General features: G+C 49.8%; 4 protein-coding genes and 1 pseudogene across 17 annotated transcripts in view; 2 read left to right on the forward strand and 3 right to left on the reverse strand.

The window, feature by feature from the left end:
• Positions 1 to 714: 714 nt before the first annotated feature.
• Fbxw4 (F-box and WD repeat domain containing 4) lies at positions 715 to 87,397 on the forward strand. 3 transcript variants are annotated; one of them, XM_052184811.1, is made up of 9 exons: positions 722 to 1,466; positions 20,137 to 20,232; positions 24,172 to 24,357; positions 24,829 to 24,961; positions 30,653 to 30,747; positions 75,379 to 75,444; positions 85,914 to 86,054; positions 86,382 to 86,523; positions 86,738 to 87,397. In XM_052184811.1, the coding sequence occupies exons 1-9, from the start codon at positions 784 to 786 to the stop codon at positions 86,855 to 86,857; spliced, it is 1,662 nt and encodes a 553-aa protein (XP_052040771.1). In that variant the 5' UTR covers positions 722 to 783; the 3' UTR covers positions 86,858 to 87,397. The 3 variants fall into 3 exon arrangements, with proteins under 3 accessions (XP_052040777.1, XP_052040771.1, XP_052040782.1); XM_052184822.1 differs by lacking the exon at positions 722 to 1,466 and adding an exon at positions 9,430 to 9,557; XM_052184817.1 differs by lacking the exons at positions 75,379 to 75,444; positions 85,914 to 86,054; positions 86,382 to 86,523; positions 86,738 to 87,397 and adding an exon at positions 37,203 to 37,483 and having other exon boundaries at positions 715 to 1,466.
• Positions 28,019 to 28,544, reverse strand: LOC127686816 (40S ribosomal protein S12-like; annotated as a pseudogene).
• Positions 87,398 to 88,124: 727 nt separating the features above from the next.
• On the reverse strand, positions 88,125 to 106,209 carry Dpcd (deleted in primary ciliary dyskinesia homolog (mouse)). Of its 4 annotated transcripts, XM_052184833.1 has the most exons (6): positions 106,099 to 106,209; positions 101,269 to 101,349; positions 94,306 to 94,430; positions 93,755 to 93,888; positions 88,807 to 88,909; positions 88,125 to 88,411 (listed from the first exon to the last, which is right to left on the reverse strand). In XM_052184833.1, the coding sequence occupies exons 1-6, from the start codon at positions 106,160 to 106,162 to the stop codon at positions 88,307 to 88,309; spliced, it is 612 nt and encodes a 203-aa protein (XP_052040793.1). In that variant the 5' UTR covers positions 106,163 to 106,209; the 3' UTR covers positions 88,125 to 88,306. The 4 variants fall into 4 exon arrangements, with proteins under 4 accessions (XP_052040793.1, XP_052040803.1, XP_052040811.1 ...); XM_052184843.1 differs by lacking the exon at positions 101,269 to 101,349; XM_052184851.1 differs by lacking the exon at positions 101,269 to 101,349 and having other exon boundaries at positions 94,317 to 94,430; positions 106,099 to 106,193.
• A 39-nt stretch (positions 106,210 to 106,248) lies between these two features.
• On the forward strand, positions 106,249 to 114,339 carry Poll (DNA polymerase lambda). The gene is made up of 9 exons (XM_052184852.1): positions 106,249 to 106,316; positions 107,087 to 107,223; positions 108,107 to 108,401; positions 108,604 to 108,763; positions 109,053 to 109,370; positions 110,551 to 110,724; positions 111,536 to 111,664; positions 112,934 to 113,102; positions 113,472 to 114,339. Exons 2-9 carry the CDS (start codon positions 107,106 to 107,108, stop codon positions 113,834 to 113,836), a joined length of 1,728 nt encoding a protein of 575 aa, XP_052040812.1. The 5' UTR covers positions 106,249 to 106,316; positions 107,087 to 107,105; the 3' UTR covers positions 113,837 to 114,339.
• A 25,030-nt stretch (positions 114,340 to 139,369) lies between these two features.
• Positions 139,370 to 140,028, reverse strand: part of Btrc (beta-transducin repeat containing E3 ubiquitin protein ligase) — a 169,099-nt gene continuing 168,440 nt past the window's right edge. For all 9 annotated transcript variants that reach the window (XM_052184860.1, XM_052184857.1, XM_052184854.1 and 6 more), the window contains one exon: positions 139,370 to 139,694. The gene's annotated coding sequence lies outside the window, so the exon portion shown is untranslated. The remainder of the gene's footprint in view (positions 139,695 to 140,028) is intronic.

Below are 140,028 nucleotides of genomic sequence, written 5' to 3' on the forward strand. Positions count from 1 at the left end.
GGTGAACCAGTGGGTGGGGTGGGAAATGGATCCCTAGTAATCTTGGAGAATCAGCTTACCCTATGTAACGACTACTAAAACCCCTGATTGCCCATGTGCTACTTGGTTTGGGATATGGATTGGATCTAGAAGGTTGTTTTTACGTCCCTAAATATTGTCTAATCACACCGGGACACCTACAGGATCTTGGGCTGACATCCTTCGTGAGACCCAGGGCAATGGAACTTTGTAACTTCTGGCTTGCAGTTTTTTAAGGATCTGGGATGTGGCTTGTGGAAAGAAGGGATCACCTGGGGGAAGAGGAAGCCTCCTGGGACCAAAAGGCCTCCTGAGGGCAGAGGTTCAACCTTGACCGTTCCTGAAGCCACAGGCTCCTCTTGTGACCGTGGTGGGAGTTTTCTGTGAACCTTTCAACAATCTGTCTGTCTCTGCCTTTTTAATTTGGACAGTCTCTTTTTGTGTAGGCCTGCCCGGTCGGCCTTGAACTCATGGCCATCCACCTGCCGTAGCCTCAAGCTGGGGTCACAGATGTGAACCATCCAGCTGGCTTCCTCCATACAGTCTTGAAGACACAGGCTTCAACTAGATGTTTCTGGTGCTCGAGGAGATGAGGATGTCAGTGTCCAGGTTGGGGTTCGCACCCCGAAATACAGGCGTGAGGGGCGGGTCTCGGCTGGGCCCGCGCCGCCCCATGTGACCGGGTCCGACGTGGTGTCGCCTCCTCTCGAGGAGGCGGTGGCGTCTTCGGCTCCGCTGCGCGTCGAGCCGGCCCCGCGGCCGCTCATGAGCAGCCAGGGCCGCTCGGGTCCCCCCGGGAACCGCGGGCCCAGGGAAGGCGAGGGCGGGGAGGCGAGGAAACTGCAGGAGGCGAGGGTCACGCGGGGAAAGCAAGGGAAAGGGAAGGGGAAAGGGAAGGGGAAGGGGAGAGCGGGCATCGGGTGCGGCGGAAGAGGAAGCGGGGCGGAAGGGAAGCCGGGCCTGCAGCCGGCGAGGCTGACAGCGGGGCGGGCGGCTGGGGCAGGCCCGGGACAGGAAGGCGAGGGAGGCGAGGAGGAAGAGCCGAGAAGCTCCGGGAAGCGGGATGAGGGCAGCGCAGAGCGGGGGACGGAGGAACGGAGGATCGGGGCCGGGCGGGGGGAGGACGACAGCCTGGAGGAGAGAGGACAGGAGCGGGGGTGTCAGGCGTGCGGCGGCGGCATCCCGGGCACCCGGACGGCCATGGCGGCGGCGGCAGCCGAGGACGCGGCGGCGGTGGAGCCGGTCACCCGTCCGGCCGCGGGGCCCGCGCTCTGGCGCCTGCCAGAGGAGCTGCTGCTGCTCATCTGCTCCTACCTCGACATGCGGGCCCTCGGCCGCCTGGCCCAAGTGTGCCGCTGGCTGCGGCGCTTCACCAGCTGCGACCTGCTCTGGCGCCCGATAGCCCGGGCCTCGCTCAACACCGGCTTCACGCGGCTCGGCACCGACCTGTAAGCGCCCGCTCGCCCGCCCGCTCCCCGCCCCGGGCCGGCCTGCGTCCTGGGAAAGGGCGGGGCGCCGAGGCCTGGTCGGCTCGGGGCCATGTGGCACCGGGAATACCGAAGCCCAGACTCGCCCCCCCCCCACCAGCCCTCCTCCCCTCCTCCTCCGCACACCGTCCCCTCCCCCTCCCCCACCCCCGCACCCTCGAGGAATACTGGTGTCACCCCTCTTCAAGATTCCCCTACCCGAGGACACTTCCGGAGAGCATTCCTCAGTGAGCGCCCTCCCCCGTGGGCGGCTACTCACAGTTAGCCATCCCAAAACACTCCTCAACCTCCAGTGCCCCTAAGGTTTGACTCCCTGGGTCCCTTGTCGTGCGTCAGCCCAGAAGGATGACTCCTGCTGCTGCTTCTAGCACCCAGGCCCACTAGGAGGTCTTCCATCGTGTGTCTGTGGCCTTTCTTCCTGCCCCACCCCCTCAAAGGCTGTTAGGCTTTAGGGCTCAGATCAAGTTAAATGTACCGAAAAGGGCTCAGAACCTTAAAAAAATCTTTTAGTCCCATTGTCAACATACTTTAGGACCCACAAAAGATGTCTGTGTGAGGCAATGATTTGGATTTGGGATAGGCTATATCCAAGATAGGCAGTTTGACCTAGTAGTATCTGAGACCTGTGCATGCAAAACGTTCCTAAAACACTTGGGCCGATAAACAGGAAGGGGAGACCACGTATGCCAAGCACAGAACTGGATAAACGCTTTAAGACTGCACCCTGCTCAGGCTTAGTTGTAACATATGAGAATAATAAAGTTTTAAAAAAGACGTAAGAAATCATTTAATGCACAACCATTTCCATCTTAAAAGTTTTTCAGTTGCACACCCCTAAGGCCCCCCTCCCCCACTTACCCATCCTAATAGAATGAGTGCTTAATGAATGATATAGTGGATATTGGGGTATGTCACACGCCATGACATAATTTGTCTTGAATTAGCTCCTTAGAATAAAAATTTCAAGGTAGCCACTATTGGATCAAAGGTTTTGATGTACAAAGGTATTGGACCAAGCCACAGAATACCAGCAAAGAATGAGTGCGCCAATTTGATGTGAGATTTAAACCCAAAACCTTTGCTGCTTTCGTGGGCGAGTGATAGTAGCCAAAGCTGTGTTATTTTCTGTCGCACCTCCCTAGGCAGGATAAATATTTTGCCATGTGTCTGTTCACCTGTGAGATTGTTTCTTCTTACTCCTTGTCACCGGGGTCCTGGTGTTTTTGTTATAAATTTGGAATTTTTCTGGGTCATAAATGTTTGACTCTCGTCTGTCATCTTTGATGGAGGTACCTTTTCTGGTCAATTCTTAGTTTTATTGTTATTAGAATTTTTATATTTCATTAGAGTCTGCTTCTTCCCCTTAACCTGAGAAATTTATAATTTTTCCACAAGCCTGACAAATTTGATTGCCAACTAATTTTTTTTTTGCAACTTTTTTTTTTAATGGCATTTTCATCAGTAACACTTGTTTTGGTGCAGGGAGTGAAATTCTCTTATCTTTTTCTCTAAATGGTTGTTCAGTTATTGCTACATCTTTGGCTAAGCAATTCTTTTCTCCCCATTTTGTTTTAGAAAGCTTACATTGCTGTATGTTAAATACACACACATACATTTGTATATTCATTTTATATCTGAACTCTCACTTTTTTCCTCCTGGTTTAATCTTCTTATTTCCATAGCATTCTAAGCATGCTATACATATTTAAACATGTAGAGTGTGATATGCTATACATATTTATGTATAGCATATGTATACATGTATACATATATTTACGTATAGCATGTAGAGTGTGATATGCTCTACATATTTAATCATGTAGAGTGTGATAACATGCTATACATATTTAAACATGTAGAATGTGATATCTGCTAGGGTTAGATTATACCTGCTTCGTTAACATGTCAGCATCACAGCTCAGTTCTCAGACCATCACTAAAACATTCTGTTCCTTTTTAAGGATTGTTGTGGTTAGAACTATAAAGTTCTAACATATCATTTTTGGTTTATTACTGATTTGTTCCTGTGTTTTATTATATTTATTAGAAATGCACTTTCTCTGCATGCTTTCTAATGTGTCATACTTTAGCAGGTTTTAAACTTGATTGTCTTGTTTAACGTATTCTATTCTGGTATAAATTGTTGATGATTCTTTCAGATTTTATGTGTATGCCGTCCTATCACCTGTAAATATGAGTATAACCCCCCTTTTTTATCTGAATAACTGTTTTAACCCAAAGGGAAAAGAATCAGAATTATGTATGTTTGTACTTCTAGCAGTCTGTAGTAAAGCTTACCCGTAAACATTTTATGTGCTTTTCTTCTCTTTTTGTTCTTGTTGGCATATATCCATTGTATATAGTTCTGGGTTTCAGAAAGACTTTTTTCTTTTAGATAGATCATGTGCTCTGACAGAGTAACTCACTGAAGGAGTATTGAACTATAATAGAAGTTGTCTAAAATGACTGGAATTCAAGCCAGCCAGAGCAAAGTTTGGCTTTCTGTCACTCCTTACAGCAGAGAATGAAAGAGTCGATGTTTATTTTTGTTTTCCTTTCTGATATTCTAAAAGAGAGAAACTGAGACGGATAAAATGAAGATGAATTTATAGTATAAGGTGCTTAGAGTCTGCCAAACGGTGTTTGTTATGCGTCACTGTTATCAGATACGTGTGTCCTAGCGCGAAGCATTGTCCCTCACTGCTGTGGCAGTTGATGAAGAGCAGAGGTCACTGCTCTGTTTTCTGGGTTGAGGGGAGAAATTATGCCTGTTACAGCAGGTGGAGAGCATTTACCAGTGTGGCCTGCTTTTGGACAGCTGCAGAGACTTCATAAACCCCAAGAGAGGCAGTTGTCATCCCTGAAGAGATAAGGCGCGCACCTCCGTTCGATCAGGGCATCAGGGGGCCTACACCCTGGTGCAGAGCATGGCTGCCTGCATAAGGCGGCGATCGTGCTTTGGATTGACTGCAGAACAGAGACACAAGTAATTAGCAGTACAAAACTTGGCTCTGAGTTTTATCTTCTTAAAGACCAGGAACACTACGGTTCAGTCAAGTGAGGCCTGACCAGCTTTGACTGTGTTCACTGCTAGAAGGCCTTCCTTGAGGCCTTTTCATTATTTGACTTCCCCTTTATTCTGCCTGTGTCAGAAGCAGGCATGGTTTGATTTGGAAGTGCTGCCTAATGACAGGAGGGACACATACACACAGACACGCATGTGACATCTTGAATGTTTTCACAAACATAACAGAAGAGCCTGTGGGCTTAGGGACTGCACTTACTGCTTTAAGGGCCTTCTGATTTTTAGAAACACTACCTGCTAAGGTTTACTGACCTTCCGGCCCAGGGCAAGCCCTGTTCAGTTTAGCTGTTCCTAACTGATGTAGCTTCGTTGAGTAAGATGAACTGCTTTGGTCCCTCGTGATTGGTTAATGGTCTTACACTTGTGCTTGCAGGCATTTGAGCCACTTAAAAACCACAAACAAATAATTTGCTTCCCTTTAGACCCCTTGCCAAACAGTGAACACTAAGAAGGATCCTAAGTGGGGTTTTTCTTCTCCACACCCCACCCCCCTTTTGAAGGAAACAAAAGGTAGTTTGAATCAGTCATCTGATTTCAAATTAGTTTTGTTTGAAAGCTTTATGAAGCCTAGGGGAATAGAAATATCTTGGTTATAATAATAAAAATCAAGGCAGTGTTTCATACAGCAATCTTCTGAGTGAAGAATGGGACAGGCACTAATTCAGTGTGCAGGAACAAAGCAGTGGACTTGGCTCAGTCCATACATGATGCAGGCCATATGCAGGAAGCACACTGATGGGTGCAGGGACAAGAGGTTCTGTCTGTAAATTCTGATACTGATAATTAGAGAAAAGAAAGGGAGAAATCTACATGGAAACCCAGTTAAAGAATATGTGCAATTTCTGTTAAAGGTAGCTTGTGTTACCTTTCTTTGTGTTAGTGTTACATATTCTCAAGGGGGTGGCCTTTTAAATGACAGTTACCTGGGTGCAGTTTTACATTAGCCTGTGATAGATGTGCCTAGAATTAACAATAGGGACTTCGGGGGTGGAGCTCTGAGGTGTTTGCCCTGGCATGCGGCTCATTCCTTTGGCCTGGGAGCTCTTTGAGGCTGGAGGATGAGGGTATCTATTTCAGCGATGATTAACATCCAGAGTGGTGAGATAGACACAGATAAGCAGAGCGTGTTTGTTTGTTTTAAAATGGTCGCACCTAAGAGTCCCCCCCCACCCCGGTGGGGGGAAAAGCCTGAAGTTTCCTTCCCTGAGTGGTGAGCATTGCCAGTCGGGTCTTTAAGGCCTGACTGTGGTTTTAGAAACGATTAGCAACTCAAAAGTAGCCTAGGCTTTTTTTTTTTTTTAATACACTTTCTGCCTTACCTGGGAGGGGTCACCCTCTCCTCAGTCCCCCAAGGGTTGCCTGTAGGGATATGTTGTCTTGGTTGTTTTAGAAAGGTCTTATTGTCCTTTCTTTTTAATATTTATTTTTATTTATTTATTTATTTATTATTTATTTATTTATTATATTTATTTATTAATTATGGAGCATGTGGGCCTGTGTATATGAATGTAGATGCTGGGGAGGGCAGAGGCATTGGATCCCTGGTGCCAGATGAGGGTGCTGAGAAAGAGCTCAAGTCCGCTCACGGAGCAGCTCTCCAGCCCCAGGCCTTTTTTAAATTTTTTTTTTTTTAATGGTTTCTGAGTTAATAAAAAGGAAGGTTCAGTTTACATGCTCACAGTACATACACCTGCAGAAGCAGGAAGTGGTCTGGTGCAGGCCCTACCTTCAGAAGCACTCTAGAAGGAAGGAGGCCTCTGAGGCTGCAGGGATGAAATAGTCCCTGCCTTCCCTAGTCAGCTGGCCTTTGAACCACAGGGGTGACTTCTCCAACTTACAGGGCAGGATCATAGAGAAACACAGACTCCATAGTCTGCTTTGCAAATTCATTTAGAAATCTAGATCCTTCAGCAGAAGTAAAATTTGGGTTGATCTTCTAAAAGCCAGGTGTGGTATACGGTTATTGAGAAAGCATACGGATTTTTAAGTCATTATTATAGAGTACTGTGACAACTTAGCCTTAACTCTGGGCTGACCTTGGTATTGGATCTCTGTCTGGTCCTGACTCTTAACCATGCAGTAGGAAGAAATTAAAGTTGACTTTCCTTGAGGCCAAATTTTGGTAAATTTTGAAAATTAAGGTGAGCCGGGCAGTGGTGTCCACATCTTTAATCCCAGCACTTGAGAGGCAGAGGCAGAGGCAGGCGGATTTTTGAGTTCAAGGCCAGCCTGGTCTACAGAGTGAGTTCCAGTACAGCCAGGACTACACAGAGAAACCCTGTCTCAAAAAAAAAAAAAAAAGAAAGAAGGAAAGAAAAAAAAAGAAAATTAAAGTGAGAAGGAATAAAGGGGAAAATGGATTATGGGTTTTAGAGAGAAAATAGATTCCCCTTTTCCTATTTACAGAAACTGAGTTTTCAGAACATTTCTCTGATGTATCAGCCATCAGATAAGGCTGAGGAAGAAGAGGCTGAGTTCACGTTTGAGGCGCTCTTTGCTCTTCTGCAGTCTTGCTTGGGTAAGCGGGCTGTAGGCAGAACTCACTCCACAGAAGCAAGGCAACCCGTCTTGCTAGTTAAGACTATCCATATGTGTCTTGGCTCCTGAGAACCCTCACCTAAAACAGAAAGGCTATCTGGAAAAAGAATTGAGCCCTTGTCGGAGGGTTGGCTGCCCTGTCTCATCCTTGGGCCAGGTTTTCATTTTCTTCAGCCCGTCCACATCGCCCTCCCTGGGAGAAAGGGCCACCCAATGGGCTCTCTGCCGGCCCCTCTTTAGCCTACAATTAATTGCCTGCACATTCTTTCTCTTTCTCTTTCTCTTTCGGTATTTGACATGAGCTCAAATTGCTGAGAAAGGTGACAACTGTGAAATGGAGACAGGGCTTGGAGACACCTTAAACATCCCATGTAAAGGCCTTTAAATGACGGGAGCAGACGACCAGGCCCTTTCAAAACACGGCCATGGCTGCTGGCTTTCCATTCCGTGTTCACAGCACAAAATCGGAGGTCAAAGAATCATAGGAGCTAGAGATGGAAAAGACATTTGGGGTCAGCCAGTTCATCCACCGCCTTCTCCTCCCCTTATTCCAGTCATCCCTTACGTTATATCTCCCCTCCCCTCTCGTACAGCTTTCACGGTCTTCACTCAGCTCGAGCCATTCCCTCTGGGGAATGATGTCGGAGGGTCTGTCCAATCTCTCCTTGGCGAGGAGAGATATTGCCTCTGCCCCCCGTTGACATTCACGAACTTCTTTGTTGGTGGTCTCAGCTGAAGTACTGAATGCTTACTGGATGTCTCTTTGTTGCTTGGTAATGGGGCTTTTCCTGATAGTGTGTGGTAACATCAGGAAGAAGGAGACACTGCTGAATTAAGTCCTAGATTTTTGCTTCTTAAATCTCTTAGCCTGAAAGGAATCAGCTGTATAGACCAGGGACAGATGGCCAGTAATTATGAAAGTATATTACATTGGAGTTTGATAAGAAATGCAACCTAGAAACTGGTGGATTTGCCAGGCACAGTGGCACGCACACGCACACGCACACGCACACGCGCACACACCTTTAATCCCAGAACTTGGGAGACGGAGGCAGGTGGATCTTTGTGAGTTCAAGGCCAGTCTGGTTTACATAGTGAGTTCCAGAATAGCCAGGGCTACACAGAGAAACCCTGTCTCAAAAAACCAATAAATAAATAAATAAAGGAAGGAAGGAAGGAAGGAAGGAAGGAAGAAAGGAAGAAAGGAAGAAAGGAAGAAAGGAAGAAAGGAAGAAAGGAAGAAAGAAAAAGACCAGTGAGATGGTTCAATGGATAAAGGTGTTTGCTGCTGCTGAGCCTGAGGACCTGAGTTCAGTTCCTTCCCACACGGTGGAAGGAGCACCAGCTCGCACAAGCTGCTCTCTGGCTTCTGCACACACATTAAATTTAATTTTAAAAATTTTTGTAGATTAAATAAACACACAAAAAATACTAGTAGTAGGACACTGATTCCAGAAATGCAAGTTAGGAAAGACAGAATCGTCTTTCTGAGGTGAAGCTTCAATCTCAAGGCAAACAGGGAACAGATGTGTTGAAGATAGACATCTCGGGCAGGAGACACTACTGCTTTTGTGGTGTCTTTACTGGAGCAGGTTTTAGCATTTACTTATCTGTGTATGTGGGTGTGTGCATGCACGCGCGCATGTGTGTGTGTGTGTGTGTGTGTGTGTGTGTGTGTGTGTGTGTGCGCGCGCGCTGAGATGACAGCCTATGGGGATCGGTTTTCTCCCTCTGCTGTGTTCTGAGTGTTGTAAGGATTGAACTCGGTGTCAGGCAAGTGTCCTTACCAGCTGAGCCAGCCCTTCCTTTTGCTTTAAGGGATCAGAAAAAGAAGTCACGCTCATTGGCTCTGTGATTTGGAAAGGGAAGAGTCATTTTTAGAGGCAGCTTTTGAGGGCTATCCCTAACTCCCCCTTCTTGTTCCAGCAGCTGTTGGGAGCAGTCCGAAGGGGGTATTATATTTCTTCTGGTAACGTTGCCAAGAATGAGAGGAAATCCACAATCTGTGGAGTTTGGGGGTGGGGTGGGGATGGGTGGCAGCTGATGGGACAGGGAAATTAAATTGTTTTATAGTAAATATGTGGAGATGCTTTTCCTGGGGAGCTATTTTACTGAAAGGAACAGTATATTTCCCCTGTTCACGAACTTAATGAGTTCCTTTCTTTAGAAGAAAGGTAATAACTTTTAGTACTTTTTCTTTCTTGTAGTTCTAGTTTTGACCTCCCATGTTTTTGGATTTCCTTTAGAAAGTCTCTACTGAAAAGATGCATCAAGATTGAAGTGTGATGGTGTGTGCTCAGGGTGGGCTCCTGCAGCAGTGTGTGTGGAGAGCCTTCCACTCGTCCCTGTCTCGCCTGCACTTTGCCTAGACTAAAGATGTGGAAGCGGCTGGTGGTGCACCCTCCAGTTCTCTCCATCCCTTTGGCCAGGTAGTGGGCCCCTCGGGAGTTTAAGGTCTGGCTACTTCGGGTGATTAATATGGAACACAGTTTTAAGATTAAAAACAATAAAAAGTGACCCTGGGAAGCAGAGTGGTGTGATTATTCCTCACATTTCAGATGGGGAGCCCAGGGAGAAGAAGGGAAGAGAGCAAGTCAGCCTGCACCTGACCCACGCCTCCGAGGGGAGGCCTGGCCGTCCGCACGCACACAGACAGTGCTTTCTCTTTTACTGTCGCTCATTCTCAGAAAGCGCTAGATCAGCTTTTCTGAAAGTTGTAGGAGTCTCAGAAAACTGATTCTGTAATCGAATGAATGTCAGAAATGCTGTGTCTACATGCTGTTGGGGATCGCGATGCCTGTTGGTAAATTGAAGGCTCTAGACGTCCTATGATAGAGGACCCTGTTTAATTCTGTTTTATCCATCATTGTCCAAAATATTTTGAACATAAAAATTGTCTCATGCTACTATCTGTTAACATTTTGCTGAGCACATATACTGGGCAAGTGCCTTCCTTACACATTATAAAGGAGAGGTAGATGTGAGCATGTCCCAAATGCTAAGCTCACACACTTAAGGAACAAAGGTTATGCCAAGTGTTTCTGAAACTGCTTTGGATGGCTTTGATTTTTTGGCATAGAATTTGGATACTTATGTTGAATTCTTAAAGATGTGCTATACTACACATGTATTGCTAGGAAGAGTTTTACATTTTTTTAGATTTTTTTTTTTATGTGTAAGGGTGTTTTGTCTGCATATATGCATATGTGCATGCCTGGTGCCTGCTGAGAGCAGAGGGTGTCAGACTCCTTGGAACTGGAGTTATACAGTGTTGGGAACTGACCCTGTGTCCTGCAAGAACAAGTGGACTTTTGTTGTTGTTATTGTTGTTTGTTTGTTTCTTTGAGACAGGGTTTCTATGTGTAACCCTGGCTGTCCTGGAACTCCCTCTGTAGATCCGGCTGGCCTTGAACTCAGAGAGATATGTCTGCCTCCTGAGAGCTGGGACTAAAGGCGGAGCCACTGCCACTGGACAGAACAAGTGGTCTTAACTGCTGCTGTCTCCTCAGCCTGAGGAAGAGCTTTTAAACCTGCAGGTGTTGTCGCAAGTGCAGTTTGCAAAAGGGAGAAACATACTTTTGAGATCTCTTTAAATTAAAAAAAAACTTCCTTCCTTCCTTCCTTCCAGTTATGAGATAGGATCTTGCTATGTCACTTTGGCTGGGGAGGAAGAGACAGGAGATCTCTGGGTTCAGCCAGACAAATCTCCTCAGTGAGCCCCAGGTCTGTGAGAGCTGAGAAGGCAAGGTGGCTGGATATGGTGGCACAAAGTTTTCATCTTAGCACTTGAGTGGGTAAGGAGGGGCAGGTGGGTCTCCGTGAGTTCAAGGCCAGCCTGGGTTACTTTCCCAGCCTGGTGGGGTGGTAGTGGTGATTTGACTAGTCTCTTGCAGAGAAGCAAGCATTGTCAAGGACAGAGGCAGACTTACTACTGGGCTCCCACTATAGGTAGGTGGGCTTCTTAAGTTTTTTTTCTACTTGTGATCGCTTTTTGCCTGATAAATTTTTATAAAACCTGGGTGTAAACGTATATAAAATAGGTATACAAATAAAACGCTCAAACAATTGTTTATATATATATATAACTTTACTGTTTGTTGAAGGTAAAATATATACTAATAAGTGGGGTTTCACCGAAAGACTTAGGTAGTGGCTGACTATTTGATGCTGTGGTGTGAAGGGCATCTTGGGGGTTTTCCCAGATGGCTGGGGCTTTGGGATGTGCGTGTTACACTGAGACCCTGTTTTGTATCAGCTTCTAATTGGCTTAGGGCCACTTTAGACATTATGGAAATTCTACCATAATCTCAAGGTAAAATTCATTTAATGTTTGTTGTGTGTTTGTGTGGATGTATATTCATGTGTGCGAGTGTATTTTTGTGTGTATGTGGATATGTATGTGTGGATGTACTTGTGTGTGTGTGCATGTGGAGGCCAGAGATTAACACTGGGTGTCCTATCCCCTCTTCCTCTTCCTCCTTCTCTTCTTTTTTCTTATTCTCTTTCTCCTTCTTTCCCCTTCCTCTTCCTTTTTACTTTCTTCCTTATTCTTTTTTTTTTTTTTTTTTTTTTGAGATAGGGTCTTGCACTGAACTTGGGATTTGAGCTAGACTGGTGTCCTGAAGCCCCTGAAATCCACCTGTTTCTGCCCAACCAGGACCAGGATTTTATCTGAGTTCTTAGAACCTGAACGGCATGGCAAACAGTTTACTTGCCATACACGCTCTCTCCCTGTGCTGGCGCTGTGGACATCATGACCATACCTGGCTTTTGTCTGGGTCTGGAGTTCTGAACTCAGGTCCTCATGAGTAAGTGTCAAGAATTTTGCCAACCAGGCCGGGCAGTGGTGCACACCTTTAATCCCAGTACTTGGGAGGCAGAGGCAAGCGGATTTCTGAGTTCGAGGCTGTGAGATGGATAAAGTGGGTTGACCTCAGAAGTCCTGTGAAGGGAGGCGCAGGCAGTCTCCTCAGCTCTATGCTGTCCCAGGCGGGGTCTTTGCTCACAGTGATGTTTCCTGCCATTTTACTTCATCCTAGACTTTGGGGTAATTTAACATGGTTTCATAATATTTCTATTCCTCATTGGGTGGCTTGAACTTTTAGGATGATTAGGACTGGTGGGCTCAGCTCAGGCAATATGGGGAAGATCTATGTTCTGGAAAGGAGGAAATCAAGGAAAAGCCATGTGGTGCTAAGGGAAAAGCAAGTCCCAAGCTTCCTTACTCAGTGCCCATGGGGTCTTTCTTCCATACCTGATCTTCCCAAATTCCACAGTAGCAGTCTTGCCTGTTACTTGAGTGGGAAGTGTTGTTATTAAGGGGAGTTGCTTCAAGAAATGACAGGGAGGGAGCCAGACGGTGGTGGCACAAGCCTTTAATCCCAGCACTTGGGAGGCAGAGGCAGGCAGATTTCTAAGTTCAAGGCCAGCCTGGTCTACAGAGTGAGTTCCAGGACAGCTGGGGCTATACAGAGAAACCTTGACTGGAAAAACCAAAAAAAAAAAAAAAAAAAAAAAAAAAAAAAACCGAGGAAGTGATGGGAGGAAAGGGGTTGAGGAGTTTTCTGATCCTGAAAATTCCATAGACTTAGGATCTTAACACACACACACACACACACACACACACGTAACTGTGCAATGTGCACATGTACAAAGAGACATACATGTATACACATATATGTTTACATGCACATGCAAATGCACATACAGACACATAGACATACATGTGTACACATACAGATATACACACATGTGCACACGCTCCCCACATGGACATACACATGCACACACAGAGCCATTATTCTTTAGATTAGATTTCTTTATTTGCTTTTGGCTCACACACACACACACACACACACACCCCATGGACAAAGGGACACACTCATGCACACACACACAGAGCCATTATTCTTTAGATCAGATTTCTTTATTTGCTTTTGGGTTTGGGGTGTGAGATTGGAGAGGGAAGTGAAGGATCATTCTGGTAACCCCCTGGATTATTTCTGCCCCTCCTGGACTCACGTGCTAAGATATTAAGGAGGCAGGTAGCTTACGGTGGGTGCATGTCATATTGTTTTGTTTAAAATAGTCCGTGCACCCAGGAATGCAGTCAGACTCTGATGGTAACTAAGAACCCGAAAGCCGAGATGGAGGAGTGAGTGAAGAAACTCGCCTGAGGCGAGGAAGGAGGCTGGGAAAATGGCAGGTCAGCCAGGCCCATGGGCCAAGTTAGAGATTTTTCCTTGCATTAACAACCACAGGGAGATTTATTTACAGGGCACTAATCACTTTCTCTGAGGGGAGCACCCACACTTTATATCAGTAATTGGGAGAAATGGTTAGCCAGAGGCCGTTTTGAGGGTGAGAGCGAGACCTTTGTTGATTTCTGAGGTGCACCAGCCTCTGTCCTCTCAAGTCCTTTTCTCCTTAGTCCTTCCCTCTCTCTTTGAACGGATGGTGACAGGTCTCAGAGAGAGCAGATTGTTGGGGGTGGGGCAGCTTCATTTTTCATGTATGGAAGCCAATAAAAATTAAGATAGAGTTTAGCAACCAGCTAGGGAGACCTGGTGAAGGGGGTTGGAAAAGCTGTGAAGTCACCTTTAACAAAGTGGCGCTTTTCCAAGTCAAAGCCATGTGGAATGCTCCTGTAGAAGCTGGAGCTGATTTGAGGGAACACGACTAATTGATTATAGCGGTCACTAAGGTGACTCTTAAGAGAGAAGACACCTGTATCTGCCACTTGGTTGTAGGTTTTTGTTTGTTGTTTTTGTTTGTTTTGATTTTTTGGATTTGGTTTTTTTGAGACAGGGTTTCTCTTTATAGGCTTGGCTGTTCCGGAACTCACTCTGTAGACCAGGCTGGCCTCGAACTCAGAAATCTGCCTGCCTCTGCCTCCCAGAGTGCTGGGATTACAGGGGTGCACCACCAGCGCCTGGCTGGTAGTAGTTTTTAAAGCTCAACTTTGAATGTTTCTTGGTGTGGAGACTCTTCAGGAGAGTGCCATGATCCTCAGTAAAGAGTCCCCAAGTTACTGTTAAGTTACCAGGCAGATAAACATCTTTATCCTAACGTAGGAAGTGTGCTGTTTCATCATTTGGACCTTACCCGTGCCTGTTAATTTAGACCTAACATAGGAGCGGAGTAACTGCCAGCTCTCCTCTCTGTGGCGTGGGGAGGGGCGTTTGCAGAGAAGTGTTGGCAGAACAGTGTGTGCTTTTGTAGTTCCGGGTCAGCTCTTTTCCTGTCCTTAGTTCTCTCCACCTGTGGTACAGGTTGCTCTCTAGTAATATGAAACCGTGGACCACATGCACCCGATAGGAGAGTTCAGTAAAATAGTTTAGTGTTAACATATCCGTGTCCATCCTGTTAACCTTCAGCCTAAAAGATAAATTGTATGATAGTAGAAGAGCCATTGATTAGAAGAAAACAAATAATTACTAGTTTAGCTTTAGTGGTGACATCACTGATATTGGCTATTAGTTAGTAGATATATTTGTGTTTACAAGACAATAATGTCTCTGTGGTGGCATATAATCACTTTATAAATTATAAATTTGCTTTATGTGTCATCTTTGGAGTATCACACTTGTGTGAATTATGTTCAATATCTTGTTATTCAGTTGAATATGTGCGTTATGCATGTGAGTACTGAAGCAGTAGAGGAGGTCAGAGAACAGATTTGGGAGTTGGTGCTTTCCTCCACTGTGGGTTCTGGGGCTCAAACCCGGGTCAGCAGGCTCGTGTGGCAAGCTCTTTTCCTTGAGCCATCTCTGGCCCTGTGTGAAATATCCACATTTCATAGGTGTAGAAATAGACAGGAAGTGACCTGCAGTTGCATAATGCGCACTGGAGGCGACTCCAGTTTCCTGAGTCTGCTTTCAGTGCTTCTCTGAGCTCTATCTGATCTGTCGAGTTAAGAGTAAACAGAAATATTATAATTTCATGTATATTAAAGAAACTTGCCCGTGTCCTAAAGCACCATTAATATACATCTTCTGATCTATTATCTATAGAAACAGAATTTTATTTGGTATTTTTACTTAGCCTTACAGTTATTATTGTTTAGTGTACAATAGTTGTTTCTGTGTTTTGATTCCTCACATTTGTTGTTCCTAGAGGTTGCACATGGTCTATTCCAAAGGGTTTGTGTGCTGTTCTCCCGCAGGCAGGCATTCGGCTGCTTCCAGCCCATACACTGGCTACTGTGTCTCCCATTTGGGTTACTTGTTTGTGATACAGTGCTCACAGTGGAAATCTAAGATCAGAAGAGCAGTGCCAGCAATGTGTAACCAAACCCAAATGCTTATGAAGTCAAAACTTGTCAGGCTTTCCTACTTAATAGAGGTGAGGCAGTGTTTAATACTTGTTTGAAGGTACGTTTCTGTAAACTAGTATTCCGCAATGTTTTTCTCAGTGTTTCATGAATGAACCTCACACGACTGTTCTCAGGGTCTTAGACATGGATGACTGGATACGAGAGACAGAGTGTTGTTTTGATAGATTTTTATCAGCTCCCTAAAAGTTTTAGAGATGAAACTTGTGTTTGTAATGTTAGGTTCTCTGTTATTTACCTTTCAATCTCTTTTTCCCACCTCTGTTAGCATTTAAGACTTAATAGAATCAAGCTTACACACTTTATAATCTGTATGTTTGTTTCTATTTTTGTTGGAGAGTGTGTGTGTGTGTGCGCGTGTGTATGTATTTCATTTTCTTATACCTAAACTATCTTTTTTGTTTGTTTGTTTGTTTTGGGTTTTTTTGGGTTTTTGGATTTGGTGTTTTCAAGACAGGGTTTCTCTGTATAGCCCTGGCTGTCCTGGAACTCACTCTGTAGACCAGGCTGGCCTCGAACTCAGAAATCCTCCCTCTGCCTCCCAGAGTGCTGGGATTACAGGCGTGCGCGCCACCACCGCCCGGCTTACCTAAACTATCTTAAATTGACTTTTTTTTTGCTTTTTTTTTAAATGAGACAAAATCTTGCATATAGAGAGGGTAAATTGGAATTCAGTATAAGTAAGACTCAGACTAGTTTTGAGCTCACAATAAATTCTCCTGTCTCAGCCTTTTGAGTGTTAAGATCTTAGGCTTGTGCTATCAGGTCTAACTAAGCTTCCTTTTTTCTTTTTCTTTTTTTTAAATTTGTCATACTGTAGTATGAGATGGCCATCTAAATCAGTTTTTTTTTTTTGCTTTGTTTTTTTTTTTTGCTTTATTAGTACTTGTTCTGTTTTGTCAACACCATCAATTTTTTTAATTAATGTATGCTAAAAATTGGATCCAGAGTCTTACAAATGCATATACATTCTACTCCACCCCATGCCATACTGCCTCACACCATACACCTCCAAGCATCTATATTTTATGGGATGACATTTTCCCCCTTATTAAATATTACATTGTAGAAGAATTGGGAAATATATAAAAGCATAAATGCCTCATGCTTAAATAAGATTTTACAATTGGAGGAGCCGAGTAACGGGCAGAGGGAGGAGATCTTGATTAGGATTAGAAGGGCTTGTTTTTTTCCAGAGACAGGAGACAGGGTTTTTCTGTGTAGCCCTGGCTGTCCTGGGACTCGCTCTGTAAACGAGGCTGGCCTTGAACTCAGAGATCCACCTGCCTCTATCACCCAAGTGCTGGGATTAAAGGTGTGTGCCACTGCAGCCCAGTTAGAATGGCTCATTTTTATACTGTTAATCTTCTAAGATATGTACCTGTGTCTTTAAAGTTCTCAGTCCTCTACATGCACTACTTTACAAATTAAAAGAATTATTCTGGTCAAATAAATGAATTGGATAACTTCTGCCTGCCCCAGCCATCTTTTCAAGTGTGAAAGAGTCATTAGACTCTTGAAAGTGAGATTTTCAGGCTAGAGAGATGACTCAGCAGTTAAAAGCACATCGACTGCTCTTCCAGAGGTCCTGAGTTCAATTCCCAGCAACCACATGGTGGCTCACAACCATCTGTAATGGGATCTGATGACCTCTTCTGGTGAGTCTGAAGACAGCTACAGTGTACTCATATAAATAAAAGCAAATGATATTTTTTTTTTAGAAAAGTGAGACTTTTTCTCCTTGGCTTTTGGTGTTGGGCGGTACACGTGAAGGTATAAGTAGAGACAGAGAAATGTATGCATGTATGTATGTATGTATGTATGTCTCTTCATTGTCAGTGAATTTCTAGGTAGATACAGTGGTCATCACTGAGTGTCCAAGCAGTGAACCTTGTACAGTCATGCATATGAAGCCATGGAGACACAGGTACATAGGCACCTAAAATGGGAATTTAGACTCTTGCCCATGATTTTCTATCAGGTATTCTCAAAAGGCCTTTGAGCTTCCTGCTGCCTCTACACCCCAAACTCTGCCATTTCCTGACTGCTGTGCCCTCCTGCCTCTTTCATCCCTTTCTTCTGGATACCCATTGCTCAGCAAACATTTTTGTAATGAAAAGTTTAAAACATATAGAAAAGAATTATACAATGAATACTCACATACCTACTGTCTAGAACTCATAATTATTTGGCCATATTTGAACATACATTATATTAGTTTTTGGGTTTTCCTAAAAATGTGTACACAGTGGATTTGGATTATTATATTTGAGTAAAGTGCTCAAATTTAAACTTGATCCTTTGAAGTTTGTTGATTTATGTATGTGTGTATCACATGTAGAGATCAGAGATAAATTGTGAGAGTCAGTTCTCTCCTCTTGCCCTGTGGACAGGACTCAGGTGCAGGGTCGGTGGCCGGAGCCTGTCTCTGAGCCAGCTGGATGGCACCGCTGTTGTTTCCTGAGACCGTGTCTCTGTGTGGCTCAGGCTGCTCTACTGTGTAGACAGCCCAGGTGCCCTTGGACTCAGGAGTCCCTGCTTCAGCATCCTGAGTCTAGGCCTGGGGCACCACATCTGGGCCAGTTGACGCCTGTTTGGTAGATGTTCCCAAAGCCCTTCAAGATCTAGATCCAGAACATCAGACCTCAGAGGGTTTCCACGCGCTCCTTTCCAGACACTCCCCCCCTGCCTCGTCAGCCATTCATCCTTATGACAGTTTGGTTTTTTCATGTTTGGCTAATTGGCCCTTTCATACATTCATGTGGATGGGACACAGCGTGTGTACTGTTGCCTGCATTCCTTATAATTGTGTTTTTTTTTCTAAAGTCGGGGCAGGCAGAGAGATGGTGCCACTGTTAAGAGCACGTGCAGAGGACCTGGGTTTGGTTCCCAGCAACCACATGGTGGCTTACAACATCTAGAGCCGAGTTCTAGGGGATCTCATGTCCTCTTGGGCCTCGTCAGGCACCAGATATAAACATGGTACACGTGCATGATGTAGGCGGAAGTACTCACACCCATCACAACCTAAAATAACCCTGTGGGCTCAGCAAATGGCTGTGCCATCTTGTTCTATCATCAGATAGGAAATGTTATTGGTCTTTTAAAAATGTGTGAATACAGAGTGTGAGTGTGGTGGAGCATGCCTGTAACCCTAGCACTTGGGAGGCTGAGGCAGAATGAGTCCAGGCCAGCCTAGATGTATTGAGAGATGTCTGAGTCCACGTTTGTTTTATATTTATATGACATTTTAATATATTCACATATATAATATTTCCTCCCAAACTCTGGCTTGGTACAGTCATTATTCGGGATAATTCTTAATTTTGATAAAATCTAATTCATTAGCTTTTTTCTTTTCTGTTTTTGCTTTCTATATCCCAAGAACTTTGCCTATCCCCTGATAGACACATGCCTTTTTTGTTGTTTTTGTTGTTTTAGTCCAGCTAGATGGATTTATATATATAGTTTTTATTTATTTATTTATTTTATTTAATGTATGTGAGTACACTGTCACTGTCCTCAGACACACCTGAAGAGGTCATCGGATCCCATTACAGATGGTTGTGAGCCATGATGTTGTTGCTGGGAATTGGACTCAGGGCCTCTGGAAGAGCAGTCAGTGCTCTTAACCGCTGAGCCGTCTCTCTAGCCCATGCAGTTTATTCTAATAGCCTTATATTGTAGATTTTCTGTGCTTGTTTCTCATATGTAAACTTCCCGTGCTTGGTATGAGGTAGGATATCCAAGCGTTTTACAAGATGGATGTCTAGGAGCTTCAGTACCAGAAAATTAAAAGAAATGATTTATGATTATTTCACCATGTCAGGAGGCAGTGCATCAGTCTCATGTCATATTATCACCGTGTATGCTCACAATGTACATGTGGACAGGCACATGCATGACACACGCGTGGAGGTCAGAGGACAGCCTTTGGCAGTCGGTTCTCTCTTTCTGCGAAGACTTTAGTGTGTTTCCCATTGTCTTAGTCAGGGTTTCTATTCCTGCACAAGCATCATGACCAAGAAGCAAGTTGGAGAGGAAAGGGTTTATTCAACTTACACTTCTGCATTGCTGTTCATCACAAAAGGAAGTCAGGACTGGAACTCAAGCAGGGTTGGAAGCAGGAGCTGATGCAGAGGCCATGGAGAGATGTTCCTTACTGGCTTGCTTCCCCTGGCTTGCTCAGCTTGCTCTCTTATAGAACCCAAGAGCACCAGCCCAAAGGTGGTACCACGCGCAAGGGGCCCTCCCCACTTGATCACTAATTGAGAAAATTCCCCACAGCTGGATCTCATGGAGGCACTTCCCCAACTGAAGTTCCTTTCTCTGTGATAACTCCAGCCTGTGTCAAGTTGACACACAAAACTAGCCAGTACACCCATGGAGCTGTCTCAGTGGCCCTAGCACTTTCTTGTCGTGCTTTTCACGAGACTGTTTTGACATCACATAGACACTTGTAATAGTTTAAAGGGTAGACTTCTGCCTGGATTTCTTGATTAGCCATGTGGGGAGATAGGAGTTGTTGGTTCCTGATCTCATAAGCTTTTTAGCTTATATTTGACTCTATTCTGCATGTTTCCAAGCCCTGACTCAGTAAGTCCTTAGAATCCTCTCTTACTACTAATGAGTTGTAGTAACTGAGTTCTTTGTTTCTTTGTTCTGTTTGCACCTAGGATGACCAGCATTCCAGTAAAGGAACGGGTGAAGCTGTCTCAGAACTGGCGGCTTGGGCGCTGCCGAGATAGGATTCTACTGAAGTGGAGATATAGGTAAGTGGCTTCTTGATTGTTTTACAATGTTTATTTGTTTTTATTTTATATGTATTTTTGTTGTTGTTTTGAAATGGAGTCCCACTATGTGGCTCTGGCTATTCCCAACTTACTGTATAGACCAGGCTGTTCTTAACAAGCAGAGATCTAACAGAGATCTGCTTGCCTCTGCCTCCCAAGTTCTGGAATTAAAAATGCTCACCACTAAGCCTGGCTTGTAAGTATTTTGTTTCTGTGTATCTCTATTCATGCCCAGTACTTGAGGAAGTTCCAAAAGGGCATCAGAATCCCAGGAATTGGAGTTACAGGCAATTGTGAGCCATCACATGGGTGCTGGGAATTGAACCCAGATCCTTTGAAAGAGCAACAAGGCTGTTAACCTTTAAGCCATCTTTTAGCCTTACTTCTTGATCCTTTTAAGAATTTCCAAGACCAAAGAGCATAGTAGAAAATATGAAATTAGATCATAGGGGCTATCTCTGGTGGGGTAACTATTAGTGGTTCTTTAGATACCACAAAGAGCCCAGCAGAAGGATGACTTGCTAACAAAGTTCAAAAAAGATTATTTAAAAAATGCACTCTGGGGGCTGGACAGTATGAGGCAGGAGGATCTCAATTTCAAAGCTTGTCTGGGCTAAAGAGCCAGCCTGAGTAACTTAGGAGGATCCTATCTCATTTTTTTCTTTTTCTTTTTCTTTTTTTTCTTTCTCTTTTTCTTCTCTCTCTCTGTGTTTTTGTTTTGTTTTTTGAAACAGGGATTCTCTGTATATCCCTAGAGCATTCTGTAGACCAGGCTGGCCTTAGCAATCCTCTGCCTCTGCCTCCCAAGTGCTGGGATTGCAGGCATGTGCCACTGTTACTACCTAGCTATGATTGTTATTTTTTAAAATATTATCTCTAGGAAGTTAATTCTCCTCTTGGATTCTGTTAAACTCTTCATTTTTTGGGGGGGGGGAATCATGATTCTAGGGCTCAAACCTAGGACCTAGCCCATGTTTGGCAGGTGCTATAATGCTGAGCTATACCTCCAGTCCTATTTCTTCTAATTTAGTGAAAGGCAAAGTTGGGGGCTGGGAGATGTTCATGAGGAAAACCTGACATGTGCATCTGTTCTGTTCCCTGAGAGCCACATGGAGAGAAGAAACTCCCAAAAGTTGGTGCCTGAGCTCCACATGCGTGCAGTGACATGCATGTGCAAACTTTTGTGCACGTACAAAGTAAAGAAAGAAAATGTAATTTTTAAAGAAAGGCAAAATGGGATATTAGGCATATGTGAGGTAGGACTTAGGAAGAGTGCCAGTGAGTCTGTGTGGTGTATGTCTCATGTGCAGGTGTGCAAAACAGTTCCTGGAGGCCAAAAGAGGACTCAGGGTGACCTCTGTCAAATTCCCTTGAAAAGGGTCTCTGACTGGATCTAGGCTGCTAGCTGTCAGGTCTGGGTGAGCCTCCTGTCTCTACTTCTCACTGCACAGAGCCGTGGTTACAGGCTCTTATGTAGAAGCTGGGTCTCTCTGTACACAGTGCTGGGAATTTGAAATCCACCTTCAGGCTTCTACAGCAAGTGCTTTCCCCCTGGGTGGCACAAGCCCCATATGGAGCCTTCCCCATAGCCGGGTGCCATAACAATGGTTGTTAAGGCACAGGCGCTCTCCATCAGTACCAGAGCACTTCATAGTTATCTGCACCTTACCCAAACAGTGCTTCTGGTTGGCTGATTTCAGCGTATTAGGAGCTTTGTGGCTTCTCATTCTGACAGACCTGTCCCTTTGCTCATAGAAAAGGCACACTTCTACCTTTGGTGACTGTCTTAGTTTCTGTTCTATTGCTGTGAAAAGAAACCATGACCAAGGCAACTCTCACAAAAAGGTTGCATCTAATTGAGGGCTTGCCTCAGTTTAAGAGGGTTAGTCCATGATCACCATGGCAGGAAGCAGACAGACATGGCACTGGATCAGTAGCTGAGAGTTTTACATCCTGATCCATAGACAACAGGTCACACATGCAAACACACACACAAACACACAAAACACACAAACACAAACAGGCCTCTTTCTAATCCTTCTCAAACGGTTTCTTCCACTCTCTGGTGACTAAGCATTTTCATATCTGAGCCTATGGGGGCTTTCTCATTCACACCACCACAGTGACCCTGTATCTTGTTTGCATTGATTCCAGTGGTTTGGCTGATGTCAGTTGCTGTGAATTATGTGGAGGTATTATGATAGAGAAGTTATGAAAGAGGAAGGTGGATTTTTATGGTGAAAGGCTTTACTGTCTGGTTTCCATTTCTACCTAGTGGAGGTTTTCTTAAAGAGCTGGGTCCCCTTTGTAGCCCAGTTTGACCTGAACTTGCTGTCCTCCAGTTGGGACTACAGGCTAGTGCCGTCATACCCACCATTTGTGCCTTTAACATCAAAGAAAATTTCCCTAACGAGCTTTTGGTCCTGGTGCTGTCTTTTAGGGCATTAATTTGAGGCAGTCTGGCAAATAAACAGAACAGTTACCAGGTCGCCCCAGGATTCGCCACTATTTACCTGGCGTGAACCTGGTTTCTTGTCCTAGGTAAATGTCTGTCTACCACATGGTTGTAAGTACAGTCCAGCTTTCTCAGTTTGCTGCCCATTTGAGTGATCTACATAATTGTGGGAAAGATGTTGAAGAAGAGTGCAAACGATGAATAAGAATGTAGATCTCTGTATACGCTCCACACATATTCTGTATAATAAATGCACACGCTTGTAAAAACTGCATGAGTAGAAACTCAGTTACTACAAAGTCCGAGCTGCATTTAATGGCCCGGCAAGTCAATTTGCAGAGCTTTTCCACATTCCCATGACGCTGGTTTTAAAGAGCTTGGGGAAGAACCACAGGCCCGTTTGCTCAGACAAGTCTGGCAGTGGGAGATATGTCTGTATGTGGGGATGAGTCAGCTTTCCCTGTGTATTTCTTGAGACTTGGTAGCTCCAGGACTGTTAGCTAGGATAGGCACGGGCAGGAAGACTCAGGGACAGGGCTTAGGCCCCATCAGGGAGCCTGGTGAGAGCCCTTCCCTTTCCTCTCCTTCTTTCCCTCACTTTGCTCTCCTTCTCTTCCCTTGTCCTCCCCCCATCCCCATCTTCTCCCTTTGTTCCCACTCCCCTTTGTTTTGAGACAGGATCTTTTTTTTTGTTTTGTTTTGTTTTTTTGTTTTGGTTTTTTGAGACAAGATTTCTCTGTGTAGCTCTGGCTGTCCTGGAACTCACTCTGTAGACCGGGCTGGCCTCAAACTGAGAAATCCACCTGCCTCTGCCTCCTGAGTTCTGGGATTACTGGTGTGTACCACCACTGCTCCGCTGAGACAGGATCTTAACGTCCTGACGGCCTCACCCTATCTGTGTATTGCAGATGGCCTGAAGCGCCCGCCCGGTCCTCTTACTTTAGCACTCAGGAGTGATGCCACTTGCCCAGCAAAGTCTTTCTCTTAAGGCTCTAGTCCCATGCCTGGCCGGTGGCCTTTCTCTCTTACGGTTGAGAGCTGAGCTCTTTCTAGCCCGAGCTGCAGCAAGCTGCTTTGGAGTTATTCTGCATCGCCACACTTCCCTCCCGGACAGGACCGTCCCTGTCCTTGGGAGGGTCTAGGAATCTCTTGAGCAGGTTTGCTTTCTTTTCTAAATGGCTAGATTTTCTTTTCACTTGTAAATATGTCTCTGATCCAATAACAAGGGAATGGGATTTCTTACAACTTGTCTTTTCTCTATCACACCTTACCTGATCTATTGAGCAGTGTATACATGGCAAGTCTTAGAGTCTTGAAACTTAAGTTGGACTTAGCCAGAATCAGAGGTCACATTACCTGGCCGGGAGTCTCCTCAACTTCCCCTACTCCTTTCAGCCCTGCCTTTCTGTAAGAAAGACGTAGGCAGCGCCTCTACATTTTTGTTGTCTTGTCCCCCTCTCTAGTCAGATGCCTTGGATGCAGCTAGAGGACACTTCTCTGTACTTATCTCAGGCCAATTTCATCCTGGCCTACCAGTTCCGCCCGGATGGTGCAAGCTTGAACCGGCCGCCCTTCAGAGTCTTCGCTGGGCACGATGAGGACGTTTGTCACTTTGTGCTGGCCAACTCGCACATCATCAGTGCAGGAGGGTGAGTGCAGGAGGGTGAGTGCAGGAGGGTGAGTGCAGGAGGGTGAGTTCAGGAGGGTGAGTGCTGGCGGTGCTGGCGGGTCCTTCACCTCTTCCTTAGTGTGCTGCAGGGACCCGGGACCTGGAGCCTCTGGCTTTTTTGCTTTTTTTTTTTTTTTTTTTTTTTTTTTTTTTTTTTTTTTTAGCACTTAAAGTTAAAACAGATTTACTAAAAGCTGATAATAGGTTAGCCAGAGAAGAAAACAGGAAGGGCCTTTAATGCATGTTCTCTAAAGGAAAGTTTATTTTGTCTCGGCTCTGTTAGCCTCAAGCGTGCTGAAGAAGTAACAGTGTCTAAAAACTCAGCTCCTGTGGGCCAAGTTGCAGACTGTTTGGCAAATCCAGACATCCCTGGACATGCATGGGCTGTTTCAGTAGGCTTGCCCTCTTTCTACAAGTCAACTCCTGGAGCGGCCTCCTCCTTCTCTTGCAGAGATGGGAAGATCGGGGTTCACACGAAGCACAGTGCCTTCACTGTCAAGTACTCGGCTCACGAGCAGGAGGTGAACTGTGTGGACTGCAAAGGCGGCATCATTGTGAGCGGCTCCAGGGACAGGACCGCCAAGGTGAGGCCTCTCCCCGCACCACCGCACCGCACCGCACTGCACTGCACCGCCCTGCACCGCACCGCACTCACGGTTATTTCCTCCCGCCTATGGGGCCTGGGGTAAGAGAGGAGCTTAGAGCCTGGAGTCCCAGGATTGGCTGAGAGCACTGGGTGAGGGCAGGGGAGAAGAGAAACACTAAAGAACTCACTTCTGTGCCTTTACATAAGCTTGCTGCGCCAGGCTGTGCTCCTGCCAGCTGGCCTGGGGGAGGAGAGGCCAGTGGTTGGGATGCGTGCCACTCTCTGGAAATGTGGTGTGAATGCAAAAGCTCGGGGCCTGGCTAGCTGTTCATCCCCGAGCTGGGTTTCCTCAAGTTTGTGGGTTGAGTTCTAACCCCAATATTTTATTTTAAAATCTCCCTCCTCTTGCTTGCTCACTGTTTGGAGAAGTTAATTTTTCACCACCTTGTTTATAAGCAATCAGGCTGGTAATTAAAACATGTTTTCACTGATTCTCTGGAGAGAAGATGTGGCCAGCAGGCAGTGGAGAGGGCGGGGCTGTTGGTGGTGGCATCAGTGCCAGATCACCCGATCCACTGACATCCACCAAGACGTGAAAGATGACAAACACTTGTCATCTTCGCTTTGTGCATCCAGTTCATCCAGTCTGTGTCAAGTGTTGCTGCTTCTGGGACAAAGAAGAAAATTTCCAGTCGTGGGCGCCGCAGTCCTAGCCAGAGCACAGGCTTTGGGGCCGCAGTGGGAACTCTGCAGAAGACCTCTGCAGGGCTTGTGTCTTAGTCAGGGTTTCTATTCCCGCACAAACATCATGACCAAGAAGCAAACTGGGGAGGAAAGGGTTTATTCAGCTTACACTTCTGCATTGCTGTTCATCACAAAAGGAAGTCAGGACTGGAACTCAGGCAGGTTAGGAAGCAGGAGCTGACACAGAGGCCATGGAGGGATGTTCCTTACTGGCTTGCTTCCCCTGGCTTGCTCAGCCTGCTCTCTTATAGAACCCAAGAGCACCAGCCCAGAGATGGTACCACCCACAAGGGACCCTCCCCCTTGATCACTAATTGAGAAAATGCCTCACAGTTGGAGCTCATGGAGGCATTTCTCCAACTGAAACTTCTTTTTCTGTGATAACTCCAGCCTGTGTCAAGTTGACGCAAAACCAGCCAGTACGGCTCGATTACCTCTTTCCTAGAATCTAGAGGCTCCACTGTAGCAAAATGCTTATTCATATCAGCAAATGGGCCTCTGAGCCACAGAGAGAGCTCAGCAGAGAGAAGTTGCAGCTTTTGTAACTGACTCCGCGTACCCTCTAGTGACTGCTCTCTCAGGGCAGGCGCTGAGTTATGTGAAGACAACAGCTAAGCAGGTTCCCTGCTGCTCATGAACATGTCTCCTGCTTTTAGAATTCTCTGATTTGTATTTTATATTCGGAGAAAATGCACACCAGCAGAGGACACCCGAGGAGGTCAGTAGTTTGTGCTTTTATTTTTATTTTTATTTTTAGTTTGAGACAGGGTCTCAGGTAGCCAACGGTGCTCCCATGTCTCCATTTATACGTGTGAGCTTATGTCTCTGAGAGCAAGGGAGCCAGGCTTCTGTCCCCTGCTCTTCCCTCTTCCCATCTCATATCCACTTTGAATTGTTGCTTAATCGATGACTTTGTAGCGTTCTTTGCAAAGAGTCTGGCTTTAACTTGCCCAACTGCTCAGTAAGTAAAGCTCAGGCTAGAGACCGGACTGAGTCGCGTGCTTACTAGCTGGTTTGGGTTGTCAGGGCTCACATCTGGGGAGTCGCATTTGTCTTTAGTTCCAGTGCTGGGGAGGCACAGACAGGTGTAGTCCCTGGAGGGTTTATTTTTGAGTAACTTTGTTCCTTGATAATTCCACGTGTGTTTACAATGCATCCTTGTTCCCCCGACCCTATGTTGTTCTTTTCCAGCCTCTGTCCCATCTTCCTCACAAATCTCTTCAGTATATTTGCTAGCTGTTCTTATTAGTGTCCTAAGGTTTAACAGGGCTGTCTTTATAAGCAGGTGTGTGACAGGGCACTATGCCTCTTCCTCCCCCAGAATCTGTTAGCTGCCAATAAATGCAGCGCTAAAATGCACACAGCCCTCCCCCCTTCCTCACTACCTGCTAGGAGAGCCCAGTGTCACAGTGTTAACAGTGGTAACAGTTGCTAGAGTGCTTGAGTGCCAGGCACACACCCTGCTTAGAAGATAGCATTTTGAAGCCCCACCCCCTACCTTCTAATTCTTAACTTTCTTTGCCATCTTCCAGAGTGTTCCCTGAGTCTGTAGACGGTGCTATAAATGCCTTGCTTATGTCTGAGCTCCCAACAGTCCTATAATGAGCATTTTGTGAAGCCACGGGTCTTTGTATGTACTTCAAGGAGAGGCTTCTCTGTTTACTGCTAAGAGCAGCAGCCTTTGTCTGTGGGGATAAGCATGTATTTTGTAGGTGGTTTGGTGCTATGTTGATTCAGATAAACAGTAGCCTTAGGTCCTTCTCTAAAACCTCAGATCTACCTCTCTTTCTCTTTGAGACAGTGTCTGGCTGTGTAGCTCGGGCTAACCTTGAACCTGTAATTTTCTGCCTCTTGAGATTGTAGATCTGTATACCACATGCCTGCTAGGATTATTTTCTAGCAATGTAGACTGTAACCAGGCACTGTGCTAAGCATTTTATTCATTTTGTCTTATTGGGTAAATAACTTCCTTTGCATAATTGTAATATATCTTGGATACACAGTATACACTGTGGTATCTTCTCTATAACCCTTTTTTTTGTTTTTCTTACAAGATATGTGTCTATTTAATAGCTGCCCTTGGAGTTACTATGTAGTTTAAGGGTCACCTTAAACTTCTGATCTTGCCTCCACCTGTTGAATGCTGGGATTACATGTGTGCTACCACACAATCTATGTAATGCTAGAGATAAAACCCAGGGCTTTTTACATAGGCAAATACTCTACCAGTTGAGCTATATCTCCAGCCCTTATGGAGATGGCTTCAAAATGAACTTATCATTATTTTTTTTTGAGCCAAAGTTTTATTTACTTATTTCTTGCATTTGAAGTATTCCTTGATGACATCCTTGGCCTGAGATTCTTTGCCATAGTCCTTCACCACTACGCAACTGCAACCTGCCACCTTCCAAGGTTCCCCTCTCGATCGATCGATCGATCGATCTTACAGAGGCCTACCCGTTCCCATGGTTTCTTGTCGTCATCAACCTTTATCATTTATCAGGTTGGTCTGGGACTCAGCACGAAGTGCCTCCACCATTTTGACATTCATGGGCTCGCCACAGCTGGATGCTCGCATCACACAGAGATGGGCGCTGGCCTAGGGCTTCGGCAGCTCTGCTTATGCCGCTTGCTAGGCCATTGTGAATGAGGGCGGTCTGCAGCAGCTCTTGTAGAGAGCAGTGTTGACGTCCATTACACCTCCAGCAGCTACACCTTCCTCGGCCATGGCGGTGGATTATGGGTGATGCTGAATCTTGAACGCACCCGAGCTTCTGCCTCTGCACAAGTTGACGGCGGCAGGGGAAAAGCGAACTTACCATTATTTTCTTACAGTTTTCTCTAGTAGATGGATGTTTGCATCTAGTTTATTCCTGAATACAAGATCCTGGGAATAAGAATCCTTTCTTAAGTCTGCTAGATTCTGCGCATCGGCTGTGCTAGCTCTTGGTACTTACCTTCCCTTTTTTAGACCATGGTCCTGAGACATAGGCATTTCCCCCATTCAGTGGGCTAAAACTGAGACCAAGAAGTTAGGAAACATCTCTAAGCAAAGATAGTAAGTCACAGGTAGGGTTCAAACCCAGATGAGTCAGATTCCAAGACAATAGGCTTGCTCTGTAATTATAGGCTGCTGCAAATGTCTAATCACTTAGGTTTTGTCTTAGGATCTTTTTGTAATTAATTCTCATCCTTAGAGTTCTGGAGTCAAAGATCACTGTAGGAGAGCCGCCTTCGGTTGCCTTCTAAAAGAGCTGTATAAATGTGTGTGTTCACTGAGTGCTTTCTGGGCTGGGTCTGTTTCACTGATGGTAAAGATCTGACCGCGTGCTTATTATGTCAAGGCCTGCCCCTCAGGTGCCAGGACACTCTTGCTACCACAGGATGCTGTGCTATGGGACAGGCACTGGCACTTGGAATTGGCAGTGTACTTCCTGAGTCACTCCTAACGATCAGGAGCATTATCCTGTGGTTTGAGGGCTCTCAGATACTATCAGCTGTCTCCATGGAGGCTACTAGAAAACGGGTTTAGGCCGTCCTGGGGACGTTGTAAGTCAGGAGTACCTCTTCACCACACAAGCAAGAACCTGATTCTGAGGGAGTTCAGAAAGGGCAAAGGCGAAGATCTCTTCCAATCTGGGCAGTCTAAAGGAAGAAGCCAGAGGGGCATCTAGTTATTACCAAGGGGTTTTGCTGTTAAGTACAAAGCAGATGCTAGACTCCTGGGCTTACAGGAAATACTGAGGTATTTGCCCTCGGTTTGTTTTTCCCCCTTCTCATCCAGAATATTCTTGTTAAACTTTTTTCTTAGTTTTGGGAAAAGTTATTCCTACTGTTTCCCCATCCCCCACTCCATCATACCCACAAACTCTAAGAAACACTTTCTCCTTTTATAGGGAAGAGATACCATGTGATCCTAAGAAGGCAAGACCACCCCCATTCCATCACCTGCCCCTTACACTGAAGGAATGTTTCCTTAAGTTCTTCCATCTAAGGTCCTGCCTGAGTTTGGTGTGTTCCCCTTATAGCTCTGCGGGGACCTTGAGAGGTCATTGATCCCTCTAGCTGCCAAGGGGTCCCTCTGTGGCTGCTCTGGGGAGAGCCCTGTACATTTGAGGTTTCCTTTCTGTTTGGTTAGAGGCTTATGTCCCTGTGTGTGTGTCATCTGGGGTAGGGTGAGGTGAGGGGAGCCTTGTGCTTAATGGGAGATTTCTAAATGCACTGCTGCTGAGAGGCTCTGGAGTGTTGATTAGAGTTAAGCCCAGAGTGGCTGCTAATGTACATTCCTGACTGATAGGGCCCAGATAGTGGGCTCCAAGCCATATTTTTAACCTGTGGAGATATGGAAGCTTAAAAGAGTTAAGCTTTTCTGCTACTTTTGGTGACACTAGGTGCTAAAACTCCCTGCTGACATGAATACCTTTGGATCCTGGGCATTAGGAACAAACAAACACCACCACCCCATCTCACTTTGAAGTCTCATCCCCATTCTCTCCTTGTTTTGCAGTTTTCTTCCTACTCCTCTAACAGCATGCATGTCTCCTGTCCCGCACTTTGGTCTCCCTGCCACTCCCTATGTGCCTAAAGTAAAGTTTTGGTGAAAGATAGAAGGAAGAGTCACATACACAGGGCGTTCCTGAGAGGCAGGCCGCTTCTATCTACATTCCCTCAGCTAAGTCTCACACACAGCTGTGTCACCTCTCATGGCCTGGGAGAAAGTGGGACTAGTAGGGGGAAGGTTGGTGGTGGGGCCGGAAGCAAGGCTTGTCTCTGTGGTGGCTGAACCGGAAGCCAGAGAGGCCTCTGCTCACATCCTGAGCTCTGCCTTGAGGACAGAGAGGATTCTCCTTTCCCCTGCTCCGCAGCCGCACCCTTCCCACAAGGTGCACATTCTCCTCTGAAGCCCAGGCATTGCCAACACGAGCATTTCCTCTCCTGTTTCCAGGTGTGGCCTTTGGCCTCGGGCCGGCTGGGCCAGTGCTTACACACCATCCAGACCGAAGACCGAGTCTGGTCCATTGCTATCAGCCCATTACTCAGGTAAGGGAGACATGTTTGGATTTTTATCTCATTCAAGAATGGTTTCATTTTGTTAGGACAGATAAGCTAGAAGATTTTTCACTGGTATATTCTAGGTTGCTGTGAACCACTCTCCTGGAGATTTAAACGTTCTCCAAGGACTTTAAGTCTTTGGGTCTTTCACTATACTTTGGAACTGAGATAACCTTTCCTAAGCATCTGAGCAGTAGTGTTAAGAGAAACATTCCTACTGGCTGTAACTAAGCGGCAGTGTCACCTCTGGAGCACATGTCCTCTGGGGTTGCTCCACAGCAGAGGCTTCTCAGTGTGCCTGAGAGTAGTGGCAGCAGCTAGCCTGCTGTCGGGACTCATCTCTGCTTTGTTCCCTGCAAACATCTTCTGGTGTATCCCTTACAGGCTCTGCGTGACAGGGAGGAGGGGAGGTGCTGGGCTGCCACCTGGGCCCCATCCATACATGGAAAGGAGCAGAGGCAGTGGCAGCTGTGGTGGAAGTGCAGCTCAGTTTTATTATTTTATGTCTGAGGTAGTTTGGCCTTCATGCTTCTGCTCATGTGCCCGGTTCCCATGGAGACCAGAGAGGGTGCTGAATCTGGAACTGCAGTTACAGAGGGTATCAAGAATCAAGCACAGGTTCTCTGGAAGAGCATCCCTCCCCATCTCTCTAGCCCACAACTCTTTAAAAAACAAACAAGCCCCTAACACCAAAATCAGAATACGTCTTGATGTATAGCCAAGGTTTGTCCAGAACTCATTACACAGCTCAGACTGACCGTGAGCTAGATCTTCCTGCTTCAGTCTCCCGATGGCCAGGATTAAACCAACATGTAGGTGTTTCTTCTGATTAACTAGCCAGGTGTGTTGACTCATGCCTGTAATCCCTGCACCTTGGGAGCCTGAGGCAGGAAACATTGCCCGTGTATTTAAGGCCAGTTTGGGCTATAAGGTGAGTTTCAGACCAGCCTAGGCCTCAGAGTAAGACCCCGACTCAACAACACAATAGAAACAAAACAAAGTATGCAAGATCAATATAAAAAAGTAAAACTGGTCAGGTAGTGGTGCACACCTTTGATCCCAGCACTCAGGAGGCAATGGCAGGCAGATCTCTGTTAGTTTGAGGCCATCCTGGTCTACAGTTCTGGGATAGCCAGGGCTACACAAAGAGATCCTGTATTGAAAAAGAAAGAAAAAAAGAAAAGAAAAGGAAATTTGCTGCTTTCTTGGTTATTGTTATTAACAAACATTTTATCGGCATATAATCATTGTACCTAATGTTGAGTTTCATGTGGACGGTGTCTTTCAAATACATCATATGCTTTGTATCTACGCTTTTAAAAATATTTTATTGTTTTGTGTGTATGGATGTTTTGTTTGTATATATCTCTGTGTATCACATATATACAGTGTCCCTAGAGGCCAGAAGAGGGTGTTGGATGCCCTGAGCCTGGAGCTCAGATGGTTATAGACACTTGTGGGTGCTGAGGACCAAACCTGAGTCCTTTAGAAGAGCAGTCAGTGCTCTTAGCTGATACGCCATTGCTCCAGCCCCTGTCTAGGCTATCCTGAACCAAGGATGGCCTCTCTCCTCCCCAGGGGCATTTAGAGATTGTCTGTACTTGAGCTATCTTAGAAGTTAGTAGAGACTGTCTTCCTGCTCTTCCCTGATGCCTCTCTCATCCTACCTGAGTGGAATTGGGAAAGTTAGAGAGCTGCCTCCTCCACTACCTCATATGTCAGTCGCTTGCTTTTATAAACAAGTTGGTGCTCCTTTTGCTCAGCCCCTTTCAGCCTCTTTCTCCTCACTTCATGGAGCCTGTAGCTCTCCTCATGCTCTCTTCCACAACTCCCTTTCAATTTCTTTCTTCCTAAGAATTAGAGCCGATTAGCCACGTCATTAATTCTTCAATTTGACGGCTGATATAGCAGGACCTGAAACACATTGCTGACCTCAGAGAATGGAGACCCCATTCCTTAGCATATTGACGATGGGAGAAGTTAATTAAAATTCCACAGAGCAGAGGTGTCGGCTAACCTATAAACCTGTCACTTTTCAGAACAAATCATTCCAGCATTGTAGGGAAAAGGAAAGGGACAAGACGCGACCAGAGGGAAGCGAAGGGTATGGGGAGCAATGGACGGAGAAATGGAGCTGCCAGCGTTGTCTCCTCGGCAGCTTCTCCCTAACGCCACCCTACTGAAAGCCTGCCAGCCAGGCTTGTGTGTCTGTGCCTAGATGTGTGTGGGGCTAGAGGGAAGTGAGTGACAGGTGTGCTGGCATGGGGACAGCAGCAGCTCCCTGGTGAAGGGCTCTGGCTAGAGACGGTCCGCGCACTTAGTGCATGTCGTGGAGGTGTGGGCAGGCTGTCCCTGTCTCTGCACCCCAACCTTCGCGTCTTCTACTCTAGCCACATCCTCTGGAGAATGCTGGGTTTCTTCTCAAGAGAAAAGGCCACATAACACCTACTACAGATGCTGTCAATAAGAGAAGTTGAGAAAGGAATTTGCCTGCCTCATCAGGAGGCATTTGAGATCACAGAAAGTCATGTTGAGCGTTTGGCCATAACTTGGACCATGGATAATGGTGTGACTTTCTAATACTAGCATTGCTGTGGTGTAAGTGCCACACTCCCAGTACGTAGTCACTAGCCGCTCTCTCTGTGCAGTCTTTCTGGGTCCATTTATGCTCTCCTCACAATCCTCTGCGGTATCCTTGGTATATTTTCCTACTCATGGATGACACTTGCCCAGTGTTGGTTAGCTGTTTAGTGTTGAGTGTCTAGTTATTTGATATGACTTTTTCCTTAATTTCACAAATGATATCTTTTTTTTGTTGTTGTTTTTTTGTTTGTTTTTGTTTTTGTTTTTGTTTTTTTCGAGACAGGGTTTCTCTGTATAGCCCTGGCTGTCCTGGAACTCACTCTGTAGACCAGGCTGGCCTCGAACTCAGAAATCCGCCTGCCTCTGCCTCCCAAGTGCTGGGATTACAGGCGTGCGCCACCACCGCCTGGATCACAAATGATGTCTTAGACTTTGTTTTTGTTTGTTTTGTTTCTGAGACGGCCTCTCACTCTGTAGCCCTGGTTGGCCTGGAGTTCACAGAGATCTGCCTACATGTGCCTCCCAGGCCTGAGATTAAAGATGGGTGCCACCATGCTGGCAGACTCTAGCTTAAAAAGGATTGCATTTATGTATGTATGTATGTATGTATGTATGTATGTATGTATGTACACTCACGTGCACTTGTGCCTTGGCTGCACATGTAGAAGGCAGAGGAAACAACTATTTCTGCTCTTCCACCATGGGATAGAATTCAAGTTGAATTCTCTTCTAAAAAAGCTTGTGTTGGGGATTCTGACTTCACACTAGACATCTAGGGAATGTGCTAGGGTTTTATTGCCCGCCCCCCCCCCCCCTTTGTACTTAGAAATACATGGGCTAGGATCTCTATATTGTATTAATAGGTCCATCTCTCTCCACTTTGTCCATGACTTTGAGCCTTTTAAAAAACAAAACAAAACTCTCTAAGCCTGGTAGTGGCGGCACATGCCTTTAATTCTTCTGTTAGAGAGGCAGAGACAGGCAAATATTTGTGAGTTCGAGGCTAGCCTGGTCTAAAGAGCAAGTTCCAGGACCTCCAAGACTACGCAGAGAAACCCTGTCTCAGAACAAAAATTTAAAAAAAAGAAAGTTCTCCAGGTGGGCATGGTGGAGCCTGCCTTTGTTCCTAGTGCTCAGAGGAGGAGGCAGGAGGACTCCTGTGAGTTCCAGGTCGCCCAGTGCTACAGTGATGCCCCATCTTTGCTTTAAGCACCAGCTCCCTGCTTCAAGGCTGTTCTCTAGCAGTCTAGGAGAAAAGTCCTTTGCCTGCTACTAGTAGGTGGCTGTAGGCAAAGCAGTCTCTTCTTTTCTACTCTGTATAGGCCTGACTAGATGATACTGAAGATGAGCGGAAAGGATGTATAGCAGACTGAAAAGCTGACAGTCCTGTACCGCTGTGTGACTCCCTCTGTGGCTTACCCAGTGCAGCATGTGCTCTTTCAGGCCGCAGGCCTCGCAGGCCTCGCAGGCCTCGCAGGCCTCGTTCCTGGGCTTCCGCAGGTGGCTGCCTCCCCAGAGACATGTGGTTCTTTTGTAGCTTTCTGGAGGCGGAGTCTCCATGGGAATCTCTCTTCCTTGTCTTCTTCCTTTTGACGTGACCCTCAGTGGCTGCCTTCTGTCACCTCCCTGCCACTGTTGCTGTTGAATGTGTTTGTCAGTCACTGAGTGACAAGGTCCTGGACCCCTTATTGGCAACGTGAGGGGTCTTGAGCGGCCACTGTCCTCAGAGGACAAGTGCTTCAGTTCCTGTTGCTGCTTCCTTGAGCAGATGGAAGAGGCAGCCCTTGCTCTGGTCTTTTCTTAGTGACTGTCTTTCTCTGTTCGAACAGTCCTGTGCACTTTGTTGTTGTGTTCTTTGTCGTTTTCCCCTTCTTTTCATGTGTTTGTGCTTGGGCACATTTTAGCATACGATATGGGCCCTCAAACTCCAGACTTAATGAGGTGCTTTTGACCAAGACAAAGCAGGGATTCTGACCTTGCTCTGTCTAGGTATCACCTTTTGTTTCTTTTTATTTTTTTCTTCCTTTTTTCTTTTTCTTTTCTTTTCTTTTCTTTTCTTTTTTTTGGATTTGGTTTTTTGAGACAGGGTTTCTCAGAACCCTCGAACTCAGAAATCCACCTGCCTCTGCCTCCCAGAATGCTGGGATTACAGGAGTACGCCACCACCGCCCGGCTCACCTTTCATTTCTATGACTTTGAATTTTTAAATTTTCAAATAGTTGTAGAAGGAGATATTTAATGCCAGTTATGAGCTCAAGGCTATATTTATTTTATTTTTTATTTTTGAAACAAGTTTTTTCTTTGTAGCCTGTCCTGGAACTCACTGTGTAGACCAGACCAACCTTGAACTCAGAGATCTGTCTGCTTCTGCCTCTAAAGTGCAGAAATAAAAGGTGAGCGAGTGCACCTGCCTATACCCACACCCCTGCATATCTCAGAGCTATGTTTACTCAGACAAACAAACAAACAAAACAAAAGCTAAAAGCAACAGCAGCCTTCAAAGTAAGGCAGCAGGCCAGGGCTTTTCCTGTGCTGCCTGTGCGTCCGCCCTCCCTTCTTACCCTGCTGTCAAGACTCAGGTCTTACAGAATAAGTCCCTGTTCCATTTAGGATTTTCCTACCTGTCTCTGTTGGGTGAACAGGAGGAGGTAAAGAAGACACACAATATTCTTGAAGCAAAGTGATTTGTGTCTTCCACAGTTGTGTGGCAGAAACATTATTTTTTTTTTAATTATTTATTTATTTTATATATATATATGAGTACACTGTCACTATCTTCAGACACACCAGAAGAGGGCATCAGATTCCATTACAGATGTTTGTAAACTACTATGTGGTTGCTGGGAATTGAACTCAGGACCTCTAGAAGAGCAGTAAATGCTCTTAACTGCTGAACCATCTCTCTCCAGCCCCTAGAAACACATTATACACATTATATGGTCTCAGATATAGCTCCTAAGTTCACTGTGAATTCTTAATACTTTCCTGTGAATTAATAAAATTTAATATATTTTATTACTATTTAATTATTTTTATCTGAATGAAGTTAGTAAATACAAAACTCTTTTCCTGCTTTTTTAAAAAAAATTATTTTTGCTGTCTTTGAGACAGTATTTACCTCTGGCTAGCCAGGACCTCACTATGTAGACCAGACTGACCTCACACTCACAGAGATCCACCTACGTCTGTTTCTCAGTACTGGGACTAAAGGCCTGTACCATCATACCCACCCCACAAAACTATGTACAAGACTTTATTCCCCATTAAAAGTGGACTGGCGAGACCTGAAGAGATGGCTCAGTGGTTAAGACCACTAACGTCTTCCGAAGGTGCTGAGTTCAAATTTCAGCAACCACAATCTACCGCACAACCATCTATAATGAGACCTGATGCCCTCTTCTGGTGTGTCTGAAGATAGCTACAGTGTACTCACATATAATAAATAAATAAATAAATAAATAAATAAATAAATAAATAAATAAAATCTTTAAAAAAAAATAAAAGTGGACTGGAGAGATAGTTTAGCAGGTAAGAGCACTGGCTGTTCTTCCAGAGGACCCAGGCTCAATCCCAGAATGCACATGCTCCAGTTCCAGGCCCCTTGAAAGGCTCTTTGAGAACCCAAAAACATTCCTTGGTGTCCAGAGTTGACATAGGGCCTGGTGGGGAAGGCCACATATGAGAGACCTGGGCTCACTTAGGTAAATGCCTCTGCCATCCCAGGGGCACGCAGACACGAAGGTCTTTGGTTTTCTGGACCTCTTACATCTTGCACTTGGGGCCTGTACTGTGCTGAGATGAATCTGTGCTTGCCTGGAAGGAAAAGAGAGATAATCATGTAGCTCTCCTTTTCTCTGCAGACACCATACCTATTTCCCTGAAGTGAAAACGGCACTGGGTAGAGCCCTTGCCTCTGGACACTGCTGCTGTGTGAGCTCCTGTGGTCAGGAAGTTTCCCCACACTCTTGGGCTTTAATCCCTTCTCTCCTGCTTCTGTCATCAGGGAAATATATGAGTGGTATAGGTGTAGAGACTTGACTTAGCCGTGTTATTAAATATACAGTGTCATTTTGTGCACTGTGGTGGCCTGTTTGTTTTGTGGGGGATTAGTCCAAGTCTGCATGAAATGTACCAATTCAAATTTGTGAAGTGAGTTGTGGCCTCTGGGGGTTGATGGAGAAGCTTCATTTCTCCCAGACGTGGAGGTGAGTCTGGAAGGAAAGCCAGCTCTGTGCACTGTTTGGCTGTGGATGCTGCTTCTGGGAGAGCAGGGTGTTTGTTGCAGCAGCTACAGGGTTTGCTGTGTGCTGTGTGCGGTAGATGTTGCCGCCAGCCTGCTGAAGTACATCTTTCTTTACTGATGGTTAATTGCATGTGGAGTGTACCCTGACAGGTTTGGGAGTTGGAAAAAGAGGCAGTTTCAGTGTGGCTTTCATTGGTTCTCTATGATGCTGCTATTTTCTGATCCAGGGCATCAGAACTCACTCGCTGCTTTGCAGGGAAGAAGAATCAAATATAAGGAGTCTGTCTGTGGATTTCACTTTTCTGGTTGGCGATGGAGTGGTGTATATGAAGGGGATCTCCAACCTTGACAACCTGAAGAAAGAGGAACCATGACCGCGGTGCTTCATCTTTTAAGCAGTCCTCCTGATGGCTCAGGTGGACCACAGTGACTTAAGGATCTTTCTCTATTTCTTTCTCCTATCCTAGAGTTGGGGGCGAAAGGAATCCCCCTTTGGGGCTTGAGGAAAGAAGGCCTGCTAAATGAGGCAAGAATGGCTTCTCGTTATGCTTTGTGAGCCAGTCAGATGCAGCAGGGTGTGTCCCTCATGATATCCCTTGATGATGAGAGTCGGAGTTTCTACCAAGACAGCAGAGGGCAAGGGGCTGCTGTGGCTGGATGAGGGATTGCAGCGCTCTGAGTGGGCCTAGGTGGGCCCCAGATGCAGCTCAGAATGTGCTCAGGCTGCCATGCATCACTCATCTGTGCTGGGGGCGTTGCATTGGGTCAGGTCCTGCAGAACCTTAGTGCTGTGCTCTTCATCTGGGTGGCACTGCCCATGCCGATTCAAGCCTCTCAACAGGTCATAGCCATCAGAAGCAAGAACCAGACACTGGGATGAGGGGATGGTTTCAGTTCCTAAGACTGAATTTCAGCCATTATTTAGGGTAGGATGAATATGATGCCTGGCTGGCTCAAACCCATTTTTAGTGTGGTTGGCTCCTTTGTCAAAAACTGACCTAAATGCTCCAGCTGGCACCGGGCTACCGCAGGTCAGATGATGTGCAGAGAGTTCACCTGCTGAGGCTGGGTCCCTGTAACAGGCCTCCGTTTCTAGGTTCCAGTTTCAGGGTTGGTATTTAATTTTAATCCGGTAGTGTGTGTGTGTGTGTGTGTGTGTGTGTGTGTGTGTATGAGAGAGAGAGAGAGAGAGAGAGAGAGAGAGAGAGAGAGAGAGAGAGAGAGAGAGAGAGAGAAACATGTGTAGGGGTGGCCTCAGAAGGCCAGAGACCCTGGATCCCCTGGAACTGCAGTCCAGATACTAGTGAGCCACCTGGCATGGATGCTGGGACTCGAACTTAGATCCTCTAGAAGAGGTATGTACTCTTCTTATCGGCCGAGCCATTTCTCTAGCCTCCCCCTCCCCCCCATTCTTCCTCTGTCTCCTTCATCTCCCTTTCCACCCAGCCTTTCTTCCTTCCTCTTTCTCTTAGTCCTCTGCCCCTTCATTCTGTTTCCTGGCATTGGGTACGAATTGCTGTTATCACTGGGTGTGGTGGTTTACCCTGGTAAGTGAATCTCTTGAGGGTTTAAGGTCAGTCTGATTTACAAAGTTAGCTCCAGGATAGCCAGAGCTACACAGGGAGACCCGATCTCACAAAAACTAAATAAACAAAGAGCTATTATCTTGTTGTCGCTAGAGAGCTCACCATGACCTGGATAGCACAGACTGACAGGGGGATCAGAAGGGTAGGTAGTGAAATGTGGTAAATTCTCAGAGGACACAAACAGACCAGAGGAAAGAACTCTAGTGTCACTAGAGACACAGCAGAGAAGTCACAGGAGTCCAAGGTGGTTTACAATGTGTTTCAAAATAACTGGAAGTGTTAGAAGTTATATTTTATTGTTTAAGGCAGGGTTTCACAGTATAGGCCTGGCTGTCCTGGAACTCCTATGTAGATCAGGCTGGCCTCAAACTCAGAGATCCACCTGCCTGTGCCTTAAAGGAGTACACTACTGTGCTTTGGCATCAGAAGGTTTCTAACACATGGAAATGATCAGGCTTGATGGCTGTCCATGTATAAACCCATCAAATTATTGCACTGCCAGCCACTGTAGATCTGTGCAACTCTGCTGCATCAGTTAAAAATGAACTGAAGAGCCAGGTGGTGGTGGTGGCGCACGCCTGTAATCCCAGCACTTGGGAGGCAGAGGCAGGCAGATTTCTGAGTTCGAGGACAGCCTGGTCTACAGAGTGAGTTCCAGGACAGCCAGGGCTACACAGAGAAACCCTGTCTCAAAAAATCCAAAAAACAAAACAAAACAAAACAAAACAAAAGAACTGAAGAGCGGATGGAGGGAGGGATCAGTGTCCTTGCTCCTACTGCCTGCACTGCCTGCCTCCCAAAGTCCACCTCTCCCACCTTCTCTGTCCTCTGTTCTCCAGTGTGCTAAGCTTGCCTTAGTGCCCTTTGATCACGTCTACTGACAGAGAGATCACTTAGCACTCACATCCTAAGGTGCAAGCATGCCTTAATGTCAAAATTAGGGTGGTTTTCCCCACATCTTCCCTTCTTTCTACCTTTCGTTTTCACCCCCCCCCCCCCTTCTCTTTAAACTTCAGTGGGTGATGAGGCAGAGAGGGAGGCGGGAGGGTAAAGGGGAGCTATAAATTCAGAGACCTGTGTAGCTGTTCTCTGAGCAGCCAGGAAGCCTCTGATGTCTCCACAACACTTTCATTAACATTTAAATTAAGGGTTTGTTTTCCCGGCTGTTTTATAGGCTGGGACCTTTCATGGCCTGTCACATGCAGCACCCACCCCCTTCCCAAGCAAGTGTGTAATTGTAGCCACTGTTCTGTCCTAACTCTGGGTTGTGGCCGGAGGTTCAAAGGGAGTTCTTGAGGACTAAGCTGTGGCGTACAGGCTGTGACTGTCAGGCGGGGGCTGTTAGTCCTCAGATGAGGGTGCACACAGGACTCCAGCACTTCTCCCCTGACCTGTACTTTTCTTTGCCCTTGAAGGAACATATTTCAATCTGAGTCCAACCTCTTCCACACTTGGTTCCCTAGGGCCATGGGCAGGTGGGAAGGAAACCTCTGTGCCTTTGGACCTGGAAGCAGTGTTTGTAAGATATGACTTTCCCTCCTTTAATCTTTTTAGCATCTTGATACTTTTACACACAGGTTACCACCTGCAAAGAATTTACACTGTGATCCTTAAAAGCATAGACAGATAGATTATGTCCACCACTCTCAGTCATCAGCTCCTGCATCTGTGTTGGAAAAAGCTTACCGAGGTCATTGAGGAAACTGTTCTTACAGATCTTGGAACTCAGGGCAAGTGCTTCTCACCTTTAAGGGATGGCATTTCTATTGAAGCTTCCTTTCACCAAACTATCAGGCAGTGTAAGGGATGCTTTGGAAAGATGTTCCTGTGTGTCTCTTTCCTTACCCTCAGTCTGCGCGCGCGCGCTCTCTCTCTGTAAGTAGCAAGAATGTGTACCCCGTGCCCAAGGCACACATCCAACGATCCCAAACTCCAAGGCATCCTTCCCCCACTGCTGGTCTCAGCTAGACTTCTTCATTGGACAGGAATGAGAAAGACACTGGACTTTCTCTCTCTGTTGAGAAGCTGTGGATTTTCTCTCTCTTGGGGCACTGACTTCACTGTGTAAGTCAATACATATTTCTCCTTATCTCACTAAATGACCCAAATCACCCATGACTTGTCTGTCAAGTGCGAGATAGCTGAAGGTTACCTATACCTGTCCCAGGTAGCCTTGCCAGCAGGTGGACACCCTCATGCCCTGGGGTCCTGCCCGAAGGGAGGGAGGGAGGTTCTGGGAAGAGCCCTCTGCAGGTGGTGCCCAGGCTCAGATTGCAGGCTGGTGTTCAGCTCAGCTCAACCCAGTGGTGATTAATCTGGGGCTCTGGGCTTTGGTCCCTCACTGTGAAGACCTTTGGCTTAGAGTCAGAACTGGTCTCTGTAGCTTGCTTCGGCTTGGGGTTTGATCTGTCAAGGCTAAAGAGGAACCTGATGGCGGAGCGGAAGTTTCTAGCCCTGCCTGACTTACAGCACTGACCCATCCCAGTGGCCTTGTCATGATAATGCTCATATATTTAAGAAGATTTCTCCACCTGTTAGCTGTAACACTCAGACCAGTCAAAATAGGGATCTTCACAAAAGATGCTTTTACTTCCCTGAGCCAACAGAGCTGACTCTCATAAGTGGCCTGGGGACTGAGAGAGGGTAAAAGGTAGCCGTGGGGCTCTGGCTGGCTCAGGGGCAGACTGTTTGGGAAGGGTCATGGGGTGAAAGGATCCCTGTCCTTTTGCAGTGAGGTGGTCCTCAGGCCACTTCAGGCAGATTTTAGATTTTCACTTTAGAAGTCTTGTCTTCTTTGTACTCCATCACATTTTACATTTCTTTTTTTAAGGGGGCTCTTAACGTCATCATCACTACTACCCTTCCTTCTCGCTAGCACAAGTCCCCGTGCCCTCCTGCTGGTGCTCCATGGAGCCAGTTGTGTATCATGGAGCCCTTCTCTAAGTTCAGAGCAGGCAAATATGGCTCTATTTGGTGGTGAGCTTAGGGCCCAAGAATGGGAATTCTGCTGATATGACAGCCTTCTTGTGTCTGTGGAGCCCGGTGGTTAGGATTGTGTTGTTCCTTTGGCGGCTGTGGCTTGAGGCCCACGGCTTGGCACATTTTTCTCATGCCTTGAAGGAGAGGGGCTGCCACGTTCTTACGGGTACCGAATGGTCTTGGGAGCAGCCTGTAAAGGTGCTCTAAATTACACAAGTTTGTATTGGTTCTGAATTTTTCTGTGCTGACTAGAATTTCTATGCAAGATGACAAAAAAAAATGTATTTGTGCCCCATGGGAAGTCAATTTATCTGGCTCTTTCTCCATACCCATTCTGCAAAGAGGCCGGGTGCCAGCTGACTTTGTACCTCTCTAGTACTTTTTTGAACTACAAGAAATTTCTCTCTGAAAATTTCAGAATTTGACCTTTGGAGAAGAGGGGGTTCTCCTTCCTGTCCCGTGTCAGAAACGCATGCATGTTGCTGCAGCTGTAGTTGCTCGGCCTCTGGAGGACTCTGTTAAAGCAGACTTTCAATATTCTTGCCTCTTTTCCCTTTAACTAATTAATTAGTTAATGAATTAATTTGTGTGTGGTGCATGTGTAGGGTAATAGGACAACTTGTGAAAGTTGGTTCTTCTGCTGTGTAGGTCCTGGGGACAGAACTGAGTCGTCAGACATGGTAGCAAGCCCCCTTATCCCTGGTCAGACACGGTAACAAGCCCCCTTATCCCTGGTCAGACACGGTAACAAGCCCCCTTATCCCTGGTCAGACACGGTAACAAGCCCCCTTATCCCTGGTCAGACACGGTAACAAGCCTCCTTATCCCTGGTCAGACACGGTAGCAAGCCCCCTTATCCCTGGTCAGACACGGTAACAAGCCTCCTTATCCCTGGTCAGACATGGTAGCAAGCCCCCTTATCCCTGGTCAGACACGGTAGCAAGCCCCCTTATCCCTGGTCAGACACGGTAGCAAGCCCCCTTATCCCTGGTCAGACACGGTAACAAGCCCCCTTATCCCTGGTCAGACACGGTAACAAGCCTCCTTATCCCTGGTCAGACACGGTAACAAGCCTCCTTATCCCTGGTCAGACACGGTAACAAGCCCCCTTATCCCTGGTCAGACACGGTAACAAGCCCCCTTATCCCTGGTCAGACACGGTAACAAGCCCCCTTATCCCTGGTCAGACACGGTAACAAGCCCCCTTATCCCTGGTCAGACATGGTAACAAGCCCCCTTATCCCTGGTCAGACACGGTAGCAAGCCCCCTTATCCCTGGTCAGACACGGTAGCAAGCCTCCTTATCCCTGGTCAGACACGGTAACAAGCCCCCTTACCCCTGGTCAGACACGGTAACAAGCCCCCTTACCCCTGGTCAGACACGGTAGCAAGCCCCCTTATCCCTGAGCCATCTTGCCAGGCTATACTTGCCTCTTTTCTAAGCTTTCTCTTGCTCCTGTTTCCAGTTAGGACATTTTTGGTTAGTGTATGACCTGGTTTGTGACACTCTGTCAGAGGGACTTAGTTAAGCCCATCGGAGGTGCTGATGGCAGGAGGAAGGGAAGGGCAGGGGGGAGTAAAGGCCAGGGGTTGCTGGCCCAGGAAATTGCTTTCTGCATATTTCCTTTTTCATAGTTTTCAGTACAAATAAAAAGCATGGGTGATGTCTGAGGAGTCTAGTAAAGATGCATGGGTACCAGTGGGGGGTGCCAACATCAAAACAATCAGCAGTGTCTTTGCAGGAGAGAATTTCAAGTAACAAGAAAGAATCGTTTAGGAAGTTGAAAGAATTAAAAATCACAGGGCTGGGGCCAGCAAGATAACCCAGTGGGTAGAGGTGCTGGTCATCCAGCCTGGTGTCCTGAGATCACTCCTAGAACCCACATACCAGAGAAAACTGACTTCTATATGTTGACCTCTGACCTCCACGTGCATGCTGTGACGTATGTGTGGCAACCATGGCACACACAAACACACACACACACACACACACACACACACACACACGATTAAAGTGTTTACAATAGTCACAGGGCCAAAGAGCTAGCTCAGTTGGCTTGGACCTTGTGTTTGATATTCAGTGTTAGAGGAAAGGGAGGGAGGGAGGCGGGGGAGCGGGGAAGAAGCAGGGATGTGTGGGAGCCCGGGTCACTTGGGCTCACTGACCGGCTAGCCTGGCCGAGTTGGTGGGCTCCAGGATCTTGAGAAACCGTGTCTCAGACCACACGATAGTGACTGAAGAGTGAGCTATCAAGGTTAAATACACACTTGCATCACCCACACAGGAACACACACACACACACACACACACACAAAGGACTTCTAAATTATTTATGATTTTAACCATATTTTGCTGTGATCCTTTCCGTTTTCTGTTCTCAGATTCAGGCCTGGCTCCGGCTCTCTAGCTTGTCTTGCTTTCTCCTTGGCTCTTCACTGTGGCGGAGCCATCCAGCTCCGAGAGCACGGCCGTGGGCTGTAGAACGGAAGCATGCCGAGAAGCCTGCATGGGCCCTGTGAGTGCCAGCCCTGGGCCGTGTCCCTCTAGCTGTCCTTGCTTCTTCTGCCCCTCTGTGGCATTCTCCTCCAGGCTAGTGGCGGTTAGTCTGTGCGGCCTTTGGATGCTGCAGTGCTACTGGAGGTTGGCGGTGGCCACTGCCTGCTATGCTGACGCAGTAGGGGAGCAGGAGAGAAACTTTACAGTGGCTTGTTTCTAGCTGATGAGCAAGGCAAGAAACATGAAGGCAGGGAGGCAGGGAGAAACTCTGAGAGAGAGGTGCCTGGTTTTTGAGTCTAAATGTACCTCAGTCATAGGAGACACTGTGTAACTATGGTGCTCTCTTTGTGCAGGGCATTGCATGTGTAAACTTGAATTACGTTAGTTGGCGGGCAGTTAGTATGACCCTTTCTGCCTCTAACCACCACAAGTGATGTTTATCCTGTTGCTATCATGAATGTCTCTTCCTTCTTCTTTATAGATTAAGAAGTTTACTTCTTAATCTTTATCTTTTTGTAGTGCTGAGAATGAAACATGGGGTTGGGGTCTGATACATGCTAGGCCAGTGCCTTATTACCACAGACCTATAGACCAAAACTCATACTCAAAACCTGCGTCTCACATAGCTCAGGGTGTCCCAAACTTGCTGTGTAGCTAAGGATGACCTTAAACTCCTATCTCTGCCTCCCAAGTGCTGGGATTACAGTCATGTGCCACTGTCTTAGTTGGAGTTTTATTGCTGTGAAGAGACACCATGACATGGCTACAGCAAATCTTATAAAGAAAGATATTTAATTGGAGCTGGCTTACTAAGGTTTTGTCCATTATCATCATGGTGGGAAGCGTGATGTATAGGCAGACATGGTGCTGGAGACTCAGCCAAGCGCTCTACCTTTGCGTCCACAGGCAGCAGCAGGCGTGTGGCTTGAGCATTTCAGCATAGTCCTTAGGACTGAACTCAGGTCAGCCGGCTTCTATAGCAGGCACTTTACTGGAGCTGTCGTCCCATTGGCCAGCCTCTCTTCCTGAGGGCCCCGCTTTTATAAGATGCTTTTCTCTTCCTGCTACTCTCTGTCCTGTTGCAGCTACAGAATGAGCTGGCCTGGCCTAGCCTGATCTAGTTCCTCCATCTGAATAGAAAGAAAACAGTGATTTTTGTCCCAAGAGGAAAGTCAGCTATAACATTTGGCAAAGAGGGAAGGACTTGTGGATTAACATGTCAAAATCTTCTCCTTTTATTGCTCGTTTGGTGCTTTCTAGTCTCCAGAGTAAGCTACGATTAAGAAAAAATTATATATATATACATATATACACATACACACATACATACAGATTATCAAAAAGATTTTTCTACTTGTTAGAAGTCTGTGTCAGATAAACTTCTGTGTAAGAGTGAATCCAAGAATAGTGAGAAGGAAAGTCAGAGTTTTAGAATTATAAAATTATTGGCAGCAAGTATCAAATAAAAGTTAAAAATAATTCAATACAAATCCTGCTTCCAGGACAAGCAGACAGATGCATGCCGAGGCTTGTGAGGAGCACAGCTCTCCTGGAGTGGAGATGGGTTAAGTGTGTTACAGTGTGTTCAGTGAATCGGATATTATGTAGCTAAAAGGATTATATACATGTTTATTTGTTGACCCCAAACATATCAAAATAGATTGTGGAAAGAAAATGTCACAAAATAATGATGGTTTATTTAAACAAGTCAGCATCTTTCTATTTAGTTCTGTCTTGAAATTAGCTATGTAGACCAGGCTGGCTCAGACTCACAGAGATCCTCCAGCTTCTGCCTCCCAAGTATAGGGGTTAAAGGTGTGTGCCATCATGCTTGTTTAAAGATACCCACTTTAAATGTACAGTCCCCTGATGTTTTTACACATTTTTAGAATTGTGCGTCATATTTCAGTTTCAGAAAATTGTTAATCCTCCTCCCCAAGAGCCTTTCTTTGTTCATGGGACGTGTCTGTCTGTTTGTGTGTGTGTGTGTGTGTGTGTGTGTGTGTGTGTGAGAGAGAGAGAGAGAGAGAGAGAGAGAGAGAGAGAGCTGTAGGTGTGAATGCCCACGCATGCCTGTGTGAAGGTTAGAGTCAGAGCTGGGAGTCTTCCTTTATTGCTTTTCAGCTGGTTGAGAATCAGAGCAGTTTTGACAAGCAAGCCCTTGGGATCTACCTGTCTCAGTCCTCCTGGTATTGTGGTTACACATGTGTCACAGTGCCTGCCTGGAGTTTACACAACACAGGTCCTCATGTTTGTTTAGCAGGTGCTTTACTCAGTGAGTTATTTTCTCAGTTCCCACTTGGAACCTTTTATGAAGAAAGAAAGAAAGAAAGAAAGAAAGAAAGAAAGAAAGAAAGAAAGAAAGAAAGAAAGAAAGAAAGAAAGAGGGAGGGAGGGAGGGAGGGAGGGAGGGAGGGAAGGAAGGAAGGAAGGAAGGAAGGAAGGAAGGAAGGAAGGAAGGAAGGAAGGAAGGAAGGAAGGAAGAACTATAAATCAGAACCATTTTTCTCCATCATGTGACTCTCTGAGAGCCTGTCTTCCAGAAGTTTGCTGGGTGTCCCATGTCCCATGTCTTGTACAAAGCCTAAGAGAAGAGCCAGTTTTTACCTCTCAAGACATTACAGCAGTCTTACGGAGCAATGTGTGTATCTACAGCTATGTGGCCTGCTGTAGAGACAGTGTGAATGTTACCAGATGTTGGAGTAATCTGCAAGACACTGAGAACAGCCTGTTGTCTTATTGAAGATGTGCTCCACGGATGATGTGAGTTTGAGATGGGACTACTCTGGTGCCCCTTTTTACATCACAGAGGGGCACTTGAGGCAAGGGTGCCGGGTGTGGGCAAAGGCATCGAAAAGGACAAGGAAGTTCAAAAGTAAGCTTGGGGCTCAGGTTGGGCAAGGTTGGCAAGGAGTGGGATTCGAGGGCCAAGTTGCAGGTGGATTGAAGAGCTGGTTTGACTTAAGCCTGAGGAAAAACAAGGAGCTCTAGACAGTCCTGAGTGGATTGGAATGGTGGGGTGGAGAGGCTGCAGTGTTTGGACATAGCACTGAGGCTTGCTGCTAAGATGCGGTCCTGAGTGGGTCCCGTCTGCAGAGTGGAAGGGAAGAGGCTAGTGGCAAGCCTGAGAACTGAGCGTGGATGGGCTCCCATCTGAGCAGACCCAGTTCCCGTTTTCAAGGCAGCCGGGTACTGATGGCCAGAGAGCTGGAAACGGTGGCCTGAGCTCAGCAGGTTCAAGTGTGGAAGGCCTCAGCCTAGGGAAAAGCAGTAGACATGAGGCCATGGAGCTACACCAAAGACAGAGATAAAGCAGAGGACAGGGAACAGGAAAAGACACAAAGGAAACCAGGGAAGCTGGGAGCTGAGAGAGGGAGAGCCCCTGGCAGAGTGCAGGGCGAGCGCAACTTCCCTAAGCCAGCTGCCAGCCTGGCTTGTGTGAGGACACTGTAATGGTGAAATGCAGGGCCTCTGTAGCAATGTGTGTGGGGAGAGAGAGAGAGAGAGAGAGAGAGAGAGAGAGAGAGAGAGAGAGAGAGTGTGTTCCCACGTGTTGCCTTTCATATGTCATTGAGTTCAGCATTCTCCTTCCTAACTGCAGAAAGTTTGTTCTCAAGTCACCACTGGCTCTTGTTCTGGTCTCGGCAGTCTGCCCTATGGTTCTTTATTTGTTTTTCCCATGAGGACTGTGATTCTGCATAGTAAAAGAATACATTGCAAATAAAAATAGCTACAGAGAAGCAGCAGATACATAGCAAGGCATCATCCAGTCAGAGATCCAGAAGAAGGTGATTGGGGAAGCCCTAGTGAGGCAGGCAGCTGGAGCTCCTGACTGCAGGCGTGCTGGGTGGCAGTGTAACTCTCGGATGAGGCTTTCAAATAAAACAGAGAGGAGCAGAACAGAAACAGATGCTCACATCAGATGCTCAGATATCAGCAGAAGAGGAAGAGGATGCTCAGAGAAGCGGCCACTGAAGCTTTCTACTGAGAGCTCGCTTCACTGCTGAGCTTCCTCTGCTTGGCCTGGCTTCAGTCCCACTGGAGGCATCTTTACCTCAGATGTAAACAATAGTAACCCCTTGGAGCTGTTTCTCAGATACACTGTTTTGACTCTTGCCTTGTTTTGTTGTTTCCTCTCTGTCACAAAGTTGGTCAGGTCATGGTATCCCCAGACAAGGGGTCTTGAGAAAAGCATGCTTTGGTCTGAAATGCACAGGAGAGGGTAACCTCACTGTTAGAGTCAGAGTCAGTTTCTCAGTGGCTTAAACAGTGCTGTTTAGTAATGCAGTATATATTCTGGGTTGATGAGATTTCCCCATCAGCCTGCAAAGTTACTAATCAGTCTAAAGACTCAGGTGTGAGCTGGAGATTGTCAGTGACCTGAGGGACGGGGAGGCTCAGACTCCATGTTATTCTGCTATCCAGTGCAAGAAAGAGGCTGGCTCAGGACCCAAGAAAGATCCAGGGACCACATTGGCATTTGGAAAGATTTGGCACGGGAGCCACAGGGCTGTCTGGGTTCTGGGTTTGTTGGCCAACTATGTCTCTTTGGAAACCTTTTCTTTAAAGAGAATTGAATAAAAACTTTCTAGTCCTTTTTGGATTCCCTTGGGTAGTAATTCCACAGGGCTTGTCACTTGTGTTTGAAGCTGGTGGTGAGGAGGGCGGAATGAAGAGAAGTGAGGGGGTGGAGATGGGAAGCAGAGGGAATCAGAGAGAAATTTTATTGAGGGAGTTTGCTGGGTTTATGGGAGGGAATCTCTCCCTCCTCCCCATTCGGATTTGAAAGGGCCGGTGCATCTTTGATTAGGTGCAGGTCAAAAGAATTTACACATTGTGACCTTAATAACTAGAGGTGATTGGCAGGCGGGCTCTGGGGAGGGGGTCGCGGGCCCCTTTCATCTCACTTAGCACAGAGGGGAGACAATGGGCCAGCCGATTTTCCTTGTTGTCCCTTGTTTGAAAAGGTCTGGTGTCTCTACTAGGTACCTGTGACATGGGGGTCTTGATTGGGGTCTCATAAAGGCCCCTGTCAGTATGTCCAAAGGCCAAGAGTACAAAAGCAAGCAGTGGGTGGAGGTCTCAGCTGACCACTGAAGAAGGGAGGGAGGGGCCGGGAGGCAGTGGAGGGAGAAGCAACCCTGATGGGAGCCCTTAGAGAGGGAGGGGAGGGGCAAAGAAGGGCCATTTTGTCCCTAACTCATCAAGCACATCTGCAGAATCGTCCAAGCTACTGCCTCCCAGTTTCAAAAGAAAAAAATGATCTTTGATAAACCGTCCTGATTCACCACTTTCTCACAAGGGTGGGAGCCCCACTCCTGACCTCTGTATGATTTCTCGTCAGAACAGGGCTTTCTTGCCCCGCCTCCAAATTGCTAGAGAAACTTTGAAATATATCCTGTGGCTTTCTCTCTCCCTTTTTTCCCCAACCCCCAATTTCCCACCCTCTCCACCCCACTGGCCTCTGTTCTCTCCCTGGGCACTCCAGAGTCTAGGCAAGTAATTAGTCCCCTCCTTCAGGGGCACAGTGAAGCCGGGGTGTTTGTCCCTTCCCACCGCTCACAGCGCTAGGGGTCTGCGGGAAGTGCCAGGTGGCATGCACAGCGTGTTCCAGTCCTGTGCAGTCACTGGGGGAGAGTGTGAGGGTCCCGGAGTGCTGTGCTTCTCGCAGGAATGTGCACAGGCACGCCCATTGACGGTCTGCACACAGTGCTTGGGTTTTCCCAGGTAGAGGCATCTTCCAGGAAAGGCCGCTGAACTCGGAGCCCAGGTGCGAGCCCTTGGCACTGCAGTGGCCTTATTTTCTACCCTGCGCTTACTCACTTGGAGTTAACATGGGAGACCAACAGGCCGCCTCTCTCTCGAGAGCCTGATCTTTGTATCCAATGTGTACGCCCCTCTGCCCTGTCAGTTTTGTGTGTTCACGGAGTGTTGATTTTAATGCGGGCCAGTGTAGGTCTGGGAGGCCAGGCTGGGGGGCCCTCAGGTCTTTGTCTTGCAGGGCCTCTTCTTCTTGGAGGGTCTTCTGCCCTAGAGGGCAGTGGCAGATTTGAGGGTAGGGTGGTATGCCAACTCTGGCTGGCAAAAGATTCCCCATCGCTACGTCTGTCACAGACCACTGCAGCATGCCTAGAAAACAAGAGCCCCTTGGGACACTCCAGAGCACGCCTGCCTGGTACCTCCCAGCCGTTCCTGGAGATGGGGGGCAGGTGATTCTACCCTGTAGGCTGCCAGCTTCAAGGGGGTTGAACCCTCCTGGTGACTGAGTCTGGCGGGAGCACAGGCTGTGAGAACCAGGGAGGCAGGCAGGGCAGGGTCAGAGAGGCAGGGAGTGGGCAAGCAGGAGTAATCGCAGGAGAGCTCCAGTCAGAGCACCAGGTGTAGGCAGGAAAGAGGCAGAGTAGCAGGGAGTGCTTCTGGAAGTCACAACTCGAGCTCCGGATGCAGAGGGAAGCATCAGGGTGTGTCAGGAGCTGAGAGGGCAGGCTCTGTGTCTTCCTGGGAGAGAAGTTACAAATGCATGAGGGTACAGCACTTTAGAAAGGCCTGAGGTGAGCTGCTCTGCCTCTAGGCAGAGTGAAGCTTCTGAGAACCTAGGCCTCAGGGAGTCGGTGGATGGGGGCTGCCCTGCAGACAAGGCTAGCGCGGGTGTAGCCCTAGGCCTGAGGCCTTGTTCTGAAGAAGCATGTGGTTTTCAGAGCTGTGCTATGTCTTCACTGTTCATAGGGATCAGAAGGCAGAGATGAGGTAGGCATCCTGCCAGGGTTCTCCAAACACAGCGGCTCCTCTGTGCTGCTGTTGGCACCCTTCAGACTGTCTCAAGCATTGATGCCAGTCACTCTGCCAGGCCTGATGAGGGAGTAGAAGATAGACCTCCAGGCTCTTGGGGGACCAAGTCCCAAAGGGGCTTACCAGGAAGAGGTTTGGGTCACTGTTTGAGAGGACATTTCTTTCACTGAGAAATCGGTCCCCCCCCCCCCAATAGCTCTCAGCCCCTCTTCCTCTTCTTTTTTGTTGGTCTTTCCAGGGCTGTTTCTCCCTTCCTTCTGTTTTGCAGAGAGCCTGGGAGTGAAGAGGAGTGACATGTCAGGCTCCTGGCTGAGCGCCAAGGCTGAAGTGTTACTCCCCAGGGGGGCTGTTCCCTGCTAGGGTCTGGCTGAGAGCGCCCCAGCACATCCAGCCTACGGACGCAAGGGCTGGGAGGACAGACGGGAGCAGAGAAGCAAACTGGATAGGTGCGCGGAGATGTCCACCGGAGGGGACAAGGGTTCTGATCTGTAGAGTGCAGGGCATTGCAGGAGTAAGCTTCAGTAGAGTGTGCAGGGGTCTCTTCGGGGATCCCCTGGCTGAGTTCTCCTTTTAAAAGTATAATCGTCGTCAGGGTGAAGGACCAGGCAGGAATTGCTCTTGGGGTTTAAAGCAGAGTTGGACCCAGGTAAGGTAAGGGGGTTTGGTCTCCTAGAAGTGCTTGCTTAGAGGTTCTTCTCCAGGACAATAAAAAGAGAAGAGCTGGGCTGTGGTATGGTGCTTGGGAGGCAGAGGTAGGTGGATGTCGGTGAGTTAGAGACCAGCCTGGTCTATAGAATGAATTGTAGAACAGCCAGGACAACACAGAAACAATAACAACAAAAACCAAACCAAAAAAAGAAAAAAAAAAAAAGAAAGAAAGAAAAGAAGGAAGGAAGGAGGAAAGGGAGGGAGGGAGGGAGGAAGGAAGGAAACAAGAGAGGGAGGGAGAGAGAGAGGGAGGGACAGAGGGGAGGTCTGTGGGTAGGATCTTCACGTCTGTAACCAAAGCTAAAGAATTTGGTACCAGAGGAACAGTGATAATCACAGCAGTTGTTGTCCTGGGAGACCTTACATTTGAATTTTAAGGGGAGGAGTGTTGGGACTAAAGCATGGCTTTGCATGTGCCTAGTGAGCATGCGCGGTCAGCTGCTGCGCTGCACCCGTGTCCATCTTCTGTGATGACTTCTGTATAGAGGACCAAATGGTGGTATAAGATGCAGCTTGGCAGTCTGACAAAGCTCTCGTTGCACAGCATGCACAGATCTTGTGCTTATGACTGAGAGAAGGAGCGAGCTGGGGGGCTCCTGTGTAAGTCCAGAGCAACCCTCATCCAGGCAGGAGCGACCTGAGCTGCTAGTCCACGGAAGATGGCGACTCAGATCATCAGCGATGCTGCTGCAGCTGCCGCGGACTCTGGTCTAAGGTGCATCGAGTTCCTAGAAACCTGTTCTGGGTCAGAGGAGTGACCAGGGAAATTCCGCAATGATTCCAAGTGTCTGGTGTTCTGTGTCCTCGGGAAGCATGAGAGAAGGTGTGGCAGAGAGAGGGCGTGGACTCATAAGCAGTGGCACACAGCCTCAAGCTTTTCTCTTGGTGCTTGTGACATGAGAGGCCCAGAGACTCTTCCCCACCCAAATGGCTTTTATTTTTATTACAAGCATACTTAATTTCCCTGAGCTATCAGCAGTTGGAATACATGAGAGTCCTTACTAGTGGATAAAAGGCCTCATCCCTGAGGGAGTTTCCCATTGATTTTGGTGTATGGGCTTTAAGGGCTCACTGAGGGGACTGGAAAACTGCCTCAGTGTTTAAGAGTTTCTGTCTCTTCTTGGGACTCTACCCAGGTTCCACTGCCTGCCTCTGCCCCTAGTGCTGGGATTAAAAGGATTATATTTGGGTGGATTACATACCTGGCTACAGCTTTCTTTTATTATTTTTCAAACCAACAAAAATACTCTTAGACCAATTTTTTTTAATTTATTTATTTTTTAATTTTCTGAAACAGGGTTTCTCTGTGTCGCCTTAGCTGTCCTGGAACTTGCTCTGTTGACATGCTGGATTCAAACTTATAGAGATTGGCCTGCTTCTGCCTCCTGAGAGCTGGGATTAAAGATGTGCACCACCATTGCTTGGCTCCTAACCAAATCTTAAAACCCCGAAACCTTTCATTCTCCTTCCTTTCCCTGTGACTTTATTTGCTGGGTAGTGAAGTGCTTTCCCTAGCCTCCTTGGGTTATGTGCTGAACAACGTGAGAAACCCAGCAGTAGAGGATGCTGGTGCCAGCTGGGTGGGTCCTGGCCCCTCCCAGGCCTGCTGCAGCCTCCATGCGGTCTGGGCCATAGCCCAGGCAAGCAAAGGCAGGTTGACCAGCAAGCCCCAGCTTTGTTCCTGTGTGTTCTGAAGCACTGGATTGCATCTGAAAGCCACCTGTGCCTCCTGCCTGACTCGCACCTTCTGGCACCAGGGCCTGGTCTTGTAGCCAGCAGGCTAGTGGTAGGGAGCATAGGGTGGGCTACAGCCAAGGAGGCTGTGGTCAGCCTGAGGGGACTCAAATTTCAATCTGTCCCTAAAGGCCCTGTTTGGCTCAGGATCTCCTAAGGCTTTGGCCAGTCTCAGTTGGTCCTATCTGTCACTGCAGTGACAGTGACTTTCTGAAGTGGCCTGCAGAAAGGGACAAGCTCTCACTTTTAACTCCAGCTCTTGGTGCTTCAAGAGGTAAACAAATACAGGTTCTAATTACTAGGCCACTTCCTTGATCAGGAATTGCAAGTGATACACATTGCCTCACCAGTGCTGGGAGTAACTGGCACATCAGGGGCTACCTGCCAGTTACATACCAGCTACATGCCAGGGGCCATGCTGAACACGATCAAATTTAACCGTTCCAGAGATGCAGTGCCTTCACTTTCAGTTACAAGTAAGGAAAATGCCTGCAGTGGTGGCGCACACCTTTAATCCCAGCACTTGGGAAGCAGAGGAAGGTGGACCTTTGTGAGCTCAGGGCTAGTCTGGTCTATAGAGAGAGTTCCAGGACAGCCAGGGCTACATGGAGAAGCTGTGTTGAAATAGTAAAAACAAAATAAAAAGCAAAAACCATAACACGAGTAAGGCAGCTGAGGCTTCTGAGCAGTTGATGCTCCAGCAGTCACGGCCACAGATGTAGGCTGAGCGCTGGGTTTTAGACCAGAGGTGATGCTGTTCACTGTGGTTCTGCACTGTTAATGATCCTGTCTCGTGCTGAGCACTTTCACTTGGGATTAGAACTTTTTGACTGTCTTGAAATTATATCTTAAACAGTGAATCTTGGCTTGCTTCTTTGACCAGAGCAAGCCTATTTGAATTTTATTTTCTGGGACCCAAACTCAGTGCCTGCTTAAAAAGGAACACCCCCCCCCCCCCCAGCTGCCCGTTTCCAGCTCAGAAACTCTTGGACAAGGGCTGTGGGAGACGTGGGTTCCAGAACAGAGTCTTCTGCTGTCCCAGGTAACTGAGGGTGTCCTCTACAGGCTGATCACAGCAGTAAAAGAATGGCAGACTCATGGGTCTTCACGGTCTTGCCAGGCTATCTGACTCCTGAAGGTTTAGACTTGGCTGCCCCTAGAAAAGTGTAGACGCCCCAGGGATGGTGGCTATAGGAAGGCAAGGCCTGTTTTCACATCTCTGAATGCTGGACCTCACTGTGGATTCTTCTCTGTGAAACTGAAGCAGGCCTTGAAGTAGGATGAGAACTGTAGGCCCTAGCACCTGCCAGGCTGGGGAAGGAACAGGGCAGAGTTAACACAGGATAGAGCAGTCATTTTCTTCTGACAGGAATAGGCAAAATAAACAAACCCAAAAAACCTCAGCACCTGACCTGACCACTCCCAATGAACTGTGTACCAAACTGAGGACTGCCCACGGTTCTAGTCCTGAGTGCATTCGCTTGCTTAGGCTCTCAGATCTAGATGCTGCCTAGAAAAGTGTTGTTAGCTTTTTAAAGTTGAAACAAGCATTGCTCTAGTGTAACTGGTTTCTATTTTATAAACAAGACATCTGAGACCCCCCCCCCCCCAAGGTTACAGGCTAGCCTAAGGTTGGGCAACAATGTGGAACTGGCGATACAGGCCCACACTCCTAGACTTGGAGCCTACAGGTTCTCTCCTGCCAGGTCTGCTTTGGGTTTCCCTGGTCAGTCCCTGAGGTCTGCATTCTGTCTCTTGTTGCTCTGCTCCTCTGCTCCTTTAACTTTTGCATTTTTATGAGAACACCTAGGACAGCGCTGCAGGCAGCAGTCTGGTCTGCCCCTGGCCAGTCTGCAGCAGCACCCCTCCTGAAGCCTGTCTCCAGCCTTTTCATTCCCTGGCTCTGAACCTGAGTGTAAATGGATCTTTATTCTCCTGAAGCAGTTGTTGTCTCCCCTCTGTCTGCTAACCTGGGCCTAGTCCTGGAAGCCTCCAGCCTCTGCACAATCTACTCTAGGCCTAGAGGGTTTGCAGCCTCTGACACTGATGAATAAGCTCATCACTTCCTAGTTCTTCCTGAACACTGGCTGGCTAGTTCAGCTCAGCCAAACTCCTCCTCTATCCTGAGTGAATCAGTTTGGCTTCTATCTCAGCCTCTGACCTTTTGAACTGCTTGGCCTCAAACTAACTCTGGCAATCTGTTCTAATCTTCTGCCCCTTCTTATTCTCCAACTCGTTCTGTCTTGACCTGTGTCTGGCTTGTTCCCGTCTCCTCTTCCCCCACCTCTGCATTGCTCTCTTAAGCATCCATTTCCTCTCTGCTCTTGTGAGAGTTGGACAGATCTGTCAGCTCTTTCTCTAATTCGTCACTTTGTCTGCCACTCAATTAGACATCACTTTCAAACATTGGTGCTTCCTTCTACAAACTAACTTTACCTTCATTGTTTTGGATTAAAGGTGTATACTGAGGGTGTGTCCGTATTCCAACCTGAGGGATTAAAGGTGGATGCTAAATGTTTACAGTGGGATCAGATTATCTTTCACTACCCAAGCAAGCCACATTCTGCCCCACCTTGAGTCCCCAGTCTTAAGACCCCTGCCCACCAGAGAGCCATTTCCCTGTTCAGTCTTGGATGGAAGCAACTGTGGTAGCAGAGGTAGAATTCAGAGTCATAGAGCCCTCCCCCCGGCCCCCAGTCTCCCTAGTTTCCAGCTCATATGAGTTTCCTTGTAAAGCTCCCTGGCTCTGTGGTGCTTCTGAAAGCCCCACCATGATGTGAGCTCTAACCCTGAGTTGGAAAGCCAGGTGGATAAGCTCTGGACATGCTGCTCACAGCTCTAGCTCCTTCTCAGCCCAGGCTGCCCAGCAGTGCCTGTTTGCCTCATGGTGCCCTGTGGTGCTGAGTACAAGAGAACTACTCGGAGCTCTGAGCCTGCCTGAAGACAGACTGTGTGGGGACCCACTGAATGGTGGGTGGTAGGGCACCTTTCCTCCCTTGCCCAGGCCCAGGCCCAGGCCCAGCTGGCCCCACCAGCCCTGGCCCAGCTCACCACGGGCTCAATTGAGGGCCCTCCTTTGTTTGCCTTGCACAGCAGCCCAGCTCCCTGTGCTCACATGCCAGTCTCCACACCATTCACTCGCAGGCTGAAAAGCCCTCAGCTAATTGCGTTGGGCTGAAAATTACCACTTGCCTGCGTTCCCCTGCTGCTGAGGACATTTGTGTCACTGCTGTATTTAGGGGGACAAAGGCCTCCTGTGGGGAAAGCCCAGGTACGAATGTGGGCCGTGGGGAGTAATTGCAATCTCTCCAGGTGAAAGCCCCTGTTAAACTTCAGTAAGTCAATTAGGCTGGGGGGAGGGGAAGGGCAGGGACCCCACAATAAACTGTTCCCACCACCAATTAAAGAAAATCATTTTAGCTTTGAGGACAGAAACTGCTTATTAGAAATTTTGTATCCCCCCCCTCCCCAGTCCCCTTTAGGGATGAAACAACAAACCGCCTTCCTCAATAGAAGTGTCTCTCCTCCTTCTGCTCATTGTGTGGCCTGAAAGCACTTTACCCTGGGAGGGCAAAGGCAGGGACAGAAGCCGACCAAAGGGGAGGAGGAGCAGGCGTGACACCTGGGCTGGTGCAAAACCACAACTGCCTGGTGACTCTGCCCCAGAGACTCCCCCAGGCACAAGTGTTGTCTTAGTCAGAGTTTCTATTCCTTCACAAGCATCATGACCAAGAAACAAGTTGGGGAGGAAAGGGTTTATTCAGCTTACACTTCTGCATTGCTGTTCATCACAAAAGGAAGTCAGGACTGGAACTCAAGCAGGGTTGGAAGCAGGAACCGATGCAGCAGCCATGGAGAAATGTTCCTTACTGGCTTGCTTCCCCTGGCTTGCTCAGCCTGCTCTCTTATAGAACCCAAGAGCACCAGCCCAGAGATGGTACCACCCACAAGGGACCCTCCCCCCTTGATCACTAATTGAGAAAATGCCCCACAGCTGGATCTCATGGAGGCACTTCCCCAACTGAAGCTCCTTTCTCTGTGATAACTCCAGCCTGTGTCAAGTTGACAGACAAAACCAGCCAGTACAAGTGTCTATAGGGTGTGGATGGAGTTTGCTCATGTGGGGGGACCATGCATATGTCCACTGACATCAGTGAACACCAAGTACTGCACATGGGTGTGCAACAGCCAGGGCACTTCCTTACCAAGGGGAATAAATAGTATGTGTGTGTGTGTGTGTGTGTGTGTGTGTGTGTGTGAGTGTGTAAGTATGTCTGTACATGTGTCTTCTCAGTAAAGGGTAGTAAGGCCAGGACAACTCAACCAGCTGTGTAGCACCTTCCAAGGCTCTGACCAAGCCTGTGGCTTCTCTCCTGCCAGGAGCCAAATAACAGCACCTGGGAATTGAGCCCGGGCATAGCTGTTCACCTCAGACAGCTGGCAATGGAGGGCTGAATGCCAGCAACCACCTAGTGGCTTTGGGCTGGAACAGCCCAGTGGGACTGGAGGGTGGGCACACTGCTCTGAGCATTGTTCCTGTGGTACTTGGGTAGAAATGAGTTGAGAAGACTGGGCAGATAAGAAACTCGAGGTTTGGGCATGCTCTCCTGGTACCTGGCCAGGCTGGCACAGTGTATGCACAGGGAGTTCCGGCTTGCAGAGGCTCCCCCCAACTCCCCACCCCCACCCCACCCCCGTTATTGAGAAGCCCAGGTTGAAGAAGCTTGCTAATTTAGTGCATAAGTATGTCTGTAGCTCAGATCACAGGCGATAAAGGCCTCACACCCTACCTGGCCCTGTATCTTACTGCTTTTTACTGGGGGTTGATGGCACCGATGGTGTCCATGGCATTGAGTCAGTCCCTGCTCTTGTCCCCAGTGATTCTGCAGCTCAGGATGTACTTGGCCCTCGTTTCAGTGTTCCAAAGAGGTCAAATTAAATGTTAAGGGGTAGGCTCTTCCAAGAAATCAAATATTCCAAGTTATTTGCTGGGGATGGGGGGGAAGCATAGGTGGTAGAAATTCCTTCCTACAAGCTGGATATGTAAGAGAAAGGCTCTAGACAAAGTATAGCTATAGACAAAGTATATTTAAGAGTCTAGCTTTAGCTAGGCTTGTATACATATGCATGTATGAGTGTATGTTTAAAAATATTTAGTATTTTTAATTATGTTATATGCATACATGTGCACATGCATGCAGCTACCTGCAGAGGCCACAAGTACTTCATCCTCTGAGAGTCGGAGTAACCGGTAGTTGTGATGCACCGGACATGGACGCTGGTAACTGAACTCGGGTCCTCTGGAAGAGCACGCTTAACCACTGAACCATCTCTTCTACCTCCCTGCCCCACTGCTTTTTGAGACAAGATTGACAAGTATACTCCAGTTTGTCCTGGAATTCACTATATTGCCCAAAGCAGACCTCACTCCTATAGCCATTCTCCTGCCTCAGCCTCTCAAATACTGGAATTCTAGGTATGAGTTGCAGTGTGTGTGTGTGTGTGTGTGTGTGTGTGTGTGTGTGTGTGTGAGAGAGAGAGAGAGAGAGAGAGAGAATGAGGTATTTGAGTTTGTTCATGCCTGCTTTCTTTTCCCCTTGGTTTTATATCTGAGTCAAGGAGAAGGGGAAAAAATAAATTGGAGCAAGGGACTCACTCAACTGCTGGGGAGTGTCACAAAAAAGATTGTAGTCATTTGGTTTGAGATATGTAAATGTGGGTGAGGGCATTGGATCCCCTGGAGCTGGAGTTACAGACAGCTGTGAGCCACCATGTAGGTTCTGGGAATTAAACCCAGGTCCTCTGGAGAGTAGTTAGTGCTCCTAACCACTGACTGAGCCGTCTCTCCAGCCCCTGTGTGTTTTTAAACTTTTAATTTAAAAAAATTGAAATACTCAGAAATAATGAATCTGGCCATGGCCGTCTCAATTGTTCCACGTGTGGTTTTCATTCAAGTCAGAAGACTCTCTGGGAATGGCTTGGTTCTATGGTGAGGGCCTCAGGGGAGAGCAAACTCCAGGAACATTGGGTCCTAGTGCATGGGAAGGGGTTGGAGGAAGGGGGACTCCCCGGGGCTTTGCTCTGTGGACACTGTCCTTCATCATGCAGCAACGGTCTTGATAGCTGCCAGTGTGTGGACTCGGAGTGGGAAGGGAGGTCTGCTTCTGTGTGCTCTTCTTGGGCCGGGGTGGGAGAGAACCTCTTCTCTTCTTCCTGAAGTTGCAGGCTACCCTGTGCTGATGGGTATATCTGCTCTCGTTGCAGACTGCTAGCTACTGATTTTAGCAGAGGTGTCTGCTCTCAGGCACCTGTGGTGTGCCCAGTAGATGCCTGTCTAAGGGCATTGCTCATTTCTAGCTGGGACATTCACTCTGTTGAATATCCAGCAGCCACTGAGCAGAGGCTCTATGTTAATTAGGACAAATTGGTTATAAATGGTGAATTCAAAGCAAACTCAAATTAACACAAGTTTTATTTAAGATGTGCTCCACGGCAGTAGATTTCAGAAGTGACTGAACTGAGGCCACAATGGCCCCTCGGTCTTTCTGGGTGCCTTTCTTTCGTCTTCTTGGATCTTGATTCCTTTTTCCAAGTTGATCAGCTTATTCCGTTGGGACCCCAAGAACTCTTCAGTCTGGAATTCATTGCTTATGTCACAGAGAATGACAGAGAGGCTGGCCGGTAGATCACTGCCCCCTTGATCATCTAACTAGGCAGGAGGACGTGTCACATCAAATCATGGCAGGTCACGCAGGACTCACACTTTTGAAGAGAGAGAGCTCAAGGTGGCAGAACAATAGCTGTGTGCTGTGTTGTTTGTGTAAGGATCAAATTAGCCTGTGACATCTTGTCTCAGGGTGTCTGTGGGAAGGCTGCCTGAGTTCGGACTTTGGCTCCCAGCTCTGAAACCAACTGGAAGGAACAAGTCACATTCCTTAAACCCCCATTCTCTCTTCATTACTAGTTTAGTAGTGAGTAGAGGTTTCTTTCTTCCCCTGTATGCCATTGATGGGGACCTCAGAAAAACCTGCCATCTTCATAATGTGACATGCACAGGGAATTTCGCTGTAGAGACATGATTATTGAATGAATGAATGAATGAATGAAAAAAGAAAGGGAGAAAGAATAGAAGAAAGGAAGGGAGGGAGGGAGGAAGGAAAGAAAGAAAAAGAATGAATGAATAGTGGCCCAGTACAACTTAGGGCTAGGGGCAGAGACTGGAGTCAAGTCCTGGCACGGCACACTAGGCTGACCAGGCCTCCCCCTTAGAGGCCAAAAGAAGGTAAGTGGAAGGCTGTAGGACTTGGAACTAGATGCCAAGGAAAACACTTTATCTTCCGGAAGAGGCAGAGGCTAGGGCCTCCTGCTTCTTCCTCTTTAGTGCTCGCCAAGAGAGAGGGGAGTTCTGGGGAGGAACATATTTCCAGATCAAGACATGTGGTCTGGAAACAAGGAATTTCCTTGGAATTATACTTTCCTAAAAATTCCTGTAGTGGAGTCTGATGCAAGGGAGCTCTTCTCCTATCTTCAGCCTCATGGTTTCCTCCTAGTTTCAGGAGTAGAAGTCCTAATTGATTCGGACAATGGAAGGACTCAGCACAGAGGAGTTGACATGTACATCTTAGTTGGATTTGCACACCAAGATTCGCATTTGACAAACATGTACTTTTCTACAAATGGGGCACACTCCTATAAAGAACAGTCCCCCAACAATAAGCACTCTTGTACAAATGGGCAGTCCTAAAAATGAATACCCGGCAAACACGCACTTGTCTACCAATGAATATTATTGTCTACCAGTGAACATTTCCCTATAGACGGCGTTTCTTTACAAGTGGAGTTCTCTTTTTCTTGAGGAATAGGCTTTACTTATTGTGTGTGTGTGTGTATGCTCACAAATCTTATTTCTATAGCTCTGCTGGATATAATTTATGATGCATGGCAGGTTCTTCAGTCCTATCAGCCTCCATGATACTCACCAAAATATGCATAATCCGTAAGGGCAACGAGGGAAGGGTTGTACGATGATCACTCCAAGTGTCCAGCTTCTGAGACAAGCCTGACCTACATAGTAAGTTCCAGGTGAATGTAGGCAGACGTGTGTGTGTGTGTGTGTGTGTGTGTGTGTGTGAGAGAGAGAGAGAGAGAGAGAGAGAGAGAGAGAGAGAGAGGAGAGAGAGAGAAAGAAAAGAGAGGGGAGAGAGAGAAAAGAGGGGAGAGAGAGAAGAGAGAGGAGAGAAGAGAGGGGAGAGAGAGGAGAGAAGAGAGAGGAGAGAGAGAGAGAGAGAGAATAGGGCTTCACTTTCCCTTCTACTCCATCTTTTTAAAAGTTTACATTTATTCTCTTATAATGTCATACACATATATGCTATACCTTGGTCATATGCGTCCTTAGCCCCCTTGTCCTATTCCACCCAGAGCCCTCATGTGCCCCTCCCTCCTTCATATTCTCCTCCTTTTCCTTTCTAGAGACAACTTTCTCAACCTGCAGCCCTGGCTGGCCTAGAAGTCGTTGTGTAGACCAAGCTGGCCCTGAGCTCACGGAGACTCACATGCCTCTGCTTCCAGAATGCTGAGATTAAAGCTGTGCATCTCCTTGCTGGCTGATTTTAGCATCTAAGTCCAGATGTGCCTGGGCAACCTACCCAAGGTCACAGTTTTCACAGGAAGATGACTCCCCTTCCCCATAGCCGTCAACTGTCGGCTCAGTTCTCAGCTGAGAGTGACACCTCAGGGCCCCTCTTGCGCCCATGCTAGGATTACTAACTGGTTTGATCTTGTTTAGGTAACTGCAGCCTCTTAGTTCATGAGTGCAATTGCCGTGTCATGGCCAAAAGGACAGCACTTGACAGAGTTTCTCTTAATCTTCTGGCTCTAAGTCTGTCCCTCTTTTTAGTGTCCGCTGTGCCTCTCGGGGCGGGGTCTCATTCGGGCCGAGCGCTCACTGGTCTTCGGCTCCCCGCTCTTTACCTCTGCCTGCTGCAAAAGGAGCTTCTCTGACCATGGCTGAGAGGATCACTAACCTATGGGTATAAACGTTAAATATTTGGAAAGCAGTTTGACAACATGACTAGTTAGCCAGACAGCAAGAATGGCTCCCCTAGGGCCCGTGGCCTCCCCAGCCAAGGGCTTTTTCCAGGGCTTACAGTGCTAAGAATGAATCCCCACCTGTGAAGCAGCCCTTAGATCCAGTCAGAGGGCAGCTGGTTCCTCCACATCTGTCATGCCTCTAGAGCACCTGTGGCACGTCTTGCCCAGTAGGTCAGCATCGAAGTGCAGGGTCTGTCACTAGGCCTTTGATGCCTTCCTCCAGTGTCCTTTCAGCAGGAGGAAGCTTCCTGGTCAGTGATGGAAAGGCAGTGGCCAAAGGTGCAGGCCATGGTTGTGAATCCACAAGTCCTCCCCTTTGCCACCTTTCTCAGTTTGCTAGGTGTACTGTGTGACTCCTTTACTGCTTGTCCTTAGGGCTATCTTACTGAAGTCCAGCAATAGTTTTGTTTGTTTGTTTGTTTTGTTTTGTTTTTGAAAAGCCACAGGTAAGGAAGCCAACTGACTACCCAGTGGATAATGTAGATAGACTCTTTACTCTTTGTTCCTGCTGAGAGACTTTCTGTTTCTGTTACTCTTTGATATGTGCGTGCAAATAGATGGCTTGGGGCAGGTATTTAATGAAACAAAAGAGTAAAAGTCTGCTGGTCTCCCGGGACTCCAAGGCTCTGAGCCTGGTGGCACAGAAGGTAGGGTATAGGGCCTTGGGCTTGACCCTGATGTGCCCCATTTCTCTTCACTACTGGCCTTACAGCCACTCAGTGCTACCACCAAATCTAAACTAAGCCCAGGGTCAGAGCCCCTCGATGGCATTAGATGTGTGTTTACAAAGAATCAAATGTCCAGGTAAGTGTGTCTGAGTGGCTGTCTCAGCTCCACAACTCTCCCGCTGAGCTGCCTTCCCTCTGCTTGCCTGTGGGGCCACAGCTGACGAGAGGCTCCTGTTGCCCTCGTCCCATGCCCCCATTTAAATGGCAGCCATTCACGTTTACCCACCAACCTGAGAAAGCACCAGAGCTTGTATGTGCTCAGTTCTCAAAGTATCAGCAGACAGTGGGCCGCCAGTGCCAGGAGATGTTAGCAGCCGGGTACTCAGGCTCCACGATGGCTGTCATGATGCTAAGCAGACCTGTCTGAACAAGAAAATGTCTCATGCTGGAAATGAAAGCTTATTCTGTGCTCCTGTCTGAGCTGGTCATAGCATAAGGACCATCTGAGGAGTAGTGTCGTGTGGGCTATTAGTGTGAGGGGCTTCAGGACCGCTGAAGAGTCAGATCACCTGCTTGAAGGATGTTCCTTTTGTAATTTATATTTTATTGATTTATTATTTTTTGAGACAGGATCCCACTTTGTAGTTCTAGATGACCTAGCTTGCTGTGCAGACCAGGCTCACCTTGAACGTCTCTGCTTTCTCTGCCTTCTGAGTTTGAGGATTAAAGACATTAAAGCCTGGTCTTTTTAAATTTTTTAACTTTTACATTTTTTTTATTATGTGTGTATGGGTATGTACATATGTGTGTATGTGCACAGCAGAAGCTAGAGGGGGGTTGGGTTGCCTTGTCTTGTTCCTTTAAGGCAGGGTCTCCTGCTGAGCCTGAAGCTAGGGGTTTCAGGTGGAGATGAGACCACTAAACTGCAATCTAATCCCTGGTGTCATGTTTGTGCAGCAAGTGCCCTTAACCACTGAGCAAACATTCTCTTCAGCACTCCACCTCCTGTGTTCCAGTGTGTGATGCATGTATGTTTGTGGGGACATCAGAGTCTGTGTTGTCACCCTCAGGAATGCCAATTGGCCTGGACTTCACTAATTAGGCTAGGCTGGCTGGCCTGGGAGTCCCAGGGTTCTCCGGTCTCTGGCTTTCAGGTGCTTCGATCACAAGTGCACAACTGCACCCAACTTTTTATAGGGTGCTGGGGATCAAACTCAGGTCCTTATGCATATAAATCACGTGCTTTACTGATTGAGTTACCCCTCCATCCACTGAAGATGGATGCGACTCTTTCTGGAGGGAGTGTGTAGTTATGATGCAAGTAGGGGAGAACAGTGGCAGAGTAGCCGTGGGAACCTGCAGGGCTTTGTCCTGCAGTCCTGACAAGAATGTCAGGGAATGGAGAAAGCACAGACACAGGACAGGAAATCACAGACACACACAGGAAATCACAGGCACACAACAGGAAAGCACAGACACACTACACTATAGGAAATCAGAGACACACTACAGGAAAGCACAGACACACTATAGGAAAGCACAGACACAGCACAAGAAACCACAGACACACACACTACAGGAAAGCACAGACACAAGACAGGAAATCACAGACACAATAGGAAATCACAGACACACTACAAGTATCCCATCCCACAGGACCTAGTTATTCGGAGCCGAGGGGAACCAAAGCCTGAAGAGAAATGGGCGGGAAAGAAGAGCGAGGCCAAGCAAAAAGGGGTGTCTTGTCAAAGCCTCTTTAATGAAAAGCAAAACGCCTGGTTTTGAACGCACCAGAGAGGAAGTAGGGAGGGGCTGAGGGGAATGCTAAAAGCACAGAAAGAGGAAAGGTCATCGAGGGCAGATGTTGGCTGTGGCATCCAGTAGCTTTTCTGGAATGCTGGTTCCGCCTAGACAACCCCAGGTGTTCAGCCAGGATAAGAACCAGTTGATCAGCCTTGTGTGAAGAAGGGGGTGGCTCAGCTGTAAACCACAAGGTCAGTGGACTCTCAGGGTGAGAGCTGTTGAGAGTCTGGTTTTCCACAGTTTGGTCTCCCACATAGAAGAAATCACAGGCACATGACAGGAAAGCACAGACACAGGACAGGAAAGCACAGACACAGGACAGGAAAGCACAGACTACAGGAAATCACAGACACACTACAGGAAAGCACAGACACAAGACAGGAAAGCACAGACACACAATAGGAAATCACAGACACACTACAGGAAATCACTGGCACAGGACAGGAAAGCACAGACACAGGACAGGAAAGCACAGACACACACACTACAGGAAATCAGAGACACATAACAGGAAATCACAGACACACTACAGGAAATCACTGGCACAGGACAGGAAAGCACAGACACAGGACAGGAAAGCACAGACACATACACTACAGGAAATCAGAGACACACAACAGGAAAGCACAGACACACGATAGGAAAGCACAGACACACACACTACAGGAAATCAGAGACACACTACAGGAAATCACAGGCACACTACAGGAAATCATAGGCACACTTCAGGAAAGCATAGACACACTACAGGAAATCACAGACACACTACAGGAAATCACAGACACTACAGGAAAGCACAGGCACACTTCAGGAAAGCATAGACACACTACAGGAAATCACAGACACACTACAGGAAATCACAGACACACTACAGGAAAGCACAGACACAAGACAGGAAATCACAGGCACACTACAGGAAATCACAGACACACTACAGGAAATCAGAGACACACTACAGGAAAGCACAGACACAGGACAGGAAAGCACAGACACACATACAGGAAATCAGAGACACACAACAGGAAAGCACAGACACATGATAGGAAAGCACAGACACACACACTACAGGAAATCAGAGACACACTACAGGAAATCACAGGCACACTACAGGAAATCACAGGCACACTTCAGGAAAGCACAGACACACTACAGGAAATCAGAGACACACTACAGGAAATCACAGGCACACTACAGGAAATCACAGGCACACTTCAGGAAAGCACAGACACACTACAGGAAATCACAGACACACTACAGGAAATCACAGACACACTACAGGAAAGCACAGACACAAGACAGGAAATCACAGGCACACTACAGGAAAGCACAGACACACTACAGGAAAGCACAGACACAGGACAGGAAATCACAGGCACAGGACAGGAAAGCTAGACTCAATGGGCTGTGCTCACCATGCTGGAGTAGCATCAACTAAGCAGCTACACAGACATCATACACTGTGTAAGGCGGCCTCTGTAGGGAATTCAGGCTGCAAGTATGCAACAGGAGGAGGAGGAGGAGGCTGTGCTCGCTGCCTGCTGTCCACTGTCTCAGCTCTTGCACGGAACCAAGGGAAGCTCCCCAGTTCCTGTGGACACTGTTAACTACACACACTCTCTTGGAGCTTAACCTCTCCTTACACATCTGCTTGGGGCTTCCGTCACTTCCCCTACACACAAGCATCTCTTCTCGAGCCTCCTCCACAGAAGAGTGGCTGTCTCTGTCCAGTCCAGCATTGAACTGTGGCCATGCAGTTCATGTGAGATCCAGAACCACATTTGGTGTAATCCACATTCAGTGTGATATTTTACCAATAAGCAAACCATCATTCAGGCAATCCCAAGTTTTCTTGTTAGCTTTCTCATAATTCCCAGGGGTTTTTTTGGTAGAATTTTTTTTACTTTAAAATTGGGAGTGTATGTGTGTGTGTGTGTGTGTGTGTGTGTGTGTGTGTGTGTCTGTACATATGAGTGCAAATGTTGGACACCAACAGAGAACATTGGATTTTCTCTTTCTCTCGAGTTTGCTTTGTGTAGTCTTATCTGTCCTGGAACTACCACTATAGTAGTAGGCTGACTTCAAACTCACGGGAGATCCTCCTGCCTCTGCCTTCCAAGTGCTGGGATTAAAGGTGTACACCACCGCTACCCTGCTATTGGATTCTCTAGGGCTACAGTTACGGGCTGTTGTGAGCTGGGACTTATGTCCTCTGGAGTTGTAGCACGCTCTCTCCAGCATAGAGCCATTTTGATAGATTGTGTTCAGAAGGATGATTCTTTTCTCTGCTTATTCAGCTCTTGGGAATCATTCTGGAATGTTCTACATTGAACCTTTTCTGGGTTTTGTTCTTGTTATTTCCTGTTGGTTTGTTAGGCTGTTCTTAGGTATTTCATAGCTTTTTATACTTTTTTGTGATGTGTATTTAGTAACATGTCCCATTGGTTATAACAATAACTAACATTTGTGGGTGCTTCAGTGTTGTATGTGACAGATCCTTACCCCAGAGCATCCCTACACCAAGCCTATGATCCCTTTTTATTCCTGTTTCACAGATGAAGAAACTAGGCTTGTTTGTTTGCCTTTCACTATTATCAAGGACTAGCTCAGCTGTGATCACTCCATAAGAAAAAGGTTCATTTTGATTGAGATTTCTGGGAGCTCCAGAAATGGTTGAGGTCATGTCTGATGCCGGCCTCCATACGAGCAGAGTTCTGAGGTAGTGGACGAAGCACACAGCAAGAGCCCAGAAACGCGTCCGAGCCCCCACTCCCCCACCCCCCACCTCCATCCCTCCCTCTCCTCTCCTTCCCTTTTCCCCTCTCCTCTTGCTCTTCTTCCTCTCTCCCTCTCTTTGTCTTCCACATGAAGTCTCCAGGATTCCATCGTGGAGGCTCCATGATAATGACCTGATCCTAATCTTTTTTTTTTTTTTTTTTTTTTTGAGACAGGGTTTCTCTGTGTAGCCCTGGCTGGGCTCGAACTCAGAAATCACACCACCAACACCAACACCAACGCCCGGCTCCTAATCTATTTTCAAAGGTTCTACCTCTCAACATTATATTTGGGTTAAGTTTCTACTCCCCTAATACCTCACAGTGGAATGTAAATTTCAACACATGATCTCTTTGTGAGACAGTCAAACCATGTCTAGGATTGGTTTTCAAGAGGTTAAATACATCCAAGATCATCTGGAAATGAGATGGCTACTTTATCTAGCCCTGACCTTCTAGACACCATCCTGTCCTGATTCGCACAACTAGAGAGGTGTATATCAATGTGAGCGTGACTGGCACAGCTGTTCCAGACCTCTGTAGCAGTGGGCAGCAGGAGTCAGTTTTGCCTCCTGCCAGCCAGGGCCAGCTTGAGAGAAGAGGCTGATGGAGCAACTCTAGACATGACCTGTTTTGTTTTGTTTTGTTTTGTTTTTGAGGCTCTATATCCCTACCTGGTCTGGGATTTGCTATGTAGACCAGGCTGACCACAAACTCAGAGATCTATCTGTCTCTCCCTACCAAGTGCTGGGATTAAAGGTGTGCACTACCACACCCATCTCTTTAGGGCTTTCTTGCCTGTCTTTGGGTACTGGTCAGTCCTGATGTTTCAGCTAAGGGGGCATAGAGGCGGCTGTTGGCAGATTCTGTCCACTTGTTCTTGGCCATGAAGCTTGGATGAGAGCATCTGGGTGTTGTTTCTTTTTACAAAAGCTAATGTGTTTTTCCCTTTTAAATTTGTTTGCTTGTTTTTGAGGTAGAGCCTCACCGTGTAGCTATGGCTGTCCTGGGACTCACTACTTAGACCAGGCTGGTCTGATATCAGCTTGCCTCTGCTTCCTGAGTGCTGGGATTAAATGTGTGAGCCACTACTCCCAGCTGTGTTTTTCTCTTTTAAAAGCAACACTTGTTAAAGAATATCTGAAATAATAAAGACAATGTGGGAAGAATGGCTTATTACTGCATTGCGAGCATAGTCTCCTTAGCATTGTAGCGAGTGTGTTCTCTCTTACCACTGCCTGTTTAAATCCTTGGAGCAATGCCATTTGTACCCTGTTTTCTCTAACACCTGTATTCTTTGGACTATTGTGTTTAACTCACGATTTTGGTCTTGACCCCTTCAAGGCAAAGCTTGGCCTTTTCTAACTAACCATCCATCCATGGAGTTGGCTAAACCTCTCCTTAAAAAAATTATTCTTAGGCCGGGCGGTGGTGGCGCACGCCTGTAATCCCACCACTCTGGGAGGCAGAGGCAGGCGGATTTCTAAGTTCAAGGCCAGCCTGGTCTACCGAGTGAGTTCCAGGACAGCCGGGGCTACACAGAGAAACCCTGTCTTGAAAAACAAAAAACAAAAAACAAAAAACAAAAAACAAAAAACAAAAAACAAAAAACAAAAAACAAAAACAAAAAAAATTATTCTTCTTCTTGTTGTTGTTGTTATTGTGTGTCTATGTGTAAGTGTGTAAATGTCATTTATATGTGCATCTGTGTGTAGAAGACAACTCTCAGGAGCCTATTCTCCCCACCCCCCTGTGTTAAGCAGGCTCTCTGATTTCTTCTGTTCCGTGCACTTCACATCGGCAGGCCGTGAGCATCCTTGATTCTCCTGTCTCCACTCGCCATAGGAATGCTGGGATTAGAGATGTGGGTCACTGTACCCAGATTTTCTGTTGGTTCCAGGGTTGGAACTCAGGCTGTAGGGCATGCACAGCCATTTTGGTAGCCCAGATTTGACTGAACTCTTGAGTTTTTCTGCCTTCGTTGTCTTTTTGAAGTAGTTACTCCGTTTCTGTGTGAAACACAACCTGCTTATTGCCCTTGAGCTTGACTCACACAGCAGACAGTCCTTCTGGTTCTATTTCCTCTAGTTTGATGAACAAAGTTGTGCTTTCTTCTTTGGACACTGCCCTCCTCCTCCCTCCTAGACCTGCTACTCTGCACAGTAGGCTCAGCCCTGTGCTCCCAGCCTCCTCCGCAGACGTGGCGCGCATGCAGCAATAGATGCTTCCCTAGCTGTAGTGGGCATGTGTGCTAAAGAGACCGCACACACACACTGACCTCTCGCAGCCTCACTTCCACCTGTTGCCCGCCTCCATCCTTCCCTTCATGACTTGTGTTGACCTCCTATGACCACTGCCCCAGCCCCATCCGTGCAGTGCTGTCACCGCAGCTCCCGCTTTCCCTCCTGAGTTTGTGTGACCTTCGCACTGTATTCCTGCTTTGGGATTTACGCTGTAATGATGTCATGGGTAGATGCTAGCAGATGGCAGTGAAGCAATGAGACTGACATGTTCTAATGACTCCCTCCTTCCCACCCTTGCTGGCCAAGCCGGTGGAGGGGGCAGGGGTTTCCTTGAAGTATTTAAGGAGGGGGCCAAGGGAAATCAGGGGTGGGGCCCAGGTGCCTGTGAGGCCTGTGACCTTTGCTGCTATAATATCAGTGTTTCACAAGCAGGGCGGGTCAGGAGCCCACTTGCAGCCCATCAAAAATTGATTTAATTGCAATTTTTCCTCCAATTAGGAGCACTGGAGCCTGACTAATTGGAGTAATAGAGAGTAATAAGGCTCAGATAAAAAGCCTTCCTCGGCTTCCTTTGTATCTTGTGTCAGTGCCTGTCAGAGGTCAGAGAGCTTGCATATTCTATTAGGCAGCCTGGCCTTCATTTGTACAAATTAGTTTACCCAACAGTAATTAAAATGCCAGTGCGGGTTGAAGAGAGCTGAATACACTTGATGGGCATGCTGGTGAATGACGTGACAGCTCTGCTGGCCTCCCTTGCCAAAGTGTGTCAGCCTGGGCTCAGGCTGCTGGGGCCCAGTGCCGCCCCGGGCACAGCTGCTGAGCACAGCCACTTCTGCTGCTGCCTGGAACCAGGCCTTTCTTTCCTGCTCCAGGTTCAATCGTTTGTTCAACTTGTTGACTCACTCACACCATCCTTCAAGAAGCTTTTGAGACTTCGCTAGATGTTGTACTACATGCTGGGAGCCCAAACAAAATCAACTTGAAACATATCTCCCATGGAAGTTTGTGGGGTGATAGAATGGGCTCTAGAATGAAGAGGGCCAGTTCCAACACTGCTAATTATCGCTCAGCTGAGTAAGAGGCAACTTTATTACCTCCCTGGCTTCCTAATCTGTGGGAAAATGCCACAAACGTACTTACTCATCACCTGACACATAGTAGGTACTCAATAAATTACAGTTGTGTGGTATGCTCATGCATGTAATCATACACTTGGGAAGCTGAAGGAGGAGGAGTGAGAGTTCAAGGCTGATCTGGGCCACGTACAAAGACCCTGTCTCTGAACAAATATAAGTGACAGCCATTTCCTGTTTGTGAGGGATTAGATTCAGTACCCATCTCCTCATCAATACCAAAACCTTCACATGTTCAGATCTCCTCTTAAATAAATGCACAGAAGGCAGCGGATAGTGCATACTTGTAATCCTAGCACAGAAGAGGCAGAGGCAGAGGCAGAGGGACACCACAGACTTGATGCCACCCCCAGCTTCATAGTGAGCTCCCAGCCAGCTCTCACACCAAACCAGAGTAAAGGGGAGGAAGACGGCTCCAGAAGCACGCGCTGCTTCTGCAGGGGACCAGGGCTTGGTTCTCAGCTCAACACAGGACAGTTTATAACTACCAGTAACTCTAGCTCCAGAGTTGTCTTCGTAAGGGTTTCTATTGCTGTGAAGGGACACCATGACCATGGCCCCTCTTATAAAGGACATTTCATTGGAGGGGGTTACAGGTCAGAGGCTGGGTCCATTATTGTCATGGTGGGAGACGTGGTGGCAAGCAGAGGCAGACATGGCAGACATGGCGCTGGAGAGGTTGCTAAGAGTTCTGCACCTGGATCCGCAGACAGTGGGACGAGAACGAGTCACACTGGGCTTGAGACTCTGAGATGTCAAAGCCCGCCCCCAGTGACACACTTCCTCTAACAAGGCTGCATCTACTCCAACAAGGCCACACCTTGCAATAGTGCCAGCCATTTTCATTCAGACCTACAAGTGTTAACCGACCCTTCTCATCCTCCATTTTTCTGAATTTTCTTTCTATTCTTTGTCTTGCATATAGAATCTCTAACTTTCCTATTATCTTTCTTGATTGGATACCTATGTGTCCAGTTTGTACCTTATGGCCTCTGTGATGTCAGGCTTGCCTAAGGCCTAAGTCAATGGCAAGTTGAGGGTCTGGACAAGGGCTGAGAAAGGACAAGAAATTTTAGGCTAACTTCTGGCCAGGGCTTTGTGGTTAAAAAGTATAGTTATGGAGTCTGAGGGACTTGTTACTCCTCCCCCATGGGTACCTGTCCTGTGTTGTTCAGGTTTGAGTCTTTAATGGTTTAGGAAGCAGAAGGACCACCTGAATGGTTGACTTTAAACTCTGGGAGACCCTTTCTGGTCAATTTCATGAATCTGTATTGAGTGCCCTTTGGGCTAGGCACTGTACTGGAGTGAAGTACTTGTGAGGAATCTTCTTAAGAGGAGCCATGGAAGGAACACAATGAAATGTTTCATTTCATTGGTGAGAACTTGAACAGACTTAGCATAGAAACCAGAATAGTGAAAGCTACGGAGCAAATCAAGCACAGACGTTAGGCTGACCCCAAGCCGGCAGAGATCAGGCCAGACTCCATATTTGGGAGCAAGGGCTGTGGAGCTGGGAGAACAGGGTGAAACTGCCAGCAGGCGCAACCCCACCCCACGGCCCTTTCCGAACTTCTATCTAGCCGTGCTGAGGAGATGCTGAGTGTTGGCAGCCCTTGGCTGGGTTCACCAGCTCGCCGGCTTTTACCATCGACCTTGAGATGTGGCTCATCAGTGGCTCTTGTCATCCTCCATGATGACCACAGGCACTGGGCAGAAGGCAGGCACTGGGCATGGCCACAGCAGCGGGGAGGAGTTCAGGAAGCATAGAACTGCATCTATAGCTAGCTTGACTCCTTGACGTCCAGGCAGCCCTGTGGATTGGGCTTGTTACCGAACTGATCGATCGATCAGTTGGTCGGTTTGCAGTCTGTAGCTCACATGACTTTGTTATTAAACTCTTCGGCCCTCCTAAGTGCCAGAACGACACTCTAACTTCACAGCACCTAGGCACGGGGTGGGGGGGTGGGGATTTGGACAGCCTTGGGAAAGCTTTTATAGGTGTTCTGTCCAGGTAATTAAGGAGAAGAGGGGCCTTCTTCTTGGCGGCAGATGGTCAGGGCCAAGCAAAGGCTTGGAGCCCCTGGGAAGGGTTTGCAGCCTCCCTAGCCCATACCCCACGGGCTTGGAGGTCAGGTATTAAAGTCCAGGCTCCTCCCCAATCTTTCTCTATTGATTTACCTTGAGGCTAATTTAGGCCTGTGGCCAAGAGAGAGGCCTTAGAGACTTCCTCAAGAGATGCCTGTGTCTGTGCTGGCGCCCTTCACCTGGCCTCAACTCTTCAAAAGTCTGGAGAGCCAAATTGACTGCTCCAGTGATTTCCAAGTAGCTATTATGTTTCCAACCCAAGGTAATTGGCTTTACCAGTTATAATGGATTACACTAAAGGAAAAACTGTAGGAAGAGAAGGCCAGGGCAATACCTCCTGACTCTGGAGTTTGGTTCCTTGGTGCTGCCGCTTTATGGTAGAGTGGCTGCTGGCAGTAGATGAACAGGAAGTTGGGATGCTGTCATATTCCTGGGGAAGCTTTGGCTTGAGGCACGCGAGCCCCTGGTGTCTGGTCTGGCCTTGTTCCATTTGGAGATGACAGGTGGGCACTAGTCTACCAGCCAGTGCCTGCCCAGACATTTTCCTCCTCAGCAACTGGTAGCTAACTCCTCACCAGCTGCACTATCCAAGGCTCCAGAACCTTCTCTGTAGAACTCTACCTCCCACAGACAAGCCAGGTACAGGTGCTGCTTGCCCATGTAGTTGAGGTATCACTAATGCATCCAGTCTTCCTTCCCTAGTGCAGGCCATGTGCAGGACACCCCACCCCAGTGCCTTTAATCTTACTGACTGACATTAGGCTTCTGAAGGCTTCCTCTCCCAAATGATATGCCGAAGGTCTGCTCCAGCTCAGATACCCAAGCTCACATCCTAGCCTCGTGGTTCATCAGACAGATCCTTCCCACAGTGCTTGCAGCATGAAACCACTCAGACTGCCTATGCCAACCGTTCTGAGAGACTCTAGAAATTGTGTGTTCTTTCTCACCTGCCTGTTGGCAGTGTCCACAGTACCCTTAGAGACTCTTCCCGCCCATATCTCATTCCTCAGCAGGCCTGGCTACTTGGCCCTCCTCCCTGAAAGCTACAACATACTTTTGGAGATGTTCTCGTTCTCGCTTTCCCTATTTGCACTGTGTTTATACAACTCAGTCTTCCAGTTATTTGGGGTGGGGGATTGAGACAAGGTTTGTCTTTTATAGACTAGCCTGAATTCTGGCCTCAAACTCAAGAGATTCACCTGCCTCTGCTTCCTTAGTGCTGGGATTAAAGGCATGCTCTACCATGCCTGGTTTCCCAACTCTTAAACCCTTCTGGAAAGGCTCCATCTGATTGGGGTATCACTGGTAGTCCCAGTAGGACGTTCCTAAGAGAGGTCTTATAGCGCTGGGCTCTCAAGTCACATGCAGGCACATTCTCATAAGCTCACACTACCTTGGCCTCAGAGCTGCCCATGCAGAGGTCTGCTGTTTCTGTGGTCAGAGGTGACATGTCCCAGTCCCAAGAGCAGGCCTATCCGTGGTTGAATCCCCACGGCCTCTAGTCAGATAACCTTGGGAGGCTGCACCCCTCTTCACACCAAGTTGTCTCGGAGACTTCTGTGATAACTTCCTCATTCTCTCTGTGTTTCTTTTTCTGGCTTAACCCCATGATCCCTGGGCAAAGAACCCAGCATTTCTAATGTGTAGCCATTTCCGCCACAAGTCCTGACAAGCCAGCTCTAACTCTGTCCTCCTTTCCTTTGGCAGCTCTTTTGTGACTGGAACAGCTTGTTGTGGGCACTTCTCACCTCTGAGGATCTGGGACCTCAACAGGTAAGAGATTCCTAAGCCCACAGTGGCATTCAGTGGGGGCGGGGCAGCTGGGAGACAAAGAAGAGCTGGCTAATCAGCCCCTGCCTCCCTCAGTTAGCCTGGTGGTACCAGGGGGGGTGGGGGTGAGGGGGTGGGCAGTGGCGGGGTGAAGGGGGAGTCCCACCTGCAGCCCACCAACAGCTGCAGTGCATTTCTTGGAGGTTAGTTGATGTTAGCTTGAGGAGACCCTTGAAATCACCTGGAACAGGTGAGCACACGCACGTATAACTGACAGTAATGACTTAGATCTAATGTATCTTTTCTGAGGAGTTCTGGCTGTGTAATCTATCCTCAGAGGGGCATTTTGTACCATAAAAATCTCAAAGGTGGCTTCCAGAATCCATTAAATATTCGTGTAGGACGACTAAAATACAAGCAGGTTTTCTTTACAGTTCTCCAGTCGGCGAGCTTAACACATTCTCTGACTATCTGCTAGTCTGTTTTAGTTTTGTTATTTTTTTCAACCAAAAACTTTTATTTTGAAATAATTGTATATTCATAGGATGTTACAAAGAGATCAGAGGGGTGCTTGAATAACACATGGCATCATGTCGTGTCAGAAGCCAAGTCTAGCAGTGGAATCCTATGGGCTTTTCCTGTACCTACCACCACAGTCAAGACAGAGATCCCTCAGACACCCTTCCCAGTCGGCCTGCAGTCTCTAACGCCCACAGCCACTTAGATGCTCTCTGCCTCTGATTTGGTTACTTTGAAGATATGATATAAGTGGAATCATATAGTTTGTTGCCTTGTTTTGTTTTGTTTTGTTTTGTTTTTTTCCGAGTTAGGGTTTCTCTGTATAGCCCTGGCTGTCCTGGAACTCACGCTGTAGACCAGGTTGGCCTCAAACTCAGAAATCCACCTGCCTCTGCCTCCCAAGTGCTCGGATTACAGGCATGCGCCACCTAGCACCCAGCAGTTTGTTGCCTTTTGAGAGTAGCTTTGTAATGGTGGCATGGACCTTTGATTCCAGCACAAGAAAGGCAGAGGCAGGCAGATATTTATGAGTTCAAGGCCAGCCTGGTCTACAGAGTGAGTTCCAGGACAGCCAAAGCTACATAGTGAGACTTTGTCTCAAAAAAAAAACCAAAACAAAATACAAAACAAAACAATTAAAAGATTATTTTTTAAAAAAAACTTAGCATTTTGCAATGAAACCTATAGATATGTTGTACATCCATGTCAGTATCTCATTCCGTTTTATTACTGAAGGTAGGTAGTCCATAATAGCCCATAGATACACCAAAGTTTCTTTCTCCATTGGAGAATTCACCCACTAACATATGAGGATGTATGAGTTGTTATGACCATTTAGCATAGGTTTTAAAGCGACCATACACTTTCATTCTCTGGGGCAAATGCCAAGGAAGACAATTGCTAGACTTTTTTTTACTTACCAAACTTTTTTTTTTTAAAAAGCAAATCTTTATTATTTTGCATTTCCACCAGCAGGCATCTGGTTTTCTTTACATCTTGACCAGTGTTTTGATACTGTTACTATTTTTTTTTTAATTTTAGCTGTTCTAGTGTGATATTATGATTTTTAATTTTTTCCTGATAGCTAATGATGCTGAACACATGTCATATGTTCATCTTCCATCCATGTATCCTGTTTAGCAAAATGCCCATGTAATGCCCATGTCCATGGCCTATTACATTGCTTTTCTACTATGGAGTTTTGAGCTTTATATAGTCTAGAATTAGTCTTTTCTCAAATACGTGATTTACGAATATCTTTTAGACCTTGTCTTTGCCCTTTTAATTTAATGCCTTCTGTAGAACAATTTTTAAGTTAAGAAAACTTTTCAGTATTTACGTGCATGTGTTTTGCCTACATGTGTTTGTCTGTGGAGGCTGGAAGGAGGTGTGGGACCCCTGGAACTGGAGTTACAGATAGTTGTGAGTTGCCGTGCAGATGCTGGGAGCTGAGCCTGGGTCCCCTGGAAGAGCAGCCAGTGCTCTTGTTGAGCCATCTCTCCAGCCCTCAAACTTAAAAGTTTGATCCAAACTGCTGACTTGTCCTCTAATCTGCTGTGCCACTTCTCAAACTCTTCAGCTAGCCTGGGCTTTGGCATCACAGTGTGTAGCAGGAATAAGGCTGCTTCTCGCCTGTCTCTTCCATCCGTTTCTCTAGCCCTGTCTCCTCACGTCTCTTTCTGAAGCATGTGCCCCACAGCTACTGTCCAGGGATTTCTCAACACCAGACACTTGGCTGAGCATCTCTTCTGATGGGCAATCTGAGAACTAGGCTAGGGCCCTCAGCGGCTTCCCAAACCACCTTGTCTCTCTTTAGCTCTGAGGGTCGGAAAACCCACATTTTATTGAGGTCCATTTGTTTCCTGGATCTGTGCCCCCAGATAGAAAGCAAGCTGAATTCCCCCTGTAATTCAGGCCTCCAGCTGTCTGGAACCTTGGGCCTGCTCCTCTAGGGTCTTCTTTTTCCCAGGCCCACCATTTTATTCCTCAGTTGTTCTTCATAAACAGAGTTCATTAGTTAACGTAGCTTTGGGCTCTAATTAATGAAAATCTAATCCAGACAGCTCACAGAAGAATGGAATCATGATCGAAGATGCCAAAGAGCCAGAGTTGGGTGGTTCCAGGCCTTGAGGAGCCACCGTCACTCGGCTCTCCTGACACTGCAGTCATGGTGGCTTTGCCCCTGCACTCAGGCTTGGTGACAACAGTGCCACCAACTCATAAGACAACACTCAAAAGTAGAAGGAAGGCCTGCGTGTGCCTGGGACCATTTTACAATGAAAGAGTCTTTCCCAGGAATGCTGAGTGGATCTTTCCTCACATCCGATTGTTAAAACTATGTTCGAGGTCTCATCCTAAACCAAACCCTGGCAAGAAGTGAGATGGAGCCACTATGCTTTGCCTCTTTGGCTTGAGAGATGAGCCAGCTTCCCCTAGACGTGACAGTACTGGGCAGAGAGAAAGGCAGAATCAGGGTTTGGATAGCAGGAAGGAACATGAGCGGTGGGTCAGTGGTGCCCTATGGAGTTGGCTCCAGGGTCATTTTTAACCTTACAGTTTCTGACTCAGTCCCTCTGAGCACTGAGCAGGCCACATGTGGTCTCGTGGGAGATGTGCTGTGACCTCCCTCCCTTCAGATCTACTGTTTTTGTCAATGCAGTAAGTGACCACATCACCACTGTCAGCTTAGCTAAACTTCTAGCCTCCCCCCCCCCCCCCCCCCCCCCGTGGTCTTATGACCTGGGGCTGCTGGCATCCTGCCCACTGTGGAATTCGTTCTCATGAATTCATTCCATACAACTGCCACCATCCTTCCCCTTGTGATTACGGCTGAGGTGAGAGGAGCCCTCTCAGGGTTGTGTTCTGGAAGCAATAGGAGCCCAGAAGCTCTGGTATGGCCTGACAGGATCCCACTCAAAACTGTACCATCACTTACCAGCCTCATCTAGGACCTCTCTGAACTTTGCTTTCTACAGTGGGGACTGAAAACTGGGGCTTCACTGTCCCCAGCTTCCAGAAGCAGTTGTGATTGAACAACTGACCATTGCCTGGTACCTGCTTCCTTTGCTTTCTCCCTCACAACCAAAGAGTTTATGGGGCTCTCACCTCTCAATTCCCGGAATACCTGTGGCCTCTGGCCAATACAGAGGGGACTGCCAGCCCCACAGCACAGAGGGTCTTGCCAGTGGTCAGGGGTGGGCATCGCGCCAGCAGCTCAGTCAGCCACACAGCTGCAGCTCCTCTGCCTGGGCCCAGCTCAGAGATGGAGGTCTGGGTGGTGTCACCATGGTGGTGTCACCATGGCCCGGCAGCATCTTAGTCGGATGATCTTCCAGCTGCCTGAGGCTGGAAGGGACTAGGGTCAGGATGGTGTTCTAAGGGGCTGGCTCTGTGGACACCATTTTCATGAAATCTCTAGATGGCATCAACCCCAAACGCCAACACTGACCTTAACTCAAGAGGAACCCAAATAAGAATGGGCACAAACAACTGAGGGCTCTGGTTACCCTGGAGCCAAGTAAGTTAGCGCCACTGTATTCTCTGGCCAGCTTCTGGGCTCTGCCTGTGACGGGGCCACCCTAGTATCACATGGCATTGCCTCTTCTCTAGCCCCAGACTGCCCTCATCCCCCATAGGAGGAGCCAGACCTTGTGCGAACATCTGCCCTGTGTCCCAGAACTGTGCTCAGCTTGGAGAACTGAGCGGGCCGGGTGAGGAGCTACCCTGGTGGAGGAAACGGATGGCCAGGGCAGCTCTGAAGCTGTCTTCCTAAAGAAGCCCAAGCAGATAATAAAGCCATGTAGAAAACAGGATTAAGGTAATGAACAGGCAGGACCAAGTTTGATCTTTCAATAATGCCAAAGCCTGACTGACAGGCAGTCTTGCAAGGTGGAGAGGTGTTGCCGGCAGGACGCTGGCTGGCGGCATGCGGCATGGGCAGGATGCTTTGCTTTTAACCTGTCGCCGCCGAAACCTGAGCACAGCCTGAATTTTCTTTTATGTGTGTGCTGACTTGGGGCGGTGTGTGTGTGGGGGGGGGATAGCTCTCAGCATCTGAGCTACCCTTAGGTGATGGTGGAGGCTGGGGCACCCAGGAAGTGCAGCTATCCCACTGGGCACCAGTTCTGTCCCCTCTAGAACTATTGCCACATTCATCTCTCAGGTACCCACCACTGTGTCAGGACGACTGCACACCCCTTTCAGGGTCCCCAGGAGCTAAGCACGGAAGAGGGGCAAGGCAGGTGCTGGCCAGAGCGGCCTGTTGTCTCTCCCTTTCAACCTTTTCCTCTATTGGAACAACATTGTGAGTTCAGCCCAAGGAGAGGGGCTTTCCAATGAGGAAGACAAGGCCTCTTCCTCACACCACAGCTGCGAGGAGCCCAGGACTCAATTTCTGGTAGTCTCCAGGCCCAGCATTCATTTTCAGCTGCTAACAACTCCTAGTGACAGCTAACCACTGGGGTAGTCTTTCTGGGCTCTGAGGAACTGTGATTTGCAAAGCTATCCTATCCCTTAGCTTGAAGGGTCCTTTGTGTTCTGTCTGCATCTCAACAAGGCCCTCGGCTACTCCCCAGGGTGCACACATCTCCGGCTACTAGACGGCGTAGGTCTGAGTGGCCTGACATCACCACTGACTCTGCTGTTGCTACTGGACTTGCATTTTCTACCAAGGGGCATTTGAGCTGGTTGCATTTAGCATTGGTCCTTAAGAGCAGAGCAGTCTGGGTCCCCTGTGGCTGGGGACAGGTAAGCTACTATGACTCCAGACCTGAAGTTGTCACAGGGGGTCCAGCCCTTGGTCATAAGCCATCTGGGGACTGTGAGGTAGGGAAGCAGGTAGGGGGCTTTGGGTGACTTCACTGTTCAAAGGCACTGAGCTCTTTGGATCTTCCACCTAGCAGGTGTGTGTTCACATGTCCCTACACAAACTCTGGACCTAGCAGGTGTGTGTTCACATGTCCCTACACAAACCCTGGACCTAGCAGGTGTGTGTTCACATGTCCCTACACAAACCCTGAACCTCTGTCCCCTGAGGCCAGGGCTACCATTGTTCAACTCTGTTACGATTTCATTTCTATGCCGAAGCTACTAAGTCTTCTCCACAGCAAAAGGCAGAGTGGGTTTCCCACCCACTCAGGCTTTGCCCAGGGCAGCCCCAGACTGGAAACAGTCTGCCTACGGGGATCTCCCATGCCAGCACTAGTGCTGTCCCCTCGGGAAGCTCTCCCTGCTGTCCCCGTGGCCTCTTCTATTGAGTACTGAGCTAGCATACAGATCAGGGCTACCTGGGAATGTGGCTTCAGCTGTACTGAGCACAGGAGATGAACACAGGGCTGATGACAGAACGGCAGGGTCACGTGGATTGAGACAGAATTATGGTGAGCCCAGGCTGGTGTGCTGAGGCCATCACACACGCCCCGTTCCACCCAGATGTGGCTTTGTCGGCCCTGGCCTTCCTCTCCCCGCCCTGTACGGGGCCTGCCCTTCAGTCAGGGTGATTATGGACTGCCCCTCTTGAAAGTACCTGCCTTCCCCTTTGAAAGTATTACTGACAGCTTATTCATTCTCTCTTTTCTTTACTTCTTTAAGGAACCCTGTAATTTCTTATTCTTTCTCCCCCTTGGCTTTGCTTTCTTGTCCCCTCTGTCCCCCTCAACTCTTTGAAATTGGCTCTCTGCCTGCTGACACCAAACTGATACTTTGCGTTTCACTTCTCCTTCTCCCTTTATGGCAGCAGATGGTGAAATTTTGTATCCTTTTATCTGCCCGGCCGCTGCCCTTTCCTGTAATTATGTCGCCTTGTTAGCAGTACAAAGTGGGCTGCCTGGCTGCCTGGCCTTTGAGCCATTGTGTCTGAACACGTGTGCTCTGGTGGGTGCTGGAGGGGATGCATGCTCACACACATACGTGTGACAGACACTGTGTGCCTTCTCCTCAGAGCTGATGTGGCGGGTCTTCAGCATCATCTCTATCCTCACATCTCCACTGTTACATCTGGAGTCTGGGGCAAGTGCTCAGTGGGCAAAAAGTCTTGCCATCAAGCCTGGCGACTTGAGTTTGATCCCCAGACCCTACTGAGTCCTTTAAATTGCTCAACGTCTATAAGTACACTGTGATACCCACAACCTTTCAAAGAACCATTTGAAATTTTCTTACTTGGGATATATTCCCTTGAATCTTATTCCCACTGAGGACCAGACCCTTAGACGCCCGTGAGGTACAGAGGCCTGCAAAGCACAAGTGAGGGCCTGAAGCTGGGCCTTGTGTCCACGGGGGCAGGCCACCTGTGGGACTGCACAGATGTCATCTAAGGTACTATGTGTGTGAGAGAAAGGTGGGAAGCCACTAGCAAGAGCGTATGGTACAGCAGGCAGGTCCCAGTCAGTGGTCTTGATTCTGATTACCAGGTGCAGCCTGCGCCTCAGCACATTCTTCTGTAAAGTGGTGTGAAGGGACGGACGCCGGGCCTGTGCTAAGGACTGCGTGAGCAGCAGTGAAGCACTCAGCAGCGCCCTCCAGCCTCAGCCATGTGAGCTCTGGCCACCTCAAGCCACACAGCCCTCTCCACTCCTCAGGGCCGCGCCAGGCCGCCTTTGCAGCGCAGCCCATTCCTGGACTGTTTTCTTGCTGTGTTGACTTGGAAGGTATTTCTCTGTAGCTTGGCTTCTTTACTCCTAAGCTGAAGGCTGACCTGAGACCACCACTCTGCCCCAATGCCTCCCAGGGCTCTGTGGCAGGTAGGGATGTGCCCACAGCCCCTGTGGTCTGGATGCCGGAGACTGACGTGTCCCCCCACGCTGCTGAGCCTCATCACCTCTGTCACTGCCTGTCACAATCCCGTCACTAACTAAAGAATCACTCATTCCCCTCACCCAGAATGCCAGTTTTCCTCACAGAAAGGTCTTCTTTCCTCTGTGTTAGTCAAGTATAAATTTAGACTTCTCTCCCTCATTGGACAGAATACTCACTTAAAGGAGGGACAATGTGTCCTTTATAGCACAGCTCACATCTCTATAATTTCTACTAAAGCATGATGGTTTACATATAGAAGGTGCTCAGTTCACTGTTAAGAGGAGAGGCAGCATTATGTTCTTTACTGACCCCTGGGACAGAGAAAGCTGCAGAGACTGTGCCAGGGAACAGGGCTCCGTTACCACACATGCTCAGCCTGTGTCATTCCTCAGGCTCACCCTGTGGGCCGCCCTATCGGTCTTTATCTTTCCTGGGTGGAGAGAGAACTGCTGGAGTGAGGCTCGGGAGGGGAGGCTAGGGTGTGGAGGTCCCCAGGCCGAGGCAGCTCCTGGAGGCCTCCGCTTTGTCTACAGGAGCTGAAGAGAAGGGGCTTTTTTGTCAGACTCCTTAGTGACAAGCCCGGGTTGTGCTCCTGTCTGGCCTGGGGCTCTGAGCTGCAGCCCTGTTCCCACACAAGTTGTGGGGCAGCCAAGGCTCAGCAGGCCTCACCCCCTCCTCACCCCCCTCTGCCCCCCACAGTGAGAAGCTGAGAAGCGTTCTTAACATTCTTTCCAGAGAAAAGGGGTGAAATGTCTGAATTTGGGGGTCACCACGTTATACAAATTGCAATCTAATCGTTTTTACAAGAACACACTTGCAGTGAGAACAGCAGCACAGGAGGGGACGCAGGCACAGGCTGGAGGGCTATTGTTGAGAAGCCTCTCCCTCAGCACAACAGCTAGCTACAGGTTTCTACATAAATTGGGCCTGGGGTGGGAACCTGAAGGGCCTATGGTGCCATTTCTGTTTGTTTTCCCAAATCAAAGTCCCAGCAGGGCTCCTGTGGCACCGCTGGGCCACTATTAGAAGAGACAGGCTGTTTCCCAGAGCCTGGTGTGTCCTGGATGCTCTGACCTTAACCCTGCACTGCTTTACAACAGAGCCGTGAGGGCCCTGAGACTCAAGGCCAAAGAAAGTGTATCTTTTTATTGGTAGTTTAAAGTGTGTGTGGCCACTTGAGAGTCCCAGAGAACGCCAAGCAGAAACTTCTCAGGCTAGGCCAAGGGTCTCCCCCAGACCCCTTAGGCTGTGCCATATTGGGGGTTTCTTGGCCAGTGGACAGGATCCAGATTAGTGGTTCAATCTGGATGTGCCCCCTCTCTTTGCTGACCCCACTAGCAGTGGGTGCCCAGGTCTCAGTCTCTCAGAAGCCCAGCAACAGGGTGGGCAGATGGGGCTCCTCTGGGCTCCACCCCTCCCCTGAGTCTTTCATCTTCTATTTCAAACAAACATGAAATTACTTCCACAGATTAAAGGGGAGAGTGCCTCAATCATTCCTTACAGCCTTACTAATGGAGTGGGCTGGCCCACAGTTGGAAGGGAGAACTGTGGACAGGAGAACTGTGGAGTACGGTGGCTCCCACCTGGTGTACACAAACCTAAGTGCACCTCTACATAGAGACTCCTCCCACCTCCCATGGCCCACATGGTTGATGGTTGGTCTAGAAAGGCAGAGCCTCTCTGGGAGAAAGGCCCAGGGTCTATATCAGACAGGGACCTGGGGAGAAAATGTCTACTCCAATCCCTGGAAGACAGCCTGGTTTTTTGTTTTGTTTTGTTTTGTTTTAGTTGTATGTTGTTTTTTTCAAGACAGGGTTTCTCTATGTAAGAGCGCTGGTTTCCTGGAACTCACTTTGTAGCCCAGGCTAGCCTTGAACTCACAGAGATCCACCTGTCTCCGCCCCTTGAGTGCTGGGATCACAGGTGTGTGCATCACCGCCCTGCTACAAGCCTATCTTCATCTCCCAGGCCAGCACTGGGCCACTGCGTATGTCAAGAATATCCCTGGGAAGGTGGCTGGGCACAGAGGTGCCAGTCTGGGATGTGACCATTCAGTGGACAGCAACAGTGGTCCTTAGAAGCCGTCAGTGTTCACAGTAGAAGGCCACGTAGGTAGAGAGCTCAGCCTCCTTCTTCAATTTGCAAGATGGTGTCTTTTGGGGGAGTAGGCTAAGAGTCTGAGAGACGAGGACAGCATGGAGCTGAAGTCTGTTTAGACACACAGCTGGCAGCCTCGCCTGCTTCAGGCACTTTGCTGAGCATCCCTGAGTGTGTCTATGTCCTTGTTTCTCCTGTCATACCATGAGGAGGGCCTTGAAAAGGCAGCTGAGGCCTTGGGCCTAGAGGGTGCTTCTTCTCCGTCACTCCCCTCCAGACACTCTGCAGAAGCTCAATACATCCACCCATCCCCTGGCCACAAGGATTAGCGGGTGCACTTGATGTTGAGGGGCAGTTGCTAGGGCCAAGAGGCCCCCCTACATGGTTGCTAGGGGTCTGGCATGGGGTGAGAGGTCTGCCCACTGCCGCGGTCACGGAGGGAATTACACAGTCACAAAGAAATTGTTCTTCTCAGTAATCTGTTCTCGGCCACCGGGTGGGGCACGGGTGGGGAGCAGGCTGGAGCCCAGCAGGCTGGGGGCTGTGATCACAGAGGCGTGTTCGCCCTGGGCTGGGGGCCAGAGACCGAGGACCCGGGGGCCAGCACACTAAGCTGCTTTCTCAGCTATTTCTGTCCCTGGACACAAAGGTGTTTACTTGTTTTAACATTTCCTAGGACTCTCCTTTCTCCCTTTGTGTGGCCTTTATCCCCAGTAAGGTTTGAGCCTGAGATTACAGGCAAGAATTAAGGCATGGACTCAGACAGCTCAGAACTGCATGACCTGCCAGATCAAGGAATAGAAAGCAACCGTGTGTGCTTCTGAGGGGCCGGCCCTTCCTTGCCCCAGAGGGAGCAGGCGTGCAGGTGTGATGGAGGGCTGCTGCACTGCCCCACTGAGGCTTCAGCTGGGGGCTCGGAGACTGGGGGAGGGAAGGGCCATGCCGCTATTTGGAGGTACAGTGGCTCAGCATATCTTCCCTCCGTCTTCTTCAGGGAGCACTGAGGTGCCAGCATGGCCCAGGTGGACAGCCTCTCACTGTCTGCCCTTCTTTTTTTCTTCCAGTGGGCAGCTGATCACACATCTGGGCAGTGACTTTCCCCCAGGGGCTGGGGTGCTGGATGTCATGTACGAGTCCCCCTCTACCCTGCTGTCCTGTGGTTATGACACCTATGTTCGCTATTGGGACCTCCGCACAAGTACCCGGTGAGTGTGCTCGGTGGGAGACACACAGGAGCCCTGTGCAGGTGCGGGGGACACACAGGAGCCCCAGTCCAGTGCAGGGGGCACAGAGATTCCCTGTCAGCAAGGCCATGGCAAGGTCAGATTCCCTACCCTTAGGCGGCTCTAGTCACTGTGGCCAGGGAGACTGGAGAGGCAGACATTTCTTAGAGCCTCAACCGTGGGTCCTATGTCAGGTAGCCAGCCAGGAAACACAGGTGAGGATGCAAGGCCTCTGTGGCCCAAGGCTCCATTAAGATTGACTGCTAAAGGCTCTCAAACCTATCTGAATCACTCTCTCTTCCTGGACAGGAAATGCGTCATGGAGTGGGAGGAGCCTCATGACAGTACCTTCTACTGCCTACAGACAGATGGCAACCACCTGCTGGCCACCGGCTCCTCCTACTATGGTGTTGTGCGGCTGTGGGACCGACGCCAGCGGGCTTGCCTGCATGTAAGTATCCCACCCAGGGGATGCCTCTGGGATGTCGAGACTCATTGTGGGCTGCATCTGCGCGAGGATGGCGAGCCCAAGGGTGTACCTAAAGCGGGCTGTAAGCACTCTGCAAATGGTACATTTCCACTTCACTGGCCTGAACTCCTGAGTTGGGGCGCCCCGTCTCCCACTTGAGAAGTCCTCATCACTCACTCCTGTGCCTCCCTTGCAGGCCTTCCCGTTGACGTCGAGCCCACTCAGCAGTCCTGTGTACTGCCTGCGCTTTACCACCAGACATCTCTATGCCGCGCTGTCTTACAACCTTCACGTCTTAGACTTCCAGAACCCATGACAGACCACCCCTGCCTCTGGGCTGGGCAGGTCAGCTACTCAGGGACCTCTCTTGCCTGGCAGGGAAGCGATACCTCACTCCTTCCTCGCCCTGCTGAGCTCCTAGGCCCTGGCCATCATGCCCTAGCACCCGAAGACTGAGTTCTGGACACTGGGCTGACTCTGACGTGGGCCTTATGCTCATAGGAGAGAGAATGTACCTGAACTTAGGTGTTTACAGCAGGGTCAGGCCTGCCTCAAGCCCTTCACAGCACCACTGCAGCCTACAGAGTGAGGTGAGACTCTCACCATCCCAGAAGCAAGGAGATGTGCAGCTGCTAGAACTTCTGCTGGGCCCAGCCACCTCCTCAGTCAGATCATAATTTTGACCAACATCTTGGAACTGGGGCTCATATCTGAAGTACTAGTCTGGTTTTGCTTTGAAACTAAGGACAAAGAAAACCTGACAGTTTGGGGTTCTGGGCTAGCTGTTCCTCAGACCAGCTGTGGGAAACATGTTACCATTTTAATTTTTATAAAAATAAATGTAATTGTTCACAAATCTGGTTCTTTGGTGGTTGGGCCATTCTCAGAGGCTCCAGGAATGCAGAAGATCACATTTACACTCAGGAATGTGTACAGGGGAAGAACAAAACCAGGGCTCTATGTCCCCAAGAACAAAAAGGTTTCTTCTACCTCTTCAGGAACTGTTGGAGGGCTCTGGGCTGCTAGGCTGTCTATGGTGACCTTTCACCTCTGTCCACCATATACACACCTTTGACAGTACTGTAGCCATGTTCTTTTTGTTTGTCTGTTTTGGTTTTTTGTTTCTTTGTTTTTCCAGACAGGGTTTCTCTGAAAAGTCCTGGCTGTCCTGGAACTCACTCTGTAGACCAGGCTGGCCTTGAACTCAGAAATCCACCTGCCTCTGCCTCCCAGAGTGCTGGGATTAAAGGCGTGCGCCACCACCCGCTGTAGCGGTGTTCTTAACCATAGACTTAACCCATAGTCTTAACATCCTGTGCTGTTTCCAAGAGAGCTGGATTTTTAAACTTCCCCTTTGCCCACACCTGCCTCAGGAGATTTTCCTGAGCCACTCAGATAAGGCAGGCAGCACCCCGGAGGTTACGAGGGCCCAGCCCTGTTCCCATTCTTCTCCCCCTTTAGCTGGAAGGCTTGAGTGGAAGGTCCCCAGAATGGGAAGGCTGTCATACTGCCTCTCTCCTTAGAAAAAACAGGCCATCCCAGGGACGGGCAATACACAGAAGGAAAGAAAGGGCAGTCAGTCCTTCTAGAGCAACTGCAAATAACTTTACTCGGGAACAAAATCACAGGTGGAAGCAAGCTGTGCCCCGAGAGCCAGCTCCGTCGTCTCTGTAGCTCTTAGAAGAGAAGAGACTGCCCAGGACAGAAAGTCCAAGCCCGGAGTCTCACAGTTTCCTCCACACTGGAGGTGCAAGGCTCAGGACAGCTACTGCGTCTTACAGTCCCCATCACTGCTGTGGGCCGTCTTTACCTTCTTTAACTCCTTCTGTAGCTCTGACTCGGCCGCTATGACCTCCTTTGGCTTCTGATACTGTGGAGGGAACCAGGGAGAAAACATAACTCAATTACTAGCTTCTCCCTCCACACACTCACTCTGTTTCCCATGATCCTCCCTGATGATCCTCCCTGTACACGAGGAAACCTGGGTGTACAGGTGTGAAGGGTTTGCTCGGCTCCGGTGCTGGGGACGAGCAGACCCAAGGTGACATCCTAAGGCTGGTGATTTTGTGATTACCGCCATTGCCCCCAACCCCCCACCCCCCGCCCAGTGAGCGTTAGGGTGTGGCTCTCTCTAGGTCTACACACACACACACACACACACACACAGAGGTGAATAGGAGATGTCTGTTCTCCAATGAGCACATGCTTGGAAGCAGGCGAGGGATGAGAAACCTCTTCCTCAGGCCAGGTCTGGGCAAACCTTACAGAGATTATCAGGGTGCAGTTGGCGTGTGCGAAGCTCAGGGCAGAATCCTCCAGAGGAAGCTGGTGTCTGTCTAAGTCAGGGATGGGGAACTTCTTGTAGTATCTGTGGGGACACAAGAGGCTACTGGGGAACCAGCAGGGTGACCCCGCCAGTTGGGAGACACTAGGCTCTCCACAGCTCTTCCCCCGTCTTTCTTTTCTTTTCTTTTTTCTTTTCTTTTCTTTTCTTTTCTTTCTTCCTTCCTTCCTTCTTTCTTTCTTTCTTTCTTTTTTTTTTTGAGACAGGGTTTCTCTGTGTAGTCCTGGCTGTCCTGGAACTCACTCTGTAGACCAGGCTGGCCTTGAACTCAGAAATCCACCTGCCTCTGCCTCCCAAGTGCTGGGATTAAAGGCGTGTGCCACCACTGCCCGGCTTTCCCCTGTCTTCTATACAGCTAGAGAGAAAACAGGGAAACCCACAGGAAAGGCCTGTTTGAGTAGAAGGTTCTAAGAGGACGGTAGTGGCCTCGTAGCCAAAAGTGGGCAGAGCCTGGGGAGTTCTGCGGTTAGCCCAGGGGCCAGAGGGACTCACCATGCAGGACTGGAACTCCCAACTACACAAGGAGCACCCCAAGCCTCATGGGGCCTCCTCTTAGAGGGTCCACTCAAACCAGACGGGAAAGTGCAGCACGAAGACAAGCTGGAAGCTAAGGACCCTGGACCCGAGACTCTGGGCCCCTTTCCTGCCCTCCATTTTCACATAGAGTAAAAACAAAACCAACCAGAGGAGCACAGAGCAAGGGAGGTGTCGCCGGCCTCCTGGTCAGGTGTCAGGAGTCAGGGACAGAGATTTCCACACGCACCTGATACTTATGAGACCAGGGCCTAAGGAAAGGCCCTTCATTTAGCATTCTCCTTGCTGTGTGGGCTGGGCACTGGCCAGGGGCTGCTGGAGCCTTCACCTGGACAAGGGTCCCTCTTTGTGGAGGGAGAGGCAGTGTGGGCTGAGAAGGGAAATGCCTTAGGCAGGTACAACAAATTCAAGAGATGGGCCCAGAGAGAAAGGCTTTTAATACTTCAGAGGGTCCTGGCCCTTGTGGTGACGGCTACACTGAGTCCACTTCAAAAGCTCTGATGCCCCAGGGACTCAGAGAGCTGACATCAATGCAGCACTTCTGGCCTGTCCTCCCAGCCCAAATCCCTCAGTTCAGAAGAGGCTGGGGGGGGGGCGCCCTCTCTTCCCAGGTTCCCCTCTCCCCAACAAGGTGCTGGGACCCATCGCAGGAAAAGAATGTTTATTTAAAGACTGACAGTTCAAAAGGAGTGGGGGCTGGGATCCTAATGGTACTGCAAGTTGCTTTCTTTTCCAAAGCTCTGCCCCAGGGAAAGGCGATCCATCTGCCTGCAACAGGGTGGAATGCCGGCTTCTTCCACTTCCTAGCCAACAGTCTGAGTGAGTGAGGGCTTTTCCTGGGGCCCTGGTCTGGCCAGCAAAGGTGGCAGACGCTGATAATAGCAGGGGGTCAAAGGTTAAACAGCAGAGATTAGGTGAACACAAAGGCCGGTTAGGAAGTGTTAACATCTTCCCTGCAAATATACACAGAAAGCAGAACCAACAGAGAAGCAAGCGCCTCCCACACCCACACCCACTCCCCGGCTGGCGGGCGGGGCCAATGAAGGAGAAGCAGCCCAGGGTTTGTCCCCCCCACCCCCCACCCCAGGGCGACTTCAGGATCCCAGGGAACGTAAGGTGTGTGGCTTGCCCCTTTCCTTACCCTACCCCAGCTAGGAACCAGAGGCAGCCAGTGCCAGCAGCACAAACTTTGGGTGAGGTTAAACAATTCCCTAGAGTCCCGTGCAGTACCTGTTTTCCCTATGCACAGCCACCCCCCACCCACCTACTCAGGGCTTGCTGCAATAATAACTGAACTAGAATTGTCACCAGTCTGGATGACAGCACCCACTGTGCTTCTGACAGTCAGAGTGCCTTCTTGCCCTGCTTTCCTTGTACCCCAGCCCAATTTTCTGTGACTCCTCACCCGACCGTCTCAGGGAACATCCCTGAAGGAGAGCTGAGGCAGGAGCAAGACTGCTGAGGAGAGTTCCAAGAGCCCTGCCCCACCCTCCTCCAGCCTGCACACTGGCTTGGCAGGTACCCGGAGAGAGCGCTCCACCCTGAGAGAGCAGAGTGGCGGCAGCTGGTGCCTCGGCACTGGGCACACTGCAGCCCTCCTGCCTGCTACTCCTAGAATCACAGACAACAGGCCCACACGCAAGTGGGTCTGACTGTGCTCGAGTTATCTGACCACCGAGTCCTGCCTTCTAGTGCTGGTTACAGAGTTGTCAGTGACTTGGACCAGGCCCTCTTCAGATCCCGTCCTTTGGCAACTTGGCCATAGTACAGAGAGCACGCGTGTATCTGATATTGTTAAATTCTTAAACAGTGCTTGAGGTAGTAAGCACCATTCTCCTAAGTGAGAAGTTGGCCTAAATACTACAGTCGACACATGGCAGAGGCCAGATTCAAGCCAGCATCTGCCTAGTCCAGCACACACTCCATCTTTACCCTTAACAGCTGTGTGCTTCCAGGCTGAGGTCTGGAACCTTCTTTACACAAATATTCTTATCAAGACCAGATGGTACCACAGCAGAATCGTGTAGAAGCAGTGTGTTCCTTCCCCAGCCCACTGTATTAACACCGAGTCTGAGGACCACCACACGGCCCTGGGATCACTTCCTTAACAAAGTGGCTAAGCACATTCTCCAGGGCCAGGCAGATACCACAGCTGTGCAGCTCTGGCTGGGAACCGCACGCTGGAATATTAAAAACATGGCACGCAGCCAGCTGACGAGAAGTGCCATGGGGGGGGCGGGTGCTTCAGATGCCCCGGTACTGAGCAAGAAGGCCACACCCTTCTCTGCACGGGTCATGTGGTGCCAACTTCATCTATAGGTTGCATGTCTGCCATGGATGATATGATGACCAGGAAAGAGATTTTAAAATAGACCTGCACATGTAAGCACTGTTGTGTTTTGTTTGATAGTTCAAAGTACTATCAAAGTTCAAAGTAGAGGTAGGTACAGGAAGGGGCTGGTTACATTGGCCACTTCTCTAGCTTCCTATCTGACGACCTGCAGAGGGCAGGGCTGAGCCTGGTTAGGGCTCAGAAATTCAGTTTCAAATGAGCACCAAAATATCCTTTTCCCCCTTTGCAGGAAGCCCTCCTCCCATCCTACCTTGGCTCCACTACCATCTCAACAATGTCCTCAATCCGCCACTGGGTGCTGGAACGCCCCCCACTAGCTGCGGAGTCCCTGGTCAATAGCGCCACCTACAGCATATACAATATATGTGTGCAGGAGATGGGGCCCAGAGGATCTGCTCACAGATGAATTTTTTGGTGAGCTAGCTGGCCTTTCTTGTAGCACTCGCTTGTAATCACATTTCTGCCCGATCTCTGTATTCGACAGTGACCTCTGGGGGACAAAAAGGAGGCAGCAGCCAGCTCCACAAAGTGCTAAGCTGCAGATTCAAGTGCTATCAGAAGCACTTTTGTTCCAGTTTGGACCCAGGGCCTCTTCCGCCAGGGAATGCTTGCTGAAGCACGGAGTTTGTTTTCCTACAGGCAATTTCTCTGCTGTCTAAAATTGCTAAATTCCACTTTAGCCACTGACTCCTGTTAATGATGAGAACAATAACGGGAATAAATGGCCTTTTATCTTAGGACTTCAGTGTGCTTTATAAACGTAAACCCTTATTATTATGACTTTATATTTATAGACAAGGTCCACTACAGGGGCTGCTGGCTGCCTGTACAGCAATAATCCTGAAATTAATTCATTCATCTCCACCCTTCCCCTTGTCCCTTTAGCCCTGCCAAAGTGACAGCTTGTGGGGTGCTAAGAGGAGGGCAGGACCCAGGGCTGCGCTGAAAGTGTGTGGAGTTCCCCTGCTTCCCTGTAGGCAGGCCTCTTAGGGGGCCGGAGACTGTACCCCAGCCTCCTGAAGGGGGGCGTGGATGGCAAATGATAGCGGCACCGTGGGGTGAGGTTCTGTACCCAAGCATCAAGCTGGGTAGTTTGACAGCTTGTGGATGAGAAGACAAAAACAAAAACAAAAAAACCTCCTGAATGAAGCCCCAGGTTAGAACTGGCCACCTCCTCTGTCTAGCTCAGGCTGAAACAGATTCATTTTGTGGCTCTCCCCCTGTGATGCTCCCAAGTGGCAGAAATCCAAATGCGATCCCACCCCGGCCATCTCCTCTCAGACCTTACCACCCACTGCCTTCACCCAGCAGACCATAGAGAGAACCTGAAACGCCATCTCAGAGATTCCGGAGAGCCAAACATCTGCCCACTTCCTCTCAGTCTGGGGAGCGATGGGGGGTGGGGGGTGGGGGGTGTTTACTACTGCACTGATACTTCAAAGTCTCAAACTACTGCACTGATACTTCAAAGTCTCAAACTGCCGGGCGGTGCTGGCGCATGCCTGTAATCCCAGCACTCTGGGAGGCAGAGGCAGGCAGATTTCTGAGTTCAAGGCCAGCCTGGTCTACAGAGTGAGCTCCAGGACAGCCAGGGCTATACGGAGAAACCCTGTCACAAAAAAACCAAATCCCCCCCCCAAAAAAACCAAAGTCTCAAACTGCTGCCAAGGCCGATGTACCTTCTAGGACGTACCTACCGGCCAATACAGTAACATCATCAAGCCAAGTTCACCAGATCAAGGACATAACACAAGCATAGAGTAAAACTACCAGAGCACAAGTTAAAGGCTAAGCGTTTACTCCTCTTTCATCCAACTGTCACGTGAGCTCCAGTTTCTGCCCTGTAGGAAATCAGAAACCGGCAGAGTAGAGCTGCGCACAGTCACCTTGTCCCCTGAGCACCCGCCACCCAGTTATGGAGCAGCCTGAGGGCACACTCTGCCCGCACGCACACAGTAAACAGGCCCCACCACCCTACTCACTTTTTGTTTGTCGTTCTAACAATGACGCAGCGCTCCTTCTGGGCCACAGACACACTATACACATCCTTTGGGTAGGGGAGATTTCGAATCCGCCACTGGAAACTGGTTTTGGTGTCCTTGCGCATGAAGATGGGCTATGAGAAGCAAATCATCCAGGTTGGCCTTGGACTCACTGTGTAGTAAGATGACCTTGAACTTAGGCCTCAAGGTTCACCAGCCTCCATCACCCCACCCCCCAAGAACGGGGGGGGGGGGGGGGGATTACAGGCGTGTGAGACGATGCCCAGTTTATCAAGGCCCATTCATGGGGAAAGGTACAAAGGGTTGGCTCCTCCCTCTCCCCAGGCTCCTCCCAGAGCTAGACAGGAAGCCCCTCTGCTCCTCTCCCTGGCTCCCCACCGGAAGCAGTTGCTATTGTTGTGACATACCCTGTGGATGTTCACACAAACCTAGTGTGGCTAGTGGATCCAAGGTGAACAAATTATAGACCCTGCCCTTAGGGGTCAGGAGTCTCCTCCCACTCCCCATAAGACCTGGACAAACAGACATACGTTGGCATTACTTTCCTTGATGAGCTCGGATCCCGGGCTCCCAGCTCCTGAGGACACCGGCTCTCCCACTTCAAGCTGCCACTGGCCCAAGGCTCCCAGGGCATTTTTCACACGCCACTTCCTCACTGCAGAGAGAAACAAGCAGCGCATTAAAGCTTTTGCTGCCAAAGCTGACAAGACATTGGGTAACTGGAGCAGGAGAAGCCCAGGCTTTGGTCTCAGTGCTGGGCCTTGTGTATCTGAGCCAGGAATCATCACATAACTTGGAAATCAAATGGGGGCGTCAGCAGTAGAGAACTCGCAAAGTCTGTTTCAGAGGTGGGCATACACTGGACCAGGGACGAAGCTCTGAGAGCAATCATGGGGTGTGACGCCCAGCAGAAGGCAAAGAGGTGACAAAGGCCATTTCCGGAAATGGAAAATCTGGGTCTCCAGGTGGAAGTCCAGCCGTGTTTTGCTGTTTTTTGTTTTTTTTTTGGGGGGGGGGGGTTGTTTTTTTGTTTCGTTTTGTTTTTTAGTTTTTTGAGACAGGGTTTCTTGTAGTCTTGGCTGTCCTGGAACTCGCTCTGTAGATGAGGCTGGCCTCAAACTCAGAAATCCACCTGCCTCTGCCTCCCAAGTGCTAGGATTAAAGGCGTGCGCCACCACTGCCCAGCCGCATTATTTCTTGAGACACTGATGTACTAGATAGCCAAGGCTGTTTTCAAACTACTTCTTGTGTCTTGGCCTCAAGTGCTCAGATTTCTGGCATACCAGCATACCCACACACCAGCATACCCATCTTTGAAACAGGAGATTCTTGGTATACACATTTCAGTACTGTGTCCAGATTGAAAGAAGACATGAGGGCAGAGAACTCAGCATTTAAATAACACAAGGGTGACTTTTACACAGTGCACAAACATTAGCCTACAATGGACTAATTATACATGTGGAGTTTTTTGTAAAATAATAATAGATCCTTGCATTTATAACTTAATAATACAAATAATGATCTTTACTTCCTCATGTTTTGTAACTCAGATATTTGTGAAAGGGTTCTTCTGTCACTGTCGATATTGTTTTAGCCCCCGTCCTATACCCCTTTAGGTTTGTTTTGTGATGAAAATCGTTTGGTGGCCTAGGCTATTACTGATCTCAGGGTGATCTTCCTGGCTTAGCATCATGGATGCTGGGCTTACAGATCTGGGCTGCCAGGTCTGGTTTTTGTTGTTGTCTTTTAAAATAAGACACATATGGAAACTATAAAGTCAGACGGGAGTCATGTTGGCAGCACTGGGAAATGAGCCCCACTGAGTCCGGTGCTGGTGGCTGGGTACCACCTGCCAGTGGCTGAGGAGCGCCTCCACCCCTCCCTTCCTGCTCTGCTAAGACGCTGGGTGCTGCGGAGTTTGGCATCCTCCTGCAAGAGCTGAGCAGTCAGTGCTGAAATCCTGCAGCGCCTCCTGCAGCCGCTCTAGGAGCTGAGGCCTGGTGGGGACCACAGGGTTGGTTTCAGGGGTGAGTCTCTTTTCAGGGTGGGTCAGGTGGGCCAGTGCGCTTCTCATCAGCTGGGGCACGCACCCGCTCACCACTGCGAGCACAAAAGCTGAACACAGAAGCCTGGTGTAAAATTAGAACTTCCCCTTGAATGTGGGCTTTTTATAAGGTCTGCTGCATTCTGCAGTGTAGTTTTATTACATCTGAGGGCCAAGACTCTCCCTAGAAACACATTTGCAAGTTTATAATGAAAATTAATAAGGAAGAGTAAAACTCAGAAATATGCTTTGTAGGCAACTTCTTACCCCACAAACACTTCCTTAAGTGAATGGACTATGAGCAGCAGCATATGCAAACGTAATACCTCAGTCAGCTGGAAGCCAGCGTCTGGGGTCTGGTCTCTGTCAGCTACAAACAAGAGACAGACACCTCCTAGCAGCTGATCATCATGACAAGATGATGAAACCTGCTCCTTCCCCTGCTCCCTCCGAGAGCAAAGTTCACCCTGGACCCTCAAGCCATGCATAAAACGCCCATGTGGTCTGGGCTGAGGCTTAGTGGAGGCCTGGCACGAGGGAGGCCATGGGTTCAATCGTCAGCACCCAGGAGGGACAGGCCAGGGAAACACAGCAAGGCAATATACAGAAAAGTGAGGCAGGAAGCACTTCCCCCAAACATGCCTACAGTAGTATCGGGACAGCTCACACACAGCAGGGCACAACCACCCAAGCACCATTTGGTGTTTTTGAACTAGGATCTCACTGTGTAACTCTGACAGGCCTAGAACACACTGTGTAGACCTGACAGGCTGTATGAACTCAGATTCACATGCTTCTGCCTCCCAAGTCCTGAGATCAAGGGTGTGCATTGCCACCACCTGGCCGAGGCCCCTCAGACACCTGTGTGGTGGTCCTGGTGTCAATGTTGGGCAGAGCAGTTAGCACGGGTCTGAGGAGGCAGTCACTTCGGACACAGCTAGCATAACAGCTCTATTTTATTTGTTGTTTATTAAGGAGAAGACATTTCCTCCTCACCTGCCCCCTCCACCTCTGTTCTCCAGGGGACTGGGATAGAGTTACTGAGGAACAGTGAGATCCACTTGCAAAAGTGACTGTTAAGACTCGGGTCTATAGATCACAGTGCTACACACACACACTTGGCTGGAGGGGTGGAGGCTATAGGCTATCCTGGGCTAGATATCAAAATCCTGTCTTAAAATAGACAAAGATAATTTGGGTCTTATTACCCCATGTCCAGAAGGCAATCATCAATAGAGAGGTAAACTACAGTCTCTGAGTAGCCTAAGCAGATGTGACATTCTGAAAGGCTTCTTCACGATTTTGTCTTGTCTTGCTTTTTTGTTTTGTTTTGTTTGAGACAGGGTCTCTATGTAGTCTTGATTGTCCTAGAACATGCTACTTAGACAAGACTAGCCTCAAATTCACAGCGATCCTCCTGCCTCTGCCTCCTGGATGCTGGGATTAAAGGCATGTATCCCGACGCCCAGCTTCGATTTCTATATTTAACGGCCAGGTTTGGTTATCTGAAGGGGCAATATGACAAATTTTTATATACCTGGACTGGAAAAGCAAGATGCCCTGTAGTCATGAGCTGTTACACTCATTGCCCTGGGGACATCATAAGTATGGGCCTGACAATCACTGCAGGACTTCCTACCTGGTCCTCCTCTTTAAGGCCAACTCAGTCTTCCTCAGAAACACACCCTACAAGGAAAAAGCACAGACCTGCTGGCTCTCTTCTCTCTCAAGGCAAACGCTACTCAGGGTCATGGGAGCCTGGTGTTCTCGGCCAGCTCACTTTTCGTAAAACACCCTGGGGAATCATATTTGCATAACAGGTAAGTTTCCCTTTCTAGTCTCTCAAGGGGCAAGATCCAATGAAAGATTCTGAAGTCCTTATTTTCCTGTGCACGCAGGCATGCGTGTGCACGCGCAAACGCAGTCTTGGGCTTTCTGGTCCTGTCTTTGATCCTGTCCTCAAGGACAGCTCCTGCAGCAATAGAGGACCGCTCCACCTGCTGTCATCCTGATTTGATTATATGTTAAACCTAAACTGGTGTGTACGAGGCAGCTCCCGGGGACGCTGCACTCTCCTCTGGGCTGAGTCAGAGCCAGTCTTTGGAAAGGAGAGTTCCAATGACCCTGTTAAGGGTCTCACAGGAGAAAGGATGAAGGAGGCAGTGCTTGGGAGCCTTTTCCCAAGTCAGCAGGAAGCAGGCTGACGCCCCAGACTGCTGAAAGCAGCCCCATCATTCAGGTGGGCTGGAAAGTGGAGGTCCTAAAAGGCCTCTTTCCCCAAGGCTCCAAGGCCTGGCCCACTTCCAGTCCGGATAATTACATTCCCCTTCCCTAAATACTCCCTGCAGCTTAAACTGGATGCAGGATTCTTCTTTTCTGCCCTAAAACACTGCAACACTGCTCCGTGGCTATTAAGCAGCTGCCTGGCCCATCCCTGAGGAGGCTGAAGGGAATCGAGTGGGTCATTTATAAAGCGCTCAAGTGCCTGGGGATGAAAGTGCTCAATATCCTCCGAGCCGGCCTGCGGTGGTGAGGCTGGCGGTCAAATACCAAAGCAGATTAAGAGGTAATCCAAATGTAATCGCTGGGGGACGGTCTGGCCCCCAGCCCCGGCCCCCTGGACATGCTGTGTTCTTCTGGGGGTTGGTTTGATGTTCCGATCATTGTTACAAGGCCCTTCAGCTCTTTCCTCCATGAATACATACAGTGCTCATTGTGGGGGGTGGGACTCAGCAGCCCCGAGAGGAGAAAAAAAGATGACACTAACATGCTTATTACCGCCGGCTGCAGGAACTTTGTCCCAGACAGAGGCACACCTACCGGCAAGTGCTCTTCTGTAAATTACTTTCTGAGCTTTTTTTTTTTTTTTTAAATAGGAAACCTGTTTGACCAATTATCAAATTTGTATATTAGCTGGAGGAAAAATAAATGGAAACGGTTTCACTTACTGCCACAAAACCATATCCATATTTTACTTCATAGTATGCACAAGCACAAAGCTAGTTCCGGCCCCAAGATTATATTTTACATTAATATCCAGGCGTTCTGGCCTGTGCCTGCAGGCTCCACTACTTGGGGAATGAGGTCGGAAGCCCACTTGAGCCCATGAGTTTGAGGCTAGCCTAGGCTATGCATAGAGATCCTATCTCAAAAACAAACAAAGAAACAAACAAACAAAAACTGATATTGGAGAGTACTTTGCAAGGTAGCTAGGTGGAGGCTAGGGGGAGACAAAAAGAGATCGGGCTGAGAGCCCGGGCCTGCCGCCTGCTGTCTGAGAGCCTTAGCTCCGGAGGAGGCTCGTCTGGGAAGCTGGCCCTGCCGGTGTTGCACAGTGAGCCTCAGGCTGCAGAGGAGAACCACATCTTGAGCAAAGAAAGCAAATCAAAATGAGCAGGATTAAACACCCGGGCCACCACAGCCACCACTGCCACCACTGCAGGGGCGGAGCCAAGCCCCGAACCCACTCAGAGACCATCCGGCTTGGGGATCTTCCACACAGTGCTCCCCTTCTCTGAGTTTAATCCCTCAACTGTGAAATGGGGACAACAGTGCCTATGCCACGGGGCTTTAATGAAGATATCACCGGAAGTACCTCTCATAAAGCCCCTGGAATGATGCCTGGCTAACGGGTAAATGTCATCATTAGGTAAAGCAGGCAAATGGTGAGCCAAGTCACTCCTCCATTCTTGCTGCTAAAGAACAGGAACTTTGAAGGTCTAGCCCAGGAATCTTGAAGGTCTAGCCCACACTGCTACCAGCAGAACTGAAGGTGATGTGGGACAGCAGAGCAGGCAGCCTTGCTCTTCATTTTAATATCACACCAAGCATGGCAAAGGCCGGGTTTGTCTGTGTGATTGCTTTATAGCCTCTGCAGCGCTACCCGCTTTATTTGCTGTGTGGAAAAAGAAGCAATGTGTGGGTCTGGGCAGGAGCTGTGGCTGGACTGGCGGGTGCCGGTGGTGGTTAGCTCACGTGACCTCTGCTTTCATAAGTTCTCCCCTGTCAGGCATTCCAAGGCTGTCAAACCCCCCGGGAGCGCTATAAATTACAATGCATTGTGAGGATATTACTACTGTATTGGTTTCCAACGAATCAGTGTCATATGCTAAACACATCAAGATTTTTAATAGCGCCAGACTAAACCAATTGGGACTGGGGCCCAAGCAGCTCATAATAAGTACGGATCAACACATTCACTGCCAACTGAGCATGCGCGGGGCACACACATTTTAAGACTGGAGACTGAGAGAATATGCAAACCAGTACAGCCCATGTTGTCAGTTGGAGACATTTATGAGCTGTCACGAAAAGGGAAAAAGAAATTCCCTCACCAATACTACCTGTCGATCAGACCCAGGAAGAAATGAAAGTCAAGAATAAAGACATGAAAATATCCCAGCCCGTGATTCCGTCATTGGTCTTAGCATTTCAGGTGCAACTTAATAAAGAGACCAGCTCTCATGGCGGACAGCTTTAGGCCCGGGGTCACAGAGCTGGTCACCAGCTCTGGGAAGTCAGTTCCCAGAGCTGCCTGTTCGTACCTGGGAACAGAAGGGGCAAATCAAATAATCCTCTGAAATCCGGGCAGGAGCTCCTATTTATGAGCCTTAAGGAGGGGGACTGCAGGAACAACGCAGCCAGCGCTGCAGAGCCGCCCCTCCCACCCAGGCCTCCTCATTCTTCAAGACGAGGGTCATATTTAATACGGTGTCATGGTGTCGTGTAGGAGGCAAGGTCAGAAGCAGCCACCTCCCATGCTTGCCTTGGTCGTGTGGCTTCAGGAAGCAAAAGAACGAGCCAGCAAAAAGTTTGAAGTGCCAGTCCTGCTTGCCCCCACCCCACCCCCACCCCGCTTCTTCCCAGCCTCCTCCACACAGGCTTTTCTGGTTGTTTCTAGTCCTGACTGAGAGGCTCACTTGCTCTCTCATTTACCTGGAGGTGGGGGACAGGCTATACTGGGTAAAGAGCTCTACCCTGCTTCTGATGGCCACACTGTTCTGAGGGACAGTCTTGCCCCCAAGGACCTCTATGTCCCTACTGTGCACACTGCATGCTGGGATCCCACCTCAAGCCTAAGGCCAGAAACATTCAATTTATCTCAGTCACCCCCAAGAGCTGCTGAGGCCTGGGAGCCCAGCGCTTTCCAAGGAGTTCATTCTTCAGTCAGCACCAAGTGCTGCTCAGCGGCCCCTCTACCCCCCCCCCGCACCCCCCAGTCCCACACTTGTTTTATGGTTTGTTTTTGTTTTAGTTTTGGGTTTTGGGGGGTTTTTTTTGGATTTGGTTTTTTCGAGACAGGGTTTCTCTGTGTAGCCCTGGCTGTCCTGGAGCTCACTCTGTAGACCAGGCTGGCCTTGAACTCAGAAATCTGCCTGCCTCTGCCTCCCAGAGTGCTGGGGTTAAAGGCGTGGGCCACCATCGCCCGGCTGAGTCCCACACTTACCAAGGAGTTCACTGGTCTTCTCATCATATTCTTCCGCCATTTCCTTCCCGTCTGGGAACAAATAGTGCACCATCCTCTTCCCTACACAGAGAGGAGAGCACCTTACCTCAAGCCTTCCTTTGCCTTGCCACGCCCCCCCCCATAATGAGATGTCTGCCCCACCCCATACACTGCAACACATCAACAGCCCCAAGAACATCTACCAGAAGCTGACTCGTGGTCACCAAGGCTTTACATGCGCCCCAGACTCCATTCCTTTTTCTGAACATGTCTGCTGCTTCCTCCCAACTGTGGAACTTTGGTCACTCTTTAAAACCCAGTTCAAATGTCACTTTCCCTGGGAAGTCCCCTTCACCTATTCCACATGGCAGAGTGAGTGCTTCTTCCTCTGTGCCCCCTCAGGGTTGGAGGCTAGCTCACAGCAGAGCATCTACCCACCAGGACAGTGTTACAAGCATCTGAGACAAATGTCTTTCTCTCCGTACTCCTATAACATGGGCTCTATGCTCTGACGTGAGCTGGGTCTCCTGACAGGTGATTCCTCCCTGCCACACTGCCACTCAGCCTTCCTTAACACATCTCTTGGCCATTCCCAGCATAGAGTCCAAGATAACATCATTGTGTGTTTTCTTCCCCCCACACACTTGGTTTATGATTTTTATGCCTCTTATGTGAGTCTTTTGTTATTGCTTGTCTCTTCTATTGGATGGGGGTGGGTGGTGTCCATGGTTTCCCGAGATCAGCCACTGTACCTGGTTATAACAGGAACTCAAATGCTCACCACAAGAATGAAAAAACATTAATGTACCATCCACTAAACGATAAGGGAACTCCAGGGAGTCTCCTAGCCCACAAGCACTTGCTCAAGGGCAGGTCTGTGTAGTTTCTTTTTTCTTACAGGCAGGTAAATAAATACAGGCAGCCTCCTCAGGAAGACTGACAAAGGGTCTTCATAGCCAGTGGATGTGTCCCCTCCATTAATTTCAAGAACAAGAGCCCAAAGATGGCTTTCTCCGGTGTAACTCTTCTAGGATACAGTTCCCCTAAGTCATTGCTAATTGCTATTTCAGGCAACTTACCCCAAATTTGGAAGGCCTCTTGGCAGACCCTAGGTTTCAGCATCCTTAAAAATCTGATTCACAGATAAGAGGGCTTGCGCTGTAGGCAGGAGGAACTGAGTCTGAATCTTCAGCACCCTATGTAAATAGCTAGGTGTGGCAGTGCATCCCTGTAACCCCAGCATTGGTGAGCAGAGACAGGCAGGTCCCCCAAACCAAAACTGAGCTGCTGCTGCAGTGAGAGGCTGCCCTAGGCAGAGTGACAGAGGCCCAAGCAAAAGCCTGGCCTTCACACACGGGACACCCTGCTAAGGCCTTTGTGTATGTATGCCTGGGTGTGTACTCCTGCACACTTACATGAAAGCATCACACACAAATACACCACATCCCCCAATACTGCCTTATGATCAAAAGCAACAGAAGCAGAAGCAACAGAAGCAGAAGAAGAAGCACTTGCACATTCACGTTCAAAGCAGCGTTGTTGACAACCATCAAAAGGCAGGAGCTACCCAAGTACCCATCCGGAACCAAGTGAACACAGATCGGAGAGTATACACTACACACACTGTGGGATAGCTTCAAAACAGAAGGATGATGGTGGGCGCAGGGGAGGGCGTGTGCAGTCAGCAGAGAGTCTGCCATTCAAGTGTGAGGACCTGCCTGATCCCCAGCACCCATATACAAAGTCTGGGGCAGTGACATGTGCATATATAATCCCACGACTCGGGAGTTGGAGACAAGAGGATTCTGCAGCCCACTCACTGAACTGCCCAGCCCAGCCTCGTCAGTAAATGCTAGGTCCCAGTGAGAGGTGCTTTCTCAAAACAAGAGGAAGCCCAGCAAAACCTGGTGAAAGAGGTTGTCACCAAGCCCAGTAACCTAATGATCCCAGAACTCACATGGTGGAGGAAAAGAACCAGTTTCCACAAGTTGTCCTCTGCTCTCCACATATATGCTACGGCAGTTGTGCGTGTGTGTGTGTGTGTGTGTGTGTGTGTGTATGTGTGTGCGCGCGCGCGTGCGCGCACACTAATGTTTAAAAAGTAAAAACCATTGTGGGCAATTGTGAGGAAAGGCACCCTAGTCTGACCTTTGACCTATGGCCTCCACATAAGCACACAAAAAAAATCAGAAAGGAAAGGCTGCCACACATGACGACATCAATGAACTCTGAAAACCTTTTGCTTTGTGACACAATTAAATATTATTTGATTAGTCAATTTAACTGAAACACAAAGTAGCGAGGGGCTGGGGAAGAGGGGTGTGGAGTTGTGTTTTCTAGGTGCAGACGACGGGTTTTTAGAATGAAAACTTTTGGAGCTTAACGTTGGTGACAGGTGCAAACAATGGGACCATCCTTAGTGACCCCTAGCGGCACACCTAAAAATGGTTATGACAGTACATTTTATGCTGTGTGTGTGTGTGTGTGTGTGTGTGTATTCACAATAAAAACAAAAACTGGGTCAGGCATGACGGTACAAGGCTTAGGCTGGAGCCTCTTCAAGGCCAACCTGCTCTACAGAGCAGCCAGGACTGCACAGTGAGACCCTATCTCAAATAAAAAGGGAAAAACCCTCTATCTTGTAAAGTGTGTCCCAAAGCTGCATACTGTGGGGTTGCGGCCCCTCCTGATCATCTGCGACTCTCCGTTCGTTCTCTTCCATTTCCTCTTCCAGCCTATCTTGCCCGTATCCGGCCCCGACACGGTGCAGGCAGTGCCTGCTCTCCTAACACTGAACGTTTCACCCTACAGTCTCATGCTTCTTTGTCTCTCCGTGTGATTCATTCCTCCACACATGGTCACTCCTTCGTCTCCACTGACCAAGTAACTATTAAAAATGTCTTAGGGGGGTGGATGGAGAGATGGCTCAGAGGTCAAGAGCACTGACTGCTCTTCCTTCCAGAGGTCCTGAGTTCAAATCCCAGCAACCACATGGTGGCTCACAACCATCCATAATGAGATCTGACGCCCTGGTGTGTCTGAAGACAGCTACAGTGTACTTACATACAATAAATAAATCTTTGGGCCAGAGTGAACAGAGGTCCTGAGTTCAAGTTCCAGCAACCACATGATGGCTAACAACCATCTGTACAGCTACAGTGTACTCATATACATAAAATAAATAAATGAATCTTAAAAAATAAAAAAAAGACTGGGAGGTTGGATTTGGATTTGGAAGAATAGGGAGAGAATCAGCCCATGGCTTTCCAGAGAGTGTCTATTAAAAAAAAAAATTCCTTAGTGGTTGGAAGTATCACCTCTTCTGTTTGGCCAAAGAGAAAATTATTTTCACCTCTGTGTTTTCTAAGCATTTCACAGACTATCTCAATCCTTCCTGCCTGCCTGCCTGCCTGCCTGCCTCTTTTAAACTAGAGTCTCCTGCCTCAACCTCCTGAGTGCAGAGATGGCAGGCATGGGCTCTTTGCCTTTCTTTCTTTCTTTCTTTCTTTCTTTCTTTCTTTCTTTCTTTCTTTCTTTCTTTCTTTCTTTCTTTTTCTTTCTTTCTTTCTTTCTTTCTTTCTTTCTTTCTTTTTTTTTTTCTTTTTTGGATTAGGTTGTTTCGAGACAAGGTTTCTCTGTATAGCCCTGGCTATCCTGGAACTCACGCCGTTGACCAGGCTGGCCTGGAACTCAGAAATCCTCCGCCTCTGCCTCCCAGAGTGCTGGGATTACAGGCGTGCGCCACCACCGCCCTGCTTATCTTTGCCTTTCTAAGATACCAACCTCTATTTAACACAAGCTGCTACTTATCTACATATTTTTCCTTGACAATTTTATGATCCTAGGAGACCATAAACCATGGCTGGGTTTTTTTTTTTTTTTTTTTTTGGTTTGTTTTGATTTGTGTTGATTTTGTTATTGTCTGTTTTTTCTATCTGCTCTAGCACAGAATTTGACACATGGAATGGGCTCACTGAATGTTGTAGGTAGGAGCAAATGAAACCTGATTTTAATTTCCATAAACTTCAGGCATCTGCCTGTGGATGTTAAGTCCCTAGCTGTTAGTTTTAAAGTCTCAGGAATTCAGCCCTAAGTCACCCTGGCTGCCAAGCGGGTCCATGAAAGACCTCTGGGGTATATCTCAAACTCCTGTCCTTAGTCATTTAGACCTCAGCCCTTGTTCTATCTCCCCTAAGATTCAGGGAACAATTTCAGGGGACATCATAAATAAAACAGTTGGAAAGGACCTTAGAAACAACAGTGGCACCACCCACTTCATTTTATAATTTAAGAAAATGGGGTCCTAACAATTGAAGAGGCCATGGTGAATCGATAGAAAAGTTGATCTAAAACCCGGACGTCTCTCCTTTCTATGCCACTGGGCTGCCTTCATCAATAGGACCCCCAAACTAAGGTGCACGGGTCCCAGGTCACGAATTATACATGATTATCTGCAAAACTTTAGTTTGGTCTAAAACCTTCCTGGATTTCAGTTTCCTCGTCAGTAAAATGGGGGGATGGGGTGGAGAATTAGCCTCTTAGCACAGCCCTGAGGAACGATGATGAATGTAAAATGAATTATTGGGAAATATCAACAAAACTCTGAGCGGGGCGGGGGGATGATATAAGGAATTCTTTAGGTGGGTGACCAAAGACTTGGGTTCCACTTGGGCCATCTCCCTGGGCCTGTTTCCTCTGCAAAAGCAGGAAGCTGGCATGGCTAATGGCTGCTGCAACAGTTCCAGCTCTGCCCACCCAGGCTGAGGTCTTCCCTGGGAGAGCGGGCGCATAGCACCCGCCCTGGGGGCAAGAACGAGGGGCTCGAGTTACCATCCTGCAGCAGTGCCGTCTTCTCGGCCGACCGCAAAATCTCCAGCCAGCTGGTCACCGCCATCTTCCCTCCGCCCAGCAACGCGCCTGGCCACTGCCATGGCAACAGCCCGACCGATGATCACTTCCGGATGACCCGGGAAGTACTCAGGGAACTGATTTTTTTTTTTCCCTCCCTCCCCCCTCCCTCCCCCAATCCGTTTTCATTGGCTCCCATGGTGAGTTTATTTCTCTTTGCCGGGAGATTCTGGCCTACTTTGGACCGGTCCTGGAGCCGGGTGGGATGGGAGGGGATAGGGCTTTTAGGGTCCCAGCGCCAACTCTCTCCTGACCCCAGCTGGGAGTCCCTGGTTCACACCAGCTGCTCTTGCATGTGGCACGTCTCCCCGGTCTTGCCCACCTCCAGCTGTGAGGGCACCCCACATCTGCTGCGGCTGCACTCCACCTCCCTGCAGCTGCGGGGCTCAGACCCGCGCGATGAGGCTGCGGCAGGGGCAGGTGCACAGCGTGCCCACAACTTTCCCTGAAACCTCACTCCCCAGGTTTTCTTCTGCGAACGCACACTGAGGTTAGAGAAAGATGGTGTGACGTTTATGTGACATGTCCTTTAGACTCCAACTCATTGGGGAGATGAAGATGCTCCTAAAGATGTAGTTCTGTTTCCTACCTAGCCCCGTTATCGTTTTTGGAAAAGCCTTTTGGAAGTGGAAGCAGGGGCTTCTTTTCCCCTCCCCCGATGTTGTTTCCTTCCCGGCAACCCGTCCCCTACAACCACAATAATGCCAACCTTTCCCTGGCTTCCCTCAGAGCTGTTAGGGTTGAAAGGCTGGTGAGTGTGGCACTCGGATTAAATCACTTAAGTTTACCTGGGGTTTCCGAGACCTCTGAGAAAGGGTCTCTCTGTTATCCCTAAATCCCATCTCTATGCCAAATAATCAAGGGGGTGACTCTCAACCTGGATTTCTGTACGACATCTATCCTTAAACAGAAAGGTCAGGATCCAGCGCATGTCAATGGACCCCCAGGGCATCTTGAAGGCATTTCCCAAACGGAAGAAAATTCATGCAGATCCATCCTCAAAAGCACTTGCAAAGATTCCCAAAAGGGAGGCGGGAGAAGCTAGAGGTGAGCCGTCCACGGAACTCTGTACTGAACTCTTAGCCTTCTTGTTTTCAGCCAGAATCAGATGAACAGACGTGGCCTTACCTGTGTAGGGGCCAAGATCTCTTTGTACCTGCCTTGTTTGTATTAGCTTTGGTTTCTGTCCCTTTCTCTTGTTTAGAGTCTCACCATACCCTTGACCTTGCCTTAAAGCTCCTGATCCTCCTGTGACCTCCCAAGTGCCAGGCTTGCAGGAGTGCGGCCCCACATCCGCCTGGCACTTTGTCTTTTGGTTTTGGTTTTCTTTGTTTTTCCAGACAGGGTTTCTCTGGGCAGTGCTGGCTGTCCTGGAACTTGCTCTGTAGACCAGGCTGGCTTTAAACTATAAAAACAAAACAAAAACAACAAAAAAGGAAGTCTGCTTTTTTTGTGGTAGAATTCCTTGAAGGCATTTTGTTCTCTGGATGGCAAGAAAAGGAAGGGAGGTGACTGCAAACACTTCATTATCTCTGAAACTTTCTCAGCTCACTGACATACAACCTGTAATCCCAGCACTTGGAGGCTGAGGCCAAAGAATCAGAAGCTCGCCGGGCAGTGGTGGCTCACGCCTTTAATCCCAGTACTTGGGAGGCAGAGGCAGGCGGATTTCTGAGTTCGAGGCCATCCTGGTCTACAGAGTGAGTTCCAGGACAGCCAGGGCTACACAGAGAAACCCTGTCTTGAAAAAAACCAAAAAAAAAAAAAAAAAAAAGAATCAGAAGCTCAAGGTTATCCTCTGCTACATAGTCAGTTTGAGACCAGCCTGGGCTACATGAGACCTTGTCTCAAATAATAGTGCAATAAAATTAACAACAACAACAGCAATAATAATAGTTATGGTCCTAGCATTTGAATATCCTCTTCACAGGCTGGCTGAGCTCTCTGAGGGCCCACGTTATGCCCACTGGCATTGGACGAGCCCGGGTTGAACTCTTTGAGAAGCAGATTATCCAGCATGGTGGCCAGGTGTGCTCTGCCCAGGCCTCAGGAGTCACTCACATTGTGGTGGACGAAGGCATGGACTATGAACGGGCTCTCCGGCTCCTCAGGCTGCCGCAGCTACCCCCTGGTGCCCAGCTGGTGAAGTCAGCCTGGCTGAGCCTGTGCCTGCAGGAGGGAAGGCTGACAGACACGGACGGATTCAGCCTTTCCATCCCCAAGAGGTTGGCTGCTCTTAGCCTTGCTCAGGTGTTTGTCGATAACATTTGAGTTTCCATCTTGAGTTATTAAAAAAAAAAAACACAACTCCTACTTTTTAAATTGGACATACTTGGAAACCAAGGTTTCATAGTAGAGAAAGATTGGGGACAGAGACAGGTGAGATTTTGGATATCCTGACTACCTGTGACCTCCCCTGCCCTCTAGGTCCTTGGACGAACCACAGCCCAGCAAGTCAGGCCAAGATGCTTCTGTTCCTGGCACCCAGGGAGATTTACCCAGGACAACCCTCTCTCTTTCCCCTCCTCACACCAGAGCTGTATCTCCTCCCCCAAAGGCAGAAAAGCCACCAAGAACCCAAGCTCAGGTGAGGAGCCTCCCAGCTCAGGGTGCTGGTCACAGAAATGGAGGGGCCTGGAGGTTATACAGAAAATTCTAGGTCTCTCTTGATTATGTACCTGTCCATCTCTTCCCAACATTTATCAGTTCTGCACTCACCAAGTCACTTCTGCTATATACCACTGGGAGGCCCAGGGCTGGGCTCTGGAGGAAGCCCCGTGGAGCCTTTTACTCCAGTAAAAGCAAGAGATGCCAACCCAGCAGACAACCCTCTCCTCTGAAGAGGGCAGAGATTTAGTGCCTTCTTCTCTTTGCAGCTCAGCTCAGAGGATGAAGCCAGCGATGGGGAAGAGCCCCAAGTTAGCTCAGCAGATCTGCAAGCCTTGATCAGTGGGCACTACCCAGCTCCCCCTGGGGAAGATGGTGGGCCTGACCCAGCACCAGAAGCTCTGGATAAGTGGGTCTGTGCACAGCCCTCAAGTCAGAAGGCAACCAACTACAACCTGCACATCACAGAGAAGCTGGAAGTGCTGGCAAAAGCCTACAGTGTCCAGGGAGACAAGTGGCGGGCCCTGGGCTATGCCAAGGCCATCAATGCCCTTAAGAGCTTCCACAAGCCTGTCAGCTCCTACCAGGTATATGGGTGGGGGAGAGGTTTCCTCTTTACTCAGTGGTGGTATTTACGGAAGCACTAGTCATTAACTAGTGGTTAACTCTAGTCACCAATGGGCATCAAACTTAGTGCTTAAGATTTTAGAGTGGCTGGGATCTACACACAGAGACAAACTTATAGAAGAAAGAGAGAGGGCGAGAGAGAGGAAAACAGACCAGCCAAATCGTTAGGACTAGAGAATGGGTGCTTAGAGGTTTATTGCACAGTTTCTTCTATGTCTGAGTATTTTTATATAAGTTTAAAGCCAGGTGTGGTGGTTCATGTGTTAGACTCTGGAGTCCATTGATTATGGACTCTAGACAAGTTAGCTACTCTGTCAGTTTTCCAACCATCTGAAAGGAATTAATAACTGGAGGCCATTCACAGTGGTTTTATAAGGTTGGATGATGGTCCCAGCAGCACAAAATGACATACAGTGAGCCCCCAGTCAGGCAGTGTGGTGCAGTGAGCCCCTCCACAGGCAGTGTGGTGCAGTGAGCCCCTCCACAGGCAGTGTGGTGCAGTGAGCCCCTCCACAGGCAGTGTGGTGCAGTGAGCCCTTTCACAGGCAGTGTGGTGCAGTGAGCCCCCAGGCAGGCAGTGTGGTGCAGTGACTCCCCCCCACAGGCAGTGTGGTGCAGTGAGCCCCCAGGCAGGCAGTGTGGTGCAGTGACTCCCCCCCCACAGGCAGTGTGGTGCAGTGAGCCCCCAGGCAGGCAGTGTGGTGCAGCGACTCCCCCCCACAGGCAGTGTGGTGCAGTGAGCCCCCAGGCAGGCAGTGAGCCGGCAGGGAATGTGGGTGCATGGCTGTGATGTGATGGCGGCAGTGGTGGTGATAATGAGCGCTGTCATTTTTCACTTCCTCTTTTTGTGGTTATTTTGTTTTATTTTTTCTTTTGAGACAGAGTCTCTGTACATGGCCCTGATGGGTCTGGGACTCACAGATTGCTGCCTGTGCCTCTGCCTCTGCCCTCAGGGGTGCTGGGGTTTAAGGCCTGCCTGGCCTTCCCTCTATTTCTTATTGCTGGTCTGAGAACCAAAGGACAAGTCATGTGGTCGCTGGGCTGGCTTGCGGGCAGATACTCTGCTGAAGGCCAGATCCCCGTCTTCCGGTTCTCCCTCCCTAGCCTCTTCCTCATCCCTCTGTGCCCCTTCCTCCCTAGGAGGCCTGTAGCATCCCGGGAGTTGGCAAGCGGATGGCGGAGAAGGTGATGGAGATTCTCGAGAGTGGGCATCTGCGGAAGCTGGACCACATCAGTGACAGTGTGCCTGTCTTGGAACTCTTCTCCAACATCTGGGGAGCTGGGACGAAGACTGCCCAGATGTGGTACCATCAGGTCAGACCAGCCCATTGCTGTCACAGAGCCCCTGCCCACGCCCCTTCCTGTTCACCTGCAGGAACCTGGCCTCTCTGTTTTCCCACCCTAGGTCCTTATGGGACTGAAATCCAACTACAAGGACACCAGAGTTCACATTGGTCCCTTCTGTCCCCAGAACAGCCATGTGTGTCCTTGACCTGTGGACAGAAACAATAAATACACTCTGTCTTACATACTAGCAAGGATTTTTCTGTTGTTTTTGTTTGAGACAGTATCTCACTACGTAGGCTAGCCTAGAACTTGCTATGGAGACCAGGCTGACCTTGATCTGCCTGGCTTCGGCAAGGGAAATTTTCTTTCTTTCTCTCTTTCTTTTTAAAGATTTATTTATCTATTATATATTAGTACACTGTAGTTGTCTTCAGACACACCAGAAGAGGGCCTCAGATCCCATCACAGGTGGCTGTGAGCCATCATGTGGTTGCTGGGATTTGAACTCAGGACCTCTGGAAGAGCAGTCAGTGCTCTTAACCACTGAGCCATCTCTCCAGCACAGCAAGGGACTTTCTAAGGAACACAGTGGCTCCCAAACTAGGCCTTGCCAAAAATGATCTTGGGAGTTAGTAAGAGTGAAGCCCAGACCCATTTCAGACCAAGGAATGAGAGAACCAGCATCCCCAGATCATGTCCCACTGAACAGAGGCCGGACTTGGTTGGTCCTGCCTTACGTCTTCCATGGCAGCTGCTGTGACAGCCACCTACCTGTGACTTCCGATCTGTTTATTAGTCCTGGGTCCTCATAGCTTCTTTTCTGGTTGCTTTCTTCCAGGGCTTCCGAAACCTAGACGATATCCGAACACTGGGCTCCCTGACCGCCCAGCAGGCCATTGGCTTGAAGCACTACGATGACTTCCTAGACCGCATGCCCAGGGAGGAGGCTGCAGAAATCGAGCAGACGGTAGGCACAGCCCAGGCCAAAGTGGCTGTAGCCCTAGCCAGGCAACTCCGCAGGCAGTGCGAATTCAGAGGTCAGAGCTGTAGGCCCAGAGAACCCCAGGTGGGGTGCGCACTGCAGTGGCAGCCCTCTGGTCTCAGGGTCAGAGAGCATGAGCTCTGGGCGCTGGGCGCCTAGCATGGGGCAAGCAGAGCCTCAAGGCCTGAGTATGTGGCTCAGAGGTAGCTCTGCTGAGCGTTCCCAAGACTGCTTCCATTTAGTTGGCCACGAGATAAGGTTCGGCCAAGTGAAAGGTTCAGCTGTCTATAAGTTCATGTGCGGACTTGAGTCAAGAGATACAGGGTATACCAGATATCTGTTGTTGGATCCTGGCGTCAGGATCAGGCTGGTGTGTGGGCAAGGGTCTTGGTGAGTGACAGATGAATCAGCCTGTTAGCAGAAGGACGGGAGAGACCTAAATGAGGAAGAATAAGCCTCCGCCAGCTCCCACAGATGGAACTGTGGAACTCGTGCTGGATGGTTAGAGCCATCACCAAGTCGTGGTACTAATGCTGATACCACACTCGGCTATGGTGTCCAGGCACAGAGAATGCCCTGGTCAGCTGCCAGCTCCTAGCCCATCAGAGGAGACCGGCTTCCCCACTGCAGCCTACCCATGAGGAGGGCTCCGCTGTAGGGATTCTGGTGGGATTGTTCATCTAGGCGGTCTCTTCCCATTCTCCTGGGAGGCCCAAGAAGGGATTGAAGGGACTAGCAGAACTATGTCAGGGGAATTGAGGTGTCCTGGCTCTGAAACCTCAGTGTCTTGCAGTGGGGGGCGGGATAGGTCTCTCAGATCCTTCTCTAACAGGCCAGCCTCACCCCTCCTAGAACGGCGTGGGCAACTCCTGTCCTCCCCTTCCCACAGCCAGGTTAGAGGCTCTCTGCCAGCCACCTGCGCAGGCCTCCACCCCAAGCTCCCACACTGCCAGTCAGCTCCTGATTCACAGGCCACTTAAGCTGCATGGATGTGGCCTTTGTCACTGGTGGACTTACACAGGCCTGACTGCTGGATGTAGGTTGGGACCAGAACCCAAGGAGTGTCACTCTGCTCTTACACAGAAGCCTTCTGCTGAGGCGAGCCAACGCCCCCAGGCCTGGGACGAAGGCTTGTGCTGTCCTGGGGTGAAGGCCTGTGCTGTCCTGGGGTGAAGGCCTGTGCTGTCCTGGGACGAGGGCCTGTGCTGTCCTGGGAGAGGCCCCAGCCTTTTGCTTCTTCCTGCTCTTCCCCAGGTTCGGATGTCAGCCCAGGCCTTCAACCCTGGGCTGCTGTGCGTGGCCTGTGGCTCGTACCGACGGGGGAAGTTGACCTGTGGGGACGTGGACGTGCTCATCACCCACCCCGACGGCCGGTCCCACCAGGGCATCTTCAGCCGCCTCCTTGACAGCCTCCGGCAGCAAGGTATCTATTCTGCCTTTGGGTAGTCAGGCTAGAGGTGGGCAGCCACTTCTGAGCTGTCACCTCCAAGCCCTCAATTTGAGACACACTGTGGGGGAAGGGCTTTGGAAGAATCCTACCTCTCCTGGGACCAAAGACAATAAAAACTGGTGCCCAACTGCCTGCGGGGGGTGGGGTGGGGGTGGGGGGGTGTTTCCCTGGTGATACTGTAGCTTTCTACAGACAAGGCATTGGGCCCAGAGGGGCAGGGTCACTCAACACACAAATACCACGGGGTATGCTGGGAATAAAGAATCTTAGGCAACCTGAGAGGGTGAGACAATCAGGCCTGGCTGGCTCCTTGCCCTACTAGATGTCCCTTGTTTGGGCCAGGGTTCCTCACAGATGACTTGGTAAGCCAGGAGGAGAACGGGCAGCAGCAGAAGTACCTGGGTGTGTGCCGGCTCCCAGGGGCAGGGCAGCGCCACCGGCGGCTGGACATCATCGTGGTGCCCTACAGCGAGTTTGCCTGTGCCCTACTCTACTTCACCGGCTCCGCCCACTTCAACCGGTCCATGAGAGCTCTGGCCAAGACCAAGGGCATGAGCCTGTCAGAGCATGCTCTTAGCGCAGCCGTGGTCCGGAACAGCCAAGGTGTCAAGGTGGGGCCTGGACAAGTGCTGCCCACCGCCACAGAGAAGGACGTCTTCAAGCTCTTAGGTCTGCCCTACCGAGAGCCGGCTGAACGGGACTGGTGACCCAGGACTTGAGCACGGGGAAACCATGTTGGATGAGCTGCCTCGTCTAGCCACCTCCACCCTCTTAGCTTTGCCCTCCGTGAGCCAAGCCAGGAGCTTTGGGTATGCAGGCAAGAGTCAGCCTGATTCTGAGAGCCTGCTGTCTCCTGGACAGAATTCTGCTGCTGTCCCCTCTGCGCCCCTCTGCTCCTGGTGGCAGGATTTCACTGGGCCCCTTCCATGTTCAAGCAGAGGAGGTGGCTGGTTTCAAGCCGGTTTCCTGTGCCGAAGGCCCAAGCTTTCCACCCCAAGACTGATGTAGACGTGGGGGGTCAAGAGAGGCTGCAGGAGAGCGAGGCAGCGGTGCGTCCAGCATCTTCCCAGAGCCTTCACAGTCGAGAAAGCCATGTGGATTCTCTCAGCCACTCACTTCCTGTGCAGCTGGAGCTGCTGGGGGTGGCCTGCCCAGACTGAGGGTGTCTTTTAAGGGCCCTGGGGCCTAATAAAGTGCTTCTGACATCCAACCTGCCTGCTGTCTGTGAGCTGCTCCAACCCCACCTGTTCTCCTCCTTCCCAGCAGGACAAAGATGGGAGGGGCTCGTTGTCAGAAACCCATTGACTGCCTGCCAGCCAGGCCTGGGCTCTGGGTAAGAGAGGGAATTAGAGTCCAACACAAGGGGCCCCTCTCAGTCCTCCCTGTGGCCCTAAGACTGGACTATTGTGGGACATGAGCCAAGGTGACAAGTTTGAAGGAAACAGTAAGAGACGCCATGCAGGCGTGGTGGGCAGGGCGATAAAGAGGTGGCCATCTAAGGGTCGCCAGACTTTAGGACTAGTTAGGAGCAGTTTTAGGGCGGGTGCTGGGCTTGGGAAGATCTGGCTCCATGGTTTGACTGATGGCTCCGGCGGGAGTAAGTCCGCAGTGGACGACACGCTTCTGAGTTGGGCAGTGCAGGACCAGGAGAGCAGACAGAGGTGGGGCTCTGCCTGGAAGGAGGTTTAAATTGATGGATCCAGATTCAGAAGTCTTCCTGGAAAGACCCAGGACCCCACCGGGAGATTGTGAGGTAGAAATGAGGCAAACTTAAGTTCAGATGCTCTAACTTTAGTTTAAGGAGTAGGAAGGGAGTGTGTGTGTGTGTGTGTGTAGAAGGGTGTATATACCAGTTTCTATAGAAGGGCATATGTGTGTGTGTGTCTATAGAAGGGTATGTATATGTGTGTTTGGTAGAATCCCAGAGTTGGTTTTTGCTTCCTTGATCTCAACCCTGGCCTCTGTCTGTGAAGTGGTACATATCTATAATTGCAGATACTTAGAAGGCAGGAAAGTCATAAGTTCTGGGTCAGCCTGGGCTATGTAGGACGTTCAAGGCATCTCAAAGAGAATAAAATGGTTCTGGACACTTGCATCTTGAGATCAGGCCTCCAGCTCAAGCCCACATCCCTGACACCAAAGCTGATGAACTTCCCCTGCACGAGTCTTGCTGGAGAAAGCTACTGCACAGCCCTTACCAAACTGAGAACTAGCCCCGTCGAAGGACCAAACCCTCCACGGGATGCCAATCTTTCTGCGGACTTCCTTTTCTGCATAGAGTGGCTCCTTTTGGTTTGTTTGGGTTTTGTTGTTGTGTCTGTCTGTTTGTTTTTCAAGGCAGGGTTTCTCTGTGTAGCCCTGGCTGTCCCAGAACTGGTTCTGTAGACCAGGCTAGCCTCAGACTTAGAAATCCCCCTGCCTCTGCCTCCTGAGTGCTGGAATTTAAAGGTATGTGCCACTACTTTAGAAGCTTTCGCTTCTGGTTCTTTTAAGCTTCCAAGTCTACAGTTTTCTCCTACCACAGTAGAGCACCAGTACTGCATGAATCTTGGTCTCTTACTCCACATGGGCGAGTGGGCCCTGCTACAAATCAGGAGACCTATGACTTGTCACTGTGGGAAAGGGAGACCCCAGTCCTCTTTTGGGCTGCTGTGGGCTTCTCTTTAGCTGCTCTGTGATACTGTGTACCTAGGACACAAGTGCTCTTTGGGTGGCTATGACCCAGCCCTGCCAGAAAGTAGCCTTGTGTTTACCCAGGGCCTGGGGTGCCAGTGTGGATCGTGGCTATAACCTTACTATGAACCAAACTTGTCCTGGGACTTCGGCTGCTGAAATAGAGCAGGCGTGGGCGTATGCCTGGCATCCACAGCCCACACCTAGAAGGGGCACTCCAGGGTGGGCGGGGTCTGCTGTGCCCAGCTTTTCTGGAATCATGGGATTTCTGCCCCTTTGGTAGGAATGGGACCCCTCTTGCCAGGACCAAGGGGAGCAACTTGGAAACTGGCCTGCTTCCCCTCTGCACAGCAGGGGAGGGACTACTCTTGTTTTCTGAGAGGGAGCTGGGAAGGTGGTCCAGCTGGCGCTCCCAGCTGCAGACAGAAAGCAGTCGCCTGAGCCTGGAGCCAGCTCCAGCGTGATTCTGTGTCCACTCTGCCCTCCAGTCAGAAGCAGCCAGCCAGTTTCCCAGAATCCCCGAGTCACTGGGAAGTGCTGCTTCCAAGCTCTGGAACTGGGGAACACTCCCAGCTGAGGCCCCAAGAGAACAGTAGTCTGAGAAAGCCCTGGGCCCCAAGACAAGGAGATGCCCCAGGGGCTGCTGGGAGGACCCCAGAGAAAACTGCCAGAGGATGAACTGATTTGATAAACTATCCCTCCTCCAATGGCTGTGGAGTCTCTGTGTAGACCCTGCTAGACCCAGGCCTGGCCCTGACTGAGTAAGCCTGTAGCCTCAGACAGTGCCCTTCCTTGCCATCACTGTATGAGTGCAGGCTCTCTGGCCAGTGTGTGACCGACCATGAAGTCTCTTGTTTTGGGGCCCTGTGGCTGTGGCATGTAAGTACCAGTGTCTCTAGCTAGCCTCTGGGGACAGGCCCCATGTCACCAAGGGCTCGGGCAGGTGCGTGGGCTGGAAGGGGACCCTGGTGGTGCTGGTTGGGGATTATGAAGGTAGGAGAGTCCTGGCTGGCTTCGGAGCTCTGGGTCCATGTGTCCGCGGAGGAGGCCGCGGGGCGGACCGCTTGCGTCAGCGTCAGCCTTGAGCGGCCATCAATAGCGCGCGGTTAATTAATTTGATGGGAACAGCAGGGACCGCCGTTTGCATTTAGTGAAGTTCCAGGAACTTCCAACCCCATCTTCATAATTGGCCTCATAAATTGTAAGAAAGAGAGAGATCAGCAAAGCGGGAGGGAGGAGGGGCCGCCCGTCCGTCCTTATTTAATTTTATTGCTGAAATTCATCTTTTTAGCCTCCTCCGCCTGAATCGGCTCTCCCTGCCGGATTTGCCTAATCATGATAAATTAATATTCATTTCCCCACCTCTTACCCGGCTCCGCGCTTGGATGTAACTGGGAGGGTCTCCTTCCAGCCCCTCTGCCTTGGTTGGGAGATGACCCCCAAAGTGTACTGCCCTGAAATTGGCCCTTGGGGAGAACAGGAGGGAGCCTGGGATAAAGATAGGGTCGTGTTCCTCTGGGGGGGGGGGGTGCTCCCAAGATTGATAGGAACTCACAGGCCTCAGGAAAGCTGACATTAACTACAAGTGCCCAGCCAGGGCGAGAAGGCTGCTAGAGACCTGGGGGCTGGGCCACACGGGCAGACAGGGTAAGTTGAGGAGTTGGCACTGGAACAGAGTCAGTCACCCACTGTCCTCCCTCAGCTAGAGATGAGCCGCCTTGCTCGGTCTGAGGGTTCCTGTGGGTACCACGGGTCTCTGACCACTCTCTCACTACAATTATCAGGGTGGCTGGAAACAACAGGCTGGCACTTGTGCTGAGCTATGATGTGCAGGGCTGGCTGGGCCGAACTGAGCTGTGCTGTGCTGTGTGTGCTGTGCTGTGTGTGCTGTGCTGTGTGTGCTGTGCTGTGTGTGCTGTGCTGTGTGTGCTGTGCTGTGTGTGCTGTGCTGAGCTATGATGTGCAGGGCTGGCTGGGCCGAACTGTGCTGTGCTGTGCTGTGTGTGCTGTGCTGGTCTGTGCTGTGCTGTGTGTGCTGTGTGTGCTGTGCTGTGTGTGCTGTGCTGGTCTGTGCTGTGCTGTGTGTGCTGTGCTGTGTGTGCTGTGCTGTGTGTGCTGTGTGTGCTGTGCTGTGCTGTGCTGGTCTGTGCTGTGCTGAGCTATGATGTGCAGAGCTGACTGGGCTGAACTGTGCTGTGCTGTGCTGTGTGTGCTGTGCTGAGCTATGCTGAGCTGTGCTGTGCTGTGCTGTGCTGTGTGTGCTGTGCTGGTCTCTGCTGGTCTGTGCTGTGCTGTGTGTGCTGTGCTGTGCTGAGCTGAGCTGTGCTGTGCTGTGTTGAGCTGAGCTGAGCTGAGCTGTGCTGAGCTGTGCTGTGCTGTGCTGTGCTGAGCTGTGCTGTGCTGTGCTGTGTGTGCTGTGCTGGTCTCTGCTGGTCTGTGCTGTGCTGTGCTGTGCTGTGTGTGCTGAGCTGTGCTGTGCTGTGCTGTGCTGTGCTGAGCTGTGCTGAGCTGAGCTGTGCTGTGCTGTGCTGTGCTGTGCTGTGCTGAGCTGTGCTGTGCTGTGCTGTGCTGTGCTGAGCTGTGCTGTGCTGTGCTGAGCTGTGCTGTGCTGTGCTGTGCTGTGCTGTGCTGTGCTGTGCTGTGCTGTGCTGTGCTGAGCTGTGCTGTGCTGTGCTGTGCTGTGCTGTGCTGTGCTGTGCTGAGCTGTGCTGTGCTGAGCTGTGCTGTGCTGTGCTGTGCTGAGCTGTGCTGTGCTGTGCTGAGCTGTGCTGTGCTGTGCTGTGCTGTGCTGTGTTGTGCTGAGTTGTGCTGTGCTGTGCTGTGCTGTGTTGAACTGTGCTGTGCTGTGCTGTGCTGTGCTGTGCTGTGCTGTGCTGTGTTGAGCTGAGCTGAGCTGTGCTGAGCTGTGTTGTGTTGAGCTGAGCTGAGCTGTGCTGAGCTGGTCTGTGCTGAGCTGTGCTGAGCTGTGCTAAGCTGTGCTGTGCTGAGCTGTGCTGTGCTGAGCTGTGCTGTGCTGTGCTGTGCTGTGCTGTGCTGTGCTGTGCTGAGCTGTGCTGTGCTGTGCTGTGCTGAGCTGTGCTGTGCTGAGCTGTGCTGTGCTGTGCTGTGCTGAGCTGTGCTGTGCTGTGCTGTGCTGTGCTGTGCTGTGCTGAGCTGTGCTGTGCTGTGCTGTGCTGTGCTGTGCTGTGCTGTGCTGTGCTGTGTTGAGCTGAGCTGTGCTGTGCTGTGCTGTGTGTGCTGTGCTGTGCTGTGCTGGTCTGTGCTGTGCTGAGCTATGATGTGCAGAGCTGCCTGGGCTGAACTGTGCTGTGCTGGTCTGTGCTGTGCTGTGCTGTGTGTGCTGTGCTGTGCTGGTCTGTGCTGTGCTGTGTGTGCTGTGCTGAGCTGTGCTGAGCTGTGCTGTGCTGTGCTGTGCTGTGCTGTGCTGTGCTGTGTGTGCTGTGCTGGTCTCTGCTGGTCTGTGCTGTGCTGTGTGTGCTGTGCTGTGCTGAGCTGAGCTGTGCTGTGCTGTGTTGAGCTGAGCTGAGCTGAGCTGTGCTGAGCTGTGCTGTGCTGTGCTGTGCTGTGTTGTGCTGAGTTGTGCTGTGCTGTGCTGTGCTGTGCTGTGCTGAGCTGTGCTGTGCTGTGCTGGTCTCTGCTGGTCTGTGCTGTGCTGTGCTGTGCTGTGTGTGCTGAGCTGTGCTGTGCTGTGCTGTGCTGAGCTGTGCTGAGCTGTGCTGAGCTGTGCTGTGCTGTGCTGTGCTGTGCTGTGCTGTGCTGTGCTGTGTGTGCTGAGCTGTGCTGTGCTGTGCTGTGCTGAGCTGTGCTGTGCTGTGCTGTGCTGTGCTGAGCTGTGCTGTGCTGTGCTGTGCTGTGCTGTGCTGTGCTGTGCTGTGCTGAGCTGAGCTGTGCTGTGCTGTGCTGTGCTGAGCTGTGCTGTGCTGAGCTGTGCTGTGCTGTGCTGTGCTGAGCTGTGCTGTGCTGTGCTGTGCTGTGCTGAGCTGTGCTGTGCTGTGCTGTGTTGTGCTGAGTTGTGCTGTGCTGTGCTGTGCTGTGCTGTGCTGTGTTGAGCTGTGCTGTGCTGTGCTGTGCTGTGTTGAGCTGAGCTGAGCTATGCTGAGCTGTGCTGAGCTGTGTTGTGTTGAGCTGAGCTGAGCTGTGCTGAGCTGGTCTGTGCTGAGCTGTGCTGAGCTGTGCTGAGCTGTGCTAAGCTGTGTTGTGCTGAGCTGTGCTGTGCTGAGCTGTGCTGAGCTGAGCTGTGCTGTGCTGTGCTGTGCTGTGCTGTGCTGTGCTGAGCTGTGCTGTGCTGAGCTGTGCTGTGCTGTGCTGAGCTGTGCTGTGCTGAGCTGTGCTGTGCTGTGCTGTGCTGTGCTGTGCTGTGTGTGCTGTGCTGTGCTGTGCTGTGCTGTGCTGGTCTGTGCTGTGCTGTGCTGTGTGTGCTGTGTTGAGCTGAGCTGTGCTGTGCTGAGCTGGTCTGTGCTGTGCTGTGTGTGCTGTGCTGTGCTGAGCTGGTCTGTGCTGTGCTGTGTGTGCTGTGCTGTGCTGAGCTGGTCTGTGCTGTGCTGTGCTGTGCTGTGCTGAGCTGTGCTATACAGCCATCCAGCTCCCGCTCAGCCTCAGTTAGGGCTGCCACATGGAGGCTGACTGGAATGTTGCTGCACCCTACACCATCTTGCACCCTTTTTGTGGACGAACCAGTCTAAAGGATCACAATTCCCTCAGCTGCTCAAATCCTCTTCTGTAAGACACTCGGTTTGTCCGTTTCATCCAGCCTCATTTACAAGGGAGGAAACTGAAGATCAGACATGAGCAGTGACTGGTCCAGTGCCCGACAGATCAGGCGGGCTGGAACTAGGAATAGAAGGATGTGGCTACCTGAGAGGCTGAGGAACCTGGGGACCTGGCCCTTTGAGAGTGGGTGGGACATCCCGCTCTAGGGCGTGAGCCCTGAGGCTATGCTTTTCATAAAATGATTCTATTTTTATGTGCATGTGTGAGCCGCTGTGTGGGTGCTGGGAATTGAACCTGGATCCCCTGGAAGAATAACCTGTGCTCTTAACCGCTGAGCCATCTCTCCAGCCCATGGGGTTATGTTTTATGGCGTAGCAAAGGGGACATTATCTAACCACACAAGCCCTTCAAAAGGAGAGCTGGCTCTGGTTGGTGGCAGATAGCTCTGAAGCATGAGCAGGACCTGGGGTGGGGGGTGGGGGGGAGCTCAGGGAGCAGTGGTGCTGACGCAAGAAGCAGTCCCGCGACCATCAGGAATGGATGTGTGCGGCCAGCCACAAACGTGAGCATGCAAGGACTTTTTCTTTAGAGCCCTACTGGGATCCCAGGCTAACCAGTGCTCTCAGTTCAGGCTGTGGGGTCCTAGGCAGCGAGCTCAGCTGAGTGTCTGCCCTGCACCCACGGCTGTTGGAAGGAGATGAGAGTGTGGGCCTAGCAGTTAGAGGAGATGCACAAAGCCTTTGGAAGCCCCTGTAAGGTTGAAGCTGGGGCGGGTGTGGGGACTCTGTTAACACAGCTCCCCTCCCTCCGGATTTCCCAGGGCAACAACTGCTCCCAGTTTCCAGACTTTTCGGCCTCCTCTGTTGCTTTTCATGGAATCAAATCCTTGCAAGCATTTCAGCATGTGACCTGTGCATTTGTGGAGCCTGGAACCTGGATTGAGTTACTCTGAGTTACACCCGCGCCGACGGTTCCTACAGAAACTTCCAGCACAAGGGCATGAGCCGCAGAGCGAGCGGTCTGACTGTGTGGCAACCTTCCCAACAAAGTGTGTCTCTCCTTCCCAAAATGGCATTTCAAAAATGTATTCATGGGACCAAGAAAAGAGAGGTTTGGGGTCCCATGGGACTTGTTAGAAAGCTGCAAAGACCAGTTGATACTGTGCAAGTTAGAAAAGGAGACTTGGGGAAGGGGAGACTCGGGGAAGGCCCCGAGTTACCTGCACCACACAACTGGTCTCTTTGAGCAGTTTTACCAAGCCCTACTCGGCTCTGCCCTACGTGTGGATATGCAGTCTGCAGCTAGATGTGTATCTCCATTTTACAGATGGAGAACCCGAGTCCTGGGCTAGAAAGATGGTTCAGGGGTCAAGAGCATGTATTGCTCTATCAGGTCCTGGTACCTGAGTTCAGTTCCCAGCACCCACACCAGGCAGCACACAGCTGCCTGCAATCCAATGCTTCTGCCTCTGCAGGCATCTGCACCCATACATACCCAGACACGCACACATATATGGAATTTTAAAAGTATAATACATCTTAAGAGAGAATAAAAAGACCCAAGTCCCAGAGAGGTTCTTTTTATTGTCCCAAGACATGCAACATGTGTCAGAGACAGATGTCACTCAGATCTGTGACTCCACCCAGCTGATTCCCTTGTTCCACTATGCACAGATCTAACGGCGCCTTCTGTCTCACCTCCTTTCCTCTCTTCTCTCAGATCTGCAGAGAGAGTGGCTGGTGCTGGTGCTGATGCTGGTACTGATGCTGATGCTGATGCTGGTGCTGGTGCTGATGCTGATGCTGATGCTGGTGCTGGTGCTGATGCTGATGCTGATGCTGACTGCCCTGAAACCAGGGTTCAGTTTGTCTTTGAGACTAGTAGCCCCAGCTGTCTGTGAGTTCAGAAGTCAACTCAGCCTCCTGAGTGTGGGGTCTTATAGGATACCCCACAAGTCTGGCTCAAACCTTGGGGTTTGATCCATTAGTTTCCTGTTCTGAGAGAGAATGCCCAGTTCATCATGAAGGAACCGGGGTGGAGGTAGTGCCAACTCCTGAGGCCTGCCAGGGTTGAGCACACCTACTGGCAAACCCCAGTCCCTCCCGCCCGGATGGGGCCCTCGGAGTCCTGCCCTGAGGCGCTTCTTCCCCTAACTCCCAGCTCCTCGTGGCCTCTGATGGATTCTGTCTCGTCCCTTTGACCTTGTCTTGACATTGTTTGGAATACTTTTAGTCAGTTTGATCAGGGACTCTGAATTTGGTCAGCTCACCCTCCCGGCCAGTCACACACCAAAGTGGGAAGGAATCAACCCTGGGCTGCACCCTCTCAAGCGGCCTAATGGGGGCTCTCAGAAGGAGGCTGCAGAGAGAGAGCCTTGAACCCGGGTACTGTCCCTCCTCTCTATGGGAACACCCCAGGTTCCCACCCCACAGGCTGAAGATTGCAGCCCCACTCCACTGCTTTAGGGAATCAAGGCTCTGGTGTCTCAGGACCTCCCCGGGCCCCCGCCCTCCTTACCCAAAGAGACACCTACCTGCCTGCCAAGGTCTGTGGCAGGTGATGGATGACTGACCCATAGGCTCCGAGCCTGGCCCGCGTCGAGTTCAGCTTCCTTGTCCTCGCTCCCTCCAGTCTTGAACAGACGAAGGAATTTTCTGGAATCTTGGTGCGAGGAGGAGTATTCCAAAAGCAGAGGCAAGCAGAGCTCCCTGCTGCCCTCGGCCTCGGTCTGTCTGTCCGACCGGACACACGGAGTATCCAGGGCGGGGACGGCGAGCGCGCTTCCCGAGAGGCGCCGGCAGAGGGCGCGCGAGGACCGGCGAAGAAGTGCGCGGCTAAGCCGGCCTAGCTCTAGAGAGGAGGGCCAGCCCCGCTCCTCTAGGACCCCGGCACTGGGGAAAGGGTCCGGCTCCTCCAGAGGAGGCGCCCGGTGCGGACGCGGATCCACGACCTTCCGACGGTGGAGAGACCCTTGCAGCATCCGTCTGGAGTAGGGAGGGACTGAAGTGACCAAGGTGAGAATCGAGTGAGACTCCTTCCCAGACTCATCTCGGGCCAGGATTCTGTGCCTCAGTTTCCCCTTCAGTATCTCCGTTCTTGTTGATGGGAGCTATAACCTGGAAGAGCTAGGAGGGAGATGACCGAGGACAATCTGGTCACCCTTTTCTTGGCGCAGTCATCTAGACACACTTCGCCGGTGAAAAAGATGGACAGAGACTGGAGAGAGTTGGCCACGCTGGGCAGCCCAGGGGAGAGGCGAGAAGGACGGTCGCAAGGGCTGGGGCGGGCGCCTGTGAGCCTGACGGGTGTCTGCTGCGACCCTTCCGGCTCAGCACTGACTTCTCCGCTCCCCTGGTCCCCACCCCCACCCCCAGCGGCGGTGATTTATGGCTGGGCCAGGCCTGGAGACCTTGGACGGATATCTAATGACGGGTCAATAACGCTACAGAAAAAGTGAAGTGAGAGAGGGCCGAGGCCCATCCCTTCCGCCCCTCCCCTCCCCTCCCCTTCGGCCCCCTTTCCACCTTCTGCTTGGTGTCCATTACTGAAGCGTCCTTGCAAGGGTGGGAGGCTCCCCAAGGCCAAGACCTTGACAGGTCTGGTGGTTAAGCTAGCTGAAATGGGGGCGGGGGCGGGACCCGAACATACTGCAGAGACCCCAAGTGGGTCATACGAAGGTCAGGGCCACCTGTGTGGGTCCTAGGAGGAAGTCAGTTTCTGGAAAGTAGAGGTGGCATTCTGCATTGCTACCAGGCACGAGGAAGGAGCCTTGGGGAGAAGGGGGGCCGGCTGAGCAGTAGCTGGCCTGGCTTCTCCAGGACTCTTTTCCGTTTCTCTATGTCCACTGTCTTCTTTCGTCACTAGCTCCTAGGATGTCAGAGCGTTTGTTTCTGTTTTCCAGACACCCCATTTGCCCAGGGGTCCTGTTTGCGTGAGAACTGGGGTGGCGGGGCATCTGAACCCCTGCCTGCATTATCTGGGGGCTTCTGGGGAATGGACCTATGCCTCCTTTTCTTGAATCTGCCAGCTTCTTTGAACCCTGTTTGAGATGCCTGGGTTCCCACTTTATTTTAGAGCCCCAGGTAGAGGTAAACAATCCAGATGCTTGCTGTGAGTTCCTGCCTCTCACAGAGCAGCCAAAGGCAAAACCGAGGTGCCCCTGTGGGCTTTTCTACCTCCTGCCTCATTCTGTGTGGGAACGCAGAAGCTCCAAGAGGCCTCACCGAGCAGGCAGCAGATGGAGTCTGAGACTTGCAATCTGACCCAAAGCTTTAAACTGTAATCTCCCCACTCCTCCTCCCCAGGGTCCGGGTCCTCCCCCCAGCTGGTTTCTCCTTAACTGTTGTCTGCTCTAGCTCCAAAGAAGATAACCCAGTGACACGGGAACAAGAACATTCAGCATCCAGATTAAACCCATCTGACAGAACTGCCTTGGAAGTACAGGGCAGTGGGAGTGGCCTCGCGCCTGAAGCCAGAGAGTCTCTGTCACAGGTGGATTCCTGTGTGAACATCTATCAGTGCATTTACAGATTCAGTCGCTGGACCAAGACCACGTGGATGCCACGCCCTGGGGGGTCACACTGAGGGGTATGAAGGACAACAATGCAAAGGGAGTGGCCTCCTTCAGAGCAGCAAGGGCAGAGCCGGCGAGGCAGGGTCCTAAATCTCCACCCATCCCTGATTCCACCTGGAGCCTTTTCCCTTGTCTAAGCCACAGGCACTACTTACTGTTCTCCAGACCTCTGTGTCACCTCATCTTGAAAACCTACGGGGCTCCCAGCTCCAGGTCTAGCTGCTGGTTTTCAAGGTTCACCAAAACATCCTTGTTTAGAAGTTATAAGGAGTTTGGAGGTGGAGACAGCAAAACGAATATAGCAAGCTCCAGGTTCTTGGGAATGCAAAGCCTGTGGGATTGCACAGGACGCGTGTGAAGTGAGCACTGCTTGACCTGCTGCTTCTCTCTCTCTCTCTCTCTCTCTCTCTCTCTCTCTCTCCTCCTGAGCCTGTTCCCCTTCCTCTCCTTGCTGATACCACTCACCTGGACTCCAACTCCCCCGCTTCTCCCTACATGCCCCTGTTTCTCTATCTTTGGCTTAGAACTCATCTCCTCTAGAACATTCCCTCTTTCGGCCGTCTCCTCCAGGAAGGCTCTTGATTTTCCACATAATAAACGACGCACTGGGTCAAAGCACAAATCACTTTCACGTTCACTCTTCGCCATTTGTCTGGCCCCTCCAGCAAGCCTAGCGCTTTAGATGACGGGATGGTGCCCTATCCATCATCAGCGCTCTGCCAGTGCCAGCTGACACCTGCATGGCGGGGCTCAGTTAATATTTGTTGATGCGGCTGCGGACATCGTCTGTCTGTGTTTGTTTGAACTCCTGTGTACCCAGCAGTGTGCCAGGCCTGTGTACCTCTGCTGTATGCGTTCAGATTTTGGGACTGTGTGTGTGCACTGCAATATAAGTGTGTTCTCTCTCACCCCCCTTTTAAGATAGGGTCTCTTCTGTATCTCTGGCTGACTTCAAACCTGATAAGTAGCAGAGGGTGACCTTGAACCTCTGACCCTCCTTAACCTCCCAAGTGCAGGGATTACAGACACCAGCATCCTGGTTTGTGCAGTTCTGGAGTTCAGACTCAGGGCTTCATGCATGCCTCAGTTTCTCTAGTGCTAGTAATACAGGTGTGTATCACCACTCCTAGCTTGTAAACCCGTCTCTGCAGGAATGTGCACGAATCCGAGGGCGTGGGTACCTTGTGGCTCTAAGCATGAATTTACGCTGGTAACTATGTCCCCCGATCCATGTGGCAGACGGAAGTCTATCCAAGGCAGTAAAGGAAGTCTATCCAAGGCAGTAAAGGACGCCAGTGTGTGCCTGGCCCTGCGAGGTTCGGGCTGTGCCTGGACAAGAGCCGCAGGTGCACCGTGCAAGGACACAGGCGGCTGGCACGTGTGCAGGCCATGTGTGTGCACAGCTGTGTGTCCTGGCAGGCGGGACGCCCCGTGCGCCCCCTGCGCCCGCTGAGCGCGTTGCTTTGTTCCTCCGCCGCGGGCGGCCGCGTGGTCTCCCCGCTCGCTCCCGGCTCGGGCGTCTCCGCCTGCCCGGGATTGGCAGCAGGCGGCCGCAGCGCGGCTCCCTCCCCGGCGGGCGGAGCCGGATCGGCTCCCGTTACCGGCGCGGGTGGGTGGGGGTGGGGCGGGGGGCGCCAGGCCATCCATCTTCTGTTATTACAGCGTAATGGGGCTGCTCGGGCGCCCGCCCATTTGTCATCGGCCTCGTTCGCTGATAACGGGCATTTGTCATCACTTTCCTCTGCCAATGTCATCAGCACCGCTGACAGCGGGAGGGGGGCACACGCACATGGGCCTGCTGGACACGCGTTCGTGCATATACACATTAACACATGAAACTTGGGGGGGCAGTGAGCCCTGTGGGGGGCACATGTATCTGTATGTATGTATGTGGACCAGAACTCCTTAGAGATGGCTATGTAACAGCCTGTGCAGAAGGGCCTTGTCAAGCAGATGTTCCCAGCTGCAGATCTTCTTCCGCAGTCTGGGGGGGGGGGGGCGGGGGACACGCAGGTGGCTTCTGCCAGCTCCCTTTGTGCACTTGCGTGACACCCCCACGGGTTCTACTGACCTGCAGGTGGCTGCCAGCAGTTACCAAAATGTCACATTCAGGCCCCCTGGGATTCTCAGACCCAAGGACTTGGGAAGAGGTCACAGCCTGGTACAGGGTAGCCTGGTAGTGGTTGCCAGGACAGCAGGCGCCTTCCTCCACATCTCCCAGAAAGAGCCCGAGAGTCACCTTTCCAGTCCTGGCTCCACTCGGCTTTTAGCCTAGACTGATCTGTAGCAAGAGAGACTCAGTAAAGACTGCCAAAAGAACTTCCCTCTTGGAAGAGGTACAAGGCTGACTGGTGAAAGGATGCTACTGGTAGGCAGGAGAGGAGCTTGCAGGGAAAGAGAAGTTGTTGTGCTGTGTCCTGTGCTCTCTGGGTGGGTCAGGTGCCAGCACACTTCCGGAAGGGCTATGGCTGTCTTCATGGTGCTGCTTTCTAGTTCCTTCGCCTCAGGGTGGCAGAGGGGACCCCATTAGCCCTTATTAGACAGACACCTCCCCCATCTCGCTGGTCTCTGGGTGCCCGGCACATATTAGGTGTTCAGTAAGTAGCTATAGAATGGATAAACGATTGAGGACAGGACCATATGGGGAGGTGGGGGGGGTCCCCCAAGTCCCTCCCAGAAAGGCCACCAGGCCCCGATGGCCAGATTTCATCTCCTATCCTCTCTCTGACTCCCCTCCTTATTTCTTCTGCAGCCCCCCAAATTCCCTTTCTCCCTAGGCCTCTCCCTCCTGGGCAGAGGGGGAGGGGGAAGGTCCCTTGGCAGAGCGGGGCTGGCTTGTTCCTTGTAAATGAAGACCATAATTAACATTAAATTAAGGTAATACAAATGAAGACAACACAGAGGCTGACAAGACGAGCGTTTGGGGAGGCAGTGGGGAGACGTGATTCATATTTTTAATTTACTGTACGGATGGGCCGTGTGGCTGGGGAGCGGGCGGCTCGCATGGAGGGGGTGTTGTCCCGCCATGTTTGCTGGGCTTGGAGCGATCACACAATGACTATTAAACTCAACTGTCCATATAATGGGACAGATTCGACATGACGCCCACCAGAGCACCAGAAGCCTGGCCAGCCAGCTTGTAAGCCCTGCCACACCATACCCGCCTGCTCACCTGCTCAGCCGCTCACTTCGGCCTCCCTGGCCCGCCCTGGGATAGGAGAGATACACCTCCGAAAGCCAAGGAGGTGCTGGAGCTCCGAGGGCACTGGTGCCATTCCCATAGCACAGTGGTTCTTGGTCTTCCTAATGCTGTGACCCTTTAATACCGTTCCTCATGTCGTGGTAAACGCCCCCCCCCCCAAGCATAAAATTATTTTCGTTGTTACTTCCTAACTGTAATGAACTGTGATGTAAACATCTGATATGCAGGATCGATCTGTGATATACAACCCCTATCAAAAAAGGTTGTGTGAGCCTGGAGGGGTTGCGACCCACAGGTTAGGAACCACAACTATGGCAGACCTAGTTGGTCCCTGTCATCTACTGTGTCATTCTTGTAAATACTGTGTGCGCTCTTGTGCCAACCCGCAGCACCCCTGACCCATGGCCACAGGAAACCTGTTTGTGAGGAGAGGGTGTCACATGTGCATAAGCCCCATCTCACGATGGGGAATGGTGTGGTTCCAGAGCGTAAGTGTCTTGGGCCCAATCTATCTCTCAATCCCCAGAGCTGGGAGTTACCTGCAAGGTCCAACCCGGGCACAAGGGCCAGTGGGGGCCACACATTCTGCTCTCTGCACCCTGAGGTCTGACAGTGGAGCTCTCTGGAGCCTGCTCTGTGTGTGTGTGCGCGCGCGCGCGCTGGAGTGTGTGTGTGTGTGTGTGTGCATGCGTGTGTATGTGTGCGTGCATGTGTGTGTGTATGCATGTGCACATGTGTACACATGCACTCATGTCCTCTCTCCAGGCAGAAGGTACCAACCAGTCCCAGGAGAGGGAGGGATTCCTGCTTACTCACTCTGTAAGCGGAGCCCCAGCCGCCACCGCTCTGCTCATCCTGTTGTCCCTGGGATGAGAGACGCAAGTGTAATTTAGGTTTTGATATTATGAAAGTCTCGCTGCTCTAAAACAGCAGGGCACTCGGTGCCTCATTAATAAAGGATAAACTCGGAGTCTATTTACAAGGCACTTTTTGGGGTTATTTACTCTCCAATATACATATGTAATGTTGCGCATACTTACCGCTAGGTAGCTCTTCCCTCAAGTCTGGGCCTCTCTTCATCCTCAGAGGGGCCCTGCTGGGAGCTGAGGGTCGCTGGAGAAGAGGGGTTCTGGGGGGCCCCACCCCTGGCGGGAGAGTAAAGGTAGAAGAATCTAGAACTTAGACTGGAATTGGGTGGTAGAGGTGCAACCATCAATCTCTGTGCCTCAGCAGCCAAATCTTCAAGGCCAGCTCTGCTTTCTGCCATCTTTGGAACCAGGCCAGGGCAGTCCTGCTTTCTCCCCATGCTCTGTCCTAGCTCCCGCCTGACCACCTGCACACACAGGGCAGAGCTGTGGACAGGTTTCTGACAGGCTAGCCAGTCCTCTGGAGCAGAAGCGCTTCTGCTGTCTCTGTGTGTTGTATCCTGGCCTTCCATTCTTCACAGAACCTCCAAGTGGCAGAGTCATTCCTGCAGTGAGGGGAGCCCACCTCCCAGTTCCTGGTGCCACTAGCCTGGTTGTGCTGGGAAGGGTTCCTCACAAGAGCCTGAACCCACATCTTTCTCTGCCACGGGCACAACCCTGGGTGATTTATTACTATTATTATTATTAATTATATTTTTGCTTTTGTGACTATGTAGCCCAGGCTGGCTCAAAGGCAGAGATCCACCTTCTTAGCCCCATTTTATAAGTGAAAAACTGAGGTCAGGGAACCCCCTCAGTATCAAACTCCCAGTAAATGCCAAGCTGTGGGTTTAACCCAGAGTTGAGTTTGTGACCCTACAAGTTTCCTGGACTTTTGGGGGTGGGAGGGTTGTGCTTGCCACCCAAACACAACAGGGCCTCAAACAGCCTGTGGCCTCCAGTAAGGAGTACAGTTCACTCTCACCTGATCATTGGATTGCTCACTGACCACATCTACCACCCTTAGTCTTGGGCCTGGGGAATCTGGGTGGGCTGTGTGTGTGTGTGTGTGTGTGTGTGTGTGTGTGAAGGGGCAGTGGAGGATCCTGCCTTAGACCGAAGGCCACGAATCCCAGAACTCTGCGTTCCAGCAAACAAGCTGGGAATCTTGAGGCTGACTGTGCTGTGTCTGGGGAGGGTGGTGTAGCACCTGGGTTGGGGTGGGGCCATCAGTCTGAAGAAGGCAATGCCTGGCCAATTGGACTAAGGAGACATCTGGTGGCCAGTAGAAGACCTGCAGCCTTTTTATAGGAGCCCTAGGTGGAGGTATCAGGTGTCCCTAGCCCTTTGGGGACTCATAGGGATCCAGGAGAACATCAGACCTTGACCCTACTCCAGGGCTGGGACTCAGAGGACAGACAATTGGCCCTCTGGTCCCTTCTCATCCTTAAAGTAGGAGAGCTGACCTGGACAGGGATGATGGCTACGGGAGGCCTTGTTCTACAATTGCTGGTGGACAATGAACCATCATCATCCTAATTAAAGATGTAATTACTGCAAGTGCATTCTGGGTGGAGAATGGATGAGTGGCACCTGGTGCCAGCACCCAGAGGCTGCTCCCATAAGCTCCGCCTTGGCACTGGGGAGCTGACTGCAGAGCTCCTGGGGCACCCAGATAGAGACGAGGCTGGGACTGGGGTGCAGCCGGGGACCACGGCCTGGATTGGAGTATCAAGGTTGGTCAGGAGATCTTGAGGTCAGGGTCCCAGGGACAAGGGCCCTGGTCATCAGAAGAGGAGAATAAGATTATTACCAAGCCCAATTGTGAGCCCCCGCTGATACCAGAGGCTACAGGAAGCCCCAATGGCTGTCTAGAAATTCTGGGCACATATTCTAGGGTTATCTGGGCTCTTGCCAAGGTCCAAGGGGGTGTATACAGGGCCAGGCTAGGGAACTACGTCTGCTCACTAGAAAGCACAGCGAGGCTCTGCTGGGCCATGTTGGCCTCTGCTCTGACCTAGACTTCTGAGACCACAGCAGGGTGTGTGGTGGGGAGTGGGGAGTCTCCTGAAGGCTGATGTTTCATTACCTGAGTTAGTGACTGGCCACCAGAGCGGAGGAGAGAAGGGCTTCTCTGAGCAGCCTGGCTTCTGCCGCTTTCTCCTTCCGGCACAGCATACCCTTGCTACCCATCACGCTTCCTTTCTGCCTAGGACACTGGTTATCCCATGGAGGTGTACTGAGACCTTGTTTCTTTTGAGGGTTCTAAGGCCTATTGGTCTGGGGTCCCATCCCCACTCAGAGACTAGGAACCCTGAGCACAGATCAGGTCACCTGAGACCAGTTGGAGCTGTGCCCACACTATGGAAAGTTGGTGGCCTCCGACTCCCAGTCCTATATGCTGTGGGGTGGTCCCTGGCCAGTTCTTTAGGGTGTGAGGACAGGCCCCAAGGGAGAGAGGCCGAGTGGGGAGCCAGGAACTGGCAGGCAGGCAGAGGGGAGGGAGGAGAGGCACTGACAGCAGGACAAATGCTTGTAATTTTATAACCAATCTCAGCGTGTCCATGGGGGGCCGTTTGTGCCTCCACTCAGGACCAATCAGCCTGACAGAGCTATGAGTCTGCTTGAGTGAGTGTGAGCAGCTCCCCCCAGCGCCACTTACTGCAATCTCATTACCACCCAGCTCAAGGCTGGCCAGAGCTGAGGACCCAGCAGGGTAAGGGAGCCAGGCCAAACCAGAGCCGGGGCCACAGGGATGGGCCTTGTCCAAGGCCTCAAGGGTAAGGCCATGGACATCATAGAGATCCAGTGCCTCAAGGGAAGGACACAGGAGCTCAGGGGATACTTAGCTAGTGCCCTGGAGTGCTGAACTAAATTTAGGATGCAGACAGGGCACGGGCCCTGCCCTCAAGGGGCTTGCAGTCTGCTGGTGGTAGTGCGACAGACTGCAGATGGATGGGCCTGGAGACGGTGAGGATGGAGGAAGGCCATCTCAGGGCAAGGAGGAAACTGAAGGACAAGGAAGGCAGGGCAGGGCAGGGCAGGGGAGCAGAGAGCAAAGGACCAGAGCCAACCAGCATCCGGCCGGGCCTGGAAGACAGAGGGAAGCTGCTAACCACCTCCACAGAGCTTGGAGGGAGAGATGCCACCCACGGGAGACCAGAGGGACAGTGGGGGAGGGTGAGTGAGCAGTGGTGAGTATTATAGGATGGCCTTGCTGGGTATCTGGCTCTGGGGATGGCTGTGTGCCCATTACTCTCTCTAATTGTCAAAAATCTAATTTAGTGTCTGGAGCCTGGGCTGGCCGCGGGTTAAATGGAGGGAGGTGGTCCCAGTCATAAATCTGCCCTCTCAGCCCAGGCTGGTGCTAATTCTGCAGTTAAGTGAAGGGGTGAGGGGAGCTCTGGACAGGGGTGTCCTTGATGACCCTGCATGCCATGCCCCATGTGCTAAGTCACAGCCAAGGCCTCCTCTCTGGCAGGAAGCAAGGGCTTGCCCAGATGCAGCCTGGCTGGGCCATGCAGGGGGATATGCCTCAAGTGCACAGTGAGCCCAAGGCCACTTGAGCTAGGAGGTGGGTCCGGCAAGTGGCTCAGTGCTACAGCTTCCCTGGTGTGTGCAAAGCCCAGAGTTGTTGTTCTTCTTTTAAAGATTTATTCATTTTATGTATATGAGAACACTGTAGCTGTACAGATGGTTGTGAGCCACCATGTGGTTGCTGGGATTTGAACTCAGGACCTTCAGAAGGGCAGTCAGTGTTCTTAACCGCTGAGCCATCTCTCCAGTCCAAAGCCCAGAGTTCTATTCTCAGCACTTGAAAGAACCCCATGGATTTCCCCAGCCACCGGCCCCTCCTTCTAGAGCCACTCAGGGCCTATAGGGGTCTACTCTTAGAAAGTGACGGTGTGTGTGTGTGTGTGTGTGTGTGTTTCTTGATAGAAAAGTCACGCCTTATGCAACATGGGCCTGTTGGTGAGGGAAGTTACATTGTTGTCATCTACTAGGTGACTGCTGGGGGTGGCCTCAGACATGGGGACCACATGACACTGCTAGAGGCCTGGGGAGTAAAGGGCCACCTTCATTTGGGCTGCCCAGCCTCTTTCCTTGGAGGAGGTGCTTGGGGACCTGGACAGCTCCTAAGGCCTCCTGTGGCCTGAGCTAGTGGCAGGAGATCTGGACCTGGGCTTGGTAATGACCTCGCTCCCCTCAGAGCTACTAATTGAAAGCAAGGGGCGTGGTGGGCGCAGCAGGAAAGGCTGGGGACTGACAGGGTTCCGAGAGGTTCTGCTTCCATGGGGGAGGAAAACAATTTCTCCTGACTCCAGCTTCATCTCACCAGGCACCCACCCGGCCTCTCCTGCTGCTAACGAAGTGCCTTTAATTAGCAGCCTAATAAAATGCTCTTAATTGGCAAGAGCCAATCAGGAAGAAGCAAAGTCTCTTCTTAGTCATTGCTGAGGACTGCCCAGTCCTAGGTTTACAGGGAAGAGGAACCGCATGCAGCCCAGCCTGAGGAGGGCCGTCGCCTGGACCTGGGGACAGTCTGACCCTGGGCTTGAGGTCTAGGCTCATGGCCTCTGACTTTGTCCTGGGCTCAGGCTGTTGTCTAGTAGCTGCAGAGAAATATTTGCTGACAAGCCCCTCCCTGCAGCTCTCTGGGAGCAGACATAGTTGTGGGCATTTTTGCCTAAACAAGGCCAGTGACCTTACACTACCATTCTCTAAACTCCAGTGGAAACTGGTGACATTGACCACAGACCTAGTCTACCTTAGAGGCCACAGTAACTGCCCAGGTAAGACGGTGCAGCCACTCGAGGGAAAGGACTAGAGAGAGCAAAAGCCCATAGGTCTTTTAACAAAAAGATCAGTTCTACTAAGAATCCTGCCTGGGAGCCACCATGAGGGCCAGGAGGCGGCCTTCTCCTTCAGTGGCCTTCACCCTACACTTCCTTCTGTGGCCTTCACCCTGCACTTCCTTCAGTGGCCTTCACCCTGCACTTCCTTCAGTGGCCTTCACCCTGCACTTCCTTCAGTGGCCTTCACCCTGCACTTCCTTCTGTGGCCTTCACCCTGCACTTCCTTCTGTGGCCTTCACCCTGCACTTCCTTCTGTGGCCTTCAGCCTGCACTTCCCTCAGTGGCCTTCACCCTGCACTTCCTTCAGTGGCCTTCACCCTGCACTTCCTTCTGTGGCCTTCACCCTGCACTTCCCTCTGTGGCCTTCACCCTGCACTTCCTTCTGTGGCCTTCACCCTGCACTTCCTTCTGTGGCCTTCACCCTGCACTTCCCTCTGTGGCCTTCACCCTGCACTTCCTTCTGTGGCCTTCACCCTGCACTTCCTTCAGTGGCCTTCACCCTGCACTTCCTTCAGTGGCCTTCACCCTGCACTTCCTTCTGTGGCCTTCACCCTGCACTTCCTTCTGTGGCCTTCACCCTGCACTTCCTTCAGTGGCCTTCACCCTGCACTTCCTTCTGTGGCCTTCACCCTGCACTTCCTTCTGTGGCCTTCACCCTGCACTTCCTTCTGTGGCCTTCACCCTGCACTTCCTTCTGTGTATTGGTCCTGGGGGAGAAGAGGGGCTCACTGGAGAGCAGCACTGGCATCATCCCCAAGTGGCCAATGAGTGAACTACACAGCAGAGGACAGCTCATGCGTGTGACACCACGGTGAGCAACACACACATCAGGCCTGAGTGACAGCGCACAAAACCTTGTGTGCCAGGGACTCTTCCTTTACAAGTCAGTCCTGATTTTAGTTTTTTTCTTCCATCTTTTTTTATTTAAAGATTTATTTATCATTATGTGTAAGTACACTGTAGCTGTCTTCAGACACTCCAGAAGAGGAGGTCAGATCTTGTTATGGATGGTTGTGAGCCACCATGTGGTTGCTGGGATTTGAACTCAGGACCTTCGGAAGAGCAGTCAGCGCTCTTAACTGCCGAGCCATCTCCCCAGCCCTTCTTCTGTCTTTTTAAGGTAGGCTCTCTCCCCTCAACCTCCCAAGTAGAGCACGCACAGCTGGCTGGACCTTTGTTTTTTTGAGACAGCATCTTACTATATAGCCTTGGCTAGCCTGGAACTATGTTAAGCCAGGCTGACCTTGAACTGGAGATCCACTTGCCTCTGACTCCCTGGTGCTGGTGTGAATGGCACAAGCCACTGTAACTGGCTCTTGATCAGGTTTTCTCATGAAAGGAATACATTTTCTCTACACTTCTTTGATCTGTATGTTGGGAAACTCAACCATCCTTAGGATGTTGGGTCAAAGAGAGAAGACACTTAGAAAATTCACTTTAATCTTGTATTTGTAATTTACTTTTTTTTCCCCCAAACAGTTAAAAAAAACAAAACACACTATTACCATCATCCTAACTTGTGAACATATTGGTACATTGACTACACATCACCATAACATAATCACAAAAATTAAAGCAGTCAGCACTGGAGAATCTAGAAAACAAAAAGCGAACAAGCGAAGGTCCTGGCTCGCCAGTCGCCAGGCCCGGCCCCATGCCGGCGTTCACTGAACACCCTCAGTCCGTCTGTGAGGGCCTAAGGACCACTGCTTCGGGAAGGTGTCAGTGTCCTTGATACCCAGAGGTCTAACCTCCTGGAGGTCTAACCTCCTGAGCCTTTCCTTAAATGTCCAAGGAAAGGCCCAGGAAGGAAGGTGACACCTTCTGTTCCCACACGCCACTTAGAAGCTAAGTCAGATAATTTGAGTTTGTTGAGAAGTGAATATTTGGGAAGTCAACTGTCTGGGAATTTTAGAGCACAGGCACTGGGCCTGTTTTTGTTTTGAGGCAGGGCTGCCAGCACTGGAGAGTCCTGGGCAGCAGTGCACCCCATCCCACCTGCAGACAGCCACCGCCTCGCTGCTTTGGTTTCTCTCTCCGGCTTTAAGGATTCTGACACCATGCATGAATTACAGCTTCAAGACAGCCAGAGTTTGGCAAAGCTCCCCATTCTTCCTGGGATGGCTCTCTCTCTCTCTCTCTCTCTCTCTCTCTGTACTCACTGTGGTTAAGTGGGCTCTACATTGCTAGAGGTCATGTGTGTGAGTCTAGGACTGACCCTATGGGAAGTCTCTGGTGCATTCAAAACTGAGTGTAACCAAAATGGGATAAAGATTAGTCTGGACCAAAGTTCCAGTGTGACCTGGTCATCACCAGGGTGCAGTCACAGGGCTGGGTACCTGCATGTGTCCTTCCCACCAGAAAGCACCCTGGATACTTCAGAGCACGTTTGCAAACCTAGCCTGCAAGCCTGCACTAATCTGGGCCTGCTGCAGCTCCAGGACCAGAAGGTATCATTATTTAGTTCAAAAGGGAGATGCTAAGACAATGAACAGCACCATGGCCCTAATCATCTACAGTATCCTCCACTTTAGACAACTGCCACACAAGCAGATCAACTTCAGCCACGCAGACCAGAAGCCGGCAAGGATCGGGAGGGTGAATACACACAGCCTTCGCTGCAGCTTTGGATTGTTAAAAAGTTTTTTTTTTTTCCCTTACAGAATGATTTAGGAGCCTCCAATGTCACTTTCAGTTCTAAAACAAGCTACTGAGAGCCAGACTTTATTACTTGTCAACAGAGTTCCAAATAGTTTCTGTCTCTAAAGTTAGGACAAATCAGAAAGAATTTAGCCAAGGGACAGTGTAAAAGGCTTTCCAACCATAATTCACACCCACTTTCTAACTGCACTTCAAAGGAAAGGACATTCTTAGCAGCACACACACACATACACACTCACAACCACACGAGCAGCAAGGCCTGAGTTGGCCTTGTCCAGGTGTTGTCAGTGTGACCGAGGCCACACTCCAGTAGGCACCCTGTGCACTTCCTTAGCTGCCTGAGGACCTCAGCCTGTCAGTAGGAATGGTCTTGCAGCCTTTACATTGGAAAGTAGATTTTTCATAAAGCACAGACTGACCCCAGGGACACTCATCTCAGAGCTACAGGACACTCGCAGCTTCCTGTCTACTATTCCTTTAAATGTGTTGAGATGTTCTTTGTTTCCCTTTCCTTTTTAAAAAGGTCAAACTTCACATTTATTCTAGCCCAGTTGGGGATCAGTGATAATCAATTCCCACTGAAATCATGCAGAGATGGTAAGTGGGGCTCTCACCTTCTCTGGAAATGAACTTCTCCTTACCTGATTGTTTCTTCCACAATGAACTGGTAAATGACCCCCAGAGCTGAGAAATGTGAGCGATTCAGGTTCTCAGACCACTTAACTTTGTTCCCATTTCCATCAGTGGTAGAGAGGACAATCTGCAGGAAAAGCTTAAGTACTCTATGGACTGGACTGTGCAAAGGCCCCGCCCCCCCCCAGCCCGGTACAGTGGCCACATTTCCCAGCTGGCTTTGGAACAACACCCCTTCTGCTGAACCTAGGAAGGAGAGCACAGTCCGGATGCCACGAGTCTGCAGTAGTACCCATAGCTCCCCCTAATCCTGGGCGTCCAGCCCAGGGCCTCCACACGAGGCAGATGTCCTCCTGCTCCTACTTCTTAAAGCAGCACGGAACGGAAGGGCTCGTAGACATGGCCGTTAGACCATGTTGAAGTAGCTTAGGTCTCTTTGTGTCTGACCTGTTTTCCAGCAAAGTCCTTCGCCATTCATAGTCAACATAACAGACAAGGAACTCAGCGTGGCTAGCCAGACAACTCCGTAACACGTGGTTCGTTGGGGAGGGAGAAATGCCTACAGGGAAATATTTCTTAAGATCTTAGCTAACACAGGGAAGGCAATCCGGACATGTGACCTGACTCAGCACACAATGGCACTCACTAGGGGGACACACTGAGCAAGGGGTAACTTGCAAACCAGAGAATGAAGATGTTTTCTTCTCCCTCTCCTGTGACAGGCCCCACTTCCTGCTCAGGTAAAGGTGGCTCACTGTGCCCACTGGTGACAGATCTCATCTCAGCTTGTTTAGCTGGTTTTCTTCAACTCACGTGAAACTGAGGTTGCACTGTAGTCTGTCACCCCTGGCAGGCCCATGCATGCTGTGCGGAAACTATGTTGGTTCTCAGTTCAAGTACTCCCAGTCTGGCCATGAGCTTCTGCATCTGGAGCCTGCTGGCAGAGGCCCAGCTTCGCCCTGCCCTGTGGAGCGCAGCCGCTCATGCCTTCGCTGACTGCCAGTTTACTGGCTGGGGAAAGGGACAGCAAAGAAGGCTGGGAGAAGGAAGGAATGAGAAGGCAGCCGTAAACCCTGTGTGCCAAGCTTCACCCTGATCCCCTCTGGTAGCCTCGCCTTTCTGCAAGCGCTCGGCTTGGGAGCAGAAGGACAGACCTGCAGTGAAGGCTGAGATGCTTAGACTGGTGGACATTCCTGGCCTAACCGAGACTCCCTCCGTTGCTCTCCTGACCATCTCTACGCTGCTGTGCTCTTGGTGGGCAGTTACAGGTGCCTGGGCACTTCCGGCTCAGCCAAGGGAACCAGTGTGAGCTACAGAGCGGAGTGCGGTGACGGCGCCTGGGCTGGCTATTCCGAGCCTTTCTGCAGGCCAAGCCTTGCCAGTGATTTAAGATGAAGCACAATGCTTTTTATTACACATCTAATTGTTAATGAGAGGAAATGCAATCAGCAGCTCCTTTCCACTCTACATGGAACCAAGGAGACTGCTGAGTCCAGAGCAAACACAAGCACTGATGGTGCCCGCGACATTCCTGTCCCTCCCTGGGGCACAGGGAAGGAGAAAGCTGCAAATGTGACCAGTGTCATGGTCACAAATCCACTGCTGCCCCAGGTCGGTCACTTGGAGCAAAAGCCGGGGTTGGAAATAAGGATGCACTCAACTCTTCCAAGTGTCAGATTGTCTAGGAGATCCGCCTCGTGCTAGCTGAGGACTCTCTTCACACACCTTCTCAGGCTGAAGGAGGTGCAGGGGAGGGGGGAAGAGGGACAGACACCCAGACAATGGAGGGAGGCAGCAGGTGCAGGTCTTCCAGTGTGTGTGTGGTCCTCTCTCTCTCTCCCCTCCAGGATGTGTAGGCAGCTGTCTCCTCCCACGCAGTGGCTGGGGCTGCTCTGGCCAGATGCTGGACACTCCTGCAGTGAACAGGAGGGGGCCAGGCCGCCTCTGCCCGGAAGCTGCAGCCTGTCCCCTAGAAGTGGGCCAGGTGGGGAAACTAGTTCTTCTGCTTAACGGCAAAGCAAGAGAGATTCTGGCAAAACACTAAATATATTTATAAGTCATCTTTGTCTGGAACCCAATGGGAAAGAAACAGGTGCAGAGGGGAGGGGAAGGAAGGGGAGGGAGTCTTGAAAGTTCCAATCATTCCCACAAGATAAAGACATCTTCTGATAGCAGCACTGAAGCAGCCGGAGCGCCGAGCAGACTGTCCTGGTCGGCTGCTGACCAACTGTGTCCCAACAGGAGTCTCAAAGCCCTGCTCCTCGCTGATCCGCCTGGGAATCCAGGTAGGAGTTTGATTGTTGTTCATCCTGGTCTTGGCAGGTATGTTAAATACTGCAACATTAACGAGTCCTGTGTGAAAACAGAGCCAACAGGCGTCAGCCCCTTTCCTTGTATTTTTTACTTGCGCTAAGAAAAAAAAAACTGTTCATGTGGCTGTCCTGAGAAAGGCCTGGCTCTGTGCAGACGGCCCGTGACTGACGGGGAGCGAGCGATGGCCGGAGCAGTGTACGCTTTCCCCTGCTCTGTGGGACAGCAGAGAGGGCAGGGCAGCTCAGGAGGCTCTACCTGGCTGCCCTGCAGCAAGGCTGTGGACCTACAGGAAGTGGGGACTGGGGGTGGCTGGCTGGGGCTCAGCCTGAGGAACTGTGTCCGAGTACACTGACAGTGCTCCTGGTCCCAGGAC

This window comes from Apodemus sylvaticus, chromosome 1 (genome assembly GCF_947179515.1).
Source record: "Apodemus sylvaticus chromosome 1, mApoSyl1.1, whole genome shotgun sequence".
Taxonomy (NCBI): domain Eukaryota; kingdom Metazoa; phylum Chordata; class Mammalia; order Rodentia; family Muridae; genus Apodemus; species Apodemus sylvaticus.

What these genes read in the sequence shown, in the direction of transcription:
- Poll (XM_052184852.1), top strand. Translation starts at nt 107,106, where the DNA reads ATGTCAATGGACCCCCAGGGCATCTTGAAGGCATTTCCCAAACGGAAG. An exon ending in GGAGGCGGGAGAAGCTAGAG is followed by an intron (nt 107,224 to 108,106) that starts GTGAGCCGTCCA and finishes TCCTCTTCACAG; the next exon opens with GCTGGCTGAGCTCTCTGAGG. An exon ending in CTGCAGAAATCGAGCAGACG is followed by an intron (nt 111,665 to 112,933) that starts GTAGGCACAGCC and finishes GCTCTTCCCCAG; the next exon opens with GTTCGGATGTCAGCCCAGGC.
- Dpcd (XM_052184833.1), bottom strand. Translation starts at nt 106,162, where the DNA reads ATGGCGGTGACCAGCTGGCTGGAGATTTTGCGGTCGGCCGAGAAGACG. An exon ending in GAAGACCAGTGAACTCCTTG is followed by an intron (nt 94,431 to 101,268) that starts GTAAGTGTGGGA and finishes TTCTCTCTGCAG; the next exon opens with TGAGGAAGTGGCGTGTGAAA. An exon ending in ACTGCACCCTGATAATCTCT is followed by an intron (nt 88,412 to 88,806) that starts GTAAGGTTTGCC and finishes TTCCCTCCACAG; the next exon opens with TATCAGAAGCCAAAGGAGGT.
- Fbxw4 (XM_052184811.1), top strand. Translation starts at nt 784, where the DNA reads ATGAGCAGCCAGGGCCGCTCGGGTCCCCCCGGGAACCGCGGGCCCAGG. An exon ending in CTACTGAAGTGGAGATATAG is followed by an intron (nt 20,233 to 24,171) that starts GTAAGTGGCTTC and finishes CCCCCTCTCTAG; the next exon opens with TCAGATGCCTTGGATGCAGC. An exon ending in GCCAGCGGGCTTGCCTGCAT is followed by an intron (nt 86,524 to 86,737) that starts GTAAGTATCCCA and finishes CCTCCCTTGCAG; the next exon opens with GCCTTCCCGTTGACGTCGAG.